The sequence below is a fragment of the Alosa pseudoharengus genome, unplaced genomic scaffold, assembly GCF_046254945.1.
Source record: "Alosa pseudoharengus isolate Yale_2024_CS ecotype anadromous, Long Island Sound unplaced genomic scaffold, YU_APseudo_1.1 YU_APseudo_1.1_scf_5, whole genome shotgun sequence".
Taxonomy (NCBI): domain Eukaryota; kingdom Metazoa; phylum Chordata; class Actinopteri; order Clupeiformes; family Clupeidae; genus Alosa; species Alosa pseudoharengus.
In genome coordinates, this window is record NW_027468837.1 from 22,210,139 (window position 1) to 22,350,674 (window position 140,536).

The following is a 140,536-nucleotide window of genomic DNA, read 5'->3' on the forward strand; positions in this document are numbered from 1 at the left end:
TAGTGTGGTGTACGTGACCCCTTGGGGACGTGCATGAGAGCCCTCCCAAGAGAGCGTGTTTCTGGTGCACCACCAGGCCGTCTGTCAGGGCTGAGATATCCAGGCTGGCGGCAGGGGATTAACACATAAAAAACCCTTATCTAGTGAATCAGCTGTCAAGAATGCAACTCTCTGTATGCCCCCGGGGGCTGTCTGACGCAGGGATGGGCTTCGTAGAGAGCAATGGTGTCACGGAAAAGCCTGATCAGGAGAAATACAGATCCCCACTCAAACCTTCAAACATCACTTATCTGGATGAAGTCATCTATAAGGATTACCATTCACCTCCATATGATGCTTCTCTGGGTGGTGGTCATCACTGAGCAGACAGTGGAGTTGTGTGTTCACAACTACTATCATCTAATGGGCCTAATAATTATAATAATAGAATAACAGTTGATGGAGAACATGGAGCACAGGGGTTTGAATTTTAATCATGACATCAGCAGTTAGGATGATGGACAGTGTCACAACTATAACTGAAATCACTTGTGTAAGCTCATTCTTCTTTGAGCAAATCAAACCGAAAAAGAGATTCTTGCTAAGCCTATTGAAAGAAGTGCCTTTTGCATCAAGTTACCTTAGTTAAGGTACTAGCAATGCACAAGGGCACACATCTTATGGCTGCTGGTTCTCCTCATCTCATGAGGAGTAGCCTCGGGGTCTAGCTCCCTGGCACTTGTTGGGTCAGCTCTGGTGTTTACTAGGGGGGTTGTGTTCCCAGGAACTGTGACAGACAGAGGGTCGCTCGCATTCACGGCTTCTTCTTCACAGCCTGCAGAAGCATGAACATGTTTGTAAACAAGAGACGGAACACAAGTTGCTCCTTGTGAGATCTCTCACGTACAAGTAATTCAGTATGCATCAGCCTTTCACTACCTTCTTATTATACAATAAGGCCTTCCATTGTTTATAATGGTTTGTGAAGAAGTTTGCCGAGAAACATATATCTTTTGATGTGTCAGATGTTGCTGCATGTCTCATACAGTAACATTGACATTTTCACACACAAAAAAATTATGCATTCAGCATTCTTAGAGGAGTCTGTTAAGGTTCAAGATCCAAGGTTTTCTCATTTATCATCTGCTTGTTTCACTATTCACTACACAAAAAATAATTAAGTAACACTTTACAATAAGGTGTGCTAAGAAACAATTTACAAGGTATTAATAAATGGTTTATTAGCTATTTACTATCATTAGATAACATTAGGTAATTACTTAAAAGGGGCTGCCAAACAACTTACAAACTGATAAGAACCATGTTAGCAATCCATCTCACTTTCTTACACACCATTTACTATAATCTTTCTAAATGATGAACTATATCTTTGTAAGTTTATGAGTTTTTTGACATCTATATTACAGTGTATACAATGTGTGTCTTATAAACTACTAGTAGTCTATTAGTGTTATCTTCTGGCTACTGAATGTATAACTAACCATTTTGTAATTCATATATGGTTTATTATGCATTTACAATATGTTTTAAGTGACTTATAAACTATTTGTAAGTAATGTATTAATGTTATCTAATGATAGTAAATAGCTTCCAATTAATACATTTAATTGGAAATAGTTTGTTAACACACTTTATTGTAAAGCATTACCAACATTTTTTGCTGTTAAATTCATAAATGCCTTTGTATACCAGAGAACCCTCTGCAGTGTCTAAACAATTACATTTTACTAATTGTAATGAGGTAGTTATCAGATAGCTCAAATGCAAGTCAATTGTTTCCCACATGGTATTGTACAATGATGATGTGATAAACTATACTAGGTAGTATGTCAAATGTACTAGTATGGGCTAGTATGTATTTTGGTGTACTGAACATACAGTACTTTAGCCAGAAGGGCCTGGCAGCCCAGGCCTTGGCTTTGGTAGTGTCAAGTTCTCTTGTTGGGGTACAGAAGCAAACAGGAGTCGCTGCAGTCAGAGACACAGGCGTGTAAGACCGACCCTTTCAGGCCACCGCTGATATGTGCGTGTGCCGGTCCCCGGGGCCGCAGAGTCCGTCCAGGGGGTCAGCGTGAGTTCAGAGAGCCTGAAGAGTAGTCGTCCCCCCGGGCCTCTTTTTGGATGCAGAAGTGTAAATACCGCAGTACAACAACCCTCAAGTCGACACGAGAGGAACGAGGAGGCTACGTTAGTGCATCACTTCGCCAGGCTCCCCACTCACAACACTTTCAAAGATCAAATAAACTCGCACAACAGGAGTATGTATACCTTTCATACGGGCATGTCCTATGTTGAGCGACAAGTAGGGGAACTTGGCAGAAAAAAACTAAATGGAAAGTAACATCAGTCTGGAGTACAAATAAAAAAGTAATCTGGAGATTTAATGAAATTACAATCAAGGCAAACTCCTGTTACTTTTTTAAGCACCACTTTATTGTCAGCTGTTCAGCAAACAATATCATTGATTACGATGACTGTCGATGTTAACTCTGTCATCAGACAGTAAGACATTTCCTCTCGGAGTTGAGACCTCCATTCCACTTTAAAAATGTTTTAATGCTACATTGAAAGTAGTTTGACTTCTGTCCTCCGTTTAAAAACAGCATCATAATGCCAGTTTAAGGCTCTTGGAAATGTTTAGAATAAATAAATGACAATCTCACTGGGGTAAAAGAGGAGATAAATAAAACCGACCAGTCAGGGGCCAGAGATGGAAGGCACATGTCAAGAAGGATTTCAGGCGAGGAGCTTCTGTACATTCTGCCCCAGTGACAAACGCGCGCATCTTGGCGAGATGTTTAGGTAAGCCCGTTCCAGAGCTCAACACACTGACCAATGCTGATGGAGCTTCAGGGGTAAGGGGAGTTCTCCTGGAAGGCAGTGGACTTGAGAGCGAAACCGACCCTCATCTGACAGAGGAATGGCCCAGTTCACTCTCTAATGGACCTTCTCTTCCGACCTTCCTCACAAGTCTCAGTTCTCCTGTGGATGTCATGACTGCCCTAAAGATCACAGCTGTGTTGAGTGTTCGGGTGATCATGCTGCCAGGTAGCAGGAGCAAATTCTGAGCATGGTCTCTCAACAATGTTGCAGTGCTCTGACCAATGGTTAAGCAAAGAGAATGTTCCAGAATGATGCAAGACCATCACTGAGTGACACAACACCGGTTTTGGAGAGGAAGTACACATCCAGAGTAGAGGACCCACTCCATTCCCTACTTGGCTTGCACGATTCCTGCAGAACCATCTACCTACAGATACTTGTTTCATGACTAGCGATGATCCCCATCTACAATTCTGTGCTGTCGCCACAAGGGCGGGTTGCCTCGATGATGTAGCACGGAGGCATCAATCCACGGCAACCTCTGGTAGCAGGTCGGGAGGTTGTATACATAGCCTGCCCCAGACGGACAGTAAATCAAGAGTTTTTTTTTTTCAGGACCTCACGAAGGACCGTGTTGGGCCGGGCTTGGTTGGGCCTTTTGAGTGAAATGTGTGTGCGTGTGTGTTTCTGAGTGTGATGTGTATGTATGTGTGTGTGTGTGTGTGTGTGTATGTGTGTGTGTCTGTGTGTATGTGCTTGTCTGATGGGAGTCTGGTGGGATGGCGTCTGCTACTTGAACTCCAGCACCAGCCAACCCCCTCTCCTCCTCCCATGCAGCTCGACTCTGGTAAGGCCCACAACCACGCCGGACCTGCCCCGGAACTGCCCCAGACTCCACTGCTGCAGCAGCCTCTACCGCTACATGCACGCCGCCGCACTGGAATGCGGTGGAGATGGACCAGGCCCCGCAGGTTTATGGAGGGGGCTTAGGACCGTACGTGTGCACGTGGACACTGAGTGGCGCCTGTTGATTCCCAGACTGCAGCTAGGGGATCAGGAGCAGATCTGCTCCGCTGTCTGCTGCTAGCTGGGTTTCGGCCTCTTCCCATATCTACTGTGAAAATTGTAGCCGAGGAGGTAAGAAGTATGCCAGTGCGTCATTGATGTTGTGCTTTTAGCATTCCGGTGCTTTTTGAACATAAAAAGAGGTTGTTTGAGAAAGTAGGGTGAAATACGATTCATGGCTCTAGAATGAATTATTTTACCTTTTTCTTTCACGCAAAACTTTTCACAAAGTAGAGGACTGGCTTAGCGTGTGTTTACAAGACGGCAAACAGACTAGCAAAACAGAGGACAGAAGTCAAAATACTGTGTGTGTGTGTGTGTGTGTGTGTGTGTGTGTGTGTGTGTGTGTATGTGTGTTTTTGAAGAGATGCTTGGCCCTTTTCAGCAGGTCTCATGTTGTATAGTATGTATTGCATTTCCTTATGGCATTTTTCAGTGGAGTGTTCATGTAGGTGTGTGTGTGTCCTTCAGAGTGTATGAGTCTGTGTGTGTGGGGAGCTTGCGAACAGCGTCAGATCCGCGTCAGCATGAAACCTTCAATCTTGTCTGCGAAGAACCCCAGGGGTGCGAAGAGAGTGCTGAAGAACTGCAGAAGAGAAGAGAAAAGAAGAGAAGAGAGAAACAAAACATATCTTAGTGACTACATGGGGTAAAGAACAGCAGGTTCTGATCTTCAGCTTCTTCAAACAGCATCATGACACAGGCCATGAACTTTAGTGTTAACCTACATCGCTCGAGCAGTCTAAACAAGGAGTTTTCCATGCAAACCCGCACCACACACATGCACATACACACAAAGACCAGATGAAAGAGTGTAAGTGGCAGGTGCACAGGACAAAAGATTGGGAGATGGCTGAAAACATACTGTATAGCGACGCAGATGACACTGCCAGATAAAGCCCCTCACACAACAGAGAGAGAGAGAGAGAGAGAGAGACTGGGAAAAACAGAGAGGAATATTTCTTAAGAGGCACTTCTCGCGTCCATGCACACTGTTCTTGTGAACGGTCCCAGCTTGCATCACCACCACTCTCCTGGGGTCAACCGCTGAGCGTTTCCTTTCCAAAACAAACAGCAGTCAGTGAGGAGTGTGTGTGTGTGCATGTGTGTGTGTGTGCGTGTGTGAGTGGTGGGGTGAGGGGGTGGTTGAAGGCTTTGGCCGCTCCCCAACTCAGCCACTTCAATTTGGCGCGTTACCATGCATCTGAAAAATGTTTAAACTCCCATCGTTCAAACGCCACCATAAACAAAACTTTAATGTGTTTATGAAGCAATACATTTCACGGGCCGAGCAGATGTTTATGACAGGACGGGACAGGACGCAGGGACGAGACAGCGGCGAGCCCAACTGGACTACGTGGAGGAAGTTGGGAGGAGGAAAAGAATGGAGAGTGAGAGAGAGAGAGTGAGAAGAGAGAGAGAGAGAGAGAAAAGAGAGCAAAGCAGAAGAGAGGCAGGGTGTGGGTGGGGGGGGGCAGAGGTCCGAGGCGAGAGAAAGTGTCATCTATTTCCACAGAGCAGAAAGGCAGCGCAGATAGTGGCAAAGTAAATAGGAGTGCTCGTATGACGGATGAGGCCGATAGGGAGATAAGGAGAGAGAGAGAGAGAGGCTGACTGGGCGCTAGAGCACTGGCGGCGTGTCCTCACTTCACTCTCTCACAGACTCCACGCAGCGCCACCGAGCTCCAAACAAGGCCCTGCAGCACCACAGAACAGAGGGAGGGACAGGAAGGACAGAAGACTGGAGGAAGGGGGGGAGGGGGGCTATGGGAGATGGAGAATGGTAGGAGATGACAGGAGAGTAGAGGAGAGGAGAAAAGGGGAAGATAAGAAGAGAGCAGCGATGAAGGGTGGGAGAGGAAAGAAAGGATGGAGTGGTGAGAAGCTCAGAAGAGAGGCGGGGAGCGGAGAGGAGAGGAGAGCAGTGGAGAGGAGACAAGAGGAGGGAAGAGGAGTGGAATGGAGAGGAGAGAAGTTCAGTGGAGATGAGAGGAGAGGAGAGGAGTGGAGGAGAGAAGAGGAGGCAAGAGGAGAGGAGGAGTGGAGTAGAGAGGAGAGGAGACAAGAGGAGTGAAGAGGAGAGGGGAGCAGTGGAGTGGAGAGGAGAGAAGAAGTTCAGTGGAGAGGAGAGGAGTGGAGAGGATGGGATAGGAACAGAGTGCTGTAGTGAGAACAGAAGATGAGTAAAGAGGGCAGGAGAGGAAGAGAGAAGGGAAGAGGAGAGAAGAGGAAGAGAGGAGAGGAAGAGAGAAGGGAAGAGGAGAGGAGAGAAGAGAGGAGGAGAGGAAGAGAGAAGGGAAGAGGAGAGGAGAGAAGAGGGGAGGAGAGAAAGAGAGAAGGGAAGAGGAGAGGAGAGAAGAGGGGAGGAGAGGAAGAGAGAAGGGAAGAGGGGAGGAGTGAAGAAGGGAGGAGTGGAAGAGAAAAGGGAAGGGAAGAGGAGTGAAGACCAAACCAAAGCGTGGCAAAGCCAGAGGACCAGCAGAAAGACATGATGAGTAAATATACCAACTAATAGAGTTACAAGTGAACACAAAGATGGGTGTGAAGCTCAGTAATTCACGCACAGTTCAGCCACTAGAGATGTGGTCTTGGTCTTGGCCAAATCTGATGGTCGCCACTTCAAACTTCAACAAGCATCGTTTCATTTTTCATTTAAAATCCGAGGGCTGGAATGTGAAACCCAAACAAACAAAAATCTGTGCCACTGTGTCAAATGGCACCGGACCAACAGGTGGCTCCCTTCCCCTTTGCTCTGCTCTCCGAACTCCACAGTCTTCAGAGAGGACTCCTCCACACAGACCCACACATCACAACATACTGTACCAACAACACCACACAAGAAAAGAGCCACAAGTGACCCTGGCTATTACAAGACAAATTGAAATTGAAATAGTTGTTATGGGTCAGACCGGCCAAGAGTCGGCCCACTGTAGCGTTTGGAGTTGCTCTGGACTTCTTGTGGGTATCGAGATGACAATATTAGGAATTACACAAATATACTATTACACGCACATCCTTCTCTTTGTTATTGAATGAGGCTTAAAGTGCAGAGAGCAGCACTAAAGTTTTAGTGGGGGAATAACTCAACTGTGGTCTGAGTTTGTGCGATTTCAATGTTCCAAAAACCGCAGACACACACTGAAACATCTCACAGAGTCCTGCTGCGCTAATCCCCTCTCGCGACCTGTGTGTGGGCGTATGGGTGTGTGTGTGTGTTTAAGGTTCAGAGTGAGAAAAAAGGGGAGCGATGTTGGGCTTAGGTGAGGAGTTGGTCAAGAAGGCGAGTAGGGGGACGCTCTGTGGGTTAACTGTGTGTGAGAGAGAGTGTGTATGTGTGGAGGGTGTGCAGAGTTAGGGGATCCAGATGACAGGACAGTCTCTGTGTAAGTGTGTGTGTGTGTGTGTGTGTGTGTGTGTGTGTGTGTGTGTGTGTGTGTGTGTGTGTGTATGTGTGTGTGTGGATGAGGGGCCAGGGTTTACTGGCTCAGACCTGAGGCAGTGGCACTGGGCTCTGTTTTAGCTCAGGCTCCAATTGGGGCCCAAATAACAATCACATTACACATACACCCAAACACCCACCCACACACACACAATTTCTAAATTATTCTACTCTTTCCCTTAAATTCTCACACACACCCACACATGCATGCAGGAATGCACAGGCCCGTACACACACACACTTAGTCTCATCCAAGTCCTTCTCTTCTTTGAGCTAAAACTAGTCACCCCTGTATGCCACTGACCTGCATCCCTACATCCTACAACGTGCAAATGCCCTGTTTACGACGTTGCCAAGACACTTGTAAAAGAGACAGCTAATAAACGCTGGGGTAATAAATACACACACACACACACACACACACACACACACACACACACACACACACACACACACACACACACACACACACACACACACACACACACACACACACACACACACACACACACACACACACACACACACACACACACACACACACACTTTCAGGTCAGTCAAGACAAAAGACAGATCTGTGAAGGCTCCATCAATGGCCACTCATAACTCCCCCCTCACCATTAGTGCTGAACTCAAAAGCAACGTTAATCCCATGGCTCAAGCATTAAAACGAAATCAAACACAACTCTGCTTCATGTCATTTCTATTATGCTAACAATTGACATGGCCTCAAGGCCTGGAGTCCCTGGAGGGTTTGTGCACGAAAAGCTCATAGGTGCTATGCACAATTTCACAATTTAATGTACTTCTTCTGTGTTTACTTTGCCCATGCTATTATGGGATGCATTTGTTAAGGTTCAGGCTAGAGCTAGGGTTAATAGAGGCAAAAACGATCACAAGATGAGTGCTTTCGAGTGTGTTATGCCGTCCTGCTTTTTTTCGATCAGTGTTGAAGGAGGTGTGTAAACGGGACTGATGTGTCAGTCAGATGGATCTAGGGCTCTGGCTGGCCAGCCCTCTCCACCAGCCTGCGGGGCCGGTAAAAAGACAATTTACTGACTCAGGCCAGATGGGTGCCAGCATCCTGACATGCTCCGAGTGCCAGCGGGCAAACCAGAGAGAGAGAGAGACAGAGAGAGACAGAGAGAGACAGAGAGAGAGGTAGAGAAAAAGAGAGAGAGAGGAGAGAGGGATAGGGAGTGATAGGGAGAGAGAGAAAGAGAGAGAGAGAAAGAGAAAGTCTGGGTTCCACTGCCCCTCCACACCTACAAACAGTGTCTGATCTTTGACTTATGAGACTGCCATAGCTTCTGTTTCTGTCTTCTCTCTTTCCCCACCCCTCTCTCTCTTTCTCTCTCCCTATCACTCCCTATACCGCTCTCTCTCTTTTTCTCCACTTATAGAGCTTATTATTTATACTTATACGGATACTTACGGCTTTGGCAAAGACCCCCATGAGCTCTGGGAAGTGGTGTGTGAGCATGGCCAGCATGGCGGTGAAGGAGCAGAGTCCCGCTGTGAAGAGGATGAAGAAGGGAAGCTCCTTCTTAGGGTACACCGACACCTCATGGAACGCTGGAGACACAGAGAGAGGGATGGAGAGAAGGGAGGAGGAGGGGAAGAGAGAGAGAGAGATGGAGAAGAGGTGGGAAAGAGAGGGAGGGAGAGGAGAGAAGGAGAGTGAGAAGAGATGGGGGGGGGTTGGGGAGGAAGCAAGAGAGAGAGAGAGAGAGAGGAAGAGAGGAGGAGGCAGAAGATGGAGAGAGAGGGAAAAAGAGAGGGAGAGATAGAGTGAGAGGAAGGTAGGGAAAGAGGAAGAAAGAGGGAAGGAAGGAGAGGGAAAGAGAAGGAGAGAGAGAGGAATAGGGAAGATACACATAGATGGAGATGCATGGAGAGTGGAGGAGAGCGTGAGAGATGGGAGATGAAGATAGAGAGAGAGGGGGAGAGGATGGAAAAAGTGGGAGAGAGAGAAGGGGGAAAGGAAAGAGGGAGAGAGGGACAGAGGAAGGGTATTATAAGGAGAGAGGGAGAGAAAGAAGATGGGGAGTGTGTGATTGTGTTTATGTTTGTGTGTGGAGGACAGATACATGGGTTAAGGAGAGGGTGAGAGGAAGACCAGGAGATGTGAAAGGAGAGGAACCAAATGCAAGAAAGAGAGATGGGGAGAGGGGGGGGGACAAGAGAGGGGAGAGAACGAGAGAGCTTGATATCATGATTCCATACTTTATTATTTTCTCACAGTCAAAAAACATTTTAAGTGAAGCCACACACGCCAATGTCAAAACCAGATGTGCGTAAATGCCGACAGAATGGGAAAAATAGTGCTGTTTAAGCTCCTCCTGTCTGTCTGCACACACAACTAGGCATGTCAGAGTCACATGGACTGGACTTCCACATGCATACAGCAGTGGTCAGCACAGTAGTCCACTATTATCTTGAATTTCCCCTTGGGGATCAATAAAGTATCTATCTATCTATCTATCTATCTATCTATTAAATATGACAAATCCATAAATCACTACTGCTAAGGCCTTGTCTCCATTACACTTACATAGAGCCTTACATAGAGAGATGCTTAAGTCATTGGGGTCTACAGTACAAGAGCTTGAGGTACAATATAATGACAATGTACAGTAAACCGGTTTGGGTGCAACCTCTGTTGCATTATGTGGACTTAAATACAGGATACACAGGTAATATACACATGAAAAGGATATTTCTTTTTTTCAGAGGTTTTTCTTGTGCGTGTTGTCTGTGTTTTGAGAGGGGTTGGAGTGGACGGAGAGGACTTACAGGGCAGCAGCTCCCGGTCTGCTGTCTCTGTGCAGCCTGGGTACGGGTAGAATAGGTGGCCCTTCTCTAGAGGGTACGGAATGATCCGGAAGGCTAAGACAGAGAGAGAGAGAGAGAGAGAGAGAGAGAGAGAGAGAGAGAGAGAGAGAGAGAGAGAGAGAGAGAGAGAGAGAGAGAGAGATGGAAAGAAAGAAAGTTATACAAGGTGAGTGTCATCAACAGAACATACTTACATTACAGGCAGACTTTCAGCTATGCCTAGTATGGAAGATGTTTTCTACTGGCTGAAATGGTCCTATGTGTGTGCTATATGACATGATGGATTTACTACTAGCTACAACTACCATTAGCATACTTAAAGAAGCACTACGAACAATTTTAGCCATAATTATGCAGGTTGAAAGTTGTTCTGATGGTTCTACAACACTTTCTGGGTTGTTTGGTGGGTGCTTCGTCTCCCCCTATCGCTTCTCGAATATACAAAATATAAATTAAATATACAACTTTCTGGATCCGGTCCGGGTAAATCCAGATGTGACTAAGCGGAAGTATCCAATTGCGCCTCGAAAATGTAGTCAGATTGTAGTTTCGAGTAAACATAGGGCGAGCTTTTGAGGAATGGCGTCAAGTGAGAGACTCTGAAGACTGCAAAACGGACACCGACTTGGCTTTGTTGCTGTTGAAATTGTAAGTAGCCTACCCTTGGGTGAATTTCGTCTTTGTAATGTGGTTTGATAGTCTCTTGAACAATGTGTTTGCTCGACCCTGTATGTGTTTAGCTTGGTTTCTTGATGGCTAGCTCGCTAGCTAGTGGGGGTTTAGTGTAGCAGTCACTTGCTACTGAAGTTGCAGGGGGAGCTGTGTAGTGAAAAATGCGAGCCCAAATGCGGCGAAAACCCAGAAACAGCGAAGGAATAATCAGACCTGCATAGTGCTTCTTTAATTTCAAATATTCAGATTGATCCTGACTACATATACTTCTGTCTGCCAGGGGTCAAGAAAAGAAAGCCAAACTAATATTTAATGTTCTATGAACATGGCAGAAATTTTGCAATAGTTCTACAACAGGAAGAACATTTGGTGTTTTCTCTCTCAGCAGGATGGTAGTTGTCAGTTTGACAAGACGGATAGTGTTCTCCATGGGTCTGAAGATCTGGCAGTAGGTGTGTTTGGCAGTAGGGTTTAACCAAGTTCACAGTGAGAGAACTCCAGCACCAGAAGACTGAAAACCAAACTATACGAGGCTCGATGAAGGGCCTGTTCCCATTGCTTTCTACTGTGCATTCACTGCAGCTGCTTTGGCTAGCTGAGAGAGGTCAGACCCACTGAACATACCCAAAGAGCTCTTGTTTAGAGCACTATTTGGAAGGGATTAGATTTACATGGAGATGTGGGGTAAAGTAATTATTACCAGGAGTTTTAGTCCCATCCAAATGCAACATATCAGTAATTACTACAGACAATGTCAGTAGAAATCACGACAACTTTTACCTTCTGTAAAACGGTCCAGAAACAATACCTCAGGTAATATTAATTCTGTGCAAATACGACCCTCTACAAAAATGACTGTAGATATTCCGTCATATCCTGTTTAAACACAGTTTTCCACGTTCTTTTGAGCACGGAGGCACTTGAAGAAGCACTCGGTAATAGATAATGCAAGGCAACCAAAGGGTGATGATTTTGTCTGTGAAGGTAAAGTAAAGGCTACTGTACCAATATAATCAACAGGAGGGTGAATTTGTGTGATATTTTTTCAGCTGTAGCCTGTAAAATACCCGAGTCTCACCACAAACATTTCATTGTAGCCTACAGTTGTCCTTGACATATTGAGCATATGACAAATAAACTTGAACTTAACACTGAACTAAACATTACTCAGGCCATGTTGCATGCATGAATGCGATATCAGGAAGCAACGTAGCACACACATGGCGACAGGGAGGCGATGGTAGTGTGTACAGTAAATCGAGTTAGCCCTCCCACTTCTGGTAGAATACAGAGGATTCTTAAATCTTAAAGGAAAATTCCGGTATTTTGCACTTTGAGTCCCTTTTCTGGTTTGTTTTGGATGAACTAGAGTGGTGGACACCGAAATTTTGACGATTGGTCCTGTCTCGACTTTTCTGACTCATTTTGAATCGCCTTTGACTACTCAGAGTGGCTGCCAACAGGCATGCTAAAACATGTCCTAAAACAACCCTTAACGTTCGTTTTCAAAACTGTGCAACTCACTGAGTGTATAGTGGTGTTCGTTAATTATTAAAATCAAATATATCGGCGCAATATATGATTTCCAGCCGTCTTATTTGCTATTGTGGAACTATTCTTTCAGACACCTCACAACCGCATATAAACTTCCGCTCAATATTTGAACCTGAAGCATAGACGGTGGCGCAGTAATATCAACGTGCAATGACTCTTCCAACAGAAATCAATGGGATTTTACAAAATGCCAAATAAAACACGACAGAAACTGTATTTCGCTACGCTACTTGTTTTGGAACATCAACAAACACCACTAACCACTCGGTGAGTTGCACAGTTTTGAAAACGAACGTTAAGGGTTGTTGGCAGCCACTCCAAGTAGTCAAAGGCGATTGAAAACGAGTCAGAAAAGTCGAGACAGGACCAATCATCAAAATTTCGGTGTCCACCACTATAGTTCATCCAAAACAAACCAGAAAAGGGACTCAAAGTGCTAAATACCGGAATTTTCCTTTAATTCTTAATCCCTTAAAATGACTTTACCCCACGCCTCCATGTAAAACTAACCCCATCCGAATAGGGCTTAAGTGTGGATGCTGGGACACACGTGCGGCACATCAGCTGACTTCCTCTTCCTGTTCTGTGTGTGTGCGCACGACAGGCTGCTAAGTGATTGATAGCTGTGTGACTGACAGCTGTGAGCTCCACTGTGATTAGTTGTGGACCTGTACAACATACCGTGTGTGCGCATGATTGGCAGGGGTGTGATTAATAGGCTGAGGTGTGGTATGTATGGCCCTGCGTGTTCCTTATTGGTGGTCGTGTGTGATTGGCAGCCGTGTGTGTGTGTGTGTGTGTGTGTGTGCGTGTGCATGTATATGAGACTGACAGGAATATGCAGTGCTGTGTTAGGCTGCGGCCCAGTATGGTACATATTGCCCACCCAGGTGCAGTGCAGCAGGTTTAAGGCTCCCTCTGCCCTCTTCTGTTCTGTGTGTGTGTGTGTGTGTGTGTGTGTGTGTGTGTGTGTGTGTGTGTGTGTGTGTGTGTGTGTGTGTGTGTGTGTGTGAGAGAGAGATAAAGATTGGCAGCGGTGCGGTACGTACTGCCCTCCCAGGTGCAGTGCAGCAGGTTTAAGGCTCCCTCTGCCCTCTTCCAGTGCTGCAGGTGAAAGAAGGCGTAGGCCACGGCCTCGCTGTCGCCCCGCTTCAGGATGTGCTCCGGAGGCAGGATCAGACTCTTCATCTCTAATAAATACTACAGAGAGAGGTGGTGGGGGGTGGGGTGGGAAAGAAAGAGCCAGAGAGAAGGGGGCGAAGGTTGGGGCGGGGGTGGGGGTGGGGGGGAGGGTTGAAGAGAGAGGAGAAAAAAGGCTCAGTTACGTAAAACAGCCCTTTCAAAGGGAGGCCATGGTCAGGATTGGGGTCGGGGTCAATGTGGCTGTCCTGGCCTGAAGGATAACACACACATACACACACACACACACACACAATGCATGCGTTTCATCTAGGTTGAGGGACCAGAGCAGAGGAATCCCAGGCGTCCCTGGACAAGGCGAGACGAGACTAGTCAGGCAGCGTGAGTGTGTGTGTGTGTATATAGGTATGTGCATCTGTGTGTGGGTGCATGTGTATGTGATGTATCTGTGTGTGTATAGGTAGGTGTGTGTGTGTGTGTGTGTGTGTGTAGTGGTGTATGGGGTGGGCGTTCAGATGGGTGTGTGGGGTGGCGCGTTTGGAAGGTTACCCTGCAGCTAATCCTGGCTAATCCTCCCCTCAGAGAAGGGCTCAGGACCCAGAGGCCCAGCCAGGGATGACCCCAGGGCCCCCGGCGAGGGGGTGCGGGACATGCCCCACGGGGATCACTAGCGCTCCCATTCTCTCCATCGCCATATCCTGTTCTTTCTTTCTCTAGCTAACTATCTATCTCTGTCTCTCTCCATCTCCCTCCATCTCTCTTTCTCTCTCCATCTCTTTGTGTCCTTCCTTTCTCACTTTGTATCGCTAATTTTAATATTCCCTTCCTCTGACTCTCCTTGCCATAGATTCATCAGCCATGCGCTTATCTCTCCGTGTCCGACTACCATTCCCTATCTGTTTACGTCCTTAACCATGTTTTCTATCATGCTTCTCTCCAGTTCTCTTTCCTCACTCTAGCATGTTCTTCACATGGGTAAGTTGAAATCTCTTGCCTTTATACACTTCTTCCTTTTCCCCTATTAAGTCTGATTTTTGATCTCTTCTCAATGTTTTGCGACTATTTGTGGATACAGGGGGCAGGATGTAGGACAGGCAGACAGACAGGCAAGCCCTCTGAGGATGGATCATTTGGGGTGGCTCCCCAGGGATGGCCCACAATCACCCTGAAATCAGAACAGATGTGCCAACCCACCACCCCGCAACCTAGGTGCCAACATAAAGAACATAGAACATGTCAGCAGGATCCATGGAGTTACAGTTACAGGAGTCTCTTCTGCACACACACACACACACACACACACACACACACACACACACACACACACACACACACACACACACACACACACACACACACACACACACACACACACACACACACACACACACACACACACACACACACACACACACACACACACACACACACAGCAAAATAAAGCAAAATGTTACATTCAGGGCGGTTATCACAACTTTGAACACTATTGGCATAATCATAACCAGCTGTATGAGGTAGTTATAAAGCACCTGGAATGTTTTTCAATGATATGTCTGAAACTCAATATGAGATTTTCTACTCATTTCTACGGCCGTGATGAAGCCTTTGGAGGGTGGTGCTAAGACTGAAGGTTCACAGAGAATGAAATCCCACACTGTGTAACAGTAGGAAGCACTCAGGTTTTTGTAACTAATCTCACATTAAAAAAATAATTATACAATAGCATAAGGTTCTGTTATTTATTGTTTACTTGATTTGGTTATCGTGATGAACGAAGAGCTTTAATGTATAATTTTTTACTATTCGCAAATCTAATCGGCCAAGAGATTATTAAGTAACGTCTAACGGAAACACTGGTGTGTCTGACTGTATGGATGAGCTGGTGATTACTGCTGGTATCTGACTGGCAGCTGTCCTCGCTGGTATCCCTTGGCATGAGAGCCTCGCACCTCGCCACCCCTGTCTCCCCCGACCACGCACCCCTTTGATGGGGGGTCGTGTTTCACGCAGCCCTGTCCTCTTTTATCTTGGGGGACACTCATAAGCCCAGGCAGCACTTCTAAGCCTCCCATCTGGCTTTTATATTCAGCCTTTAACTGTGTGTGTGTGTGTGTGTGTGTGTGTGTGTTTGGACAACTACCAAAGTATGGCGACCCGCAAGACTGGAGGGTACAGGTGTCCCCGTCACCCTTGTACACGCGGGTGACACTGGCCCTGCCATGTTCATTTGAGCCACGTCTTTAACGCTTGTATCAGAATAAACAAACACACCACATTAAAAATAAACAAACAATGCAAACGAAAGAAACGGCCAAACCAATCTCACTGAAGTTGGGACTCATTCATCAAGACCCCCCCCCCCCCCCAAATACTCTTTTCAGTCTTCAGGTTTGCCCTTTTACACCCCCCCCCCCCCCCCCAAATACTCTTTTCAGTCTTCAGGTTTGCCCTTTTCCCCCCCCCCCCCCCCCCCCATTAGGAAAAGCCAAAAGCCAGTGGGAATACCGAGGGGTGAAGGGCAGGCTGGGGGGGGTCAGGTGGCCAGACGAGGGTCCAGGGCACTTCCTCCCTGTCTGCAGAGGCCAGTGCACAGACAGCAGAGTTCAGACGTCAGAGAGGCAGAGGAAATGGGGCTATTTGTTAAGAGCCTTGGGGAGCCACACTGCTGCTTCCTAGCACAACCATTTCCTACAGTAGCACAACGGGTGGAACATGGTGTTAAAATAGCTAAGACATCTGCTTGGGGGGATACTTTTTGGCCCCCATCTAAGACGTAAGCGGGCAGTTGTAGCTGAAGAAATAAGACAATGTGTGAAGAGGTGTTGGGAAAGGGTCCCTCAATCGCCATTGACATCCTGTGCTTCGGTTCACCTAGTGCATGCAAATGACTGTCTATCCACCCCTACCATGATAAAAAAACTCTACAGACAGAATAAAAACAGCCTCTCCTCAAAAGCAGTACCCTCCCATAATATGGTTTGTGAACTGGTGCCTGCCACACAGGTGTCCCTGAGGAGCTCCAGGGTGGCTCCAGAGAGGCAGGCTCTCCCCAGTGAGCAGCCCAGCATGGATGAGGCGGAGTGGGACAGACAGGGCTAGCAAGAGGTCTCGGGTGGATGGGTGCACAAGCTCATGTGATGTACTGGGACGCTGTCTTTACTTAATCCTCTACTCATAAACACACACACACACACACACACACACACACACACACACACACACACACACACACACTGCTCTCAGCTGTGATGGAGTGCTTGCTTTTTATCACATATACACACACACGCGCACGTGCACCCACTGGCCAAGACTCTTTAGTGCAATTGTAAACTACCCCCCCCCCCCCACACACACACACACGCAGACTCTAGACAGCTCTGTGGTGCAACTATCAATGGTAACAAACAAACACCCAACCTCTTGCAATGCAAAACACAGTATTAATAATATTCACAATGCTAGCACTGGCCAGAGCTCTGTCTCTGTCTCTCTCTCTCTCTCACTCACACACACACCCTGACTCCCTGAGCGCTGCTGTGTATCGATGTGTGTCAGACTCTGCGCTCCCAGCAGGCTTATAAATCTCTAGTTCATCACAGACCTGTTGTCTGGAGGTGCTAGGGGCTGTCCAGGTCACACCGCCTCAGCAGCACTGTCCAGCACAGCCTGGGAGGGGGAGAATATGTGTGTGTGTTGGGGGGAATATACGTTGTAGTGTATTTTAAAATGTACGCAGTTTGTGTGTATTTTTTGTGTATTTTAAAATGTATGCATAAATTAGTATGTAGGTTTGTGTGTGTGTGTGTGTGTGTGTGTGTGTGTGTGTGTGTGTCTATGACCATACATATATGCATGGATGCATCAATGTGTGTGTGTGTGTGTGTGTGTGTGTGTGTGTGTGTGTGTGTGTGTGTGTGGTGTTCTCTTTGACTGAGCCACAGCCTTGCGGGGAAGCCCACCCACCGCACAGGGACTCGCCACAGCCCAGTGAACAACCGGTATCCGCTCAGCTCTGTAGGCACAACATAGACGGCGCTGGTGCCATAGCTTCACATAAAAGCACACTGACAACATACACAAACCATCCAGCACCCAGGGCACTGACTGCGGACAGACACACACACACACACACACACACACACTGATACACACACTCACAGAAACAGGCACACACACACACACACACACACACACACACACACACACACATTGATACACACACTCACAGAAACAGGCACATACGCACACAAGCAGACACATGCACAAAAATACACAAAGACACACCACCAAACATACACACACACACACACCACCAAACAAATACACACACAGACACAAACAAAGTTAAAGGATTCACACACTATTAGTTTCTTTTCTTGAGAGAGAGCGAGTGTGTGTTTGTGTGAAAGTGTGAGTGTAATTGAGAGAGAGAGAGAGAGAGAGAGAGAAATGCCATTGCGTTCAAGTCAGAGGAGTGTGAGGTCAGTGAACTAAAGGACTCTCACTGTAGGATGGAGAACTCTGACGCCGTGGAGCCCAAGTCGCCATGATGGACAGAGCATGTTAGCCCACACAGGTTTACACAGAAGTGAGCGCAGTCACTACCTTACATGTGTCTGTGTGTCTATCTGTATCTGTGTGTGTGTGTGTGTATGGCCATTACATGTCTGTCTGAATGCACATTTATGAACCAGTTATTTTACAACAGAATGTACACTAATCCTCTGTGCGATCCAATCTAAGTCAAAGTCCATTGAAGAGTATGATCTGTGGAAATTAAACTAAAATGACAAACGCCCACGTGACCTCAATACACTTAAAGCACCCATGAAAGAGAAATGTTTCAAAAAGAGAGGAATTTAAGTATGGCTTAATATATGTTTTTTTTTTTTTTTTTTTTTTTTAAGGGAAATTCTTTGGACTTATGGAAGGTCCCATCACCAATGCTGTCGGGAGCCATTCTGTACAACAGCTGTGATCTTCCAAGTGTTTCATTTTCAAAGTGCAGCTGCCCAGGGAAAAACCACGTGAAAGAGCAGCACTTCAATGGGACGGGACAAAAAAGGTGGGAGGAAAAAATGAAGAAAGAGAAAGAAAGAATGAGAGAAAAGAAAAGGGAGAGAATGAGAGACAGAGGGCCACCCTTCCTTGGAACCTAAGCTTTGGGGCATCATGGTTTTGAAAGCAGGGGTGTTTCATGACAGAAGATTGTCCAAAAAAAAGTAGACTTTGTAGTTGGTTTGAATGAGTGTGTGTGTCTGTGTGTGCGTGTGTATGTACATGTGAGTATGTCTGTCTCTATGTAGGGATGTGTGCCTGTGTGTTGGTGGTGTCTCTGTATATGTGAGTCTGTGTGTGTGTGTGTACATTTCTGTCTCTATGTGTATATGCAAGTCTGTATGTCTGTGTGTGTGTGTGTAGGTCTGGGAAACAGGGCAGGCTGTGACTGATGAACCCTGGAACCCCTATGTGAGGTGGGGATTTTCAAGTTGGAGCTCCTCTCTCTGTGTTTAGGGTAAACACCCCCCCCCCCCCCCCCAAAAAAAAAAGAGAACTCCTCTAAAGAGAGAGAGAAAGGGGGGGGGGGGGGTTGAATTACAGACACCACCCTACAGTAAGAGTATGTGCTTTTACATCCAGCCACGAACACCTCCAGTCCAACACCCTCAAGAGCTTGGGAAAATTAAAAGCCTTTCCTTGTGGCCCACTGATTTACTGACTCTGGCACGTTTACGTGTGTGTAGGGTGGATTTAAGGTGCCATTAGCCTGCTGTACCCGCTCACCTCTGCCGTGGCCGTGTAGAGTTCAAAGACCCTCAGGCGGAGATGGGCAAGGCATGGTGGTCTTTGTAAAATAATCTCTGACTGTTTGTGTGGGACCGCTCACGCAAGACACAACATACAACCCCGAGGGAGAAACACTTCAGTGATGTGTGTGTGGTGTGTGTGTGTGTGTTGGGGGGGGGGGGTTGTGTTTTGTGTGTCTGTGTGTGTCTGTATTGTGAGTGATGTGTGTGATAAGTGTGTGTGTGTCATGAGAGAAGACTGCCCCAGGTCAGTTCTGTAAATCCCTACAACTATGGATGTTACAGCTTCAATGAGCAGGGCAGGTTCTCATTTGCAGGAACCGCAACCTATTACCTTATGGGTCTTGCTTGTGAAATCACATCAAAAACTCTTTATAAATCGCGCTGAATTGCTGTGTTAGTCCCATCAAACCCTGACACACGCAGAGAGCATCCAGTTCAATGTAAAGAGTCCATTTCCCTCTTTCTTGCTCCATATAGCAAGCCTCTCATCCATGCAGTTCCTACTGTTTCCATAATGAAGAAAGCTTATTCCCATCCCAGTACTGAGCTACTGTGCTGCCACCATCAATCATCATTCAAGAGGCCTCAAGCATTTTTTTGTGAATGCACTGATGGTGGTTGGTTGAACTGAAAGGGCAACTGACAGGGATTGCTCTAGCCAGATCTCAGCCAGACATGGGCCAGAACAGGGCCACAGAGAGCTTCTGTCAGGAGCTGCTGCCACTGACAGTGACTAAGTGTGTTGAAGGATTTCGTTCAACGCAAGGCAACAGCAGCACCTGCTGGCCAACAGAGTCTGCTGAGGTCTGACACAGTCAGAGTGAGCGAGTGAGTCAGTGAGTGAGTGAGTGAGGTGAGTGAGTGACAGAGAGAGTGAGTGACGGGAATAGACTTTGGATCATCCTGTCACATACATCACATGGTGGGTAGTAAAGTAATGTGGATGTGGATGTGAGGGAAGGGAAATTGAATATGTGAGAGGGTATGGGACAGGAAATGTGTGTGTGTGTGTGTGTGTGTACCATTGGTATGTGTGGGTTAAACTCCACAGCTAGGTGTATGGTGTGTGTGTGTGTGAGCATACCTTTGGTACATGTGGGTTAAACTCCATAACTCTGTGTATGGAGTGTGTGTGTGTGTGTGTGTGTGCATACCTTTGGTACATGTGTGTTAAACTCCATAACTCTGTGTATGGAGTGTGTGTGTGTGTGCATACCTTTGGTACGTGTGTGTTAAACTCCATAACTCTGTGTATGGAGTGTGTGTGTGTGTGTGTGCATACCTTTGGTACGTGTGGGTTAAATTCCACCGCTCTGTGTATGGCCTCTACTGCGTTCATCTCTGCTGTGCTGAGACCTCGCCTTGAGGCTGCCTCAGGAGAGAACCTGGCAGAAGGAAATACAAACTCTTTTAACACACACACACACACACACACACACACACACACACACACACATACACACACACACACACACAGACACACACACACACACACACATTTACATACACACAAGTGTGTACTAATGATGTTCTCGAATGAAGATCGCCAAAGCAAGTAATACACTATTTTAAGTATATATTTGTATGTGTTTGCCTTTATGTTGAAAGTGACAGGAAGCAAGTGGGAGAGAGAGAAAGATGGGGTGACACTGGGAAACAACCATGGGTCCCCATGGGCACTTGACCTGAATGTGGTGTACACTACCACTTGTGCCACATGGGCACTTGGACCTGAATGTGGTGTACACTGCCACTTGTGCCACATGGGCACTTGGACCTGAATGTGGTGTACGCTGCCACTTGTGCCACATGGACACTTGGACCTGAATGTGGTATACACTGCCACTTGTGCCACAATGTTACTCAAACTTGTAGAATTGTCTGTAGAGCCGTGAGTGAGCACGTACTTATCTGATACTGCCCGTGCTTTGAGCAATGCTGACGTGTAGCATATCGTTGCTGACTTTGGCAAACTGATGTCTGAAAATGGAGAAAACAGCTAATTTTATACACCAATCATCTAGTAAAAAAAAAAACCTTAACATACAGAAGTTAGCTATAATATTATACTGTACTGTACACTATAATACATTTTAACAGTCTTATTTAAACTGAATATTTTTTGTAATGCTGCTAAAGGTCAGTATAGAGGTCAGTGTAAGCGCATTCAGTGTATTTGGTTTGAAACCAAATACAGGAAAGACAGAAAGGGAACAGAAGTGACTCACCATCATATTTGGCCAGTACTGCTTGCACGTCAGCATATGCTTGGAGTTCCAGCAGCGCTTCTAGAAGATTCTCGTGGATATTTAACATCCCCAATAACGGGAACTCTTTCATTAGCTGTGGCAAAGACAAAAAGTGTGGGGGAGGGGGTCGTCATTAAGGACAACTATTTCCTGTTGCAGGCAGCCACCGTCTGACTAAACCCAGTCGCCCAGGCAAACATTTATTTCATTTGAGGAAACCCGACACACTGGGTGGTTTCTGACTGAGTGTTCCACTGAAGCGGCAGGTAAACAGTGTGGGAGAGGGAGAGTGTGGGTGAGGCGGGAGGGGGGGGTGTGTGTGTGTGTGTGTGTGTGGCGACGCAGTGGCGTGTGGCCGTACTCACGTCTCTCATCATTTTGACGGCCTCTTTGATGCGGCCCAGCTTGCGGGCGCACATGGCGAGCCGCCGCTTGATGTACACCAGCAGGTTGGTGTCTCTGCCAGCTACGGCAGCGCAAAGACAGGAAGAGAGATAACACATACACATCAGTGACAAACACACACAGTAACTACATACACTTACACCTCATAGCCCCACACACACACACACACACACACACACACACACACACACACACACACACACACACACACACACACACACACACACACACACACACACACACACACACACACACACACACACACACACACACACACACACACACACACACACACACACACACACACACACACACACACAGTCTCAACATCAGAGAAATTAACTATAAAGGCTATGGCATTAGCGCCAGTGCTCCTCCTGTCCTCAGTATGTGTCACACAAGCATCACATAACAAGTCATGAAGCAGTTCAAATAAAGCCTGTTTCATCTAGAGGCTTGGGACAGTTTTGTTTAGCCTGGCCTTAATCAAGTGGGTATAATATTTAATAGAACCATTTCCCAAATACACTGTTAATGCTGTGGGGTGCAATGTGAATTTAAGTTATTTCTTGAATTACCGGAACATCACAGAACATTGGTGCATGTGTATGTGTGTGTGTGTGTGTGTGTGTGTGTGTGTGTGTATGTGTGTGTGTGTGTGTGTGTGTGTGTATTTGGTCATTTCCATTTTACTGTCTGTGCATCACTTTTTATCTAAAACATTCTGTACCTTGATGTGTGAGTGTGTATATGTGCAAGTGTGTCTCTCTTCCGTGTGTACATGTAGTTGTTTCTGTAGTAGTTTGTGTGTGTGTGTGTGTGTGTGTGTGTGTGTGTGTGTGTGAGTGAGGGTCTGAATGAGAGGGTGTGTATGAGAGTGTGTGACTGTTAACAGCTATGAGTGTGCATGTGTCTTCCTTACCTCTCACCACTCTTACAGTAGGGCTGCACGATTGGGGAAAATATCGTATTGCGATTTTTCTGACATTACGACATTACGATTCACGATATGATTTTTGAATGTGAATGATCTGATTCAGTTCAATATTCCAAATGTCTCTTTAAAGCTGCAGTTGGCAAGTTTGACAGATTGAGGGGACTTAGCCAAAATTTTGAATGTTTACAACTCTCATGCCCCTCCCCCACTACCACCGAGCACCCTCTCATCGAGTTTGTGCTCGTCAGTGCGCACCAGACTGTGATTGACAGTCAGATCTAACACAGCCCTGCTCTGATTGGACCAGAAGAACCGGGAGCTGTGGATTTTTGCAAAACAAAAAACAGGCTCTAGATGGAGGTAGAAGTGCAGGTTTTTTTCTAAAACCGGCTGATTTATGTTGTTCTGTCGGAGCATAGTGTCGGTTTCAGTGAATATGATCAAAAAAATCTTGCCAACTGCAGCTTTAATTTGTGCCACCCCACACGGCCAGTGCACAAGAAGCACAGCACCCCCGATGGACTGTAAAGCTTTCCAATCAGAATTTCTGTGCCCCTCAAGCATTACTCACACCCACCAACTAAAAGAGGCACAGTGAAGGAGGATGAACATAAAATTCAGAAATGTGACAAAATTAACTGTGCATGCGTTGGTTCATATTTCGATTAAGATTGCGATAATTATGCAGCCCTATCTTACAGTCTTATCTGAAAAGAGATTCTGCCTGTGGATGTGTGTGTGTGTGTGTGTGTGTGTGTGGGGGGGGGGGGGGTGTGGGGGTGTTGGTGTGTGTGTGTGTGTGGGTATTATTACATTAGGCTTGTACGTTTAGGCCTTAAAGCAAGGAAAATGTCTGTGTCTAAAGTTACAAGAAACTTTCAAGGGAGGGAAAGTGAAAACCAGCGCCCCAAGTGGTTGCGTTCCTATCGAAGAGCAGCTCCAATGTTAAGTCCCATAGACCTATTTTTAAAAAAATATTGTGAAGCCAAATCAGCGATGTTATCCACCAAAAATATTTGTCAGTGTCTATACAGTAATAATCTTCTAACTGTGAAAATGTCAGACCCTATTTTGCCTTATTCTAAAAAATCGAAATTGCTCCTTTTGTTTCATAAACGAACTACAAAAGAAGTCACGTGACTTTACCCTTCAACGTTACTTACGGTAGCATTGTTTGTTTATTAGCCTGGTTAGCATTGACACTTAACACTTACTGACAGCTCTTCATGTGAGTAGAAGCACAACACCAGTTATCCAGACATAAAGGTTATCACCACACGATTTACATCACGTTCTGTTATTACAAAAATATGTTAAGCCAGTTAAGCAAATTGCCGTATTGATCAGTTAGAGATTAAGCGCCCAAACCTGTGACGTCACATGCAACTGTAGTTCGTTATCACCATGTTACGACAAAAACTCAAAACAATTCAACTGATCCTAAAAATAAGGTATGGCCACTTGAAGCAATAGAGGTGACCCCAGTGCCTAACATATGGAAGGCATTAAATTAAGATCCCAATGTGCACTGAGATTTTCTAAAAAAAAATACCATTCACTCCGCTAAACTCTAGGAACGCAACCACTAGATGGCGATGAGATTACTTTCCCTCCCTATTATATATATAATCATCTATTTTCAAGTGTTAAACGATCTGGCCCACGCCTGAATTTAAGCACAGTGCCTAAGAACTTTAAGCCCTGCTAGGTTGTGTTTGTATACACATGCATCTCTGTACAAGAGGTGTTTGTGCATGTTTGCCATGACTCAGCGTAGTGTGTATGTGCATGTGCTTCTCACCACTCAAGTGCTTATTTGAAGGGACCCTCATCCTGGACGCTAGTACGAGTGTGTGTTCCTGTCCCTCTCACGACTCTCAAGTGCTAATTTGAAGAGGCACTTCTCCTGTATCATAGTGAGTACACGTATGTGTGTTTGTGCACGTGTGTGTATGTGTTCGGCCTGCTCTGTGTGAGTGTCACTGAGTGTATGTGTTCTTTGTGAATGCATGTGTACTTTGTGCATTAGTGTGTGTGTGTGTGTGTCCCTCTCACCACTCTTGAGTGCCTGTTTGAAGAGTCGCTCTGCCTCCGTAATTGTGGTGGCCTCCTCCTCTGCAAGAAGCACATAAGCTGCCGCACACCTATCAATCAAACAAAGACACAGAAAAACTGTCAGGTGTCTGGCAATCAACCAAAGAATAAAACAGATATGCATGAGACAAAAAGAGAGCTGCACAGAGTGTGTCAGAGGCTTGTTAATCAAGTATCGGAAAAGGAAAGAGCCTGTGTTGTCAATCAAGACCATCATCCACATCCAAGGAATCAATCAAACACAAGAGACAGATAGAGAGTCAGACAATTGTCTATCAAATACAATAAAAAATCCTGGCGAGGGACTATCAATCACACTAGATAAAAATAGAGATGTGAGTCTCAGACTTTCAATCAAATACGAATAGCACACAGGAATAACTCAGGCAGGCAGGCAGCCAGAGAGACAGATAGGCAGACAAACAGGCAGGCAGACACACAGACAAAGAAACAGATAGACAGACAACTCACTCTGGGTTGAGCTCGATGGCCTGGTAGGCGGCTCGTATGCGGGCCTGTGGGTTCCTCTCCCTCCAGGCTTTCTGCATCACTGTGGGGACAGGAGGAAAACAGCATCCACATCACCACTACTGTACAGCACACCACAACAGCAGCAAGCACAACAACACGTCTGACTGAGGTTTGGCAAAAGCAGCTCAGCTTTTCAGAAAAAAGGGGCATACAACTTTCCTCACAAAATGACTGGCATGAACCACATCTAAAATACATCATGTTAAATCTGGCCAAATTACAGATAGGTGTACTACTCTTTCTCTATATGTTCAGCATTTTTCTGCTTACAAATTTTCCCTGTCTTCCACCATCTTTAAGCCTCTGGCATCTTTCAATTAGGTGTGTAAAAATGTCAGGACTGGCCAATAGGCCAATGCTATAGCCTACAATAACACTTTTCATCTGTTGTAATAAATGCATAAGAGACAGTTTCATACTCACAACATATTTATAATCATTGCTATGGGGCAAAGTCCTCTTTGAACTGACCTGCGTCCTCTGGTCTAAGCTGTTGCGTGTCTACGCTGAAAAAGGTCTGATGGTCCTGCGCAGACAGGTTCATGTCATAGTACGTCAGCGGCTCTTTACCGGTCACCCAGGTGTACCTGGAATACCATACAAATATACATTACAGCAGGTGAGTCATGTCTTGTGGCTGAATCGGTCAGTTAATCAATCAATCAATCAATCAATCAATCAATGTTTCACCTGTTGTACTCTGCTCCCCTGAATAGGTTAAGTGGATTCCTCCACACTTTGCACTCTACAAAGGGAAAAAGATTAGTGTATTTTAGTGATGTGCAGAGGAGCAACTGATGACAAGCACTCAGCTTGCATGAATTTGCAGTGAATCATTACAGTATAAGTACAGCACATTAGAAAACAAGGACTACAACATGAACTACAAACAAGACACAAGGTTATGTTTAGGCAGTATTGGAAACATTAGACCATGAATGTGTAGCATTGTGAAGGCAATTGATTTAGTGAGACAGTGTTGTCGGAGTCATATTTGAAACTGGTATTATCATAAGACTTCTACCTGACACGCTAGGTCGGGGTTCAGCATCTCCATTGACAGAGGAGAAGAGGCCTCCTGAAGAGCTGCTGTTCTCCACTCCCCCCAGTAGAGGGCGCAGGTGGCTCACAGACACCTGCTCAATAAAGGATGTGCCATACTTCCTAAAGTACCACCACTCAAAGATCTGTCCAGAGGAGAGAGAGCACATAGACACTGTGAGACATAAAATGAACTAAAATGTATTATTCACTATCAAATGAGCCATGTAGACTACACAAAGGCAAAATTGCATTCCCTTAATAGCTAATTGCTTCTTCACATTTGCTTGCAAAATCCTCAGATTACAACAATGCAATCAATGCATGGTGCTTTTGTACCTTGCTGAAGCTACTATACTTTTTTATTATAATGACATGCTCAAGTGCGTGTTTAACATGTAGGCCTACCATCAGCCATAATTAAATTGTCAATGTCAGAGTTCTGCTATAGAGGCTAAAGCAGGGGTGTCAAACATAAGGCCCGGGGGCCAGATCAGGCCCGCCAGCAGGTTTCATACGGCCCCCCAGATGTTCTGGGTAGGAAAAAAAGATAGTCAATATGTAATAAGCAATATCTCTATGATACATTGATTAAACCTAGAACTACAAACCATCCTCAGGAAGGAAGAGGCTGAAAGAACTGACATGGAAGTAGGTTATTTGAAGAGGGAAATAGTGTTATATATGACAGTACATGATTTGTATTTGTTTGCTTAGAAGTGGGTATGGTAAAGGAGTATATTAAACAATATTCATACCCATGTAGAAAAATGATAATGACCATGACAGCTCTCACGAGGTCCCATTCCAACAAATCTGGCCCACTACCTAATATGAGTTTGACACCCCTGGGCTAAAGTAAAGTTGAATACAGTTACAGTACCACACATCTTTGACCATTTCCATCTTTCACACACCAAGATCATTACCCCGCCCCCCACTCACCAGAATAAGGCCAGAGATGAGTGAGGATGTTCCAGTGAGTGCTACATAGAACTTGGGCGTCAGGGTGTTCAAAAATACTGAAGCTGCAAAAATACATGAATAAGCCACCGAGCCCAAATTAATCACAACACTCTTGTATTTGCCACAGGACGCTTTTGCACAGCATATCACTGGAAATGGATATGATAATGAACAATAATAGATCCAACTGTCACATTTCTGTCATAAAATGAAAGAGTAATACAGTGGCTGTATCTAAAGAGGCTAGCCTGGACTTGTTCTAAGAAGCTAAATTGGACATGCGTATATTACTTTGAATTACACTGAGTATAACTGTGTCTTCAAACGTCTACACAATGCATGCGGTGATGTCATGTTGACACGGGAGATTTAATTGTCTATCAATGGTAAGATTGGCTAGTAACAGTCACAGCACATAACGTCTTTCTACGAGACAACATCACAGAGTTCTTTGCAACCAAGTCTTTTGCATTGAACCGCACTACTAGCTGCAAGTGATCTTTCATATACTTGTTACAAGCAAGTTGTCAAAGAATACTGGAGGCTTCATTGGTCCCATTTATGTACCCATTAGCCGACTAGCTAGCTAATGGCTAGCTGTAAATACTCCTCACAATTTACCTGCCGTGACCGTTTCCTGCAGTTTCAGAGGACTTCGTAGCACGTATATCATAGTTAGAACCATGGCAAACCATACGGCACATACGTAGGTCCATGACCAAGAGAGCCATGATTTTAATTTCTCTGTAAATCCCAGTGACTGGGGATTACTGCTATTGGTGTCCGCCATTTTCACCCGTTGGTTATAAACACAAGAATGTTGGGATACTGGAGGTTTGTGTTCTTTGCGTCGGTGACGTCGCTTGTCTCCACACGGTGGCGCAATAAAAATACATTAGCCCGAGCCTTTGGTCATGTTTCCCTTTCAGGCTAAGAAATGTATACTAGGCTATACCGAAAATAAAGGCCCGTGCAGACAATTAATAAATATCAGTTCATGTCATAATTACAGTTCTACATTTCCGACTGACCTTATTATGAGTGTAGCCTATATATTTCAACAACTAGGCCTACATCAAACTGCAAATAGAGGCAAGACATCTCTGAAATAGTTTACGGAAACATAACTGTGCAGTCCTGTAACCAAATTCCCCCATAAACAAACTTTCACCACAGCATTTGGTGCAAATCCTTTATTTCTTTGATTTATACATGATTTGTTCATACATTTTGTAAAAAATAGCAATAAAAGCTAAGTAAAGGACATGGATGTGGGGGAAGGTGTGTCATGACATAAAAACACCCTTTTAACATTAGTGGAAGGCAAAATAACAGCAGGTTGTGAAGAATATGGAAAAAACACTACAGTACATGAATTCATGTGAAGCAGGGACAACCATGACAAAATGCTCCCTTTAATAATTAATAACAACATTCTCTTGTGAGTGGAGCCCTATAATCCCTTTGCGTGTAACTGTGTGGCAGCAAGAAATACTTTTGATTTGTCAGTAACACAGCTGTATTTCCTTTACCATGGGAAAGATCGAAGCACAGTGCTAATCTTTTTAAATCAGAGGGCAGCAACAAGTTGTGTCCAGGAGTGTGGCATAACCGGACATACCGGAGGGGATCCTCAAATGGCGCAGACTTTCTCATGAACAATTTAAAGAGACATCAGTAAGCCGAATAGTGAAGACTTGTGAGGCTAAGCCAGAGAGTTCATTACATGAAAGTGCTATTAAAATACCCAAAGGTGGCATTGTAGATCACACTAGGAACTGTGATAAGAATAAGATGAGATGCACTAAATGAGTGACATACAGTAAAAGAGGATGGCCTGGCTTCTCAGTCTCCTGGTGTTTTTGTGTGTGACAGGGTGTTTGTTTCTGTGTGTGCACATGTGTGTGAGAGGGAGAATGTGTTTGTGTAGGTGTCTGTGCAGTTGGAGTGTGGGGCAATTTGTTCATACTGAAAAAGCTTCATCAGCTCAACTCAGCTAGTCAAAATGAAAGTGCCACCTTTCCGATGCTTAGCAGCGGGGGAAAGCAGTTTCGTCTCTCAGGATGACAACAACAACAACCAAAAAAAACAAAACAACAACAGCATCCTTGGCTTTCATACAAATAAAACAGACTGAAACTAAAAGAAATAACAGACACATAGCACTCGATCACATGAGGTGACTGTGAGCACAGCATAGCACAGCAGGGGAAGGCAGCTTTGGCTGAGTAGCTGCTACGCCCCCTTCCCAAACCTCCCCGTCCCAGCCTGTCTTCGCTTGGCCGTGTAACATGAGCAGGCCCCTCGGTCGACGACGAGGAGGCCGGCCCTAAGCATTCTGCATCTCCTTGCCAATCTTGTAGCTGAGGATCTTGTTCCAGTCAATCTTGGTGCGCGTGACAGGGAGTTGACGCCGTAAGGCCTTGAAGGTGGTATCGGACATGGTCTGGTAGTTTTCACTGATGGCCGTCTAGGGTGGAGTGAGGGAGAGAGAGAGAGAAAGAGACAGAATGAATGAGTCAGAGGGATGGAAAATAAAAGAAGGGACACAACAGATGTGGAAGAAAAGTAGAGGAGATAAGATGGAATAGGTGAACAGGAGACAGGAGGAAGAAAAGTAGAGGAGAAAAGATGGAACAGGTGAACAGGAGACAGTGGAGGAAGAAAATAACGGCCGACTGGAGAGAAGTCTTCCCATAGTCTTGTTGATTGTTATAATATACTGCAATATGCATTCACGTTTTTATTCATCAAAGTATGGGAGCAAGTCCAGTCACTTCTCCTATCTGTAAGAGAGAAACAATGTGGACACAAACCTGGTACTCATTCTCCGCATTCTCAATGATCTTGACAAATTTCTTGGCCGTCTGTGCCTCATTCTGTGAAAACAACACACACACACACACACACACACACAAACGCACACAAACACACACAAACACACACAAACACACCACAGAGAGGGAATTAGACAGAGAGTCAAACACATGACTAGCAGAGAGAAAAAGGGGAAAGAGGAACGTCTGAAAGACTGATCTAAAATAGGACTATCAGGGACACTGTCTGAGGAGGAGCTGAGCTGTGTGACAGGTAGAACATTGTTTAAGGCTCTACCAGTCGCCTGCAAACACACTTCACTTCCTCTCAGGCTATTAGGCAGGGAGGAAGTGAGTCAGCCAACCGCAAAACAGCAAAGAGAGAGAGAAAGAGAGAGGGAGGATGAGAAACAAATGGAATGGGTAGATAGAGGTTTGGAAACAGAAGAGACGGCAGAGAGGTAGGGAAGAGAGGGGGCGGAGGAAATGGAATCGAAGAGAAGAAGATGAAGTTGAGGAAGAAGATAACAATAAAAGATGGGAGGGGAGACAGACACTGGGAGAGGAGAGAGAAACAGACGGCCAGACAAAACAGGACAAAAAAGATAGAGGGGGCAGAGAGATTTATAGATGCGTGTGTGCGTGTGTGTGCGCATCAGGAGTAAGCAGTGGGCATAAGCTGCAGGTTAACTGGTCTTTTTGAGACTACATGCACGTCTGCCCTCTAAGTAAACACAGCACCTGAGGGATGCAGCCGCCTGCCTACTGATAAGCACTGCACAGACAGGACTGTGGAGGACAGGCTGTGTGTGTGTGTGTGTGTCTTCACTGGTGGCATTCCATACAATTACACAGAGAATAGACATGCAAATGTTTTTCAGCTATGCCATGTCCCATGTTCAATGCTGAATATGAAGTATATTTCACAATTAGACTTCTGGTGAGTTACGTAATTTCCAAGGTTTATGCCCCGATTTTGCAAAATCTCTTTTTTTCTTCATCCTTATTTAGGATTAAAGCACAAACTGATTAATTCATTCAACCCACAACTCAACCTACAACTGAGTGGTTTCATACATGCCAGATAGCTTGACGCCAGTGACCACCTGAAATTGGTCTAGTATTCTATGACAGGATAAAGTAATGTTTAATAAACAGCGGTTAACACCGTGTGTTTTTTCCCACCCATTTGCATAAAACACTGTCATGCGGTTTATACATGATGCATCTTATACACCAGAAATTACTGTATCAAATAAATCAGGACACTGTGGTCCTTGTACAGAAGACCGTTCCTCACGTCTACTCTGTCTAGTTCTACGTGACTCTCACGTGGTGTCATGTGCTCAGAGTCTCAGACCGGAGAGCTACTCACAGACACGGCCAACGTTTCCTGCACGTCCTTGTGGCTGACCAGCTGGACATTTCCGTCTTCGTAATAATGGACCTAAGGGACAGGAGAAACAGACATGAGGGAGGGTGCAAGTGTTTAGTATCATGATTTTAATCACAGCAGTTAGCATGTGATTATCTCCTTCAAAGTGCTTGGTCTAAAGAAAAGAAATGCATGCAATAACTGTGCTGCAAATGGCTTGGATATGAGCCCACTAGCTGACACTAGCTGATTTGGCTTTAGTTAGACCAGTGCAGTGCCCGTTCAAACATGCTATTCCTGTCGAAAACCTGTAGCCCAATTACATGGCCGCAGGTAGGTTTGTTTTAATAATAAGATGGTAGGGAAAAACATTATTTTTGCTAAGCATCCTGATAAAGTTCCCTTGGCCTTTGGAATTAAAATAGCCCCACATCATCACATAACCTTCACCATATCTCATGATTGGCATGGGGTACTTTCCATAAGATTATCTCTCAATACAAATCAAACCAGCTATTAGGCTAACTGAAATAAAACCATGCCTATCACTAGGTATGGTGAAGGGTATGTGATGATGTGGGGTTTATCAGGATGCATAGTATCCTGGATCCATGAATAACTGGCCTGTATTTTAAGGAAGAACATGTATTTATTTACGATACATTATTCATTCACAAAGAAAATTGGTGTCCTTAAAGGTTGGATATTTCCTTTATATAAGGCGAAATCCAATGTGGGCCTATTTTACCGATATCTTTTGCATTTCTTATCCAAACGTCAACCTTGGCACTGCACTACTCGTGCCCGTAGCGAGACACCTGGTAAGTTTGAAATCAAATGGTGCGAACGGTTCTACAGATATGCGACACACAGACACACACGTTCCTGCAATTTATAGATAGATGTATTTAGTAGGCCTAAGTGGGTGCTTGGCGAATGCCGAATCAGTTCAGATGTATAATGAAAGATACCTTTCATCAGCATGTTCCCTTTTAACACACATACAGATAAAACTTAAACCAATAACCTTGTTATTGAGTGATTTAATAGAGTACAGGGCACAATAGCTCTGTCCGTGTCACTACAGCAAACTTCAGTCTATTTAAGAGGTCAAAAGATGTGGCTTTGACTATGTGGCATAGAATACACAAAGTCCTGAGGGTTAGTTATTACAAACAGCAGTCCGGCAACGTCCACCCCACACATGCACGGACGCACGCACGCCCCTCAGCCCATCTGTCAGGCCTCTCACTCTGCCCACCTGTATCTTCAGGACCCCCACCACCTGAGCCGAGGACTGGGAAATGCTGAACTTCCACTCAGACCGGCAGCGCCCATTCCTGCAAGAGGTCAGAGGTCGTGTCAATCAAAGTCACCCATCACTCAGCTCTGTGGTGACTAGAATATGCAATGGGACATTATTCAACAGTCTAAAGATTTTTAAGATCATAACACTTTGGACATTTACACATCTCAACTAGCCCATGGAATTATGGGATATGAAAATAAGTGGTCAAATATGTGGTCAGTTCAGTGGTCAAATGAAGAACAGCCAGGCGCATGCAACACACTGAAAGGCCCTTTTCATACTCAGAATAGCCAAATATTTTATAAAAATCTATACCTCTGGGCTAGACATGGAGTAAGAAACAACACTGTTTAGAATGCATAAATGCATTACCAGAAGTTTTTTGGTTGAAATTGATGACCTTCAATGCATGCAATGATAGTCTGCTGCCCGTCAATGGTTTTCCCGTAGACCTATGTAAGAAACACAACATGACTAAAAAGAACACAATTCCTCTTTGTACTCAGTAGACCTTTGTGCAACAAAACACTCATCAGAAAGACATTAGTTTTGGTTTCAGTTCGAGCTTTCTGGTGTCATAACAGAAATGGCCTCCTCAGCAGTAATACGGTATGATGGTTTGGCTGCCTCATATGACACAACACTTGAACACTTTTCCTAAATACATGGCGTGTGTGTGTGTATGTTTGTATGAGAGAAAAAAAGTATGTTTTTGTGTATGTACAGTATGTACTATTCTTGTCTGCATGTGCAAGAACTCCCTGACATTGGTTTGATAAAACTGAGGACAAAACAACAGTGCTGTATGTGCAGTGTAGACTCCACTGAGACTGTGCTTCATATGATATGTGTGTGTGTTGACTCCACTGAGACTGTGCTTCATATGTGTGTGTGTAGACTCCACTGAGACTGTGCTTCATATGTGTGTGTGTAGACTCCACTGAGACTGTGCTTCATATGATATGTGTGTGTGTAGACTCCACTGAGACTGTGCTTCATATGTGTGTGTGTAGACTCCACTGAGACTGTGCTTCATATGATATGTGTGTGTGTAGACTCCACTGAGACTGTGCTTCATATGTGTGTGTGTAGACTCCACTGAGACTGTGCTTCATATGATATGTGTGTGTGTAGACTCCCGTGAGACTGTGCTTCATATGTGTGTGTGTAGACTCCACTGAGACTGTGCTTTATATGATATGTGTGTGTGTCTGTGTGTGTGTGTGTGTGTGTATCTGTGTGTGTGTGTGTGTGTGTGTGTGTGTGTGTGTCCGTACAGTGCAGACTCCGCTGGGATAGTGGTCCTTGACGTAGGCCTTGAGGGCGTTGTCACAGGCGTCTCTCCAGGCCCTGAGGCCACTCTCCCCGTCATGTGGCTGGGGGTCGCTCGCCTCCTTCCTCAGGTGGTCGAATTTAAACGAGAGCCGGTTCCGCGGGTCGAAAAACCGCCCGTTGCCAAGATCTCCATGTTCTGTGATCAAAACCTTTGAGCAGGGGAGACGGGACCCACAGGACACACTTACTTATGTGGAATATATGTTGGCCCGATAATCAACTGATATCTTACAGATGTGTATGAGGCATCTGACTATATTTGACCAACTTAAAAAGCACTACAGTAAAAGTAAGATGGTATAATACTAGAAAGACGTGATGGATGGTTTATGTGTGTGTGTGTGTGTGTGTGTGTGTGTACGCTTAAAGATCATATGCAGAGAACTTGTTTCCTTTGGAAAGCCTCCCATACCTGGTCATCGTACCCATCTAGTTTGGCTGGAGTGAACTGATCCATGTTGTACTGGGCAAAGGCACTGATGAGGAAAAGAGAAAGAGAAAGAGAACAGCAACTGTTTTCAGACTCTTGCCATTCAGAGGATCAGCTTGTAAAATCCCAATTCTGAACTCATATGGAAAAGGCTCGTCTGAGCTTGGCTCCAACAATGGGATGTGGCACTGGTTTAAAATACGCCAAATTGTAAATCCTCAAGACAATTAGGCAGCCGAGCTGCATCGTGGATGTGTTTGGCAAAGTTACAGCACTCTCCCAAGAAGTACGCAGGGCAGACAAGCAACAGATGGACATTTCAACCGAACAAGGAACTAGGAGCAGAAACTTAACTGAAATGACCTTTGATGAAGCAGTTCTAAAAAAAACAACACCATAAATAAAACAAAGCATAAACTAAAGGGATTACATGCTCTCACGGGCAAGAAGAGCATAGTGGGATTGTGGCCTTGGTCGTGGGACCCAGGACCTGGAGGAGTCAGGAGGAGTTAGTCATGACTAACTTGTGAGGCAGTGGTGTAGTAGTAGTAGTAGTAGTAGTAGTAGTAGTAGTAGTAGTCTTAGTTCAATGCCATATCAACCTCTATGGCTAGATCATGGCAAAAAAGGCATAATATAAATTAGAGATTAGAAAAAAACAAGAAATTAGTGCTTTGAGAATAAAATCGCTGTCTTATGGTCAGGGTGAGGTGTAAGTAACTGCTGCACTGCCACTCTGAGTCAGCTCCCCAGATCTGGGCAATGAGAGTCCCGCCAAACATGGCCCACCCAAAACCACATCCCATTACTGCTCCCAATGCGAGCCCAGTGTGCTCCATAAAAACAATAAGCTGATAAACACAATACACTAATAAACACACAAGCAAACAAACAAGAACACTGGTGTGATGACTAGACAGGAGTGAATGTGTGTGTGAGTGTGTGTGTGAGTGTGTGTGTGTGTGTGTGTGTGTGTGTGTGTGTGTGTGTGTATGAGTGTGAGTGTGAGTGTGAGTGAGAGAGAGAGAGACTTAGACAGTGAAGGTTGTGGGGTGGGCATAACGTTACTGTGCCCAGAGGGTTATTAAACAAACACAAACATGAAAAAACAAATAAAGACACAGAATATGGCTGTAAGGAGGGGCGAGCGAGAGAGAGAGAGAAAGAGAGAGCGAGAGTGTGTGTGTGTGTGCGTGTGTGCGTGTGTGTGTGTGTACTCACTGTGCCGAGCCCTCCCTGAGAATGCCGTCATTGTTAAGCAGTAGCCGCACATCTGGAAAGCAGGAGCAGACAGTTAGCCATCAGGGCACTGGAGACGTCCAACACTGGCTCTGGCTCAGGAATGGATCTGGCCGTTATCTGAGCCACATCCGGCCTGAATCCGCTCCCGAGCCAGCTGTGCATTTAAGCATCTAAGCTCTAGACAGTCATATATGGTAACACTTGATCGAAAGACACAGAAGATTCAGGAACAGGCTGATTGTACTGTAATGCAACTTCAAGGTTGACTATTTCTACTACGCAACAAGCTACAAAACCGATGCTCTCCCATATAGAGCATCCTATCAAAATACAGGTTCATGTTGTGCAGACATACAAACACTGATCGTAAACACGTTTTGAGGTACAGTTTGTGTTCAGCGGAATAAGCTTCTTTTCTTTAAGCAAGACCACATTTAATTCTGATGCCAAGACACAAATGTTCCTCCTCACCATTGAAGACTTCGTTGAACTCTCCAGGAGGAGCGTGGATGATGAAGTTGGCAGCAATACGCACCTGTAAGAGAGAGGAACAGAGGGGAAGGGAACAAATGATAACGGTTATTCCGTTCTCCACCAATAACTGTACTGTCAATCGCAGAGTTTAATATCTCTAAACTGTACCAGCACTTGGACATTTCTATAATCATGGCTCCATCTTCCATGATGCCGAATGGCCTCCGTATTGTCTGGGCTCTGTCTTTAATGAGCTTATTTGAAACAAAACCTTGGCTTGAAATTGGTGTGGTTATACTTATTCTGAGGGGACATCTTAGAAATTAGAGACAGTGTAGAAATTAGAGGAAGACAGTATACAGAGAGTATGAGAAATGTACCAATGTCCGAACATTTTTGGACTGTATGCTATAGGATAGAGGATTTAAGGGCAGATTTTAAAAACAAGAGCCATCAGGGTCAGTGGATCTTCTGGCCAATCGATTTCCGTTTCAAAAATGAAAATCCATAAACAAAAAACAAAGAATTATATGATTTCCTTTTTAAAATACAAAATCAGAAAATGAGAATCAAGTCATTTTCCCATTTCTCCACTGATGTCAGGAATGAAATAACGGGCCCATATTAGAATATGTTTCCTACCGGTGGCAGGCCTGTAGAAGATATAAGATAGGTAAAAAGAAAGCTTGGTAGCCTAATTATGCAGGCCTAAGTTCCTCCACAGGGGGCGATCTGAGAGGAGGGAGCAGTGCATGGGTAGTGTGTGCATGGCGGCTGCGTTAGGCCTTCCTACTGTATCCATTTTCATTTATGCGCCCATTTCACACTGCCCATTTTTAATGAAAAGCATGTCAAGCAATCCGGTGACTAGGGCTGCACGATATATCTAAAATCTATCGTTATCGCGATATCAACACTTGCGATGGACATACCGCAAAGATTACTTAATTTTCGATAAATTCGATACATTTTCTGAGCCGTGCGCATTCCATACAGTCTATGGTGTATTCACATTCTGAATGTCAACATATTTTACCAAACTGATGCGGTCATGCAGCCCAAGAAGCCCGTCCCCTACCAGTTTAGGTGTGTGGTGTTTTAGGTGTTAAAGCGGGAGCTAAGTCGTGATGGCTGAAAATAGTGAGTCGAGCAAGGTAGGCTACACTTGGGTGAAGAGGAATTAGTGACTAAAAGGAAAAGCACGTCTGTTATATGGGAATATTTTGGTTTTATGAAGGATGCCGTGTTACAAACACAGCGCAAATGCGTCCTTCTCCACCGTGTTAAAATAAACAATTTCTTTCGTTATCGTTATATCAGAAGTTGTCTTTCACTGTCGGTAAGGCTTGTATTTCATGATTTGCATTTAGCAAAAGCCCCAGACAGCAGCACAGAGGTAATCAGGATTCGTTATTTGTAAAAGTTGTTTAACCTACTTCTGGACTGTGCGATTGCAGCCCAATTACTTTCACTTTCCGCTGCCCTCGTAGTCGGCATGCCGGTAGCCTAATAACGTGGGATGCGCAGCGTACTGTATGAGGTTACAGACTGAGATGATTGCCGCGATATAGCTTAAGTAGGCCTAGCTTCTTTGCTAGGCCCATCGAAGGCTGGCAATGTGGAATATTCCGCTGGTTGGTGCACAAGTGTTCAGATTGGCTGTCCACCCGTCTTTTATGAGGATTAGGAGCAGATCTTCCACACAACTTCGATAGCCTAGTCAGTAGGTCTCTTAGCTGTCCACTTTCATCAGGCCATATAGGCTACATGATATTTTATATTATTTAAAAATTATACATTTATTTCTGTAATTATACATTTACCCCCCCCCCCCCAACCCTACAGTGTATGTTTGCAGCAAGCAGAATGAAAAAAAAAACATTAAATATACTGCTCAAAAAAATTAAGGGAACACTTCAATCATACACTGAATCACTCTGTCACTGTTTGGTTCTGAGCACAAGTAAAACTTTTGAGGCGAGTGTTTTATTTTGCAAGAACTGTCACATTCTGTGAATGTAGTTTGAGAATGGAGAAAAGGGTGGAAGGTTTCAAAATATGTGTGGAAAACCTTTATTGAGCAGTATATTTAAATATCGCAAATTATATCGTTATCGCAGTACTCAATAATGGTATCGCATATCGCATGTTTTCCTAATATCGTGCAGCCCTACCGGTGACCTAGCCTAGCCTAGCTGCTACTCAGCAGTCATGCATCAAACACCTTCCTGGTACACTCACACAGCCATGACACAGTGGCAAAGGCTGTTAAAGGTAGCTCTACTGGCAATAGAAAGCCTATACACTATTTGTCACATTAAGGGAATAGCTGTCCAGTCTGCGTGACTACTGAACAAACATCTAGTGTTAGTAGGCTTCATAACCCTGCTCAACAAACAAAGCGGTGCACCCACAAAATGTCAAACTTGTGCGTGCTGATGCACAGGGTTGAAGAAACGTAAAACTATCTCTAACTGCCCCTCATAAACTATTTGTTGTCATAGTAGCCTATTGAAATTCAAATAGGCTTGTGCATCTTCAAACTTTAGAATGGTTTTGCTGTTTATTTCATACATGAAACCAGTGGAGGAGACGGAAAACAACGTGAATCTTTGTTTTCTGATGTTGTATCTTAACATGAAAATCGAATAATCTATTTTTTTGATTATCAATTTCCACTTTTGAAACGGGAATCGATTGGCCAGAAGATCCACTGACTCATCAGCACCTCAGATGTGTAGTTACTCTCACTACACACATCTGAAATCCATTACAAGGATTCTGACATGATGCCTACCACAAAAATGCCTTACTTGATATTGTTTAGGCCTATATGTTTTGAATGCAATGCACAAATAGACTACAGTACACTAGCTCATTAAAATGTGAACAGTAAGGAAAAAACAATGAGAGCCTGTAAGTGAAATGCCTTAGTTTACTGACACAAAAGTCAATACTGTCAAAAGTCAATACTGTTTGAGTTGTACTATTGCTCTGGACCTGAACCAAACTAATACGATTGCCAGAATGAATTTAACTTAGTCTAGTGTTGGTGGGGTTAAGGGAAAATCCTCGAGTTCACTGCTGAATGCCTGTGTGTACAAGGAACACAAGCCTTACACAGGTCTACTGTTCTTGAATGGAGCCTCCCCTTGTTGTGAATAATGCAGATGTCAAGAGACCAGTGCAAGTGAGTGAGAAATGTAAGTGGAAGTAAGAAAAAGAGTGTAGGACAGAACAGTACATGGTGGGGTAAAAAGCAAAAAAGAGTGTGTGGGGAATGTGTGTGTGTGGGGAATGTGCGTGTGTGTGTGTGTGTGTGTGTGTGTGTGTGTTTTTGTGTGCATGTTTGCGCATGCATGTCCATGTATGTGAACGGAAACTAAGCAGCGATCTCCTCGGGTGGCTCGGAGCAGGCCACTCCTTAGAAGGCAGGCGAGGCGAGCAGAGCAGTGGAGAGGCCCGGTTCCCCTGGGCTTTTCTTAGCAGCGCCTATCTAAGCATGAGGCAGCACGGCCGGCCCGCACTGCCGGCCTGTCAGCCACAGACTGGGCTGGGCACAGTTAGGGGTTAGCATACAGGCCTATAGTGTGATGTGTCTATGGCACTAGCGCAGTGCTTTAGCAGACACTCTAAACCTGGGTTAGCTTACTATCTGTGATCCATGGCAATCAAGCTCACGCCCTTGGTTTATTGATCTGCAGTATTGAGCAACAAAAAAAAAACAAGCGTTACTGGGAGACTGCAAGTGAGGCTGAACATTGGCCTAGCAGCAGGCAGGCAACGCTTGCTCAGCAACAGAGTTGGTGACATGCCCTGATAAAGTAAGCTTCTTGTTTGCTTGGGTGGCCTGTGGTCACCACTGTGGCAAGCTATGGCACCGTGCACCAAGAGGCAGGAAGTCACTGGTGCACAGTGATGGGGCGAGAGCACTTCCGCATCGAAAGAGGAAACAACGCACAGTCAGCTGCTCAAGCTGAATGGAAAGGGAACCTTCAACAAGACATTCTTATCACTTAAAATCAACTCCTCTCCAGCTGCATTAATACAAAAAATGTGGAAAGGGTGTGTTCACATGCAAACGAAGACCAAAGACACTGTAAATACGCCGAAACTTAGAGGAACTATATTGTAGCCTGACCCTACTGATGATTCAGAGCATCATCCATGAAGCACCTGACCATCTCACTTTTTCAAAGGGTATAGCCTAGAACAGAATATCATTGACAGACACAATACAATGGAAACATGCACAAAGCAATTTCAGATGCACACTCCTACAGTGGATGAATAGGAATGGCACATGAATAATAGATTATTCACCCATAATACCGTTACAGTTATTATCCTAGGCTATAGCTGGTATTCTATAGCATCCACGGTCACACACCCATTACAGAAGAGACCACGGCAGAAAGCAGAATGTTAGTGGGGATCTATTAAACACCACTAGGGAATAACTGACAAACACTGGCAGATGGCAAGCATGTAGCCTAAAGCACGTTGACTAGACATGCAACTTGCCTGCCTTCCATTATGCATTTAAAACTCTAAAGTCATAACAAGGACGACAAGCGACATAACTGTTAACTGCCTTTCCTTTCCTTTCCTTTCCTTGAGATCCAACTCGACAAACTGCAGTTCCGTCTAAGCATTTCTCAAATACCTCCACATACAAACTGCCTGTCTGCACAGGCAGCGGCTTGACCACAGGATTAAGGTGGGACTGCCAGAGCCGTATAGGCTACATGTACAAGCATGCACAGTGCAGTGCTGGGTCGGTCACAACACAGCCGAGAAACAACAACGGGCTGCTGAACTATTTAAGGGCGCTGTCCCAAACAAAACGCTGTAGCCTAAGGGATCTAGTAGGTTGAGATAACTTGCAACATGACCGAATAGATTAAATTGTTATACTTGCTTAATAATATTTCCTTAACAGTGCATAAACCTTTGGAGTTTTAACCGAGGTAACTTAGCTCATGACATATGCGTAAACCCAATGCCTTACAATAAATGCCACAATAAACTAAACGGTTACTTGACAGCAGCTACAATAACTTCGCCCTAAACAGTTATTATGTCATACATCGACATAACATCTGTGGCAATTTTGTTTCTCAAGAGGGTAACGTTTCAATCGTGAGGACTGTTACACAAGCAATTTCCTTCCTTTAGAAAATCCTTTGCAAATTCGAAACAAATGCCACTACAAAACACGTCAACAACAGAATTCATTATTGATGGAAACATTAGGCTACATATTAACATGCCCTAAACTGACCAAGTTGACAGGGCTGATGAACTTGTTTGCAATTTCACAACTATCGCTAATCACATTCGAGTAATTATGCTCTATTAAGTCAATCAACGAACTGTATGAATTACGATATCAGACGCAAACACTACATAAATGAAACTACCAGAGACGAAATTAATGAAAACTAAACGCATAGGTTACTCATTTCGCGCTGTTCGCCTCCAGCCAGCCTAGCCATTGCTAACGTCAGTTCACGAATGTTACCAACGCTAAGCTAACTTACTATCAACATTTCTTAAAGTAAATGAGATAATTTACCCAGTTAATTGCATCGATACATTACGTAGAGTAATACCACCGAAAATAACATAACAACAGTCCTAAATAACTTTAATTTAATTCAACAAAACAGTCTCATACCTTCTCATCATCAGTAAGCTGCTCCCCAAAGTCGGCCATCTTGGCTCATTAGGGCAAACCCAGTTACAGTTGCATCATGGGAAACCCATTGACTGGATTTCAAGCTAAAAACATAACTTTCTTCTTCTTCTTCTTTCGGTTTTTAAAACATAACTTTAAATTTAGAAGTAATTTTAATATCATCCAGATACATTAACAGCATTCAATTACGCGTATATTTTCACACAGACAGCTTTAAAACATAACCTTTTTGTAATGGTTATTAGGATAGGTCGTCTATTTCTAATTATAGTACAGTAAAAGAGAAATAATAATAATAATAATAATAAAAATAATAATAATAATAATAATAATAAACAATAGAGCCGAAAATAAGCTAGGCCTAAGCAAAGGGAATGGGATATGCTTCTCTATTCAGATATACTACGAGAATAGAGAAAAGTGTTTTTTATGTGTTAAAATATGAGAAATGATCCAGTAAGTTTATATGTTATTACTAATCTATCCTAAGGGCCTCAGAGGAAGGACATGCAATTTGTCAGATGTTTGTTTTGGCATTTCACAAAAAAAAATATAGACTAGCCAAAAGAACGTGGACAATGATAGAGGGGGATTATTTTATATATTATGTTGTATGTTCCATGTTCCGTTGTATGTAACAGTTCAGTAGCCTATGTACACCTATTATGGGTTTAGGTAGGCTATTAGGCTATAACACAATTGCAATGCAAATTGTAGGCTACCAACAGTTATTATTAAAAAAATATATATATTATTGTTATTGTTATTATTATTATTATTATTATTATTATATAATTAGCTGATATATGTAATTTCAAATTGACAAAATTACAATATTTCAAATGAAAATATAGGCCTAATGTTTTTACAGTGGAAAGTAACCTGTGGAGAGCTTGTTATGTAATAAGTAGTATGGCAGTAAGGCAGTATGTACAAATTCGTATTTTTCTATGAGTGGTGTTTCAGGACACTTCTTTCCCACACTTTGCAGGGGAGTCATCAGGAACACTAAACAGATCTTTATATCGAACAGTAGCATAAAGTCGTGGGCCTGGACAGCCCATAAGGTTTTGTATTCAAATATTTCTCTAGTTTGTTATATGATGATCTCTACCTTACTTTCGTTTCGTCAAAACAGGAGTACTTTTGCGACGGTTCGCAATGTCTATGGTCTAAATGGGAGAGCGGAACTGTAGTAGCCTGCCACAGTTCGTCTGAGAGCATGTGAATTGGGCACAGGGGGTCCAAATCAAATCGTCAAACTAATTTCGTGCATGTTTACAACATTTAGCCTACATCGCCGTGTATCGTCATGCCTTCCCTGAAAGCGCTGCTAGAGACGGGACTGGACTTTGTAGAATTCTTGGGAGAGAGGAAGTCGAAAACAAATAGAAATGAACTGAAGGATATTTACAATTTGGAATTCAAAAGGTGCTTTCGATCACTTTGTCATGTTGTTTTTGCGTATGATACTTTTATTAGACGAGACAGGTTGATCTGATCTGGTTGTGTAGGTAGCCTACCCCATAAGTAGCCTTCGGGTTAGGGAAGTGAAACTAGTCATAACAGCCGCAGCGTACCGTGCAGCAGCTTCAGTCCTCGGCAAACAAATGTAGGCCTAGCCTACTGATCAAATGTTATTTTTTTTAAAATATGCAGTAAGTCATTTAGGCTATGTACTATTTGTAGGAATGGAGCCAAAGATCACAAGTTCTCCAGTGTTGTCTACGCCTTACAGAAAAACAGCAAAGCCACCATAAAACAAGACAAAATATATTTAAATGTAAAACCTCAGGTAAGACATAAAAATAAAATAAAAAACTCAGCAGCCTGTATGGGCAGTGTCTGTGTGAGAATGATGGTTTTATCCTGCTCGGTCTTTATAAGGTGAGAGTGTACTACTGTGACCAGTGGAGGAGACCAGCCAAGCCAGATGGGAGGGCTGCAGATAATGGGACAAGTGCACCACTGTCTTCCCCTCTCTCCACCCGTGCCACCTCTCCCTCTATGATGAACCCTGTCCTGACACCTAAGAAGAAGCTGGCCAAAGAAGTAGTTAACAAACTCAAGATGAACAGGTATGTCTGAGATCTGTAAAAAGGTATCGCAGTATGTTGCACTAGTGTTTTAAACAGTCTTGTAGATGATGACGTGTCTGAACAAAAACATGTTTATCAGGGATGCAAACACCTTGTTTATCAGGGATGCAAACACCTTGTTCTCACCGTTTAGATGCCAAAATAGGTCACTTTTTCATTCCTCACCTGTTTTTATTCCTGGTTTATTTTCTACTTGAGTGTGGGCTGCTGGGTGGGTGGAGTAAAAAAGTGATGCGTCTACTCATGGCAAGTGACAAAGCTGTTTTCTTCTGACCTTGAGAATTCAGGTCATCTCCAATTTTGGAGCCGTGTCTGGACTTGATCTGTCCCTACTAGCCCAAGCCTTCGGTTCTTGTCCCAATGTGGGCCAGATCATAGCCTACGCAGGTACGATCTGTACCTGAAGTTGTACGCCCTCTGAGAACAATGGGTACAATGGCTGCTCTTTGTCTCTATAGGGCAAAGTTGATCTCTGACAAAGGTGGCATCCAGATCTCCTCAGATCCAGTGGCAAACAATGGCAGGATTCACCTCAACATCCAGCAACTTGAAAATGTTGTCGTTGTCAAGTTCCACATTCAAAACATGGCGACAAATTCCATCTATTTCAACTACTACACTGCACTCCACCGGATCCGCTGTTTCACTCTGGTGGATGAGAAAAGAGTCACCCGGGTCTCTCCCCTCCTTCTCTGCCCAGGTAAGGCAGCCGACGGACACCTGCACAGGTGTGAAAGTATTCCTCTCTCTCACACTGGCCTGTGACTGGTTACTGTGACTTTCTATGTGATTTTAGAAATCGTATGGAAGGTAAATGGTACCATGTCATATCATATGAAACGACTAAATGATCTGAGGAAATGACGATTCTCTTGTCTTTATTAATGTTTGGCAGTCTGCTGTTTAATGTCTACTGTTTTACTCTAAATGAACTCCAGAAATCAATGCATGAGCTGGCAGAAGAGAAGGTCATTCTCCACACTCATTTGTGTCATCTGTCACTTGGTGACAGGTGTGTTCTCAACTGTGGTAAAGAGATTAGATAATAACCGGAAATTATTAACTAGATTGAATTCAGTGTTCTTGGTGACCAGTTTTCTAAATAAGCCTGACCTTATTCCTGGCACCTTTGATTATAGATTGAAGCAGTGATATCATGTGAATGTGAAAAGAGCTTACTGTGATACAAGTGAGGAGTCCGGTAATGACCAATGATGGACTTCGTCTGTCTGGCCTTGTAGCACAGGGGTGTGTTATATCTTCCCTTCTATTCTCCATACACAAATGAGACAGTGTAACAGCAAAGACGTCTCCCCCAGAAAATATGCGGATTACATGGCCTTGGTTATCTGCCTACAGATATCAACAGCTCTCCCTACTCTTAGCACATGGACAACCTTGCCACCTGGTTTGATACCAGCTGCCTTGACCTTGGTCAGACCAAGGAGATGTGTCTTAGAGGGAGGACAGAAGAAGACCTCTTTTCAAGCCAGTTATCATGAAAGGCAAGAAGTGGAACAGCTCCCTCAATATAAATATCTGGGAACAACCATTGACACCAGAATCACCTTTCAGACCAATGCAGACTAAATTTGTTTTAAAAAAAAATAAGGCAGCAGCTCCCGTTTCTCAGGAAACTGAGGTGTCAACACCAGCAAACCTACCCTGGCCATAGGGTGTTCTCTTATTTAATATCCTCTCCTGGTTTGAAAACTTTTAAAGGTGCCATGTGAAGGAATTGAGGTAAAAATATCCAAAAAAATGAGCTACACGCATCAAAAGAATGAGAAGAAATAAGGGTGATGTCATTTAAAAAATTGTAACAAGGTATAGTGCTGCAGAGATATCAACCTGAATTAGCATGCTAAATTACTAGCCACAGCCCGACAGGTGTCATAATACCAGTTTCGGCCATGGGAGGCAGTATGCAGGCAACATAACCGCCAGCCAAACTGCAATTGACCTCTCCAGAATAAGTCCCGCCTCCGTAACTTCCGTATCCATCCAACTTCCGGGCGTGGATTGTCTATGGGAAATAACATGGCGTTTCGAAATATCATACCGGTAAAACATCTGTAGGTAGCGAAGTTGAAAAAGCTGGTGGGCAGATTGGCCTACACACTTCTGCCATATAGTTTCCACTGGATTTTTTGATTGTCGGTGCCGTTTAAGTAGTATACTATAGACGGAAGTTAGGAGGCGGGATATATTCTGGAGAAGTCTATACACGTTTCTCGGTTGTTACTCTAGGGTAGACCAACTCACTTTCTGGAGGTATACTGCCCCCATCTTTTATGGAATGTGGAGTATGAATTGATTTTTTGGCGGACATTACACATGGCACCTTTAAGTTAAAGACAGGAACAAGCTGACTCAGTCGATCACCAATGCCAGCAAGATCACTAGAGATGATCTTGGACTTGGATTTGTTTTAAATGCAACTCCAGAACCTATATGGTCGGTCCATGACCAAGAAGGCAACTTGGGTCTATAATGACCCCACTCACCCCCTTCACTCATCATTGCAGCTGTTGCCATCTGGTAGGGGACTCAAGGTCCCACTAGCCAGCAAAATGGGTACAAAAGACACATTTCCATTCAATGTAAATTGAATGGGCAAGAAAGTTTTCTTTTCTTCTCTTCTGTTATCTTAAAAACAAACAAAGCACATGTTAAAATTCCTCAGAGTGCTCATGGCATAGACACACATCAGTGTTTCCCATACATTGACTTATTTGTGGCAGCCCACCACAATATCAACATTGACCACCACACAATGATTTTCCAGGTTGTACTAAATTGTGCTTAAATCTGGTTAGCATCATAACCACGCTGTGCTAATTTGTTAAAACTGTTGTATTCAAGTTAATTCTGCAAACCACAAATGGAATTCAATTCTATGGGAAACACTGCACATGTAATGGTCAAAAGCAATTAGCCTATTGATATTTCATGTATCACCAAAATGCACACCTTTCATCACATACTGTGCATTCTGCAGCTCAAAGTAAGTATACTGTGATGATTGAAAGTACAGTGCTTTACTCTTTCTGTCAAATTCTGTAAATTTGTCTTTGTTGGTCCTCTGGCTGTCTAGTCAAGAGTGTGCACTCCAAAAATGGTGTTTGTACAAAGTCCCCTCTGGCTCTGTAAAAGGGAAACAAATGTAGTAGCTCACACCAAGCTATAAACAATCAACGTGTTGCTTCAGAAATATGAAAGGGATGTGTGATTGGCTGTTGAGCTTGGGGTACAAAATTATGGATTTGTTCAAGAAGTTCTCAGGCAGAGTCAGTAATCAGTCAGAGAGCTTTATTCATGGCACTGGAGACTCACGTCTTGTCGCTAACAGGCGTTGTCTGAAGATACAATACAAAGTATTCATCTCTTATACCCCTTGTCAAACTTAACATCTCCATTTGTGGTATGTCAACCATTTTATGACTTCATTATTACCTACCCCAACAACTATACCCACAAGGATGTATCCCCTAACAACCGACATCTGTGGCATTCCATCAAGATTGACCTGACCCGAGTAAATAAGGCAAGAGACTGCTTTCTGTGGGCCTGATGGCTTGAAATCTTAGGCCCATATACTGTAGTAACCGCATGCATTGAAAAACACCAGAGATCCACAGAATGCTAGTCACAGATCATCATCTCAGTTTCTGCCTACTTGTACATTTCCATGAATAACTTTGCACACAATCCAGACCAAAAGTATAAATGAACAAATATAGATCAGTATATTCATGGGTTTCATCAGGTCCCTTTCCACAGGTGTATAAAATCAAGCACCTTAATTATCAATGCAGACTGTATGGTGCTTGATTAATACACCTGTGGAAAGGGACCTGATGAAACCCATGAATACAGCATACCTGTCAACATTCCAAAAACGGGAGATTTTTTTTTCGGGGGGGGTCAGTGTTTATACCGGATCTGTGTTTGCATATTTAATACGTTTTATACACGTGTTTCAACACTGCATTTCGGTCGTTGCTTTTACCTTACCATTACCTTACGCATGCCAGTTATGTATCCACCAGCTGCCTGCCTGCAGCCTACTTCCAAAACTCCAAAGCTGCTTGCGGTCAGATTTGGTTCCGAGGGAACAAGTTCAGTGTATCAACAACACTCAATAACAGTTTATGTGATGTGTTAATCAATTAAATTTCTCAACAATTTTTCAACAGCTAGTTCTGGAGTAGGCCATTTAACTAGCCCGCTGTGTGTGTACGACGAGACTCGGGCTGCGCAGTTGGCACCCGCTTCCTTATTTGGATTTTGGGTTGCCAGGTTTTAGCCTATGACAAAACGGTTGAAGTGATCGTGTATGTTTAGGGTGTATTTTATACACAGTCTGGCAACCTGAATGGATCAATGATTTTAAAATGAAGTTTGATGGCCATGCAAATTACGGGAGTTTTCCGGGAGAAATAACAAAACGGGAGGGTACTGGGAGATGACCTTGAAATACGGGAGAAACCCGGGAAAAACGTGAGTGTTGACAGGTATGATATACAGGCACTGGTTCCCAAAGACTGGGTCGGGTCGCAGGAGATTTTATTTGGGTCGCCAGCACAATTTATGTTGTGTGATAGGCCTAACTCATACCATTTAGCCAGGAAAGCTAACAGTTTTCTATTAGGATCTAGTTTGTTAACTACAGTCACGGCCCTCTGTGCAATTTTGCATTTAGAATAGCTCTGAAACTGGGGATCGAACGAGTCGCAGAGGGGACGGCATGGACATCTCACTCGCAAAATGAAACATTTCTGTGGGGCGCCTGCCATGGACCTCGCAGTTGCAAAATGCAAGGGACATGAATCAGCCTTTTTGCACGAACATTAACGGACACCAGCTCTTCAGCTTGACCGATTAAAATCTGTGCTGTTAACTAAAGCAGACATCCGTATACCGGACATGGCTATTCAATTTGCATCGCATGGGTTGGGGCATAGAAAAGTTTGAGAAGCTGTGGCCTAAAACAACATTGGTGGTTGCATGTTTGCTCTGAAATGAAATGGGTCGCGATGGTCTGTCATGTTTAAAACGTGGGTCTCCAGAAAAAAAGTTTACCTTTTAAGGTAAAATTTCTTCCCACAAGCTCAAATATCAACAGCCTTTTAGAGTCGTGGCGTGAATCTTCACACACATTTCCGCATCTCATCCACAGATAACACTCTTGCCCGCCTTGCCTCTCCCCCGCAGGTGACAGCTACGTGGTGGAGATGCACTACCAGCTACACCACTATGGCCACTTCCCTGCCTCCATGTACTTTGAGTTCTGCGCAGACCCACCCACCTCCTCCAAGCCCTTCTGCGTCGTCAGGGAGCTGGAGGCTGTGGCCATGACCCAGCTGGCCGTAGAACTGGGACCCATAGCCCCCTACAGCCCCAGACAGGGGGGCAAGCTCCAGGCTGTGTTCACAGTGGTGGAGGAGGGAGAGCCTCCAGAGAGGTGGGTTTACACTTAGTTACATTTAGCCTTTTAGCACAAAACTAAAAAACTTTTAACAAAATTTTAGACAACTTTTATCCAAAGTGACTTACAAAAAGCTACAATGCAGAGGAGACCTTACAGTAGGTAGGAATTAATCAGTCAATACTAGAGGATGGGCGTGTGTTGAAGGTATAAGTACTGGGGTAATACGCTAGACTGGCACATCCGGGAACTTTGCTGCACGTCCCCGTCCCCTTTTCGGGGGAGTTCGGACCACTTGGATTGAATGGAAACCTAAGGAGCTGCATCCATGTGGTAGGTGCTTGCTTTCTCCCTGAAAAAGGGGCGTGTTGCAGAGAAATGACGATACACCGGTTGTGTGAATAGGGGTTTACACAGAGCTGAGACTGGTGTGGAGACGCCTACCACTGCTGCTGCTGCTGGGTGCAGCTTAGAGCAGAGTACCATAACCTTCAGTGACTGAGCCAGACCTGGGTCAGGTCCGCTCCATATTGATCTTGTTACATGGAATCATCTTCAGTTTAAACACGCTATAGACAGCATTGCCTTTTTTTTTAAAAAACACACAAAAAGACAAGATAATGGGGCCAGATGAACTTTGAAGTGAATTTGAAGTGAATAATCACACACCCAGAAAAAGGTCATTAGATTTTTTGTCAGACACAAGTATCATCTTTTACTGGTGCCCTTGGGCTACTATTTAATCTTACTCTTACATCCCAAAATGGAGCTTTTCTTCTTGTGGCTTCTTATTCTCATAGTACAGCATGCACCATAATTTGGAGTTGAGTTCCTGTGAAATTTTTAATGTGCGATTGTAGAAGGAGCTTTCGTTATCTCGAGTAGTAATGAGGTTATTTTTTTTATCACATTTGCAATATTAATTTAGGTAATTAGGAAACATATTGGCCTCCGCTGTTTCAATTTGGTTTTAAGTATTCATGGCGAAAAAAAAAAAAATCCTGTCATGCTTGACTAATTCCACATTTTTTTTTTCGCTATTAAACAGTTTTGTCACCCACTCGCTGAAAAGCGTTGTGAAGCTGAAGGAATACCAATACCCGAAATACCTTAAGGACTTGGCCAAGCAGAGACTGGAGGATTCGGAGTATCTGTCTCCTGCTGCCAGACAGCAACTCCCAGTGGTGAGGTGAGGGCACCACACAGGCCTCTTCAGCAGACACACACACACACACACTTCAAAAAAAGCAAGCAGATTTTAAAGGTAAGAAGCTCAAGCCTAGAAAGAGATGGGGTGTACAAATGATCTGCTATTATATACAGCAATGTAATGAGTCAAAATCACAGCCATATAGAAGTAGAACTGAATAAAATTGATTAGTTGTATTATAGTTAGATTAGATTAAATTAGATTCAACTTCTTTTTCTTTGTCATTAGATTCAACTTCTTTGTCATTTGTGAGTACAAGTACAAAGACAACGAAAAGCAGAAAAGTACAATGTGATCTACAAAGTATAGGCAGGTGGTGCATAGATAGGACAAAAATATAGTGCACTGTAGACAGTAGTATACAGTTGGATTATAGAAGGTGGTTTACAGTAATATAAATTAAATATAAATATGTGCAGTGTATTACCTTATAAGAGCAGAATAAATAGGCTATGTAAGATGAACAATGTACCGGTATGAACAACTTGTACAGATATATGCAATGTAGTAGTAGTACCATTATAATAGTAGTAAGAATAATATAGATGCAGTGTATTAACAGAATATATTATAAGAAATATACAATATATACAGTATGTACAGCTATGTGCAGTGTGGTAAGAGTATCATTGAAGTGCAGAAACAGTAACATAATAGTAGTAATAATAAGTATGTGCAAGATGAATAGTATGAAGAGCAGTAAAATATGGCAATGCATAAGTGTAATTACAGTATGTATATTTGTAAATAAATAGAAAACTATGGGTGGGATAGTGTTTATTTCGGGGCGGGGCGGGGGGGGGCTGTTGATGGGCAAAAGTCCTCCTTGTTGTCCCTATCAAGGTTGCCATGGTCATGGACACCTCAACAGGCACAGGCAAGGAGGCATCGGGTGGGGGCAGGGACGGAGCGGGGGGAGGGCTTAGTTGGTTGGTTGTCACCGGGATGCAGAGTTAGAGTTCAGTAGGGTGACAGCCGCAGGGAGGAAGCTTCCTCTGAACCTGCTGGTTCGGGTGCGGAGAGACCTGTAACGCCTCTCGGAGGGGAGTGGGGTGAACAGTCTTTGATGATGCTGCGCGTCTTACGCAAGCATCGCTTGCCCTGGATGGCCTCGATGGAGGGGAGTGAGGAACCTGTGATGCGTTGCGCAGTTTTCACCACCCTCTGCAGTGCTTTCCGGTCGGACACAGTTGGTGAGGAAGCTCTCGATGGTGCAGCGGTAGAAGTTCACCAGGATCTGAGGAGACAGGTGGACCCTCTTTAGTCTCATCAGAAAGAAAAGACACTGGTGAGCCTTCTTGATCAGGGTAGAGGTGTTGAGGGGCCAAGAAAGGTCCTCAGAGATGTGGACACTCAGAAACTTGAAGCTGGTGACACTCTCCACCTTAGTCTCGTTGATGAGAATAGGGGTGTGTGTGTGTGCTAGCTATAGACTTCCTGAAGTCCACAATGAGCTCTTTGGTCTTCTTGGTGTTGAGAGCCAGGTTGTTGTCGGTGCACCACAATGTTAGGTGCTGGACTTCCTTCCTGTAGGCCGTCTCATCGTTGTTGCTGATGAGACCAACCACCATAGTGTCGTCTGCAAACTTGACAATGGTGTTAGAGCCATGTACAGGTGTGCAGTCGTAAGTGAAGAGGGAGTAAAGGAGAGGGCTCAGCACACATCCCCGTGGTATGCCGGTGTTCAGGGTGATGTTGAGATGAGGAGGTGTGGTTACCTAACCTAACAGATTGAGGTCTGTTGGCGGTATTGATGTTTGAGTTTGGTGATCAGTTTGAAGGGGATGATGGTGTTGAATGCTGAACTGAAGGCAATGAACAACATTCTCACATAGGTGTTGCTATTGTCAAGGTGGGACAGGTCAGAGTGAAGTGCTGTAGAGATGGCATCCACTGTGCTCCTGTTCTGACGGAAGGTGAATTGGAAGGGGTCCAGTAAGGTTGGTAAGCAGGTCTTGAGGTAGGCCTAGTTCACTCTTTGTTGCTCTTGCTATTTTGCTCTTACTTTTAGGAACACTTTTGAATAAGGTTGCCAAACACAATGCAATTGCTCTGAGAGAACATGTCCTGAGTTGACTTACATATAAAATTGCCTCATAATAGACAACACAGCCAGAGGTAAAATGAAGGTGATTTGACTTAGTGGCATTTGTGATTAATCTAAATAAAAAATCCTCACACTATGGGTGCCGTAATTCCCATCGCACTGAGTGAATTACTGTAATTTATGGGGCCATAACACTTAGGGCCGGCGTGATTTCCCCCACCCCCCACCGCCCTTAGGCCCTCGCTCTATGACATGTCAATAGAATTAATAAGAGGAGAAGGACCCTTAGCAGCTCCAGGCTCCTCAAGTGGAAAAAAGACATTAAATTATGTTAAACTATCCATGACTGGGGGGTTGTCAACAGTATTACAATGAATGGGACCACAGTGAATGGCTGGCAGCCGCCTAGCGCAAAGCGGTCTTTATGAAACATTATGGGAAGTTAACCATGGAAACCCTATTTAAAGGCAGCTGAGGATAGGACTGCATGAGAAATAGAGTCGTGTCATAAAGTGTGGCAAAGCGTCTTTGGGCACTGCACCTCTGGCACATAATCACACATTCGACTAACGTGGAGTTACTGAGAATCTAATTGATTGTCCTGTTGGACCATGAGCAAGATGAAAAACAGGACAGAGACACCATCCATAATGCCCTACTGTGCCTCCTGTACAGGCCATTTATATCAAGGCCTTTCTTTACCCATGTACAGTCACTTTGTACTGCATGTGTGAAACATGGGCTGGTCACCTGTGCTGTGTGGCCACCTTCGACGCATAGCCTTCTCATAACCTCACTGGGTTGTTGATTTGGTTGTTTGTTTGTTTGTTTGGTGTTGTCAGGGGTGTGCTGGACTCGCCTCTGTGCATGAAGAGCTACTCCAGGCGCTTCCACCTGCTGCTGCATCTAGAGGAGATCCAGATGGAGGTGGACATTAAGAAGTACGACATGCACGCCCAGACCATGACCCAAGATAAGAGCAACAAAAAGCTCCTCAACCTTAAAGTAAGAGACCGCTCGCCCTTTCCATTTAGTCCTTTAAAGGCAGGAAGAAGAGAGTGTAATAGATTTATAGATCTGTGCCTGAAAAGACTAAATTAAACCTACTGAAAACGCATGCTGTTTTTCTATGGACCCTTTCAAGAGAGTTCCATTATCAGCATCATAGTTGGCCCCACAAGACTTCCTTTTTAACATTCCATATGTTATCTTAATGCAGAGGAAGTAGATTGGGGCCCAAATAGAACGTTCAAGCATTGTTTTTGTTTTTATTGTTGAAAGGGTCTATTGGACCAGCGGTACAAAAGCAATGAAGTGGGAATAAATCAAGAAATGTTTTTTTTTTTTATACAAATAATCCTTTGTCAGAATATTTGTGATGGGATTTGCATCTGTTGAAATTAATGTAACGCTTAAATGAACATGTGTCAAAAATCGAAGAACCACAGTTGAATAAACTGTTGAATAATAGTACTGTTGCCAACCCACATTCCCCTGTGACTCAACTCTGTTTATATGCAGTGGACCATTAAAACATTTCAGATGCATTTTGTATTGCTGTTTTATAAATAATTATTTTGTTATATCCATGACAGAGTTTGTGTTTGGAGTAAATCATTTTAAGCTTTCAAGCAAATAGAAAAAAAGACTAGTGTTAATAAAAGCTGAGCCAGGCCGTGTTCTGCAGTGAAACGTGCCTCTGTATCTGCTCCTCCCTCAGGTGCCCGGCGTGGCAGAGAACAGGCCGTCAGTCTTAAGAGGGGACCACCTCAAGGTCTCCAAGACTGGTGACACGTCGCAGCCACTCACCGTCTACAAGGGCTATGTGCATCGCGTGGAGCTGGATAACGTCAAACTGGGCTTCTCCAAGAAGTGCGTATATGACACACACACACACACACACATGTTACTGATGCACACACACTCAGAGCTTATGATGGGAGCAGGGTGTGTTATGTTTGGTAAAATTACAGGGTTTTATTGGACTCATTCATCACAACTGATCAGTCTTTAAACTGCAGCAGAATATAGTAAATGAAGACATTTTCTGAATACATTAACATTGACAGGCAAATACAGGTCTAATTGATTGAGAAGAGGGATTAATGTAAGCTTAATTACAGGGTTTGGAGGACTCACTACCTAGAGTCTACATTTTAGGACTGTGGTTAAACCTGGGCAATAAACGTTTCCTTAAAAGTAAATTGATATTATTGATAAATGTGCCATTCATTCTTCACCACTGACTGGCATGACTCCCAGCATTAAACTTTACTGCAGAGTTGATGCTAAAGCTTCCACCTGCTGTCCATAAGTAAATCCAAAATATGCTTTACATCTGTGATATTAAAACAGTTGTATGCCTCTGCTACCATCCACATTGCAGTGTACTTTGTAATCAGAATGGCATGTTTCAAAAGGTCTGCCATGCTACAGTTGCTAAAGCTCCAGTTTCGTTGTGTTGTTTACAGACTAGTGCAGAGCTTCATCAGTAACATGAAGTTTGAAGTGGAGTTCACCCTCAACCGCTTCCCTCTGAAGCTGCAGCATCGAGCGGTGGAGCTGGCCACTCAGCACAAGCTCGAGAACGTGTTGTTCCCCCAGGACTCCAAAGCCACTCAAATCCCCCCGCCTCGCCTCCGGTGAGTAGGCCACAGACTGCCCTATGTGTCCTTAGCCTCAGAAACGCACACGCTGGGAGAGAGATGCCTTAATATGGGAGTCATAAACTCCCCCCCACACACACACACACACACACACTCAAGTGCTTTGGAACCTGAGAAGAATTATTTTGGAAATATGATAATGAAAGTGTTTCATACAGTACACAGCCATTTTTTATTTTATTTGATCTACCGATGTTTGTGTTGCTGGATGAACATTATGTGTACTCTTGCTGCACTACACTGTTGGTGCAGAAATGCACTGACAATCACACATACAAAGAGATGTTTTTTTATCTTCTTTCTTTCTTTTCTCTCTTTCTTTCTTTCTCTCACTCACTCACACACACACACACACACACACACACACACACACACACACACACACACACACACAGAGACACCGGTGGCACTCCTGTCTCAATCCATGTTAATGACTTTGGGGACTGGCTGTTCTGTTCTGCCGCACACACTGGCCTCTCACCCAGTGACTGTCACCCGGAGACTATCACTGGGTCTGCCCCGGCCTCCTCCTCTCTGGACCGAGGATGGAAATCTATATTCTTATCACAGGCCAGTGGCTCTCCGCAGTGCCTGAGAGAAAATCAACTGACAGATGTGATAAAGCTATGAATACATTCTCGCAGATAGTTCAATTACCACGCTCACAGGTTTTACAACGCTAGATTGTCGTCCCTCAGATCTCAGCACTCTCCAGATGAACCTTTTTTTATGAAACACTAACACTTTGGAATTGATGGTTTGATACTTCGTTAAGTTTTAATTGGTATTTACTGCAAATTGAAATGATGCAAAAAATTTACGGGGGGCGGGTTTTGTCCTCTAGGTTTTTCAACCGTGACTTGGAGAGCAACCCCGAGCAGAATGCCGCTATCCAGTGGATTGTCGCGGGAGGCTCCATACCGGCTCCGTACTTGGTGTTCGGCCCCCCAGGGACCGGAAAAACCGTCACTTTAGTGGAGGCCATCAATCAGGTTTGGGAACTCTTTGTCTGTTTTTTGGCTGCTTGTGCTCATCCTCTGATTCAGACAAGAGCACTACACATTGCACTACAGTGCACTATGCATAGCGAAGGATCTATTCTGTGTTAACCTTTGTCCTCCATGGGAATTTCTACTACAAGCTAAAGCTGAACTAAATAAAACAGAAACCTCCAACAATGCAAATAACCAACAATATCAAATAATTGATCAGCCACATCCAGGATCCACACAGGACGGCAAGATATTTTCTTTGTTTGTCTGTCCTCTGTTGTAGATATGCAAGTCGGACCCGTTCACCCATGTAGTGGCCTGCGCCCCGTCTAACAGTGCCTCTGACCTGCTGTGTGAGCGCCTCATGGGCTACGTGGACGCCCACCAGCTCTTCCGCCTCTACGCCGGCACCCGTGACCCCAAGACGGTACCCCCCAAACTACTGGTGAGAGTGACACACCAAAGACGCCCCCCTCCCCACACACCCCCAGGACTAGCCATTTCACAGAGGCTGGTCCAGAGCTCAAACAGCCTTGCTTTATTATCCTGTCCCTGATTAGCCTCCATGTCACTCCCCCCTCCGAAGTAAACCACAATTATGGACACCCTTCCGTAGACTGGTGTCTCATGACTGATTGACTCATGACAGCAGGATATGATGAAGTGCCTCGTCTAAGGACTGTTTTGTGAGGTAGTACTTCCTAGTTCCCCATTTTATATGCGGGCATTGCTCTTCGATTGACAGATGTGATGTGGTTGTAATTTAGTTAGTGTTGTACCCTGATATCGATGAAGGCTGCACTTCCTGTTGATTGCTTCCATGGTGAATTGAACCAGAGCAGCATTTGTTTAGAAACGCCATCTTTCAAACTCCACGCTTCTCTTGCATGATGGAGGTGGTTCCCACTTCTCTATGATCGACCCCATTATCTCATCGGAACAAGGCAGGAAGTGAAGTGGCTGAGTCAGTATTTTCACACCGCTCTGGGGCTTTCTGAAAAATACGACGTGAAGCACCGGCCATTTGAAATAATACTCCTGACCCTTGCTGGACCGCTTCATGCCCGAGTGCCTGAAACACAACTCTTATGACCACTTCCTTTTTCAGAGAGGTCCACAGTCTAGCACTTAAACAGACATGAACCCGATGGCTGCAGTTCACCTTTTTAGGGGTGTCAGGGAAAACGGGTTGTGCTCAATTCTCAGAATCCCGTCTTGAACATTAGTTACCATGGATAAGCCATTAGCAGAGACAAGCTCGGCAATGGAGAGAAGAATTAAGAATAATATTCCTCAGGTTTAATTTTATATGCATTGAACCACAAGGAGTGACAAACAAAAAGCATATTAAAGGGAAAAAAAACTAAGCAGTTTATGCACATTAATCCTATGTGTGCATTTATTTGTTATACTGATGGCTTACAATTTGCATGCAGTGTAAATTACAACTAATAAACCAATTAAATTCTAAGAAACCACTCAGTCATATTCTAGTGCTAGAAGTAGCATTAGAGATAAACCGATATAGAATTTTAGGGCCGATAACGATAACCGATATTTATTGGTTTGTTGTGGCCGATACCGATACGATAACCGATAATATTACTCTTGAAAATTTTATTGCAGTAATTTTACCTACCACCAAATGATGGACAGAACTCATAATAGTCCTCAATAGTGCGGCAGTCAACAACATAACAGTAGCCTAGCCCTACAGCAGCGTTTCTCAAACTGTGGGTCGCGACCCACTACTGGGTCGCGGAGACATGCCAGATGGGGCGCAAACTGACGTGAAAAACAGGAGTTTTTTTTTATTTATTTTTTCTATCTGTAGCCTGGGCCCAGGTAGCACCCGATGCGCAATGGACGCACTGTGTTATTCATAGGGAAGCGCTCGTGTCAAGGCAGCTTAGTTGTCCCGACATCCATGAGATTTTGAACGTTGTTGTGAGAGTGGTGAATTTCACCAAAACCCGGCTCTTAAAAGCGTGTCTATTCTCCGCACTTTGCGAAGAGATGGTAGCTGACCAAAAGGCTGTACTGTTTCACAGCGAGGCAAGGTGGCTTTCCCGAGGTAAAGTGCGTGTTTGAGCTCCGAGTCACCTCTTCTTGGAAGAAGGGCGCATGTTTGAATCTGCAAGCACGTTCACTAATGAACATTCTTGACAAAGCTGGCCTATCTTAGCGATATATTTGATATAGGCCTATCTTAGCGATACATTTGAGTTAAATGTCCAGTTACAAGGCAAAGACAAACACCTACCTCACCTAGCAAATAAGATTACTGCATTCACCAAAAAAACTTGAGTAGGCCTATGGGACAGGCGCCTCGATCGCGACAGCCTATGCCTTTGAGATTTCTGAGCGAAATCGCTGAAACGTCTGATTGGGAGGCACTCTTGTGATCCCATGTATTAAACAGTAGGCCTACATCACATCCCTGCAAAGTTTATTTCAAATTTCCCAACCAGCAGTGCAGTATGACTGGATTATAGATCCATTTAATGCAGCATGTTGGCATTTCATTGAATATATTATATTATATAATAATAAATAAATACATAACACACATATTTCTGTTTTCTAGCAACATATTAGGAAGCATAGGCCAATGCTGTAAAATGGCCTATGCTTCCTAATATGTTGCTGGAAAACAGAAATATGTGTGTTATGTATTTATTTATTATTATATCTGCAGCACCAGCTGCTTTTAACTCTGATGAAGAGGATATATTTAGAACTTGTCATTATTTCAATAAATTTGACAATTTTAAGCTTGACCTAGCCTACCACTTTCTTAGAGTGATGAGGGATAGGTGGGGCTCGAGAATGCCCCCTTGATCAAAGTGGGGAATGAAAAAAAAAAGTTTTAGAACCACTGATCTAGTTTGTTAACTACCACAGTCACGAGTTGGGTCGCGATAGTCTATCATTTTTAAAAAGTGGGTCCCCAGAAAAAAAGTTTGAGAAACACTGCCCTACAGTATGTGTGGCTCCTTTAAGTGAACCTGACATCAGTGAATTGCGAGTGAGTGGCTAGAGAGTATGAATCGTTTTAATTTAGGACTAAACGCTCATAAACGGCTCAGCTGGGAATAAACTACAGTATAGTGACCAAATCAGAGTTTGTGAGGGAAACTTATGTTTAGTTTCAACTGAATAAAGCTGCAACTCCTCAGACTGTATCTTATGTCCGTCTACTCTGTTGCGCACAACCTGCTGCAGCAGAAATGAAAGGGGTTAGCCCCGAAGGTTTTAATAACTTATTATGATGACCTGTCTGGAACTGAAGCAGGAATGGTTAGCATATTTCTAGGTAGTAATACAAAACCCAAGCTAACGTAATGCAAATATAATACTAAAACACAACTTAGAACTAGGCCTACTTATGTACTCGTCCCACTAATGAGTTTGCTTATTTGTTTCCCCGATCAGCGCGGTAAAGTGCAAACACACCAGCACAAGACGGCTCTAGATAGGGCTGAGCTCCGCTCTGGTAAGGTTAAATGGCGGATCATTCACGAGACGATTTTGAAATGCACAGATTCCCAAATGAACGCAGATTTTGTTAGAGTGGTGAAATACATTCACACCGCCGACATTATATTGAGGAAAAAGTATAGCCAACCAAGCTCAAGTAGCTCAGTGTAGCCAGACGGACCTTATGTAGGCCTAAATTAGGACTTTAAAAAATATCGGCGCAAATTATCGGCCAGAATTCTGTTATCGGACTGATAATAATATTTTCATTTTTTCACTTATCGGCCAATAATATATCGGCCGCCGATATATCGTGCATCCCTAAGTAGCATCCATGACATGTTGGTTTGATACATGATTTATAATGGTGTTTACAAACGGAAGTTCGGGAGGAGCGTGACAGAATTTGCCACGCCTCCTTCTTCAATCAGTCAGGTTACTTATTCGCTGTCTACCTGCTGAAGTTGCAGCATCGATGTTACTCCGCTCGCAACCCACCACCTCCCCTTATGCCTTCCGTCTTCCATAGTTAAAGAATAAGGGGGTGTATGGCGGAATCCTGCCCGACTCCGGCACGATTCCACAAAGCACTTCAGGACCCTTGCCAGAGACTTCGCCAAACATGCTCTTCTATTATGCTTTTATGTTTTTATGCAAATTGTGGAATGTGAACTAGTAAACATGATGTATGCCTGTCAAGCCTGGGGTTGCGAATACTGTTGATGACCACCACACTGCCACAGCGTCCTGACTTGCACATGTCTCTCTCGCTCTCTCACTAGAAACACTGCAACTGGGACGCACACCAGGACTGTTTCGTCTTCCCCGCCAAAGAGACGATGATGAAATACAAGGTCATCGTCTCCACGCTGTTCACTGCAGGAAGGTAGGGCTAACTTTTGCGGTGTTGGATGTGTAGGTTGTGTTGCAACAGTGGCTACTCTGGGACACTCTTCAGCAAATGTCTTTTTGTGCATGCAGGCTCGTCTCTGGGGGAGTCCCTGTTGGCCACTTCACGCACATCTTTGTGGACGAGGCCGGACAAGCTGTAGAGCCAGAGTGTATCATTGGCATTGCAGGTAGAATACAGCACACTGGAAGACATGGTTACTATACCCACTATACATATCATACATTCATCACTTCAATGGGATTGCATTTGTTAAATTAATTAATTTCTTGATTAGTTACACGTGAGCATATTCATGTTATGTTAATTGCTGTTTTGGTACTAATGATGGTCCATTTTGGAGTGACTGGTGAAATGTTATGCTTTTACCAGTGCTCAGAGCCCCTACTGCTTGATATGCAAGTGAAGTAACATATGAAAGCAACAATGGAAGATGCCATTTATATTGTAGTATGTGTAGTCAATAACCGCTGACAGTGATCCAAAAAATGGTTTATTTACAAAGATATACAGAGTGTTTCCTCAGTACATGTCCCTGTGCCTACATGCGCTTCCTTTTGAGTTGTAGCACGTAGAGCATGTCCCTTATGGAATTGCCAATGTGTGTGTGTGTGTGTGTGTGTGTGTGTGTGTGTGTGTGTGTGTGTGTGTGTGTGTTCCTGCCAGGCTTGCTGCATCCACAGAAAGGCCAGTTGGTGCTGGCAGGAGACCCTGAGCAGCTGGGGCCCATCCTGCGGTCCCCACTGGCTCTGCGGCACGGACTGGGTAAGACTCCCCTCCCTTCCCCTGCACACACTGCACATGACACAGCACAACACAGCACAGCACAACACCTAAAACACAACACAGCACAACACCTAAAACACAACACAACACCTAAAACACAGCACAGCACAACACCTAAAACACAACACAGCACAACACCTAAAACACAACACAGCACAACACCTAAAACACAACACAGCACAACACCTAAAACACAACACAGCACACACCTAAAACACAACACAACACAGCACACACCTAAAACACAACACAACACAGCACACACTTAAAACACAACACAGCACACCCCTAAAACACAACACAACACAGCACACACCTAAAACACAACACAACACAGCACACACCTAAAACACAACACAACACAGCACACACCTAAAACACAACACAACACAGCACACACCTAAAACACAACACAACACAGCACACACCTAAAACACAACACAACACAGCACACACCTAAAACACAACACAGCACACCCCTAAAACACAACACAACACAGCACACACCTAAAACACAACACAACACAGCACACACCTAAAACACAACACAGCACACACCTAAAACACAACACAACACAGCACACCCCTAAAACACAACACAACACAGCACACACCTAAAACACAACACAACACAGCACACATTTATTTTTAATGCTTATGTCCTGGTACTTTTGTTGCTACTGATTGGAGAAAGAATATGTGAATGGACGAGTGGGAGAGCGGTAGAAGCATTGGAATTAATTGGATTAATTGTGAACCGAGCCTTGCTTGCCCAAGAAAGCATTGGAAATACATTTTCCAATACATGTGCAGATGCATGTTCCTCTGTCTCTCTCTTATCTGCTAGTGTAGTGCACAACACCTAGATTGACAGTGGAGAAAAAAAAAATGAACAAGATCAATATTAATAGCTAAAGATACACTGAATACTCAGTCCGCCTGACAGACTGTTCTGTATGGCATGTTAAAGATCATCTCTTAAGTGTTTAATAATTAATCAGGCTGGGGAGCAGTGCTCCCTGTAGTCTTGGTGTGTGAAGAGTCGAGTGCTTCAGCGATGACCTTGTGGGTGTTCCTCGTCTTGTTCACCAGGCCTTTCTCTGCTGGAGAGGCTGATGAGAGATTGCCCGCTCTACCAGAAGAGCAAGGACGTACACCAGTACAACGGACGCTTCGTCACCAAGCTGCTGCGCAACTACAGGTGATGCGAAACACACACACACACACTTCAGGAAGCACCACTGACAGTAACAAGCTCACAGAGACAGAACCTATGAATTAGTGCAGAATTGATATGTATCGCTATGTACAGAATTTATACTGTATGTATCGATATGTACTGAAATGCACATGCACAAGCATGCATATAGACACTACAGGCACACATGCAAATGATGCCCATGCATACACATGCATATAGACACTCATCAGTGCACACATGCAAATGATGCCCATGTATACAAGTATAAGTCAGTAAGTATATATACTCTTTTGATCCCGTGAGGGAAATTTGGTCTCTGCATTTAACCCAATCCGTGAATTAGTGAAACACACACAGCACACAGTGAACACACAGTGAGGTGAAGCACACACTAATCCCGGCGCAGTGAGCTGCCTGCAACCACAGCGGCGCTCAGGGAGCAGTGAAGGGTTAGGTGCCTTGCTCAAGGGCACTTCAGCCGTGGCCCGCTGGTCGGGGCTCAAACCGGCAACCCTCCGGTTACAAGTCCAGAGTGCTAAACAGTGGGCCACGGCTGCATGCATATAGACACTCATCAGTGCATCTAAACCCTCATGTAAACATGAGCCCCTACATTCACTCACAGACCATTTCTTAAACATCTCCCATCTTTTGTGCTGTCCTATGTGACGTTGCTATTTTGCATTGCTTCATCTCTCTCCTCCATATCGCTCCCTCTTCCTTTTCCCTCCTCTCTCTCTCTCTCTCTTTCTCTCTCTCTCTCTCTCTCTCTCTCTCTCTCTCTCTCTCTCTCTCTCTCTCTCTCTCTCTCTCTCTCTGACAACCCATTCATCACAGATCCCACCCAGCCATCCTCAAGGTGCCTAATGAGCTTTTCTATGACAACGAGCTGCAGGTGTTTGCCAACAAAATGGACCGTGAAGCCTTCTGCAACTGGGACCACCTGCCTAAAAAGGTTTGTTCAAATGACTTACCAGCATACCCTGTGTGTAGGGGTATTGTGGTCATTTTCCATTGAAAAGGCCTATGTACCACTCTGCAGTACAACTCGGTTGTCCTATTACTGTGGGTTCATGTGCTCACCTGTGTGCAGGGACTTGCCCATTATGACACCTTTCTTCACATGCACACCAAGCATAATCTGATCCTACTGAACATTAGGAAAGTGTCACTGAAACACATAAAAAGCAATTAAGAAGCACTTAGGAAAGCGTCCCCACAACACAAGTTGACATGACTAATAATGACAGGACTAATTATTGGACGCCTGGGAAAGTGTTAAAAACCATAAACCCGAGAACATTAATCATCAAAACCTTAAATTGAGACCAACTGAAGTCATACATTATTTTTAAAGGTAACTGTAGCGGGAATTTCTACTAATATGATTAGTTGACTTTCTGATAAGGACTCTGATTGGCTCGTCAACATGTCACCCGTGACATCTTCGATGTCACAGCGTGTCTTCTTCGATCAGGTTTTCCAGAGTGCTATTTTGTTTTTTTCCAGAGTTATTGGTATTATAGTAAACAGCTAGTGTGGTTTTCCACAACAGTATAGGCGACTTATTTGTCTTCCATGGCTGAGAACCTATACAGGTGTGAAGAAGCATTACAGGCATAGGCTTGCATCAATGTCAGTTTGAACCAATGTTCATTCCTGCCAATTCTTTTTTTCTCCTAGTCGTGGCATTAAAACTATTGAATTCAGCTGCATGCATGTGTTTTGCCATATCAGTATTAGTCCTATCTAAGATTCAGGTCTGTGTGTGTGTGTGTGTGTGGGACATACAGCCTATTCTCTCTGTTAAACACACATCTCTGCAAGAGGAAGTAATTAACGTGAGCAGAAGTGTATTTAATAAGATTTCAATAAGCCACTACAAGTCCACATGGAATACTCATCCAGAGTTATCGTGGAAGTAATTAAATTTGCAGTTGAACTAAATAGCTGAATAAAAAAAACCAAAGCTAGATTCAGCAATTATCTCTTGACATGGACAATTTGTAAAAGCCGGATGGATGAAAGTGATTGATATAAACTAGTAGGAAATAATCAAAGCTATGGCCATACAGATGAATGTCTTGGTTCCCTTTCCCTGTAAGTCTCACTGATGTTGTTTACCCCTGGTAGTTTTACGGTGCTGTAGGTTTCTGGTATGGTAAAATAAGATGTGTCCGAATTAATCTTATTGATTGAGGTGTGGCTCAATTCTAGACAATGGGAAGATCATATCATGTTTTGAGACAACCACTGCACAGTTTGCCAGTAACACTGACTGTTTCAAAATATTTCTAAAGACTAAAGACATTTACCCAGTCTGTGGAATGCTTTGTGTTAATAGATTCAAAGCTCATAAAACAGATTTAAGCTCATTAAAAAGACATGTGCTTTACAGATCTTTTCACTTGACTGGTTGTAAATGTCTACATATAGAAGCTAATGTGTTTACATTTCCATATGGCACATGCTCAAAGTTCCCCTACAAAATATTATCCTAAGTTTAGTGCTGTGTGTGATTTGATTGATTGTGACTGATTGCACTGCAGGGGTTCCCTCTCGTATTCTGTGGGGTGATGGGCAAAGACGAAAGGGAGGCCAACAGCCCCTCCTTTTTCAACGTGACTGAGGTGGAGACCCTTATCAGCTACCTCACGAAGCTAATGGTCACCCAGGGCAAGAAGGGTATTCCCAAACTCAGCTCCAAGGACATCGGCATCATCGCCCCCTACAGGAAACAAGTAAAGAGACACACTTTTTTTTTTTTCTCGTCGTCCATAAAAATAAAAATAAAAAGATTTTACTGGATGTTCACAGCCCTGAGATGTTCTTTCAGTGGATGGAAGTTGCCAAGTTGAGCCTACGCAAAAACTTCAAAAAAAAGGATTCACCCCCCAACCCAATAACCTCTAGTTGTACATTGAGCAGGACAGAATGAATGGCAGGATCTCTGGTGGACAATGTTTTGATTTGCTTTGGGCACTTGGTCTGAATGAGTGGTGTGTTTGTATTTTGAAAAGGTGGAGAAAATTCGAAAGGCCCTCAGAACTGTGAAAGAGCTAAGCCAGTGGAGTGACATTAAGGTAGGTGCAGTGCAGTGTTGATGATGAAGAAATGTCATTAAAGGAGAGTTGTGTTCCTCAGCTTAAGGTGGTGGCCCAATACTGCCATTCAGAAACAAAGTAAAATGATGCAAAAATAAATAACCAAAGACACAAACAACATAATTTATAATGAACAAAACAGGGTAAAATAGGGTAATCTGAATGAGCATTATACTAAGCTATCCCACTGTTGTAGGTGGGCTCTGTGGAAGAGTTTCAGGGACAGGAGAGGATGGTCATCATGGTGTCCACTGTCCGCAGCAGCGTCAACTACGTCAAGATGGACCAAGACTTTAACATTGGCTTCCTCACCAACGAGAAGGTGACAGACTCTTTTCTTTAAATGATCATCAACCATGTAACATAATCACAAACTAGGCCTAGATATCAGCTGCTGCAAATTAAACTAACTGTATCGACCTAACCCCTAATCGATTTAGCAAGAAATTATCAATTGCCAATTTGATGATCATTTATAGTGGCCTGTTCAAATGATGCTGAACGATGTGTGGTCTGACATTACATTGCCCGACATGAATACAACTATAACTGTAGTGTGTATAGTGTACAGTTTCACTTTGCATCTCTATAGCTGCTAGTGCTTTTGTTTTTCACACATGGGCCATAGCTCACAGTCGACTGGTAACCACACAGTTCCTGCTTCACAGGAGGCGCCCCCTTACTTCATGTTGAAGTGTCCTTGAGCAAAGCACTGAGCCGCTGCAGCTAGCGCGCTGTTTGGAGCTGTGCTTGGCTGCCTTCACTGTCGGCACCTGACTGTATGTGGGAGGCCTTGGTTGTAAAGGGCCTTTGAGTGCTCAGAGGAGCTCCAGGAGTGCTATACAGCGCTGTGCTGTGAATTTATTTAGTTATCAGGCCTGTTCTACAGCAGAGGCCATAGAGAGCAGCTGCCTGCCTCCACACGGCACGCCTATGGGTTTAATATGCATAGCACAGCTTTACGATTCAACTCTTACTCTTAAACTCTTGACCTTACTCAGGGTCATGCAAGAGAATGCATCACAAACTAAAAGTGTAAATATGTAATTGTGCTGTTAAGTTTTGATACAGAACCTAGACTACTGAGCTGTGTGTTCGATATGTATGCTGGAACCATCTTAAAGCAAGTCATTTCTTCCCATTCTGAGACTTCAGTGTGTTTCCATAGAGATTTAATGTGGCAATGACCCGAGCCAAAGCCCTGCTGGTTGTGGTGGGAAACCCTGTTATACTCAAGAAGAATCCTACCTGGGAGAGGTGAAAGGACACATCTGCCATCTGTTTTCATTTTATTTTATTTAATGTAATACATCACATTATTTTTTAATGTTAATAAATCACATTATTTTTACAGTAACACGATTTTTTTAATTGGTGCTTTGAAAAACACAAAGGTGATATGAATAAATATAAATACCGGTAATCGAGAATAACCGTTTCACAGCACATTTCATAGATTTTTTGTCTCAGCTCATTGTATTATAATATTCGGTCAGAGAAACCTCATTACATCATGTGTGTGTGCTGTGTCCAGGTTTATTAAGTACTGTGAAGAGGAGGGAGGCTACACTGGCTTTGACTACAGTGATGCAGAGGGGGAGGAGGATGTGGTGGACAGACTCGCCGCCCTCCGCCTCAACCTGGAGTTTGACGGTAGGTGCTCTAAAGCTGAGGGCTGAATGTTTGATTATGGCCATCCATGTAGTGGTTATTGGACCACCCTCTGTGTCATTTGAAACTGAATAATGAAGAAATTAATATTTTGTCCATTTGGGTATGGGATAGTTGCCGGATTCTTAAGGTTATGTAGTAGAAGTAATGCATTATATGTGATATATGTTATTTAATATAAAATTATTTGATATTCAGATATTTATGTTATCTATTTTGCTAAGATTAATATTCCTTAAAGTTGCTTCAGAAAGATTCACTGGAAGCATGATTTAGTTTGTTGACTGTATATCTGCCGTGTCTGTGTAAATGTCTGTGCAGAGCTGGAGGAGAGTGCTGTCCAACAGCATGAACATCCTGAGTGGCGGAGTGAACAGTGATTGCCTGCATAGCAGCCACATCTGGCCCACATCCAGCCCAGATCCTTGCCAGACTCTGCATCGAACTGGGCTGGCTAACAAACTGCCCTCAGTTCCTGCCAAGACAATCAACCAGCCCGCTCACCCAATCCTCCGCTCAATACAACCGTTTAAGTAGAAAATGGTGTGCTGAAATCACACCATCCTTTTACTGTGATCATTAGTTTCCTTTAGTCTGAACCCGAAATCCAACATTAGCACTTTGAGTCATTTGGTCACTTAGAATCCACATGGACAAGTTCTGTTTCAATTTATATTTTTGCATATGCGCACTTCCCTGGGTTTTGCCCTTGTAGAAGGTACTGAAACAGGCATCCATGCTGTCTCCACGATCTCTGTGCTTAATGAAAACCAAAGACCAAAAACTGTTCATTTTTATTTCTGTCATATTTTCTTTTCCCTTTGGAATTACACCTTGTTAACATTATCGCTAGTCAGATTAGACATCCCAAACTTCCCCCACATAGTTGCTGTGGTCAGATTGCAACATGACTAAGTAGTGACTTATTGAAAAATGTTATATCTGAAGGCCTTTGGGGAACTATTCAAATTATGCAGATCATCTCTGCTACTTTACCATAGTTTGTTGTCCTTACATTATTATTACAGAAATTATTACAGATTATTTCAACAACATTTATGAATTACACATATTAATTTACAAAAAAGGACTGCAACTGAAAACCATGTCCTTCTCAGTGATGTTTTCCCGTTTCAATAATTCCAGGAGAGGCTTTCCACTAGGGATGTTTTTTCTTAACAATAAGAGAATACTTTACACCTTTCACGCTTGATAGCATCTGACTCTGGAATAGATATGAGACTCCTGTGTGGTGCTGAACACAACCAAATCAGGGCCTGTATCTGTCTCAAAACTGGCTGTCATCTGGTTTTAATAGTAAATGAGGCCCCAGCGTGACTGGCTGGGTCACCTGCACCAAACACCGGGGACTCGGGCTCGATTCCCACACCGTGGTCCACCCTGGATCCCACCCCGACCCTCTCACCCCCCCCCCCCCCATCACATTAAAGGCATTCAAAAAGCCCCCCCAAAATATATACTTTAATAGTAAATGGGATTGTTTTTTCATACCATTCCCGCAGTAAAAAAAGCTTTTGCTGTAATCAAACTGTAAAAGCAATAAAAAAAAAATGTGTGGATTCTGTGAACTGATTTGCTTTTCTAAAGGATTTCTTGACCATGAACAAACACAGGGTCAATCTGCTGAAGTATCACCATATTTGTTTAGTTTTTGCTGATGTAGTTTGAATGACAAAACATACACACAAGGTAATGCTGAATCTTCTTCTCTCAAAAATAGTTTATTAACATTGGTTGGTTTCACTTAAATCAAAACATTCACTACAACACTAGTTCTGTTTACAAAGCCTTATAATAATCCAGATTTATACGAAAGCTCATTGTTATGTCTTAATACTTCCAGAAAAAAGAAGATAACACAAAACACTTAGCAGGAATTGTTCCCCTCGTAGAGATGGAGGCTTTGAAGGGCCATGTTGAGCTCATGCGGACATTGACGTTTTACAGGTCTGGTTATAGCTAGTGCATTTCTGATGAGGGGGGCCATCAAACCCCAGCATAGAGAAGAATAAAATAACCAATGGCCATGCTGTTGGGATGTTACCACTGCTTTAAGCTGATAAGTAGTGGGGGCTTTTCTGCTGATGTGAGGGCTTATGCTGTGTGGTTACATGTTGTGGCATTGTGCTGTTCACCTGTGTGTGCTTACCCCTCACATTACCTTTCTGACTACCCAGAATTCCTTGGCAAGTTGTAAATGTGGGGGAAGTGGTATATGGTCCTTACTGAAGTCTGTGTGTGAGTGTGAAACAAGCTGTGGAACATTGCACATCATGCCTTGCCCTAAAATAAATGGTGTTCAAACTAGTTAACCACAGACAAGACTAAACTAAACAAAACAACAAAAAAGTTAATTGAATTACTGGCATTATGTTGTTCTGATACTACACACAACCCACATGGACAGTCTTGAGTATATTAAAGAAGTTGGGGAGTTGTTTAGCTGCAGAAGTCTGCCAAATTAAGAGCTTCCAGTGGTACAGTACTTACAGACCTCAGCTAACCCTCCAAGGGCATCCACATATTACCCAAAGGTAGTTGAATGGGGGGGTCAAATGACAGTCTAACCCAGCCAACCAGAACAAGTCTCACTCCCACGCCTTACCGGTAATCACCACCACTCTCTTGGAAAGATTGCATGCCACTGGTGAGAAGGGATCATGTGACAAGCTCTGCCTCTCATACAAACACACCTCTTCTTTAACAACACTGTAATCTAATACACTCTCAACCTGGCTCCAGGGACCTGGGGACACTCCTCACTGCTGACTGATAGGGAGCACATAAAACAAAAGGAGAAGTGTTCCTGGTGAGTGTCATCAGCTTTACTCTGGGAGACTCGTGCACTCAAGAGAATTCCGGCACTCCCAAACACCGATGAGGTGAAACCCCTCAGGGACTCGAGGCTGAATGAAACATGTACTAGATAGACACAGAGAGAGATGACTTCTGTTATCTGCTCCGTGTTCTCAATCACACACAGGGATCTTCCACTTCTCTCTCACACATTCCTTTGGCCTTTTGAGGAAATATCATGGAGACTTGAGTACATGAGTAAGAGACATGGTCATTAGCTGACTCTGGAAGCTGTCGGATCTGGGGACGGATCAGATCCAAGTCCGGTCCAGAGTCCACCACTGTTATGGTAAATTACAGAGCGCAATGCTGCTGGAGGCTAATTCATCAGACACGGAGGCCCCATTCATTACGATGACGCCTGCTGCTGCAGTGGACGCACATTCATCAACAAATGGCACGGCACAGCACAACCAACAGCTAAGGTCAACCTAAATACCTGGGGAGGTCAATTACATGCTGCTGACTGCGTGCAATGCATTATGGGAAGTACAGTCTTGGGGCAATATTCTTTTGTTGTTAGTAAATCTTTGAGTAAACATGAACTGTGGAAACAGTGACTAGACAGAACTGGCAGAGTATACACTAGGGAAAGGTCTGTTCTCTGATTGCTCTACCAATCTTGACCCCGATTTACTGAATCTAACTGCATCCCATCATCATCTTTGTGGAATTTCATCCAAAGCAGAACAAAGATCGTACACTTTTATCAGCTTCTGGAAATGTCTTTGAATTCAGTAAATTCTCAACCAATACAAAGCCACTTCATATAAAGCATGCACTTTCATAGCGATGCCCTTCCAATTGAAAAACATGCTGACCACCAATCTGAAACAGAGTACTAATTTAGTATCTAGGAATCTAGAGTCTCTCGTCTCTACTGTGGAACAGAAGGCACACAGGTCGCCTGTCAATCACATCGGGAAGGCACTGAGCAACCACCAGCTGACTCTCGCTGACCTGCCGTCAAGCCCTGAATGCCCATGTGTTAGGGATAGGGGCTTGAGGAAGGCTCCCATGCCAAAGGGACAGGCTCTATCAGTCCTGACCTCACCCGTCCAGCTCTGGAACCCAAACATGGACATTCTTTAAACCTGTGAGGTTACGGTGACACAGGAGTTAAACTCTCCGAGGCCACTTGAACTCTGTTTAGTAGCGATTGCTGACGTTTGGCCTCTCTGCATAGTAGTTTCATGTGACTAAGCCAAGCCAGGGGCTGAGAACAAGAGCAGCTCTCAAGGCCCTGCCTGCGCTTCAGCAGCACAGGGGTTACCGGAGGGGTGGCAAGGAGACGGGCGGCGCCGGACTGGGGCACGGCTAATCAGGAGAAGTTCAGTCATCCGCACAGTTTCTGCATCTAACTGACAAACGCTCTCGGTTTCTCCACTCTGGGAACATTAGACCTCAACCTGGCCTTCACTTTGAGCGGGGGCCTAAATATTCAGAGAGAGGGGGGGGGGGGGCTGTGCTCAACAGCTGAACATATTTTTTTGTTGCTTTTTTTTTTTTAAGTCTGCCGTCGCCTGGCTAAGATCGGATCCAATTTGACTTTTCCGGCAGGCCGACGGAGCCCATGTCCGTGGCACCAACCGAGTGCACTATTGTGTGGAGAAGAAAAAGGAAAAAGCCCAGCTAAACTACCAGTGAACAAAAGTATGTGAAAAAAGGCTGATATCCTTGAGTAAAAAAAGATGCTTCAGCATGTGCACACAAAAGGCACTGATTCTAATAATCAACTCTGAGACTGAAATAGTATGACGACAACTGAACTCCATAACGTTGAGCTGTTTTTAGATCAGCTGAGCGCGTGATAGGTGGGAGAGGTCCTTTGGCCTGTGTGGGAAGGAAAGTCCATATTTCACAAGGACAAGGAGGAAAGATCAGAGTACAGACATAGACACACCAGCTATCTTTTCCTTACTGCACACCAAGTAACAAACATAAAAACACAAATACCCATTGTGCTGACAGAGAGAAATAAATCAAGGCAAAAAAGAGGAAAATTCAATACCTAATCTGTGTTACAGGCCAATCTAGCCTTGCTTTTTTATTTTACAAATGCATGTTTACTTTTAACTTTTTTTTTTCTTGCACTTGCGCTCATGGTCCTTCTCTTGTTGGCGTGAAATGTGAGATACAGTACAAAGATGCAGTTTGGTAAAGACCACTCCTACGTTTCTTCTTTTTCTTGTTTTCTTCTTAAAATTTCTTCTTGGTCAGTTGGTGGTGCATGGATGTGGTGGAGAGGAGGGTATATATTGAGGGGCTGGGGAGGTGAGCAGAGGGTGTGGGGTTGCATTCCCCCTCCTCTCCCTCCTCACAACAGGAGGCATCCACCCCTCCTCTTGCGCTTGCGCACCTGTAGCGCCGCCCTGGTGGCCATCTCGAACACGTCCCGCACGCCGTCCTTGGTCTTGGCCGAGCACTCCAGGTAGCCGAAGGCGCTGATGCGGTTGGCCATGTCACGACCCTCCTCGGGCTTCACTGGTTCCTAGGAGAGGGAGGAAAGGACACACATTGTCACACATGTTGACATTTACGTATAAAAAACATTTTTCATTTAAAGAGTCATATTACTCTACATGATTATCATATAGCTTTTTTTCTATAAATAAAATATTTTTATCTGAAACACTTTCCCCCATTTTTTATCTGAAACACTTTTCCCCATTTTCTGTTGGTGAAATCTTCCCTGAAAATCAGAAGTCAGACCAGCTGTGTAATCCACACACTACCAATCACTAAAAAACATTTCCGAGCACTAGGTACTCTGCTCCGCTCTTTTATCTTTTCATCCTGAGTTACAGCATCTGTCCTCTGACACGCATTGTTGAAGACTTCCTGCTGTTTTGTTCTCAGTCTCTCTAATGACCGAGGAGACTGGACGTGGGTCAGCATTCTGCGCGAAGCCTCCCGTTAATAACACACCTAATCCTGCCGGGTCCGCACATCGCCCACATGCCGGAGGCCGCTGTACCGCGCGATCGTGAGACGGGGATAATTAACGCGATTTGAGAGTTGTGATTATGCACGTTCATCTCAGGAAAGACCCTCAGGAGTTAGACACAGGACAGCCAATGTAAACACGGCTTCCTAAATGAGATGTCTATGGCCACACACACACACACAGGGTGTGAGCACCTGCATTTGACCACTTACATGGACTCCTCTCAATTAATTCCACGGCTCATTCAGGTTGCATAATCTCATTCCCTCCTCCACTTCCACACACTCTAACTCAGTGGTCCCCAAACTACGGCCCGCCACCTCATTTTGGGTGGCCCCCCAAAACATGTCTGTGGTATATAGCATCTGGCCCGCACGGGAGTACGACATCGTCAAACTATATAACGTAATTTCCCCCATTCATTCTCTATGGCGAGTCTTAACAGTACACGTGTCTCTTTTTGTCCACTGGTGGTTGTTTTGGCGCTGTTTCGCGTTTACCATCGAAAACGGAATGAAATGTAGGCCTACCTGCAAACAATGTAAGAGGCCTATGCTGACTACATCAGTGCTCAAAGTATTCTAAAAGTTTATCAATCAATTGTTAATAATAACTAACTAACTAACTTCTATTCAAGTCATATTTCTGGGACTTCCTGGGATAATAATTATTTCTATTTTTTATTCACTCGTTTAAATGTTCATCCAAATTCACAAAGTTCTCATCAAAGTGAGTGAAAGTTAGAATGGTGGTCATTTCAGATGTTTCACTTCATAAAACTTGAGAACTTTAAATTATTTGTAGGATATTGCTTGTTCACAACTTGAGCTGTGTATGCAAAGATACAGAGTTCACACATTATAAATAAAATATACTTTTGGGACTCCCTGCTAATACTTTTGGGAATGCTAAAGTCTTTTTATTCGTATTATTTAATTTGAGCTACATTTTACATGGCATGATGGCAATATAAACACAGCTAACAATGGTATTAAATTGCATTAGCCTATGATTAAATATAATGGAATATTCAACTAAGGTAGACTAAGGTTTGCCCTCTTCCTCCCTTACATGTTTTCTTTTCCGTCTCCGCCTGCTCCTTCTCTTCCTTCCTCCATTCTTTACCATCTTTTCTTTCTCTCCATCCACAACTCTATCACTTTCTCCCTGCCTCCCTCCGGTGCAGAACTGATTGCTATGCATGCGCTGTATAAGCCTGCTGAGTCCCCTTCACGTGGCTATGCTGATGTTCTGCAGCCAGTGTGTGAGTGTGTTTGTGTGTCTTTGTGTGTGCGTAGGAATGGCTGACCAACCACATGAGTCAGGCCCAGCAATCAGGCAGACCAGTGGGGCTGTGTGGGTGAGTGAAGTGAATTTGGGTGATGACATATGGAGCATAGCATTAGTTCAGGCAGGCCATGAAGTCACGCCCAGCAACTTGGCTAACTGCTTAGCTGACTCCCCAGCTGATTGATCAGCTGATCACTCGCTCTTATATTGGTGGACATCATTCAGGGTGCCCTTTTTAAGCTGCCGTAGCCTGCCTACTCTTGCCGCTTGCTCTACAAGCCTTTTTGCAACCCACCTCCACCCCATCTCCTCCTCATACTAGACATACTTATCAATGTCAAGTGCTGACATTGATGTCTGGTCTGTTCTGTACCCTATGGGAGGTTTATCTTGCTGCTCCCAGAACAGAGCCATACCGCCAAATGAAACATTATGCATTGCAAATACTAATGAACTATCTGGACAAAGTGGTCCTGACTGAAATGAAATAGTGAGAGTGTGTAACAAGAGTTTGTCATGACTATGTGCTTGGTCAGAGGGCTGTGGATATTAAGAGTTAGCATACGCTAAGGGCCATACATTAGACAGGCTGTACAGACAGCCAGTGGGGAGGCGAGGCAGACAGCACTGGGAGATCAGCTTTTTCTTAATTAAAGACAGTAGGATGCTGACAAGTGAGATGACAAATGGAAGACAAAGAAGCCCTGAAACCTATGGAGTGCCTGGGAGGGGATGGTGTGTGTGTGTGTGTGTGTTTGTGTGTAGTACCTGCTTCATCTTAGCCAGCTCCCGTCGTGTGTGCTCATCGTTCCTCAGGTCTTTCTTGTTCCCCACGAGGATGATGGGAACGTTGGGGCAGAAATGTTTCACCTCAGGGGTCCACTTTTCTGGAATATTCTCTGCAACGACAAGAGCAAGCAACATTTAAATCAAAACTAATAACAAATCAGAGACAGACATAATCCACAAACACATTCTCAAACTACTGTAAAAATGTATAAACATGATGCATGGCCTTCGTAGGCCATTATTATAGTCTTTGCACAGCATTCTGGTTACGTGCCACATGCACTGTGCAATGCATATTCAGCTGATTTAAAGCTGCATAATATATGTGTTGTCAAAACGTGGATTACGCAATGACCATAAAGAAGTTGCTCAGAGTGATGGATTAGGCCTCCAGAACACGGTTCAATCCCACGGGGCCCTTCAGTTACTCAACAGGGCTTAGAAACGCACTGACAGAATGTAGTATTGTACCAGTGCTGCGGAGTAGCAAAACTTACGTTTTTGGGATTAGGACACATGTGTGGGAAAGCAGAGAAATAAGGACAAATAAAAAGAGACAGATCTAATTCTGGGTTTTGGCGTGATGGTGTCCTATAACATAGTCAAGCTCAGCCTTCCCTGAAATTTGAGAGATAAAGTCAGAGGCTTGTCGAAAAGAGAACTCAAAACTGACTGTTTTGTCAGGTCCATATCATTGAGTGATGTCACTTAATCATTGAGTGATGAGTGATTGAGACTTAATCATTTGTCCAGATAGTCCTGATTAATCACTAAATCATTGAGTCCTAAGATCCCTAAGGGATCTTCGGCCCAAAGAAAACTGTGTGACTTAGCTAACACCGCTTTGTGGCACAGTCATTTCAAAGAGTTTTCTATTATGAACAGCTCTCATGTTATAAAAACACTTTTTCACACATCCTTTCTCACACACACACGCACACGTTCATAACATAACATGTCAAACCCTTCACAAAAAAAGACACATACAAAGGGAGATCGCAGCCTACAGACAATGCAAGGTCCAGTGCATGCCCAGTCCAGCCCATGCACTGCACCGACCTGTACAGCATCTCATCTGCTCACCTAAACTGTCGGGGCTGTCGATGGAGAAGCACATGAGGATGACGTCTGTGTCTGGGTAGGAGAGGGGCCTCAGCCTGTCGTAGTCCTCTTGGCCTGCCGTATCCCACAGCGCCAGCTCCACCTGGGTCAGACACACACACACACATCAGACGCGGTGCATAAATAGGCCTACACAACATCCACATCACACGACAGCCTACAATGTAGTGGGATAGAAACATAAACCCCTAAACCCCCCCAACGTCACTCTGGATAGAGGCCGGCAGGAATTCAGAACCATTCAGAGGTCCACAGAGCTGCTGATCTGCAAGTCCCAGAATGTACCCCACCACCCAGACTGCTCAAGACTGCCCTATCGGATTTGTTCCAAGAACACGTTCGCCTTCACTTGCTTCTTTATGTTGTCTTTGTCTACGTTTTTGTGTTAAATGCTTTGAGTGACTTTTTGTACTAGAAAATGTGCTATATAAATACATGCTTACTTTACTTTTTTACCCCAGAATAATTCTGACACTTATAATTTAGTCTCACACACACACCTAGTGACATGATCATGTAGTCATCTAGTAACATGCTGGCCCACTGCTGCATCAGTACATCATGAGTGAGGCCCTGTATTTGTCTGCTTCATGAGCAGGTAATCTGCCTCTCTGGTTAATATTAAACTACTAGCAGTAACCACCATCGAGAAGAGAAAGTAGCAAACACATGTGCTTTACCATGTGTGTGAATGTAGAGTGTGTGTGTGTGGAAGGGGGTTGGGGGTTCAAACCAGAGCATTCGTCTAATGATTTCCTCTTTGAGTGTCCCCCCCCCCCCCCAAGGACTACAAAATAAACACCAGACCAAAAGGAGGAAGTACAAAAAAGGATCCAAAAATTCCGACTAGGAACGTCCATGGCTTTAAATGGAGAATTGGTACCATGTGAGCCCTTCCTTGGGATTCATCATCTAGAAACTAACACAAACAGATTCCCCCCCCCCCTCCCCCTCCAATGACGCCAGTTCCCAGCTAAGCCTCACAGGGACACATGCGAGCAAGTTCCTGAGATATGCAATGCTCATCAAGAGTTTTAAGAATGTTTGTGCTTTGCATTGTATGCAGTTGCCAATCTAACCTACTCTACTAACTAGAGTACGATTGATGCACATGTGGTCTTGGAGGAGTACTCAAGGACTACTCAACGTAGTGTTGAGTGGTATAAACACATTAAATTAAGTTAAATGACTTGTTTGCGTGGCCAAACCCTCCTTTATAACTGGGCAGAAACAGCAGGCCGGACGGCTGTGGGCTCCAGCCAGACCCAACTCTCCACTGGGACTTCCAGGCCTCATTCTGCCACATTAGTTTGGGAGCCTTGGACAGGGGCCTGGCGTCATCCAATCACATTCAATTAGATTAGGGGAACGGCTGGGACAAATAACACCAGATACCTTCGGCCTTCCTCGCCGCCAAACACCGTGCTCTCTGCAAAGGGGCACCTTTGGAGGAGTCTGATTTGAGTCACTCTGATAAATGCTTTCCAGGGAAAACAGCTCAAGCGTCACGGCCGCCATGACACGGCGGGGCGAGATAGATGCAGGGCCACGGGAAGCAGGTATTACTCAGTGTTCCCAAAATAGCCGTCCACAGGGTCTAACAAAGTGTAGGCAGCCACCACGGGCCCCTGCTTGAGTAATGAGCCCAGAACCAGGCTGTGTGTGTGTGTGTGTGTGTGTGTGTGTGTGTGTGTGTGTGTGTGTCTTCTGGAGGAGAAAAAAGAAATGGGAAAAAGAACAATAAAAGAAGTTTATATTTAGCCCTGGCTCAGCCTCACAGAAGGTGCAAGAAGTTGAATATGAATATGAGAATGTGATCTCCGCTAGGGGATGGCATAGTTTAAATCCTGGATGTCGGGTGGACAAGATTGCCAAGTTTGCTGATCTGTATCCAATATAGCTCAAAACGAGGCGGTTGTGGAGGAGTGCGGTCCATTGGGATGGGGGGTGGGTGACGCCAGCGTAAGCATAGCGACGGGGATCGGATCCTTAGCTCTACATTTCCTGTGCATGAGAAACAATGCGTTTTCTCCGCCCCCCCCTCCTGCTGTCAAAGAGGAAATGAGCCGACCCATTTATCAAGGCAAGTGGGGGGCGGTGGGGGCTCGGGGTCTGAAAGGGGAAAAAACTGGGGACGGCCAGACATCCCACGTTTCCACTCTGCACAGGAAACCAAAGAGTACAGCCATTTCCTGTTTTTCACCAGATGCCTTGATACACTAGGTGGTCAGTGGGGGGGATTTTTACAGAAGAGGGAGCCACTGGGGATCTGAAATATCGCCCACCCCCATCTGAAAGAGAATATCCTTACAGCACAGCTCGGGTCCAGTCTCATGATTAACCCTACTGTCGTGGTCATTGTCTTTCAGCTCCGTGCCAAAAAGAGGACTTACTAACAGGAATCTCCTGATGGCTGCAGCTGATTGGGCAAATTTGTCACTGTGTGAGGAACGAGGGTTGGGGAGTTCACTTAATAAAGTTATGCAAGCTCTTAGATCAGATTATAAATCATATTAGATCAGAGGACAAAGGTTCACTAAAACGGCAACATGCAGAGCTCCTGAAAGCTTCGAGAGAGATTATTTATGGAATGGGTAGGGCAAACGGTCAATGTCATATGTGCATGTACATACTACATACAATACACATGTACACATTTATAAAAAAGATCCAGGTTAATAGCTCAACACTACTTTTCCCTAACTAGGAATGGCCGGTGCAACCTGATTAATTTTCATGATAAACCTTGTGGTCGTGGTCGCTGTCTTTGAGCCCCACGCCAAAAGTGGACTCACTAACAGGATCTCCTGATGATTGCAGCTGATGGGGATAATGTGTCACTGTGTGAGTGAGTGAGTGATCAGGGAGCACTAACCTGCTTGCCGTCCACTTCAATGTCAGCGATGTAGTTCTCAAAGACAGTGGGCACATACACCTCTGGGAACTGGTCTTTACTAAAGACGATGAGGAGACAGGTCTTCCCGCACGCTCCATCTCCCACAATCACCAACTTCTTCCGGATGGCGGCCATACCTGAATGAGAGAGGAAGACAGAAAGAGTGAGTGAGTGAGTGAGTGAGTTACAGATAGTGAGAGAGAAAGAGAGAGACAGACAGAGAGATTGGGGCTCATATCAATAGATACTTACTTAGAATGGCCATACAGAGGTAGTGGTTCAATATGTGCTCCAAATCGAAAGATGCCAAGAGAGGCTGAATGGATTTTCAATAGTTTGAAAGACAGTTATCTACTGTGCAATGGCAAGAATACATTCTCTTCCTCTCTCAAACACACACACACACACACACACACACACACACACACACACACACACACACACAACAAAAACATACAAGTCACACACACACACACACAGAATAAAACTGGAAAAGATTTTTTTGTGGTTGTGTACAACTGGAATGCAGCGGCCAGTTGATGTGTCCACTCAGAAAAGGGGGAGGATGAGGGAGCCAGGGCTGGGGGCTGAGACAAGCTGAGGCAGGCTGGGAGGGAGGGGAGATCGGGCTACTCACCGACCACACCCTGTACTTTCCTCTCCTCACTGCATCATACAGGAAAACAGGGCAAAAAAATGGCCGGAAGCCCTAACAGCTGGAGAAGTAGTTAGCCACCCCCAATAGGACACCCCCCCTCCATCCAAAAAAAATTAATTGCCCAGGCTGGTTTATAAGAATTGTCCTACTATATGATTACTTTTGACTACCCAAAATAACTTTTGCAGGACACTCAACGTTACAGGATAGCGTGTTTTGTAGCTACTAAATAGGCTACAACATTTCCCAGTTTTCAGAGATGAAACTCTGCCTGTTGTCTGACCACTGGGGTAGGGGGAATTTTAGAGGGACCTTCATTGGCTGCTCCACACTTCCAGCGGATGCCATGTTGAAAGACATGAGTTAATAGGAGCGCAAGCGCTGGGTCTGGAGTAAAGACCCTCAGAGGGAAGTTCGCTTTCATCCTGCTGCCTCTGGCTCAAGGTCGGCCTGCTGCTCAAAAAGCCTCCTAATTACACAAGGATCGGGATATTCCAGTCACAATTTCTTTGGGATAGGAAAATGATTGGCCAGTGATGTTCATTACAGTTTTCATTTAGTGGGTGACCCAGTTCAGAGTCTACAACAGTACAAACTGGACAGGGGGCAATAAATCATGGAGCCAAGCGGCGACAGTGAGCACTTTAAGGACTGACCCAGCTGTCTTCGGAAGTGCGCAAGGAAATGTTGTTCCTTTGTTTCTCTCCTGAGCACGTCTTAGTCACCTTCAACAGAAATAGCAACAACGTCGTACATTCTAGTCTGCATATGCTCAAGCAACATGCCAGGGAAGGAAGCAGAGTATTGTTTTGCTACTCCACTGCAGAACATAAAGACCAATGAAGACTATACCATAAATGCAATCCATACACAAGAAAATACAGGTAGTGACAGACCTCCAGAGCTCTGACACAGAGAAATATGTTAAGACTTAACTGAGAAACCACCATCTGAATTGGCAGGAAATCCTTCCCCAAAATATATCCAAACATTGATACAAACCACATGACAGTCCACATGCATATTTAAGTGTTTCCTAGTATTGTGTGATTTGGAATGGCTTGAAACAGTACATGTGAGGTGCGTTGATAAATTTACTTTCAAATGAGCACAGTGTTGCACAGAGCCGGGTTAGCGTAGCGTAAAGCAGAGCAGAAGTAACGGCCACTCTGAGAGAAGATGCTGTGCAGACCTGTGGGTTATTGAGAGAAAAGTGGGAGGATTATAGGAGACCCAAGGCTCCCTATTTTCCCCCTGAATGTTTGTGCCTTTTATCAGCGAGGAACATGGCATAATTATACTTGCAAAGCCTATGAAAATGGTAATGAGCTTCAACGACTGAAATCATTTGATGAGAAAGTACCCTCTTTGAAGCAATGAGAAAAAGTGTGTCTGCACGGGTTGGGGGAAGTGGGTCCCCCTCTCGACAAGTGCCCTTGGTCTTGGTTGAGTGATGTCTCTCAAACTGATATGCAACATAGCTGAAATCCTCCATCTAGCCCCCCCACCCCCTTCAAATAAACCCGCACGGAAACGATGTCAGAGTGAAATATTGCCACCACCCTAAAAAAAAACACTGCATGCCATTAGGTAAAAAATCATCAGTCGCTAGCGCTAATCTCCCCACTAAGCGCTTCCGACCCCTCGAGAGTCGTTCTGGGGGCACATAATGCCATGGCAATTTCAACCAACAGGCAGGCAGCCCTAAGCCAAAGGGCCATTCCGGCTCTCGGTGATCGGAGGGCGACGTGTGTTCAGTGACTCTCTGGGCCTCTGCAGCGGGTGTGTGGACAGGAAGAGATATCGGCGATGGGTTGGAGGGGGCATGATGAATGGGTGGCACTGGTTGGGCACATCTGTGCATTTTGCCCCCTACCCCCCCCCCCCCCCCCCCATCTCGCCATCCGCTCACCCCCCCCCCCTCTCCTTCTCCCTCTTCCGCCCTCTTTCTCTCTATCCCTCTCTCTAATCAGTCAGACATTCCCTGCTGCAGTCTGGCCCGTCACCAAAACAGCCACTTATCACCCCTGTGCTGCTTGTGGTGAGCTACAAAGCCTGCGGAAGAAATAAAGAAATAAGCCAAATTATTTTCATGCCTGCCAAGCTGCTAGGGTGCTGTCGTCGACACCTTCCTCTCAGCACTTCTGCCCACAGCCATGGGATGCGCCGTCACCGTTGTTAGTGTCGCGTAAACATCCCTGTCAGAAAGCCTGCCTCTCACCGAGGCGGAAATGAAAGAAGAGGATTTGAAGATTAAGAGGGTTGGTTTGACCTGTATGCCTGTGTGTGTGACTCAGGCATTTTGTTGTCGTTTATTTTTGGTACAGCTCAGGCAGAGGTAGTATCTGGGCGTTGTCTTGTGTGCAGTGGAGGGCAAGGGGAATGGCAGCAGGTTTACGTGAGTCAGAGGAAACTAGCGAGGGGAATCACTTGCTGGTTTGCCAAACACGATGGACTGATAGTGGAGGATCTGAACCGCTGAGAAAGAATCAGGGGCAGTTTCGCTCATTGTGGAAAACAGTGCTTTCCCTCCAGTTTCGCTCACCAAAATCCCCAGCTCACCTCATCTGTAAATCCCCATCACAGAGAAGGCAGGGATGGATCATAGTCTTGTCAATATTAAAAGAACGGCCCATGTGTGGTCCATTTGCAAGCGTTGTAGTGACATGCCCATGAGAGGTAAATGAAACGGAAAGCTGAACGTCTCCATGGGGACTAAGAGGAAAAAGACAACCGATTTGAGCACTTCCTGGCAATAAACCATCATCCTGTGTCTATGATTCTGTGGAATCACCCCCACCCATCCCCACATTAGGTACCCTTCTGAAATTTGTACTCTGCTCATAACATATTTCATACCACTATTTGTAAGCACAAAGTATACCATTACACTGGATTCCCCGGATTCTGGACCCATACTTTCTCCTTTCCAACAATGCACTAACAACACACAAGACACTCCCCACTAACTCCAATGGGCCTTGCAATTCAGCGAGCCTCTCTCTACCGACTCTACTGCAAGGGCACCAAGTGCTGGGTGCCATCATCTGCCAGCAGCCGATTACGTACAGTCAGCCGGAAACGCCACCAGAGTCCCGCCTGGCTGGGGGAAAAGGGAAATGTTTGTTCTGAGGCACAGCTGACAGGAATGTATGATTCACACTCACACAAACACAATGATGAACAAATAGGAGATAGCTGTTGATGGAATCTTGCGTCATTTCCTTAAGTCATTTTGCTTGCTTGTTTTCTTGCTGTAATGGGTTTTCTTGTCAACGTCTAGGACACTCCAAGCGTTTCACTTTGTTCGGGGATGTCACATGAATGACATGCTTTAGATAAAACTAGTTCTTCTTGTTGGGCAGACAAGGCTGGATATACTGTATGAGACACTTAACATGGCAGTTAGCCACTACTAGCAAAAATAGAACACATTATTTGTGACAGCTAAAGATGTTAATAATGATTAACGTGATTAACATACTTTGAGCTCTTCATCTGTATACCAAGTCCATTTGTATCCCCCATGACCATTTTGACATAAACCAAGCCTTATCACATATACATAAGCTGACAGAACATCCCAGAACATTCACGGTTTCTATAGATGCCACAAGGTGTAACTTAGTGGAAACAAACATAGTGACTCAGACAAAGGCATAAGCAATCACAGCCAATCAACATGATGTTTAGGAGCATGGGAAAGAGAGGGGGCAATTTGATTGGCTGCTGCACTCAAATATCAACAACTTTTTGCAAGAACCGGGGGCTGCACTGTTAACAAAAGACTGACATGTCAGATGGCCTGCCAACTGAGAAAGGATGAAAAGTCACTGTTGCCTGCGCTACTCTCACTCTACAGGGTGATGACCTAAAAACCTCCTTCTGCGTCTCCAAAAGAATTTGTCATTATCGGGCACCCTCAGTCCAATGCAATGACAGTTGTGGCTAAAATAGAGGCAAAGATATCCATTTGAACAATGCTTGCCTGAACGAATGCGGCCATGAAAAAAAAAATTGCCTCTGTGAGCATGGGCCCACTGCGTGATGATGGCCATACAGGTTGATTTGCTATCTGAAGTGAAGTGAGTAGAGTAGAGGAAAGGCAATACTACACTCACAGTAGGTGGTGGAAAAGATAGAATTTACAAAACACACCTATTTTTACACACATTTCACACACAGTATGTTAGGAGCAAAGTTACTCAGATGTCTCAATACAGTACATATCTCTACACTAACTTTTGGCAGAGACCGTAGCAATCCAAGAAGGGGAGGCTTTCTCTCCCTCTCGCACAGCGGAGGTTAAGAAGAGGGATTGAGGCTTCTGAGCAGCCAGGATCGGCTGCGTGGCCTCAGCTCTTCGTACTTGCACGCCCCGTGGAGGAATGTTTCACCATGAGAGTGTTTACATTGAGCTGAGAAGCCCTGAACACTGTGGGGAGCCTGGGGTGGGTGGGTGGGTGTGTGTGTGTGAGTGAGTGAGTGAGTGAGTGAGAGAGAGAGAGTGTGTGTGTGTGTGTGTGTGTGTGTAGGAGTGCTTGGTAAGCCTGGAAAGTGTTGCAAAGTGAGTGTTCCTACAGCACCTCCAACATGATCCCTTTATGCAAGCAGCTAAGCACAAATCGTTTGCATCCACTGTTAAATGGATGACCTTTGAACCTTTGGCCTTTGACAAATCCCACTGGTACTGATAGTGAATCCTGCCGACAACCACCCCCCATAAAAAAGGAACAGGTGGACGAAGGTGATAAGCCTTACAAATGTTTATCTGTACTCCCATAAACTGACATAGAAAAGAAAACAATGAGGGCCATGTTCTGGTCAGGTCCAAAGCAAACTTTTACCTAAGCTAAGATGGTGAACTGGTTTATTTGGTTTCTATAGTCAACTGAAATATATCTGGCTCCGATGTAACGGATGTTTTTCGCCTCTTTTCAAGGAAATAACTTTGTTGCTTTTGTCAACATCTGCTTCAAAAGACTGAAACAGTGAATGGAAATGTTTTCAAAGCCATGAGAGAAGAGCAAGATTGTATCGTCTACCAGTAAAACAAATAGTTAACCAGTGACTGCACATTTTTACAGTGTTATGACATGAGTTACAGTGAGCCGTTTATGAACACTGGGAGTTGTTGAGCTCGGAGGAGTTTGTTTTGGGTGGAAAAACACTGCTAACTCTGGGTGACTCAGCGTCCTTAGCTCTCCCCCTCTGCCATGGCAGTACATTTGCCAGACATGCCTCTCCTTTCTCTGCCTCTCAAAAAAAAATCACTTTTTATCATCTCACTGATGACAGTCTCTCTATAACACCAGAGGTCATGACTGAAGAGCAGTCATCGGAGTTAATGACAGATTCATACCTCAGCTGTGCTTTGCTTCTTTCTCCGCCTCAGCTCAGTCACGTTGTTCAGGTTCTTTTGAGCTACCGTCTTTGTGTGGGCAAATATTTTCCTGTTGTAGCTCTTGTTTCCCAACAAAGGAAGTGACAACAAGCCACGATGAACAACAGCAACAGGTCCACTCTTCAGGAATGACGAGCATTAATTTAAATATGTACGCCCCTGACAATATTACACTACTACAACTGAAATTAATAACAACAAGAAAGGCACGTCAGAGAGCGAACGAATGTGAACAGGAGAGCCCTCATGGATCCAGTGTTGCCTCGTTCCTCTGTTAATCAGCAACTCGCTCCCTGTTCCAAAGTTTCCTGCCTGCTGCTGCAGCGAGTCCCCAGGTTATGCAACCAGGGCAGCCTGCCCCGTCAGTGGACTCGCAGGGTGGGGCAGGCCTCCCACAGTCAGCACCAGGGTGAATAAAACCCTACTCGCATCCTCGAAGGGCTAACCATGTGCAGAGGAGAGGGAGCTTTTCAGGTGCAAAAGAGGAGACTTTAAAGTAGCACAGTAGACACTTTCCCCTCATCTCCTTAATGGGACAAATGCACAGCCCAGCTGGGGCAAGAACTGGTAGATGTTATTATGTTGAGGGACTTGTTTTTACTTTATTGACAAATCATGTCAAGTGTTTATGGAAAGTCCACAGAGGGGCCCATGCACTTGGGAATCAAAACTGACCTGAAGATAACAAAGCAAATTGCCAGGCAGCAGAGGGGAGTTTGTACAATTCAGGCCAAGAGTGGAATGAGCTTCTCCTAGTGTAAACAAAGTGTCTAGTTTCATTAGCACACTGTCTGCAAAAACAAAGATGACTTCTGTTGATTTCTAACTCCCCAGCCTGCAACACCAGCCCACCATGTTAGCAGTGCACAGACAAAGATAGACTTTAATACAAAGGTGTGAAGCGGAAAAAAAGGACCCAATTTTGGCCGAGGTGCATATTTGAAAAAACTTGTCCATTAGTTCAAACTGGAGATCAGGCTCACTGGTAAGGCGCAAGGCATGACTCACTGTTTGGGTGTCTTAACAAACCTGTCCTTGGCTCCCTCGCAAACTGTGCCACAGGGATTAGCCAAAATGAAGACCGATTCAGATCTAATCATTTGTCAAACAGAGCGTGAGGAAGCAGGAAAAGTGATCAAACCACATAGTTTACATTCTAATGAAAACAAATGAGACAGCTGGAGTCCTGCTATTATGTATGGTATTTAGAGGGAAGAGATGGAGTAGGCTACTGGGAGAACAAACTGAAAATACTTTACAAATAGAGTGGAGCGAAGCAGACACTATATGCTCTGTATTCAGACCCTCTTACTTTGCTGAAGTACGTGATTACATGTGTATACCATCTAGGGCTACTGACAACACATTGACAACCAGGTCAACACTCCGTGACCTGGAATGACTCATGGAATGAAAAACAAGAGTCACTCACCATCAATCCCCACAGGTTAATTAATATTTAATGTTTCATATGGGACAACGTGAAAGTCTTCAACTTTCTCATATTCTGTGGGTAATATTTTCATAGCACACACTGTGGTTAGAGTATGGCTAGAATGGCAGAATGCTAAATCCCCAAAAAACAAGTAACTGTAAAGGCCCATTTATAATCCAGAAGACAAAAAAAAAAATGTTAGTCAACACATATTCATTTTAAGAACTTTGAGATGAATAAATTCTAGATTCAAATGCCCCAGGATCTAATATGTTTAAGCCATCAGAGAGATCTACAAACAGCTCCGATGAGGAGCTCTCCCACTGTGAACGACTCTCAGCACCAAGTGCTTTAGCTGACAAACACAGGCCGCAACACAAATAACCTTCAACATTTCACTGGTTCTGAACACTTGTCATATTCCATTTTCAGTCAGGCCTTGTTCACAGTTACCTTGGTAGGCCCCTGAGGCAGCTGTGCTGTGCAAAGCTATTAAGTTCCAGAGAGCTGTTAATCTCCACGTAATAGCACCTCATCACACACCAAGTAATAAATATCTAATTGTTCTGCAGTAGATGAGCAAAAAAACGTCCCGAAATAAATGGTTTCGGCAGCACTTTTACTGGCCTAAATCAAAAAGCGAGCACAGTCTGAGCAGCTTGAGTCTCCCAATGGAGCCGAATGGGTATTGATGAACTGAGGTAGTGGATTGGACAAGTATGACTTACGGCTCCAAGCAGCACTTTAGAGAAGGCGATAACCTTCACCGCCGTTACATTCAGGGACATCTTCCCAGAGACTAGGCCTGAGCTGACTTTCAATCATGAGCACCGAAAGCATTTGGTCCAGAGCTAAGCTTAAACTCTGACAGGGATATTGGTCCAGATGAACACCAAAGAAAACCAGCCACAAATGTCTTCGAGGAAATCACACTGCCAAGCATAATTCATTCAGAGCAATCAGACTGTATTGTCAGAATGGTTGTATGTATCCAGGAGCACGACACAAATGTCATGTTATATGTGGTCAGTACTTTACTCAGTGATCCACAGAGAGTAGGGTTGGGCTAACATATTAATCCAGAGGGCAGAGACCATGTGCATTGAACAGGTGGCCAACTGTCATATAAATTACAGGAACAAGAAGGGAACAACTTCCCCCTGAGATGTCATGACCTTTCAACACATGTTTGAATGATGTACCATTTAAACCAATAGTCACATTCTTACTCTTTCATGTACTGCACGATCCTAATGTGCACAAATTTCAGTGTGAAGATATCCCCTTTTCACCACCACATTGTAAGCCATGCCTGGCACCTTCACTTGACTGCATAAGATAACTATCTCTCCCAATTATAAGGTCATGAAAAAAATGTGTGCCATGGAATAGACCCCCCCCCCTTTTCCATTTTTCACTCCATATTCAAACCTACCTCTGCCTGGAGAAATTCATGAGAGATTGCTGTAATGAAAGGGCAAGTAGGGGCATGGAGAGAGCAAAGAGGGGGACAGGGCAGGGCTTTGGGGTTGGTATTAAGGTATTGAGGAAGGTAGGTGTGGGGGCATGGCTGGTTCTTTCTTCGGATTGATTTGAGATGAGAAATGAGGCCTTGGACGAGGCATCTCTGATGATAAAAATCTTGGGTTATCACATTACCTTCCAGCTAAAGCGCGCAGAGCCCCCTCCGTCAAAATCATTGCAATGACTCATTTGTCTAGCTGTGGGGAAATAGGAGCAGATTGGGCCAAAGCTCTGTGACAACAGGGATGGCACGCTGTCTTTTGTCCCCCACGAAAGACCAGTGCCCCAATCAACAGTGACATGTTTTTGTCACACATTGGTATTATGGCACATGTCACTGGCACTGCCAGACTGGTAGGCTATTAGTTAGAGGAATGAGCTTGGATTTAAATCTTATCAAGGGGCTTAAACAGGCACTTGCTTAGACTGGATGAAATCCATTTGCAAGACTAATTGGTCATTAAAACAATTAAATAACGAATTACATTTTTAATTTACCCTCAGGCTTGTCTCTTTGAGAAGGGAGAAATATATTTTAACTCCAAATCTTTTGAAATGGCATGACCTATTTTCAAAGTTTGCAAGCACAAGAAAAAACTCCAAGTTCTTGTTTGGATGGTAGCAGGTACTGCAATCTATTAACCCAAGCGTGTCCTATCATATAGGAGGTAGTCTAATCTGAGTGATGCATCACAATTAGTCATTTAGGCTCTCGACAAATAACTGATTGGTAGCCTAATTAAAGGAGATATGTGGTGCACCATTTGGACAACACAATCAGTAGAGCGAGGGTTAACGAGGTTGGCTAATACTTATGGCCTCTAATGACTACACAGATGGTCCACGCTACATGTATTTTGGAAACATCCGAAAAACCGTGACAGTCTGCCAGTTGGATTATAAATAGTCAATATCTACGCATTCCCGACTTGGTTTCAACAAGTATCCCGATTAACACCATATGAGCGAGATATCGGGGACTCTAACATACGACAACTGCCTTAATATAGATTTAAATTGAATATTAAGCGTCTGTGTGATCTTACAAGCCTTGTGTAGCCTATTAAGTTTCAATGGAACACGACAAACATGTTTTCCCGAATACATGGGTGTTTTCTGCTCCGACGGGAATCGTAGTCAAACAACGCCCTACAGGGTCTCCTCTTCCCTCGGTAAAGAGAAAATACTCACACATACAATCGCAAATAGACTTACGATAAAAACCTTGACCTGTGTCGCCGACTTCAAAGTTGAAATCGCTTCTCAAATTCAATATTTGATACCTTTAGTAGGGGTACAACGCCCTGTATTACCGCAGCAGAGCCGCTTAGCAGCCTAAAGTAACACTTGAAGACTTGTTGCCACCAGTGGAGTGTACAACCGATACTGTTGCGATTTAAATTATAGGCCTGCCTATCTTCCTATTCAAATAGGCTATAAAGGCAATAAGAAAGAAACACAGTAGGCTAGGCTAATGTGATAAAGTGAGTAGGTTGAAATGACTTATGGACTGCTAAGAAATCTGAACAAGTAACCCCTCATGCCAAGTTGCGGATTTGCAATAACTACTTCTGGTCACGAGCCACCACCTACTTTTTCCCACACCAAGGAAAAGTACGCTACTTTAACAGCACCCATTCCTCTGTCCCCGCGTCTGTAAAAAAACATTGAAATCGATAGAAGCCAAAGACATTTCCCTACCTGCTTTTTGATTTCCTTCGCTTTTACTCTTTCTGACTCTTCCGTCTTACTTGCTCTCCTTGTCAGTTTCACTGCAGTGGGTAGGCTATATTGCTAAGGAACGACGGTCGGCTGGCAAACACAGATCCTCCCACTGATAGGAAGAAAGGCAGCGATAGTGGCGCCCAATCTCTTGGTTAGGGAGGAGGTGCAGCCGTTGGGATGCTTGGGATCCCTCCCTTTCCACTGTTAATAATCATGACATCATCCCCAACAGCTCTGGTCGGGTGGACGGGTAGGCAGGCAGGCAGACATTTGTGACTGTAATTTTGGGAGTGGGGGAAATTATAACGTTAAGTAGAATGCTGACCGCGTAAAATGAGTTCATTTAAAATTCGAAATGGTGTCTGTAAACGGTGCCCTGAAAAGGCATCAGGTTTTTGTACTTGAATAAACAACTAAATGCATGCAACCAATGAGCAAATTATTTAAGCCCTTTGTAAACAACTAATCTCCGTTTGACCTGATTTCTGAATGTTTTCCATAATTAGGCTACCATTTCTTTGATAACACCAGAGGGGTTTGTTCAGATTCAGAACATGGTAAGTGCTGCTACTGAATACAGTTGAATAGGCTACACTGATATATTGAAAAACAGAATTAGACTGTCATACATTGGTTTTGTTTAAAACTTAATTTTCCACATGATTGTATTTCATGTAGAAAAAACAATTAAAACATGAATGGGTTTAAGTACCCTTAATTATAATTATACTTAAGTATAAGTAGCCTACCCTTCATGGTGGTGTTTCTCCAGCAGCTATCTTTTCCTAAGGAAAGTTGGCAGGCAGGCAGAGAAGGTGATTATTGTTTCAAGTCAATTTGTTTGTGTTCCTTCTACTCAGGCAATGTGTGAAAATGAGTGAAGGTAACATGAACCATTTTATTATTCATTTTACTCAATTTTGACAACTCAAGTGAGTAAGAACAGCTTCATGAGCGGAGGGGAGGGAAACAAGACCTGTTTTAAAAAGCAAAAGGTTTATTTTGCCCAAATTTACACTGTACAGCAATACGTCACAACAGACAGAGGTCATTTGAGAAATAAAGCCATGTTACAGCACAAAATGAGTCTGCTATGGGCGTGGTGGTAGGCTACAGTGTGTGCATATGTTTTGCACCATGCACCGAAATCATAGAACAGAGAACATCCTCCAAAGTCTCTCACAGTCATCCCCTGTTCTTCATGAGTAGTTTCTGCGCTCTGCATGATGGAGACACACCACCTCTCTCGCTGGACGCACTCGAAGTTCTCCACGCAGTATAAGGCAGCCTTCCGTCGACTCCTCAGCTAGCCGACTCATCTGCTTGTGGATTGGAGTCCAAGTCTTATACTGTAAAACTAGGTCTACAAACACCTACCAGCTACACAGGAAAAAACCTACAGCGGCATCGAGATGACAAAGTGGCTGCTGGGCCTGGTAAAACTGTGGCCACAAAGCTCGGATGAACACATAAAAGGAGAACACACCACTGCGTTTGTTTGTTCAGTTTTTGACTACATTCTACATGGCTATTTTGGAGAGGTAGGGAACCACAACCAATAATACTATCAGCACAGCCCTGGTTAGCATAAGCTTTGCTGATGGTTGTGTGTGTTTTCTTCCAATCATGGATTGTCCATAAGCCAAACTGATCCTCTAAATATGTTATTTACCTTAATGTGGGAGATGGAAAATCCCTGATAATAACAATTTCTTAATCCATGTCAATCATTGGTTTTGGATGATTTCACACAAGATATGTGGGCACAATACTTTGGGGAGTAAGGTAGGTAAAACATTCACATAGATACCTAGATGGCAGCTGTCTCTGGTATGGGTCCACACTAGAGTCACCTGCCATGAAGCATGAACCTGACTGCAGAATGATTATCTCTTGCTACGTACACAGATAAACCAAAAATAAAGTGCTTCCATTTTGAAAAAAAAAAAAAAAAAAACTCACACCCTCACAAATAGTCATAGGGGATTCATTTTGAGTCAGTTTACAATACTGCTTCTCCCCATACTGTTGATCAACTGGTCAGCTCGCATAAGACACCACAAGCCCCCCGCCACCCCAGGGCCCATGTCGTAGGGCACACCCATCCCATCCAATCCATATATATAATATTGCACTGCCATACATGTATGAGAGCAGTGAAAAATAGCCAATAAGACTTTCTCCCAAGATCTATTTAGATAAAAGGTAAGTCACAGACCCTATGTTTTTTCACAGGTTTAAAAAAACAGCCACCTAGAGCTGAGAGCAATGCATATAATCAGAAGAAGAAGAAGAAGAGAGCTGGGTAGGGAAGAGGAGTGGGGCCTGGTGATGTTGTCCAACATCTGATATGTCATGGATGGCGCGAGCAGAGGCTGGGGCTAATGGGCAGGAGCGAGAGGAGGCAGAAGAGGCCTTCTTGCACCTGAGGCGCCCTGATGAATTATGGGAGTTAATGTCTGCACCTTTTTTCATTTTTTGTTTTGTTTTCGTTTTTAGGTAGGGCAGGGAGGGAGGGAAGGTGGGGCGAAGGCTGTTACTCTCCACTCCCTGCCCTGCCCCGCCCCTCCCCAGTCCTGGGTGGGCTTGTCCTCGGCGGCCGGCGTCTCAGCAGCCCTGTCTTCATGTCTCTGTCTCTGCTCCGACTAGCGGGACGACGAACACTGTGATGTCGTCGCCCGAACCCAGTCTCTCGTTGGGCAGGCGCCACCCTCTCTCCTTCAGGACGCCGCGCGAACGCATCAGAAGATCCTGGGCCGCCAGCGTGTACCTGAGGCAGAAGGGGGGAAGGCAAATAAATATTTACGCCGAAGCAGAATCTTGTTTAAATGCAAATATGGTGACGGCTTCTGTCTGGGCAATATTGTTCGAGGGAAAATCTCTGTCAGCACTTAGGGAGCTGTTGTGTCGACTTCTGCTGATGCTGTCAAAATATGAAAAGTTTTGTGTATTACTGTATGAGAATATTTGATAGAACACTCAATCTGTGTGTCTGGGTGTGTATTCACTGACATCTACTGGCTTTTTACATGAAATACATCACATTTGTTGCTGACTGTATGCATTTTCACTTGAATATGCTCATATCACGAAGAACAAATTACAGTAAACTACTTTAAATCCTCTTTCTAATCCGGCAGATTTTCATGTGAATGTGTTATAAGATATATACAGAGATAGTTCACCCAATGATGAAAACTCATTGCTAAGGCATTCTCATGGCAACATAAACCCATTTCATTTTTTTCTTTATATTCATTTTTATGCCATTACTCTTTTTCTGTAACGTGTCAGTTAATGACAGTGAATTCCTTTAGCTGGTGGTCGAGAACTCATTTTGAGGTGCACCGACAGCCAAGCTTTTCATGGCTGACAAGTGACATACTGTAATACTGAGCTGATGATGATAACAGTGATGTCATTTTTGTGTGGCCTGTCCCTTTAAGAAAGGATGCAATGCAAAGGAGGTGTGCACCTCATGGGATCGCTGGGATCACAGCACGAGAGGAAAGCTGTCACGGCATCTGCAACCTCCCGATCGGTGGTGACATCCCACAAACCATCTGTGCCCATGACCAGCACATCATCAGGGCCATGTTTGTTCTCCGACATATTGTACACCAGCACCTGAGCATAAGGGGAGAGAGGTGCAGAACTGTTAGTAGTGCATTTAGACCAAATTAGAATTAGAATCGGCTCCCAAACAACTGTTCCATGCTTCTGAAGGATAAACCTTTCCAGGATTCTGAAGCTTTCTCCAGTCTAACTCAGCTCATGGTCATTTGAATTCTAAAGCTTTTAAGGTTCTCAGAATCAGCTGTATATATACTGTAACTGTTCCCTGTGTTTGAATTTTAATGAGATAAGCTTTTCCTCTGATCTTCCCGAATGTGAGATTCTCCGCTGGATTGTAGTGAGCTACCTGGTGAATCACCGTGCATGGTGCTCCAGGGCAAAACCACCTCTCACTAAAGTTCACCCACATTGCCTGAGTCATGCAGTCTATTCTAGGAAACGCATATCTGATCACTGTGAGGGAAAAATAGATGATATTTTCCAGATATAAATATGTCTTTCTGCTTTAGATTAATCTGCACTACACTTATTAATCATTAATATATTCTGACACCAAATAGACCATAAACCAGTGAAATGGTCCACTGTAGGCCCGATTCAAGTGAAAGACAAGCTAACAGTAAAGGATTGTAAGGACTTAAGCCTATGCTTTAAACTATGCAATGATTTGGAGCAAAAGCTAACCTCAAGTAGCCATGCATTCAACATTACTCGTATAAATTAGACACTATGGACAAGAAACACTGCCATGCAAAATACAACCTTATTTACAACCTTATGCAACATGTATTTGTTGGTGCAATGATTTACACGTCACAACAGACTTTCTCTGAGACATCTCTGGGAGATACTAGTGATAGTAGTTTTGCCAATAAAAAAAACCCTTTATAGATGCAAAACACTTGTGTGCTCCTGAAAAGACCAGAGGGACTCATTCAAACAGATCAAACAATCAAAAACACAAGCTGGCAACACTTCACAGAAATGCACTTCTGTTTCAGATGTGCTTGTTATGACATCAAAGACATGACACAAAGCCACGGGCATGCATCTTAGCCTCGAAGAATATGGAATTGTAGATTACAAAGCATTAGGTTTGGCACAAAGATATCACATCTGGTTGACACAATAACAGTCACATGTTGTGTGTGTCTCACTTCCGGACAGCAGGAAAGGAAGGGTTTGATGTGGATGTTGGAGTTGTAGACTTTCAGGTCATGATCCCCGAGCCCACGTGTCACTCCGATAGTGGCCATGACTCTCGCCTGCAGGAGATATGCACTAACTTCAGACATAAGCATTCAGTGAATAGGAGTACATGTACAATATATTAATATAAATATGTTCATATATCACATATTTACACACACACACACACACATATTGTTGTATTAATACCAGTGCTCGAATTACGTGGGAGCCAGAGGGAGCCGAGCTCCCATAGAGTAAGGATTGGCTCCCATGAAAGCAAGCAAGTCAAAAATCTGAGGGGGTCTCTGATATCTGAAGGTGTCTGGCATTGTAATTTAATCTTAAACAACCGCTCATTATCTATCCCTGTGCGATCTCTTACCATTACAGACGTGAAATTAAAATATAGGCTACTACGGGACGTAGACCTACCCTACGCTCTTGAACGCAGCATGATGACACTTCACCACCACATCACTAGACTATATGAGCAAACCGCATACGATCGATTTGACAGCAAGTCTGAAGAAGTTAGTCTGCTTTGATGAGAATGTTTTGTCTATTTACATAGGCGTTCATTGGGCTAGCCTACATGGGTTGATACGTGCGGAAAAGTCCTGTTTGCTGTTGAACTTGCGCCTTACCTCTTCTATGTTGATTAACAAAGCCATAAATTATGGCCCATAACGCAGCTTACTTCAATGATTCTGTGAACTGATCTGTAGCTATCCTCTGTCATTCAGAGCTCCGGAAAGTTCCCAGATATTTTGAAACACCTGTTAGCAATCTCTGATGGCGGAATAGCCTATTCAATGGCTACCCGACAACATCTCAGTGCAAATTCCAAAATTGTTCGTCTATTTATTCCCACGGTTCAACACACGAGACGACTGAAAGCCCAGGTGTTGTTCTATGTGCATTAGCCTATAATACTAAAACATAGTTTGGCTGCAATGGCTTTATTATTTTCTGCCAGTTAGTACAATTTCCCTGTGTATAAGTTATACATGCATCATTGTGTTTGACACTGAGGATAGCCTATCTGAGACGGTGGTCTGGTTCAAATGAGTTAGCCTACGTTGTGAAATTGAGAATGGCACTTAGAGTAAATCCTTTTGTCTATCTTTGTATTGTGAAATTGAAATTAAATATGGAATATTACAATCAATAATATGTTGAAATGAATTAAAAGGAATCAATTTCTATGAAAAATCTCTATTATGTGCGTGTGTCTAGGCCTATCGTGCGCATATAGGCTATGCGCAAAAGCGCCACTCGCGCCTAGGCTATTTAATTGTAGGCTATCGCCTTGTTAGGCTACGCGCGGGGTGTGGCAACTTTTTATGAGATAGAGAGACCCCCTTAAAGACAAAAAGATAATTCGGGCCCTGATTAATACACACCACACACGCACACACACACACACACACACACACACACACACACACACACACACAGGGCTACTGACTCGGGGTTAATGTTGGGCAGGGTGGAGGGAATGGGTTGCCTGGGTGTTGTGGGGCTGGGTGAGTGTGCTGTGTGATTCTAGGAAAATCCACTTAGAGGAGATTACAGGCTCGGGAGCATAGCTCCAACAGAGTAATGAGGCTTTCCAGTGCATCTCCTCTCCACTCTTATACCAGTTCAGAAAGAGCGAGAGCGAGAGGGAGAGAGAGAGAGAGAAAGAGCGAGGGGAAGAGAGAGGGAGAGAGAGAGTAAGGGGCCCCCAGCAGAAGGTCTGCACTGCTTATCAGAGAACAGGAATAGCGTTTGGCAGGAGCCTCTCATAATTTTGAAGGAATTAAGCAAGGGCCTCTCACAGTGCACCAGCTCCCTGCTGAGACCCAACAAGAGAGAGAACATAATAGGCTCCGTTTATTCAGAGGCCCTGGGGAAAGAGAGCGAGGCTACTACACTGTACTTACACCATTGCTCAATACCACGCCATGTAATTGGCATGTAAGGGGTCAAGCTCTGTGCAGGGGATCTGACGTACAGTATGGTGGATGTTACACTGCAAAAGCCAAGCCATGGGTTTATGTTTGGGGGAACTTCACTTGGAGTGTACTTCACTGAACTGTAATATATACAGTAAATCTCAGTGCTGGAGAGCACCATGAGTGCACCTTTGCTATACCTTTTTAAAAGCAGCACTAAAGAAGATTTGCTCTCAGGGTCCCCCTACAGTTGAGAAGCGCAATAATAAACAAACTAAATATGCGTCTTTTGCAACAAAGCTTGAACATAACTCTGATATAATATAGAGGGAATGCACCGACAGCAGTCTGTAGAAAGAGATCTCCGAACTCCTGTAGCATAGGAGCATTACTCTTTCAATTTTGGAGGGGGGGGGGGCATTGTTCCTACCCGAACACAGAAAGTTGCTAGGTCAGTAACCGCCTATAGAGGGCCGCTCAGACAATGGCAGAAGTACCGTTTGTCATGTTATGAGGTTATGTGCCATCAAAATGATTTTGGAAACGTTATGTTAAGGTAAAAAAAACTCTTAAGGGTGCCTTTAAATTGAGGGGAGAATGTGGGCATTTTGTGTGGTTTACCAGTCAGCAATTACAAACAGATAATAAACACACAAACATTGGAGATGGTACCTTTTTCCCTTCACCATAGATCAATGGGAATTTTAGATCATCTTCCACAATGATTTTGTAAGCCCTATATGGAGAAATAAAACAGGGAAATGTGGGAAAAACTCAAGAAACCTTTTTTTCAAGTTTTCTATGTTTGTTACACAGAGTACTGCAACAGGCAACAGTAAGATCATTTCAGGACAATACAAAAAAAAAAAACGAAACAGACACACACACACACATATTGTTGCATTAATACACACCATGCACGCACACACACAGAAACACACACACACACACACTTTTACATTAATACACGCAAGTCCATTCATCACACACACACACACACACACAGTAATCTTAGCTAACATCTTTTTCTGCGTTTTCGGCGGCAGTTACGACGGGCGAGATGTTTTTAGTGTGTGCTGTGGGCCAGCGTCAGGCCGGAGTCCACCATTACCCACGCACACACACACACACACAGCACTGCTAGAATAACCAAAAGAGTGTGTGTTTACCAGCCGGTCATTGTGTGGTCCCTGAAAAGCATCTTCTTGCCCAGCTCTTTGTGCTGAATCCGCCGAGGGAACTCAATGTGCGTAAACTCATTTCCCAAAAGCTCCGGCTTCAGGAAGCCCTGGAGGGACACACAGAGCCAAGTGGTGAATGTCAGAGCACAGAGCCAAAATTAGCCATTTATAATTAGCCCATAGAATGTAATCCAATGTTGTGCAATTATGATGAATAACACACAGTGTGTAAAAGGATATGACACTGGGATGATGACTGAATGAGTTTGGCTTGTGACTGTGAAATTAAATGACATGAACAGAACTCTCCCCATCTGGGTCCTTCCTAACCTTTTCAAAATGCACAAGCTGTAAAAATACATGAGCACCCCTCCATTTGAATTGCCATGATTAGAACTGTGCACATTTGTAATTTACTTGCAGAAAGTGATCACCTTTACTGCATAAAATTAATTGCATTCCTGACAATGCAATTCATGCAATAATAGTGACATCCTTTACATTCTTTCAGGCAGGGGTTTTATGCAATAAACTCAACAGAAGACAAGTGATGTTGAAAAATAATCCTGGATAGAAGCCATCTTTTACACTTGCATATACAGTGTGGGTGGTCTGCTTACTTGCTTGTGTGTGTGTGTGTGTGTGTGTGTGTTTCAGCATCTCTCCCTTGCACTCCTCTCCCTAATTCATACAGAACAATTCTCATCAATAATGCATGGCAAAAACGCATAGCTGAGTGTCTGGAATATGCCTCTATGGTTATGCAAAAGTCAGCAATGGCATTCTATGGATTGCATTTTATCAGCAGACCTTGGAATTCCATGGCCTGTTATCATGGTTGCCATAAGCAGGGGCTACTGACCAGGTACTGCAGGCGCTGTCTCTCTGTCTCCGGAGTAAACTCATTGGACATGGGAATGACCTCGTTATTACGAATAATTATGGCCCTGTGAAGAATACACAACATCAACACACAATGCTTAGCTTTGGCTGCAGTGTGGGAATTTGTTACAGTAAAGGTAAAGTACATGATGTGTGGCTCAAGAGTATCACATTACAGCATGTCTGGCACAGTCATCCCAAAGGATAATTGTTTAGTCTAGCTTGTGACATTAGCTGCTGAAAAATCAAAGTAGCATGCCCAAACAGGGATGATGCAATTGGCTTGGAATGGAGTACAATTATCTTGGTGTTTTTACACTGTTCTTCCAGCAGGGGCTGCTGTTAACAACAAAGACAATTACAGAGACTCACTATGACAACACAACATGGCAAGTTGAGAAAGCTATTACTGGCAGTGCACAAGTTAGAAAAAGATACATGCTGATTCAGTTGGAAAGTGAGCAGACACCTCTCAATTTTATTCATAGACACAGGTTCGGATGTACAAACCATGTATTATTTCACATGTTTCATGGGTGTTAACCAACCCAGAGTGTACTGTAAATTGATCACAAAAGGGCTGGTCTAAATGAATAAATATGAATCTGAAGGTTATGCTGATAAGTGTGGGTGGATTACAGAGATCTGACACTTGTCTCTGACAGACAAAGCAGCCCTTAATTTAATTCTAGAATATTCCTTACTTACAGTATGATGCTATGGGATAAGACTGTTAAGGGCTGACATTTCACAAATAGTAGGCTATCACTGATTCTATTCTCTTCTCTTCTCTTCTCTTCTCTTCTCTTCTCTTCTTTTCTCTTCTCTCCTTTCCTCGCTTCTATGACATCCTGCATCTGGCTTCTATACTAGTATGTTTTTATTAACCATGATGTCTTTTCTGCCTTGTGGACCACAGTAGAGTGCTGTCTCAGTCTGAATAATGCCTGTGTTTACCTCAAAAATGTATCCACTAAATCCTACTCCAACAGCGGATGCCCTTTTTACTCAGCATGTTTCTCTCAGTTTCCCCCAACCCCACAGAAATAAAATGATGCTGCAAGAAACTGCAGCCACAGCATGACCAAAAAGTCCTTCACCCAAACCAGGTGCTCACCCTGCTGTACTCCTCACATCTGGTGACTTGTCAGTACGGCATATTACAATGACTCTAGCAGCCAGGGACACTCACATGGGGGCATCTCACCAAGGTGAAAGCAGCACAATACTGTGTATACAGTACATACTTTGTACAGATGCACGCTATATTTGAGCAGTTCTAGACAAATGATTTCATGAAATTGCATTTATTCAAACGGAAAAGGAGTCAACAGCACACTGTTCAAAAATGTTCATTGCTAATGGTGCTGAATTTGTCATAAAATGTCATATAAATGAAAATGAAACCAGATGATATCCAGATGTGAAACAAATTGCATTAATTTGGCCTGACTACAGGTAATAACCAAGAGCTTGGATCTGCAGTGGTGGCACACGGCATTATATTGTTAAATTAATTACCGGTACATTGTGTTAGGGCACATTTGATACTGAACCCTTACCTGCTGTCACCAGCATTTGCCACATAGAGTTTCCCCATCAGATGGAGGGCAGCCAAAGCACAGCACCCTCCTGATATGCTGTAGGAGGCCTTCTCTTTCTCTATCAGGTCATCCTGCACGAATGGAGAGGAAACTCAAAGTGAATGAACTGCTCTGCATGACAGCGGAATAGAGTAAAACAGTGAACAGCTTTCTGTTGAGTGATGTTGGCTCTAATAATACCTGATGATCAGTTTTGTTTTCCTTGTGTTATTATGTAAAACCTGTTGGTGTAACAATCCCAAAACAATAGCTCAGTATTCAGTTAGCACACACAATTATTTTCCAACCCTCTGAAGATCCATTCAACACACAAGGAGACATTTGTTCTGAGGCTGTATTGCATGAAAACAGCCTAAGCATAGCTTTAAAATGTTCACTATCACTATAAAAACTGTTCAATGCAAACATTCAATTATGTTGTTAACTGTTACACAACAGTGTGTCTGTTGCTACTGGTGTTATCAAGAGGATGTGTGAGTCTTCACTATATTTAAGAGTATTTAGTTAAGACAGAATCAGTGGTCACACTGATTTCAGAGTGCGATCACAGGATATTTCACACATTAACTCACAATCTATGTACAGCAGCCAAAGACCTGAAATCATCCCTGTCTCCTTGCCTGCTTCTTCACACATGGTGAAACGGTTGATGCTACAGTATGTGCCTCTTTCTCTCACAATTACCTTTAATTAACCACTTCAACTGCCATTTAAGAAACATATTTCATGAGACAAATTTTCAACCTGTGTTGCTGCATTTAACCCATTCGCGCTGGATGCTGCGTAGCGCAACATTGACCCTCCCGCTGGATGCTGCGTAGCGCAGCATGCTTTTTATTTCATGTTTTTAAGTGCTACAGAGGCTTAGATATTACATTTTGGTAGACGTTGACAATTTTTAGTATGTTTTCAGAAAACCCTCAGGAAATAAGGTTATTTAGTCTAGAATGCCATAGGATTCTATAGGCGTTTTTAGCAGGCATTTTAGGAGTAAATGGGTTAAGGCAGTCTTGCGGTCAATTTATAGATATTGTGTGTTGATAGGAAGACTGAGATAAGTGGATAGAGATGTAGCTTTATTTTTTGTATCTAGCAGTAGGATTCAGTATGAGTGGTTTTTAAAGGCTGACCTGACCTACTGTATGTGAGCTGTTTTCGAGTTGCAATCCAAACGTGATCTTACATTACATTGAAAAGTAAGTGGAACACAGGACATTCATTCAAGGGCTGACCCTGTGGCGGAGAGAGTCTGAGTAGTCTCACAGGAACGGCCATTCTCTGGTTTCAGGTCTGAAGAGAAGCCTTCAGGATCTGGCTTCCATGTGAGTGAAAAGAGATGAGATGCTTAACTGAGTTTCACATCTCTAAATCGATCCAAAGTCTTGTGATAGTGAAGCCCACGAGATAAGCAGTGATTCCGCATCCAGTTGATACAGTATATAGCCACTAGAAAAACCTCGACTTTTCTCCATAAAAGTGTCTCAGTGACAACTGTCACATCTGGCAATATAATACCGATAAAACATTCAGAGGATTTCAAGGGTGTTCAAAATCAGCTTTCCTCTAGGTTCCAAGTTTTACATGTACAAACTTGATGGAACTTGTTGACAAATTGAACTGTAATACCATAATAGCTGCTGAATCAGTCAAACATATGTTTGTTGATTTACCTAACAATCTGATCACCTATACCTACACACACTCACCTATGTCCTCTCTGAGAACTGAATTCTACTGAGAGGTCCTGTATGTGGAAGCTAGAGTGCAACTCCACTTAACCAGTTTGTATAAAGTGCAGAGGCTGGAGAGGCTGCCGAGGCTGGTGATCATCAGGGTGTCTGCTGTTCTATTCTCTCCTTCAGACTTGTATCTGAGTGTGGCACATTATAGGGTGTACTCAGCAGTCTGCGGACACTTTGGGCATCTTTGAGCCAAGCAGCACTGCTACTGAGGTCAGCAGTGGAAAGAGACAAAATAACTAAAAAGTATAACCTCTGAGAGAGATTCATACACCAGCTGGTCTCTTGGCCAGATGCTTGTTTCAGGTAGTCTGGAAGCCAGCCCAAATTTACTCCATCAACAATATTTGAGGGTAGGAATTTGGGTCTGGAGTTGCTCCACGGAGAAGTCTATGTGCCCGGTTAACATGTGTTCGGCCCAACCAAATCGGCTTTATAGGATGATGAACAGGTGAGCAAAAGTGAAGCAGCCATCCACATCACCTCAGCATGCTTGAATTGATTTTGTTTACAAACAAAAAAATGTAGAGATTTCGCTATTGCATCTGTTATATAAGATATTGATGGTGCAATAACTTTAGGCTGGAATATGCTCCATAATCTATCCAATCAATAGCATTGTAAAACCTTGTTCAACCCTTCACGTTGACCACATTTCGTTCTACATTATGCACCACCATAAATTGATTAAAAAGTTGGAGTTGCTGAGTCTCCATGTTGCTTGGCAATCATTCTGATAGAGGAAATATATTTCTTGGTGGAAGAATCTATGAATAAATCCTTACATTTCACGTTGCTGTGCCTTTATTTTATGAAATCTTGCCAGATGTACTGTATGTAGTAACCATTTTAGAAAAGTAATAAGCCATGCTATGGGCTGTTGTTAGGCACAACGCGAAGCATAAATCACTGGAATCTACTGCCTCTCAGGGTTTATTGCTTAGTAAGAATTTGAATCTGGCTACGCCAGGCTATGTTTCAGGAGAAAAAACTGTCAACCTCTGACACTAGCACAATTGCAAACCAAGTCATCAGCAGAGGCATAAACAGAGAGATGCATACATCAGTTGACTCATTTGATCCATCCTCTGCAGTATCCCACACTAGGAGCAGTAAGAGCACAAAAATGTGAGTCAACGAGCACACACACACACACACACACACACACACACACACACACACACACACACACACACACACACACACTAGGGGGTGGGAACAGTGATACTGGTGTGTACACGGCAGAATGAGGCACACTCACCATCTGTCGGAAGGCGTTTTCGATAATGCCAGTGATCAGGCCCTCCAAGCTGATCACCTTCTCCATGTGGAAGCGGGCGGCCGGGTCGGTCAGGGCGTCCTGCTCCTCAGGCTCCTGGGCTGCTCCCTTCTTCGTGTCCGCCTGGTACGGGCTGCCGTTCTTGGCCAGGCAGATAGGGGGCGGTGTGGAGGGGTTTTCCAGCAGGTGTACCACATCACACAGGCGGTCCCGGATGAGCCGGTGCAAGAGCTTGGACGCCATGAGGGCGGCGCCGGATCCGGCATGGCCGTCAAACACCCCCCAAAAATGAAGAGGGATGCCAGTGGTGTCCTGTGAAACGTGAGAAAGAGAGAGAGAGAGAGGGAGAAAGAGAGAGAGAGACAGACAGAGGCAGATAATTTGGATTAGTCATGTATTTTACTCTATCTGTCTATTTTACAAACATTGTTTAACATTCTTAAAGGTGCTCGAAGCGATGTTACGTGGTTTCTAAGCTAAAACATTGTTTGTCACAGTCACTTTTCCAGCCATTCACCGACTAGACGCACGTTCAGGAGAGTTTTTATTTTAGCTATCTCTCTGTTTTGTTTGAACGTCAACAGAAGTGACGTTACCCAACATCGCTTAGAGCACCTTTAAGTTTAATTTTTTTTATCCAGTAGTTGCTGTTCTGTTCTACAAAGAAAGAAGCCACCATTGTTGCTATCTGGTGGCCAAAAGACAAAGACAGGGAGCCCAGACGTTTGTTTTAGGTTCAGAGTGATGTTTCCTCTGACTCTAGCATCACTGCTGACCAACCACGCAAAACAGGCATAAAGAGAAGCAGACTCGCATAGCGACTTGCTCAGGCCTAAATCGAACCCAGATGCTTGTTTGAAGATGCGTGGGCCTTGCTGGGACAGCGAGAGGCATATGGCATTTGCGATTTGTCACGCTCGGAGGCTGATGGGGCTCGAGCGTATACAGGTGCTGCTGTCCTCATGAGTCATGGGCGAGGCCTCCAAATTGGCTGGATGCTCGCGGGCATGAGTCAAACTGCATTAAAATGCAGCTCCACCACAGCACTGTCACACCAAAGCAAAATAGAACACAGATTTTAAATGGAGCGTAAGTGCTGTATTCGTTTACGACCAGTTTTTGGTATGAGTTGTGTTGTCACTTTACGGATGGGCCAGTGTGCATTTACATGGTACTGTTTCCTCTTGTAAACTCATGAGCTAGGCTTCCACTGCAATGTGAGCATGCATCTGAATAAAAGAAGAAGAAAATGAGGAAAGGAAACAACACCAAAACAACATATGTTGAATCCAGTTTTGGTGTGACTATATCAGCATGCAAGGCTTTGCCGTCTGCATTTTAATATTCGTTATGTAGGCTATGCTTAAATCCCTTAAGTGTAATTTTCCTAAAATGTTTAGTTCAATTACAAGATTTCACTAAAACAAACAGAATTCAAGAATGAATTGAAATTAATTAATTTAATTTCTCAGTGATACACAAAAGCAGAGGCATACTGCCCTGCACGTGTACACCCATACAGCAGGGGGCAGCATAGAGGCATTTCACCCATCATGCAACTCTACACCACACCCGCCTGCCCGGCTACAGTCACCTGGCAGAGGACACACACACTTGATAGCAATTACAATTTCCCCAACATGGCCCACTGACAGGATTTCCCAACTCCGGGGAGATTTAATCTGTGTCCTCCACTGAAACATGTGTCACTGGCCCCCCCGGTTACTACTACTACTAAGCCAGCCTGGAACATCTGTCCAATTCCAAGTCACTGGGGACTGGGCGGGGCACACTAATGGATGATGTAATTGATTTAGTCGAGTGGATGAGAGGGTCATACTGCCGCGTGTGTGTGTCTCTCTTAGTGTGTGTGTGTCTGTGTGTTGAGGGGGGGTTTGTGTACATGGAGAATGGGAGGGGTCACTGGCCCCTGATACAGTATCGACCACTCGGGGTAAACACTGCTCAGAGATTAGGCTGTCCAGTTCTGCTAGTCGTCTTTGCCACAGAGTCCTTAAGAGTGGGCCATTTCGAAGCTGCTAGCATTATGGAAACAAATTAACTGAAGCAAACAAATTAACTAATGAACACATACACACTCAAATTAAAAATGCATGCACACACCAGCAATGGCACAAACCCTCACACACACACACACACACACACACACACACACACACACACACACACACACACACACACAAACCTAAGTAATTAAAATGTGACTTGAAATCTCACTGAGGGGGCTGAGTGTAATTATAAGTGTGTCACGGAGAGCCCTGCTACTGGCCACGATGGTAATCACATTTGACCCCGATGCAAATCCCCTCTAATCTGCTCGGAAACAATCTCTTCCCACCCAAACTTACCTGTTTCCATCGTTCACTCACAGTCTGTAAGACTGTGTGGTTTCCAGGTCAACCCTCATGGGCCCTGGCCCCAAGTAAGGTGATAAAACCTATATTCCCTAACAGGGCATGGCAAAAGTGTGCCATGACAAAAGATGACCTGGGGCATTTTTCACAGCATGTCTGCCTGGCCCGAGTACATTCTTTGAATAGCCAGCTCCGTTTGGATAATTACGCTATCAACAAAAACAAATCAACAACAAAACAAAAAAACGAACAAAAGAGAATGCTTGAAGGCAAGTTTGTTATTTCCCTATGTTACTGCTATTATTTTGTTGTTGCTTCTATCTTTCCTGAATTTCCCCTTGGGGATCAATAAAGTATCTATCTATCTATCTGTTTTTCATCCTTTGCATATTTGATGAAAAACCACTCTCAATACAATAACGCTGATCCAGGTGTGTAGCGGGACAGTGAGGAGACCGTCTGGAAGTGAAAGGGAGAGAGAGATGGGGTGGGACCGAGAAATTACCCGGAACAGACCCGAAGCCAGGTCTCCGCGGGCACCCGGACCCGACAGCGGCATGGACAGCGAATTGGGGAGCCAATTGTGTCAAAGCCCCCCCCAAAGTGTCTCACTCACCGCACTGTCGTCCAGCAGCATGGACGTGCGATGCTGCTGTTTGCCACTGATCTTCCTCACGTACAGCAACTCACAGGACGCCTGGTCCTCATTCAGCATACTCTTCCCAGCATTGATGACCCTGAGAAGGAGAGAGGGAGAAAGAGAGAAATTTGAAAAATCTTTACTGAACCATCATACGGATCAAGGCCTCCTGAAAAGGCTACAATGTAGCCTTACCACAAGTGCACCCACACCACAGTAAAGGAGCATCCAGTACCATACATAAACCCATGGCACTACCCAGGTAAACAAAACACTGCTATTAATTGACCAAAGCAATTTGTCTACACAATTTGTGTAAAGAAATGAAGGAGAGAGAGAGAGAGAAAGAGAGAGAGATAGAGAGAGGCACCTTATCCGTTGCAAAGGTATTATTAATTTATTTAGCTGATGCTTTTATTCAAAATGACATTTTTATACGTTTTATACGTATACCAGTTTCCCCAGAGCAACTCAGGGTTAAGTGCCTTGCTCACAGGCACAACGGTGGCAGCCTGGAATTGAACCCTCAACTTTCCTGGCTACTGCTTGCTCTTTAGCCACTATTGTTACCACCACCCCAGAGTAAGGAAAGGGATCTGAGAAGAGATGGGAAGGCAACAGCAAGGGAAGGGTAAAGAAAGAAAAGGACGGATAAAGAAAGACTGAGAGCCAAGAGGACAAATGAGAGTAAGAGAATATGAATATATGTGGGTAGTTTCACAGTCAGGGTAAACGACTGATATTATCCACAGTAATGTCTGTGTACCTCAGAATATGTGATTATGTTTGTATAATTGTATGTTATTACTAGACTAGAACATTATTATATAATTGTATGTTATTACTAGACTAGAACATTATTATATAATTTTATGTTATTACTAGAACACAGTATCTACACAGTATATAGCGGAAATACAAATGTTGTCATTTTCTTCCTCAAATTGCCATTCCATTTTTGAAGTACACAACTTCAACATATCGTACTAATACAATTTTACTGTAAGCAGGAAACTGGACCACATCAGGACATTCTGTATAATGACAATTGTTTCAATTGTTCATTTTAATGGAAATGGACCTGTATTTGAAGTAGCAGAGGAAATGCTCCAGATATGCATACAAAATAGCCTACTAACACAATTTCCATATACCGGTACAATTTCAACAATATAATAACTGATATATCTGCAAAAACTTAACCACTAAGCTTTCCATCAAACCGTTTTTGTCCACTCCAACATATACTGTGTAACATGCTATAAAAATAATACTTATTTAACTTATTGAATTAGTCTTAATTAAATGCTGTTAGCACAAGTAACAAATAATAAATCATAATATTTTTATTACCCTGATTGTTAAAATGACTTTCATGATAGTGAAACCACCCATAGAAGAGTGGAGAGAGATTATAGTTGAATAGTGAAGTGGAAGACAGAAAGAGACCATATAAAAGAAGGGCAAGGATGGAAATCTGTTGACACCCCTCCACCTCCACCGTGAAGCCCTGCCTGCTTAAGTGCCCCCCCCCCCCCCCCCCCACACACACCTTATTTCCCGACACTCCCTCACCACTAAAGGAACTGAACAGGACGTCTGAGACTGGAGGAAATGAACCTGGCCTCATGACTGAGACCTTACTGGTGTGGGCTCTAGCTGGGCCTCTGAGACGGGACTTAGGGAATGCCATCAGCTGGAGACCAAGGGCCCTATTTTCGACCTGGCGCCTTTTCCCGGCGCAACATTTAAATTCTTATTTTGCATGTCTCTTTTTATTTAGCAACGCGCCAAGGGGTGTGGCAACTAACGACCTGAGGAGGGATCTGGTGCGTTGTCTAAAAATCACTATCGTATACTACCTAAAACGCATTACGCCACTGACCAAGAGAAACCTGGTCAGATGTCCATGGCGAGTTGTTTATATGTTATTTTAAGAGCGCATTATCAACAGTGATATGGGCGGGTGCACAACGCACCATGCTTCTCTCATCCACAAACGCACACCGGCGCATATCCATGCAAAATATTACAAATTACACGATTACAATGGGAAACATAATTAGAATAAAGATATTCCGAAATACATCTCACAATGAGTTGTTATTCACCATTCATTCACCATTTGCAAATTGGTAATGATGGAGAGGCAAATATGTCACAAGATGTAAGCAACTCCTCTGCAGGATAAATGTTTTTTATTCAGTCATTCGAACATTATTGGGGTAAGTGTTGCTTTTTCCAGCCTATGTTTTTGATGGTAACCCATTGTCAGTCAATAGTGAAAGTAACTAACTGTGTATAACTGTTTTGTTGTTGACTGACACCACGGTGAAGTTAGTTTCACTTTGACAATGAGTTCAAATAATAGAAGAGTGCAAATGTGTGTAGGCTACTACTACTAGGTTTTAGTAAAGCATAGTTTATTAGAATAACTGTTCCATAAGGTCCCGTGTGCAAGCAGATTCCTTCAAATGCGCCACTGACTATCACAATACCGATGGACTGTTTGAAGTTGCGCTGCGCGCTGTTAAAGGGAATGACAGATGTCATTCTCATTGGTTAAAATTATGTTATGCCCAAAACACACCCATGACTGATTAAGAAACATAAGGCCCACCTTCTTGTGCCATGCGCCAGACATTTCATAATGTTGCATAACTAAACCACACCCAATATGGACTGGACAAACCAGGAAATTTGTTTAAACTATTTGCCAGTGACCATGTGTTTTGACTGTCATGATAGGGCCCCAAGACTGGCTGATGACTTGTGCCTTTGTTGTATACAGTGCTGTGCCAAATCTCTCCCACTCATCTACCACTGGGTAGGTCTGGATAAAATGTAAAGCCTCACTTTTGTCTGCAATTCTTCCCTTCCCTATTGAAATGTTATGAAATATTGTACAATTACGCATGAATACAGTATATTTTTATGTGTGATCCTTGAGTATCATATTCATGACCATGGTGATGCTAGCACCTATTGCAACTGTTGAGTTGAAAAATTGATTTCTCTGTAAAACTTTATATTAACTTCAATACATTCAGCATATGCTTTTTTTCTTAAACCCTGTTGTCTGACTCTATTGTTGTCAACAAGTCAGCCATAACAGCCTGAGATGGAAGTGAGGAGGATGTTATTAACTGTGATTAGTGTTATTTCTCCTCTGTCCTCTGTGGTAGTGCGGATGTTATCTAAAGTGGCCTTGCCCGCTCCTGTGCCTTTCCTTCAGAACAGTCGGCACAGCAAACGTAAAATGAATGGCTCTCATCTCCATTGTTGCATGCAGGCGGCCCTATCATCAAAGCACTGAGGCTTTCAGTACGTTCGGTCTGTGATGGCAGTCTGGGTCTTGCTCAAGCATTGTCAGCTAATGTAGTGTTTTCAAAGCAGCAGGGACCTCCCCAGCCTGTGCCACATGGATGTGTTTGAATAACTGTGTGTTTGATTGCTAAACATTTGACTCAGGCACTGAGAAACTGTGTGGCTTTCAGGCCACCAAACAAGCATTTGAAGGCCGGGATCAACATGCTGAAGACATGAAGGGCTTTATCAGAGAGGGCTCAATGGCTGGCTCCGGGCTGGGTCTGTGTCCAATCAGCCACCTACTACACCAGGGGGGTCCCAGGCCAACTCCACAGACCTCCCTGTACTCAAACACTGTCTGTCTGTTTGTCTGTCTATATATCTTGTAGATGCAAGACGAATTACAATGTAAACAGGCAAGAATATTCTGTATGTCCAACACACCCTAACAAATCCTGAGAAGAGATGCCCAGGGCATGCCCAGTAAAGTGGGCATTTAGATGTCATTCCAGGCCCTTTCCGTCTGTATCTTAACATCTCAACCCTGCCTTCTTAAAGTTAGTAACCAACCGGCCTAATATTCTATGTCAGACATGACACATTTGTCAGAAATTTGGCCTGTGGTTCTAGTGGTGATTTTGCTGGTCTAAAACTGTTCTGCAATACTAATAAAATCAGAAGGATGAAAACCAAAATCATACTCTATCAGCACTGCGTGTCACATGATAAATATCATTCCACAAATATCTCCTGCGTGTCTATTGAAACGAAACCTATTACTGAATGCAGATGGACAGCAGCTACATGTTGGCTTGTGTGAGGTACAGTCATTCATATAAATATTACATAATATCCCCTTATGTGAGTTAGGAACATGGTGATGCAGTGTTAAGGGTCATCACAGCCATCACAAGTCATCTGAAAGCTCTATCATCCCTAGAATCCAAATAAATCCTTGACAATGAAATTCCAGACATTAGGTTACTTCGCACTTTGTACATCAAAGAAGCCCCCCACATTTACAGCAAGATTTTGTTTACATTTCCTACATAATACTACACATAGATGCTTTGCAAACATTTAATAATACATTTAATAACCCATGCTGAATTATGCTTGTTTTATCTAAACATTCACAATGGGCTGCTGCTGTAGTGGGTGTGTTACAACATGAGGGAGTTCTTTGGTGTGGTTGAGATGAAGTCGGCATCTTTAAAGCTGTGAGGGACTCTGATCTTTCTTTCAGAGCAAGGGATATCCCACTAACAAGTGGACACACACCGGAAGCTTGCTAAACTTACAACCTGATACATGTACTATGACAAGCAGCTGAGATTAGGGGATTTGAGCAGCCACAGAGGAAACCGACGACCTGAGCTAGTGAATTAGGTTTCCCATGAGTAAACGTATACACACACACACACACACACACACACACACACACACACACACACACACACTCGTTCTCTGGAGGAGAGTTCGTGAAATGCCAAGGTAATGCGGCTGAATGACACACTGTTTCCGTGACCCCTGTGAGGTTGCGATTCTACTGTGTGGTGTACTTTCTCTACTGCTACCCCTGACTCGGGATTATGGAACAGCATCTACTTTCTAATCAGCTAAAACCTGTAAGCTGGCCTCTAAGAGCAGAGCAATGGGATGCATTAGGAGTGATGACATAGAAGAATTAAAAGTCATCAGCCAAACTTTCAACTAGCTTCTCAAAATCACCACTGTATCAGTTAACAACACACTCACGTACCACTACCATTCAGTCTGGCAAATAAATCCCCTTAAAGTCGGAAAATAGTATCCTAGTACACATTCATTAAATCCTGCACATTATAAATAGGACATGATCACATGTTCCTATTTTATGGCTTTTGAGTTATTGAGTAGGTGAATACATGTACTACGGTGTAGTTAATACCAAAGGCTTCCATACAGTAAATGTATGAACATTTTGTATTGCATTTGTTAAAGGCAACCATAAAGTCACATTGATAGAAAATGACCACTATCCAAAAAGTAAGACTGTGGCAGAGCAGCAGTAGCCCAGGGTGTCATAACACAACATACAGACAGGTAAGATGGTTGACAGTTAGGCATTTCAAGGAAGTGGTAGAACTACTGTACCATGTTTATCTGAGATGGTGAAGTGGACTTTGTGTGTGCTACCATGTTGAACATTCTCATTATTGTTTTGCTCAGTTCAGTCATGAAATGAATAAAATTTAACAAGAACGTACAAGGCAGCTAGACATCCATCTTTTACTTCAGTATGTTCATGTAAACATGGGCTGCATGGGGAAGTCACTGCTATGTGACTCTTTCCAACTGCAGTCCTGTCAGAAGTTAGCAGTTAACAGTGCTCTGTCAGCTGTATCATGATCTACTATCTACTTCTCGAAACTGTTTTAAATCATTGCACAGCCGGTAAAGCCAGACACCTACACAGCCTTATGCATGCTGCACACTCTCTCACGCTGTCATGAAACCAAACACCCAGGAGCAGTCTCAAACTTTTTGTGGTCATACAATGTCTTGACATTAACACACTACCAGTTCCAGTCCTCAACATTTATGATCATTTAGGTCCTATACACACAGACGATTTGTTGGTGTAAGTAACATCTATATTACCGGTATATAAAATATCTCATTGTGGCGATACAGCATTTCTTTAAAAAAGGCATGTTAAGATATTGTTGTGAGTGTGGGTGAATCCATGGTCAATGCTGTGGGTTGGTCCATGTCCGATCTGGGCCACGATTGGCCCACGTGTGTCCCATAAGAGCTGCTATATGATATACGATATGTTCAACACCCACAGACATAAGTCTGTCTTGGTGCCCAACAGACTCATGCGACCAAGTATGGTCTTCGAAAAGAGGAAGTACAGCTTTCCAGTGAGTTCCCCTTCTGCATTCACAATCAGGCCCTTTACAAGTCGGCCTACTTCAGGACTTCAGCACAAGGAAGGGATGACGTCTACTGTAATGATACTATCTCAACATGTGACATCTCTTTTAAAGCCAAGAGGGGTGAACCAATAATGTCTAGATGTAAGCAAAACTGTGAGCTCTGTTGTCATCAGACACAAAACAAATGCCAACTCCACTGTTTTCTACATAAAATCACCACAGTGCGTGTATATTTAGCCGTACGTTAATTTCCTCTCCTCCAGCCTATAGACACGCTCAGTGACCTGGGTCTGAATTCGAACAAACCTTCGCAATGTGTCGTATGTGTAGTTAAAAAAACATCACTTCCTGTTTGTGGTGAGCTTGAGGTTTTCCAAAGAAGGCAACCTAGAGAGGTCGAGGCCAGAGTTTTTCGAGAACAAATGACTGACAGTAACAACACCTTGAGTCACAGGCATAGCTCCACTGAAAACTAATTTCAGATAAGCATTATTGGCATATCCATACAATGCCAATGCACCTATTAAGAGATAGGTAACGGTAAACGGTATCCAATGAGAAAACAATGGTCTTCAATAGTGTTTGGGTTTGTGCAGGGGCTCTGTACAAGGCCAAATCCAACTCATTATCAATTGAAAACAATTGAATAATTTTGACCTGTGCCAAAAGCTGCCAGTAGCGTGCATCCATATCAAACAAAGTGGCGAGACTGGTTTGTATTGTTAGACCAGGCTGAGCGGCTGGTACCATCCACAGCTCCGGAGATAAAGGAAGCATCACATTACAGTTTTATTGACTCCCCTAAGCAGAACTTGCAGGGCCATCAGAGGCTTGACTTCAGGCACATGGACACAAAACCATTCAACATGGGCTCTGCTAAAGCAAGCCAGTGCCAATACACACTTGCATATACTGTAAAAATCTATGTGTAAAATATCATTCATTCCGAGATATGACATTTCACTCATACCGTGTGCAGTGGAGGCAGAAGTGCTACTACTAGAGGGCCAGAGAGTAGACTCTGGCTCAGCAATCTCATAGAATTCTTCAGCACTTTTTAAACACTTGTGCACCCAGTAAAGGGAACAGCAGTTACTGGATAACCTGAAAAACTAGCCCAGACTCTGTCTCTCTGGCATTATAATCCATCTCCACCCATTACAGCCATGATGCAAGAACCAGTTTGCACATATAGTCCCACGCAGCTTTTGCAATTGTGGTAAGACTACTGAAGAGTACAATAACAGTAGTCTACACCCTCAGTCTCAATGTAAAATACAGTTTAGAATTAAGTGTGGTAACCTTTCCCACTAATTAATTTGCAAAGGTGACAAGTTTGCATTCCCAACATGACCTTTAACTGACAATAATAATTCTATGTACTTCAGAATAGTCACCCTACCTCAGTAATGTATAGTTTGAATGTGTGCGCTAATATATGAGATATATAGAGACATTTTTTCTGCATTTTCCAACTGCCACAGGCTACTCAGTTGTGTAATTTCGGAAACACTTTATATTAAGACACACATATTCAACATTAATTAGCTGCTTACTAACATGTATATTAGTAGCATACTAGCCATTCGTTAGTCATTATAAGTCACTAATTAATACCTTATTCTGCAAGACCTTATTCTACCCTTACTAGACCCTTAATTAAGAATTTACTCTATGTAAGCTCCTAATTGCCCCTTATTCATAGTTATTAAACAAGTTGTTGCATATGAATTATGACCTAAATATGCATGGCTCAGTATGGGACTTGTAAGGTGGTAGTACCACAAGAACAGTTATTCATTCCTAATAATACTTATCAAAGATGCTGTTTTCAAATGGAACTAGGCACTAAACCACAAGTGCTAATAGTGTAAAAATAACTCATAATTAAGTCTTTGTAATGCAGAATATGTTCCCTATTCTAAAGTTGGGTCTAAAATCGATTTTTCTATTTGTGCTAACTTGGCTGTCTTCTTCTTCTTCTTCTTCTTCTTCTTGTGAGCGCTGTAATACACTTAAAAAGTGTGAATAGGAGGCAACTTTAGTTTAGGGAACACATGGGGGTTAATAAGTGCCAAATTAATTGTGAATTAAATGTGAACAAAGACCCAACTTTAGAATAGGGAACATATTCTGCATTACAAAGACTTAATTATGAGTTATTTGTATTAGCACTTGTGGTTTATTGCCTAGTTCCATTTGAAAAGAGTGTCTTTGATAAGTATTAATAGGAGTGAATAACTGTTCTTGTGATACTACCACCGTACAAGGCCCATACTGAGCCATGCATATTTAGGTCATAATTCATATGCAACAACTTATTTAATAACTATTCATAAGGGGTAATTAGGAGCTTACATAGGGGACATTCTTAATTAAGGGTCTAGTAAGGGTAGAATAAGGTCTTGCAGAATAAGGTATTAATTAGTGACTTATAATGACTAACAAATGGCTAGTATGCTCCTAATATACATGTTAGTAAGCAGCTAATTAATGGTGAATATGCGTGTCTTAATATAAAGTGTTACGATGATTTCAGAGGGGCATTGAATCACACTCTCTTGTCCTCAATTGCCGTATTTCACGTCTCATTGATTAAGGATCATCACAACTTTGGACTTTACTTTAGCATGTCCCAACTGTGGGCCCCCCTGAATAAGATTACATGACTCAGCAGTTTTCTTTGGATTTTATTAGTAGAGGATTCTTGTACAGTATGTGTGTGCTTGTGTGTGTATGTGTGTGTGTGTGTGTGTGTGTGTGTGTGTGTGTGTGTGTGAGAGAGTGTGTGTGTGTGTGTGTGAGTGTATGTGTGTGTGAGTGTATGTGTGTGTGTTTGGGGGGCTGCTGCTGCATGAAGAAAAGCTGCTAGATATCCCCTCTACTGAGAGAGCTGACAGGTCTGAGCACCGACTTGTGACCCTGAGTCGAAGCAGCACAACATGCAAAATGAAATGACTGTCTAAGTGACAGGCAAGGTTTGCTATAGCTCACTCTCACCACAGGGCCAGGCCAGATCAGCAAGGAGAGGGCACAGGCAAACAAAAAATCCAAAGTAAATAGTAGGAGTAGAAGAAAAAGTCTCATATATTTGTGTATGCTTTCATAGTAGCGTGTCCTGTTCAAGACCAAACACAGTACATGTTGATGTTCAAAGATCCCTAACCTATTTTCCTGTCTGGTTTAGGTCATGGTTGTTAGCTCCTCGTCTACTTCACCCTTTCTTGTGTTCCATTGTATCATGACTGAGCATAATATGATCATAACAGTTTCTTTTTTAATGTGACTAATTGATTACTAAAGTGTGTGACATTCTGTTGTTTGAGAGACAGCTGTCACTATGATTTAGTCAAACCCAAGTTCACCAGTATGTGCTGTGACAACTTAATTTAATGCCAGCAGCTGAGCCCACCATTACATAATCAGAATCTCTAAAATGGCAATAAATCTTTTTTTGCAAGACTCTAGTTTGAATAAAACAGTGTAGGCTTTCTCCCAGAGTTTAATCCTGGATTAACTGTGTGTTTTGACACATCATCAAACAGTTTGCCAGAGCTGTTCACACTTTCAGTCTGCCCACACACTCTTTTCCACTTTGTCGAACATCTTTACTTAGCACTGTGTAGTCAGTTTGTCATGAGGATTGAACACACTCACCCTATAGCGGGCTGTGCTTGACCTGGTCAGGGTGAGATTGAGAGGACGGATGACATAAAAGATGAGCTGAGGTGCCTTGTGTGGACTGGAGTGCTGATGCATGGAGCATTATTTTTTTCTCCTGGGTACCACTCTTGCAGCGGTGAAACCAAGTGCTATGACGTCATCTCTGATTACACCTTTGCAGGGAGACCATTGTCAATACGGCTCAGGCTCAGTGGAATTTATCCGCAAAAGATGCTGGATGAATTCCAGCAATGAGTAATATGACATTCTCTCTCCCTCTTATTCTTTCTCTCCCTCTCTCTCTCCCACACGCACAGACACACAGTCACATAGTCCATAATAAAGTTTTGAAAATGGTTCTAGAACCAACCCTTTGAAGATTACATTATAGGTCTTTCTACTGTATGTACTATGTGGACGACTAGTGTATTACTTACAGGAGGTGACCTGTGGCAACAGAATACTTACCTTATGCCTAGAGATGCTGAATGGTAGTAGTCAACTCTAATCACCATGTCTGCCTAGTTTGTGAATGGGACTTTAGAACAGCCTAAAGGTTTGTGTTAGATCATCGGATAGTAGCCTAGGCTATGCCTTCATAAAGCTATAGTGACAACGAAGGTGCTTTTTTACAGATACCGAGGAAGACATACAGTAGGCTACAGGCTACACTCGACAGACGTGAGATGTAGCACTGCAGTGGTTGTACGTTAAGATATAGGCTACTATGTCTGCCACAGTTGCCATCTTTCTGAAAGAAAAACGCATAGGGGAGTAGCCTGACCTTCGCTACAGTGTAACTAAGATTCGGATGTTACAGTCGCCTTAAAAGGCTACTGCAGCTGAAGCCGTTCTCTTTACACTATGAGCAGTGCGTTTCACATGCAGGGAAAAGCTACATCGACGCCAGACCTTTCTCAAACAAACATGACGTAAATATGTAGGCTACGACAATACAATGTGTACAATCTGTGATATTGCTCTGAACGACCATCACTAATTCTTAAGTTCGTCATAGAATTTCCCTGCGTGTCAGTGTAATATGTTGGCCGTTTTGCAGAAGATGTAAAATTCACCACTCACTCGGCATAGCCCGTCCGCCACGGCAACCTGCTATCCCGCTTTGGTGTTATGACTGGTCTCGATGCATGTTCTGTGGAATACTGCAGCAGCTCCTGCGTAAGGTCCAAAAACTCGGGTCGAGAGTAGGGGAATCGAGGAGGAAGACCATCCAACCCACAGTTCTGAACGTTGCCCGAGCCGTGCTGGTGGTGGTGATGGTGGCCGTGCGGCATTATCCCTCCCACCAGAGTGGACATGGCATTTTTAACTTTGCTTATCATTGCGGTAATAATATGTCATGAAGAAAAGACACTGCGACTTCAAATCAAATCATTAATAAAAATGAACGGCGGAGACAAACCAAACTCCCGGAGATAAAAAACGCTATGCAGGAAGCGATCGTTTCTGACCCCATGTGACGCTTTGACAGACAATGTTTTCTCGTAGAAAAAAAAACGCTCTATGAGGCGAGTGCGTATCACCCAAGAGGATTTGGCAATGCAGGATGTATAATCATACCAGTCCGTAGGCTACGGCAAGTAGCCTAACCTCCACAGCAGAGAACGGTGCGGCGGTCCCTTTCAGCTAGCCACCATATCGTCATAGGCGGTGGGCGAGTGAATGCAGGCAACCAGTCTAGTGCAATATCACAATAACCATGTGCAACAATTCCATTCCCATCTCAAATTCTGATTATATCTTTATTAAAGCCTTTTTTCACGCTATAAATGATGCAATGCCAAACACATCGTTATACTCTAATAATAATAATAATAATATAAAAATAATAATAGCCTAATGTAATTATTTACATGATCCTTTAACCTTGTTTCTTTTACATATTGTTCCAACAGTAGCCTAATTAGCACCATTTCTGTTTTGATCATTTTACAGTAAATATGTGATAGAAGGCTATTTTTAATAGGCCTATTTAGCAATTAAAACAAGTTGAATCACAGCTCACAGCAACCTAAATCCCACCCACATGCTTCCCCTTTAGGCTAGAAGCTCTGTTTAGAAGAACTCAATTTACTCTTAATATTGTCCATGGTGTGTTAGTATGGTAGACCAATATGCTGATATCTTCTACACTGCATCCTGATGTTTGAGTACCCTCTTGTGGGCTGTGTGATTCTCTCCCAGAAGTGGCACAGAATTAATTCATATTCACAATTTTACCAAGGACACTGGAACCATTACAGCCATTACAGAGGGATATGCAACCCTGGAGGGATATTCTGTATTAGTAATCCAAGTGGAGTTCCCTCAAAACAAAACAGTTTCTTAATTGAAAATTGTGGATTGTTCTTAAGGTCATACTTAATTATACAAAGAACCAACATAGTTTATGTTGTGAATCTGACAGGGACTTACATCTTTTGTGGACAGAGTTTATACCCACCATTAAGCTGGGTTGTCTTAAAGTTTCCAGCTTCGCTTCCAGTTTAGCCAAAATGTCATTTGTTGGAGGAGCCACATTTAGAAACCCAGATTGAATTATGCCCTAGCATCTTTCTACTCTCTACTTGGGACAGTGGGACAGGGATCTCTTTCAGACAGTTGGCCACAGATGGAATCGAATCAACTTGTTGCTTCAATGGAATTCTCACAGTTACTGTAGCCTCGGTGAATGGAGAGCTAGTGACTGATAGTCTATTGTCATTACAGGAGCAAGCTAAGATGTTGAGCTGTTGAAAATCTGCCAAATGCATATGATTTTGCAAAACAAATAGCTGTCTTTACGCATAGTTATGCATTTACATACAACCAGGAATTGTTGTTATAAAAGAGGTATTTCTAGATTATTCTATTTTCTATGTTCTTGCACAATATATTGACATACGTTTGAACAGAGAAATGATGCAAACAGATATAGATGGAAAGAAGTTTTGACTGAAGTGAAATCTGTTTGCCTATACATCAGTGAGCCTATTTCTAGTCTCATTATAGTCAAATATATTTTCAGTACTATTTTTTTGTCTGAGGCATTTCTGCAGGCAGACTTAATAGCGGATGAACACAAAATAATGCCTTAAGCACAAAGCTGAAAATAACTGCATTGTCTACTAACTCAATAAATCATAATATGAAGTGTGCCTAGCCTGTAAAAGCAGGTCAGAGGCTTTACGTGCTATTGTGTACAGGCCACTGCCACTTTAATCAAATGTAACCCAGAGTGACAGGCTGGCTAATTAGAAAAGGCCAGCTTCATGTCATATTGACCTATTTGGACAGTTTTATTTACAGTTTACTTAACAGAGTTTAACCTACTACTTTACTAACAGTACGTAATAGCCTATTCATGCCTTTCCCTCTCTGGGTGGTGGGGAAAGTCATTTCAGTATGAAAAGTTGTACAAGCCTCTGGAGACAGAGTTATTATCAGGGTTGTTTCAATCTTTTTCCCTTTTGGCATGGGCATATTTCAGGAGAACAATGCCAGGATTCATCTGCCTCAAACTGTGAAAGAGTGGCTCAGGAAAATGTTTTCACAGATGAATTGGCCACCACAGAGTCCTGATTTAAACCTTCTGAATGTCTTTCGGATGTGTTAAAGAAGACTTTATACAGAGGGTCCAGTTTCCTGTTATTAATGAAAGATCTTGGCAAAAAAAGAATACAACTCTGGACAAAAACAAATGTTTTGTGCTTGCATAAGGTTGTTGAAATGATGCCATGGTGAATCATAGCGAAAAGCAGGCCAATGAAAAGCAACTTTTTTTGGTCTGGCAGTGTGCATAAGTCAAAGTCTGACCTGGCGACTGGCTACAGAAGGTCAGCTTTATGCCATGCTCTCCTGTGTGTGCTTACAACAGCACATGGTCTACATTCAGCTGTCATTTTTGCACACTGGGAGATATGCATACAAAATAAAAATGAATACAAGTAGGTCAAGTTGAATTGTTTATATGTCTCTGGCATACAGTATAGAAAGTCATGTAATAATTTCTATCTCTCATGCCTCTTTGTCAGTCTTATGATAAGTCACAGGTTTTATGATCAATAGAGCTGTGAGATGTGTATGAAACTAAACAAGTGGCAGAGTGAAAGATGATGACATCTCTTTTTCTCCCTCTGTCTCTCAGCCATTATTCTGTCCCTCCATTTCTTTTCTTTCTCATCTGTCATGCTCCCTCTCTCTTTCTCCATCTGTTTGTGTCTCTCATTCCCCTCTCTCTGCTCACTTTGTTTTTTCCTTTTCATGCTAGTCCAAATGTCTCTCTGTTTGTCTCTTTCATTCCCTTTCTCTCTCTCTCTCTCTCTCCTTCTCTCTCCCAGGTTCCTTTGTCACCTACCACAGTGATAGACAGAGCTTTGTCTGAGTCAGAGCTCCCCGCCCACCAGTCTCCTCAGTTTCCTGTTATAGGAGGTCTTTTGATGCTCAGTGCAGCAGTGACATGAGTGTGCGCGCACACACGCTCACACACACACACACACACACACACACACACACACACACACACACACACACACACACACTTATCTGTGTCGGCGTAGGAAGCCCTTCTTGACACCCGGCACCCACAGTCGGAGGTCTTATTGTACACCAAAGCCGCTGTAACTGATACTTTTGTGGAATGCAGAAACTACTGGTGCTGGCTTTACATTCTGACAGATACCAAGAACAGACCACAGTCACTCTGAAGAAAGGGAAAGACATTGCTACTGTCCTTGTTTCTTTAATCAACATCTTATAATTTAGCATGTTGCATTCAATCTTAATCAGATATATCTGCCTGGCTGTCCATTATTTTGCATGTGTTCTCTACATACATAGTGATAAGTCAAGTCAAGTCCATTTATTTTATAGCACATTTAAAAGCAACAGCATTGCACCAAAGTGCTTTACATAAATTAATAACAACAACAACAACAACAACAATAATAACAACAACAATAACACTAATAATAATGAATACAATTAATAATAATAATAATAATAATAATAATAATAATAATAATAAACTGTTAATAGGCTAGGTAAGTAAGGAAGATAACAAACTTAAAAACTCAAAGATAACAACAAATGGCCCTTGTAATAATACTAATGAACATTAAATAAATAAATAAATAAATATTTGGGGATACCACTGCAATGGTAGGTTAGCCTAGTGAAGTAAAGCAGTCAGATAGCTGTCCATCACAGAGGGTGGATCGCATATTCATAAAGGAATGTTGTTATATACACCCTGGGTGTGTACACCTTTTCACAAAAGAGTTGGGTGGAGGAGACGCTTTAATGTGACACCACTGAAGACCATTGTCAGTGTTAATCTGACCGTGACTCAGTATGTCTGTGCGTAGGACCATCTTTTTAGGACCATTTTATTCTGTGGCCCCCTGTGTTCAAATTGTCTATAAAGTCATAACGTAATTGAATTGATATATGTTTAGGTCATTTACTGTAAAGCAATGTCCTCCTCTGTTTGCATTGTAATAAGAATACGTATTCTTACCATTTTGACCAACAGGGGGCACTAGACAACAAGAAATAGACAGTGATATGTTTTTCCTCTCTCATCCACAGCTCATTGAGAGAAAACTCTGCTGCACACATGTATCATATTACAAACTTTACAAGCTCACAGAAGGACATTCTTCTTAATTAGCTGAATGAGATGATAGCCTCTTTTGATATCCGTGCACACAATTAGAACAACTGAAATGTTCCGCAGTGATTAAAACTAGCATGAAGAAAAAAAGAAAAGCTCAGAAACAACCTTTGTAATGATGAGCATGATAATGGTGTTCATTAGTGCAGTAGTGATAATGTAAAATGACACAATATTAGTGACTTGTTATTGCAAAGAGCGGTCATTAAAGTGCTCCTAAAATATTAGCACAAAAGTTCATGGTGAAGAGCTTGGGGGTTGTTCTGGTGTCTCATGACAGTCGTGGATACTCCAGACGCATGTGAATTAATCTGAGACAAATGTGCGAATGAGAACAAATGTGATAGATGTCCCAGGCTTGTGAAATCTACACTGACAAATATGTTCTTATTCAACTGCTTGGGGGTTAGAAGGCCATATCATCATCATTTATGGTCTAGAATATTCCTCCAGAAATCTTTAAATTCATAAATATTCTTCAGCAAAAACCTTGGATACATATCCCCTCTGCGTCTGGGACGTTATGATGAGATCTTTCTTCAAGAGTGATAGCTGGACAGATTTGAATGGAGATATTTCCTGCGCCGGGAGAAGAGCGGAGAAAAAGAATCGCCTCCCAATGGACAAAGTGCTCTCTGCCCGTGACAGTTGAGATCGGATAAATGGTTTTCTGTCGGCTGGATTGATCCATGGGGCTAGGAAGTGTAACCCAAGACCTGCTGTATATATCATAAGTCAAGCTTGGAGGAACGGCAGTTGAGTTTCCCCTTTGAGGCTCATCTAGAAAAAGGTGGCTTTGGAGAACAACCATTACTATGTAGCCCTCAAAGAAATCCCAAACCTGAATTGAAACATGACACAGTTTGATGAGATAATGCTATTGTTCCCTAAATGGAGATTCTAAATATTCCAACATCATACTTATAATTGTGTGTTGCAGCTTAGTCAATGGCAGGTCAATCAATTGTCATTACAGACTATACAGAGCACAATGGATACTATTGCTTCTCAGGAAGCGACTTGACCTCTTGACCTTTTTATACTGATCCACTGCCCATTGCACTTGTTGTCTGGGTTGTCTGCGTTGACTCTACAATTTCCCTTTTCTAGCTCGTATTTGTTTCACACCTCATCTAGTTGCACCTGTAATACCATAGTAGATGGAACACAAACACCACATTCACTGAAACTCCATGGAAGAATCATGCCTCTGCAAGTAAAACGGCAAACCCGCCTGAGATTAAGGCAAACCCGCCTGAGATTAAGACTCTGCCCATTCATTTTAGTGTAGTGTGATTCCAACACAGCTCTTCTTCTTTCATCTTTATCTCATTAGAGACGCATAGGAAGACACAGCCCAGCACTTCAGATAAATTCTTTTCATCTGTGGCGTGTTTTTAAAGTCGCCATTAGGAGATACAATGTAAAATTGAATTACGGTCATTGTCGTTTGAAACAGAGAGGGTGCTCGTGCATGTAGGACTCTGACCATCATTAGCGAGGCTCATCATGCAGTCCCATTGTCATTCCATTGTCATTTCGCTGCATATTTTATTACTGGTAATGGTCCTAATAAATGTCCTACAAATGTTATTAATATTATGAAAAAAAGCATGTAGGTTAAGTGAGGACAAGATGGAGTTATTGTAGTAACACAATTCATCTGATGCTGCAGGATGTTTGGAACCCCTGGGTATATAGACTGTCTTCTAGTTGAGATTATAAATTGTATCAGTGTTTTACCAAATGTGGTATTTCAACCCAAACAGCAAGTAACACACTCAAACTCATGTGGGCAGGTATCAAGTCATGACCTATATAATCTCTCTATAGCTGTTTCACTCGAAAATACTGTAGTTTCCACTGTCTGTTACCATTCAGGAAAAATGATGTACTCAAATTTGCCTTATAAATTACCCCTGAAAACATGCCAAAGTGGGCCCTTAATTTGTAAAACAGGCCCTTGATGCCATTTTAAGGTGTGACCCCTTAATATACATTTAAGGTGTCAAGTTAGGGGTTCCCTTTATCTGTTATGATTAAGCACAATAAGGAATATCTTAATTTCATTTTAAGGTGTTAATTCAGGGATTCCTTGATTAAGGGGGGAAATTAAGGGAAAATCAAAAAAGTAAGGGATACATTCAGTAGGCTTTTCTCCTTAATCAACCTTAAATCTGCAGTTGGCAAGTCTGACAGATTGAGGGGACTTAGCCAAAATTGTGAATGTTCACATATCTCATGCCCCTCCCCCACTACCACCTAGGTCAAGGTCAAGGTAACTTTATTTATTATGTTCTCACCTAGCACCCGCTCATCGAGTTTGTGCTCGTCAGAGCGCACCAGACTGTGATTGACAGTCAGATCTCACACAGCCCGGCTCTGATTGGACCAGAAGAACCAGGAGCTGTGGATTTTTGCAAAACAAATAACAGGGTCTAGGTCAGGGGTCGGCAACCTTTTTTGCCTGGAGAGCCACTTTTAACCAAATGTATTATTTTTTTCATCTCAGAAGAGCCACATAAAGACAGTTACAAGAAAAAGTTTGGATATTTAACGTACAGTACTTTCATTCAACAGAGGATTTTTAAATACATTTTCTACTAGTTGTGCAAGTAACTTAAAAAATGTAAAGTGGAATGACAGAAGTATAGGCCTTAGGCTTCCCATGTAGGCTAAACACCACACCCTATTTTTCCAGTGTCCTTTGGTATGCAAAGTAACATCATAGCTAATGTAGCAGGCAGACTGCTTGCTTGCTCTTTCCTCCTGGTCTCTCCTGGCCCCTCTGCTAATGAGTGGGTGGGGCTAATCATTCAATTAGGCCCACCATGTGCTACTTTAGGAGCTCTACAGCAAGAAGCTCTAGTTCCACTGTTTGTCCCTCGGCTGAGCACTGGGGTCTACCGACCATCAGGTATGTTGCTGCCCTAATGCTGTAGACTAAAATGTGCTTGGTTTAGCTAAACTCCATTTCTCTGTAGCCCTGTAGAGGGATGGATATGCTATCCTCATTTGCTGTCAGTGGGAAAATTGGCATAGAGAAGAATATGGGTATGTATAGCTCTAAAATAAATGGATGTTTGGGGAAATGGTATCAGGTTTGATGTATTTTGTTTGTCTTCCAGGTAGCACGGCTATTCCATCCGCGTTGCCCTCAGCGTAGGTCGTGCTGCTGTCTTGTCTTGTTTTAGTTTTGTTTGGTTTCTGTTTAGCTTTGCTTGCACTTGGCAACTGCCTGCATTGTACTTGTACCCTTTTGTTTTACTTAGTTATAGAGTCTGGGAGCAACAACTTTCAATTGTTTGTTAATTTGGCAGGCAGGGTTCTACGCTGGCGGGAGGCTAGTCAGTCACTTAGTGGGGGTGCAGTTAAGATGCACATTTTGGTGTGAATTATCAGAATGTTTGCTGTGGTCTGCGGTGTTACTATTTCAGCTTTCTTGCTGTGCGTGTGCATGTGTGTGGGCTCTAAGGCACATTATCAGTAGTCTGCATCCCCCCAGGTAAGTTCCCCTATGAAACCTGTGTTAATCGTGATCAATTTTAAAGTAAAAGAGCAACAAGAGAACATAATAAATATTTTTGTACTTTCCTAACTCCTATTAGTCTTGTCTTTTTGCAGCTATCCCCCCCCCTTCCTTTTCCCTTGCTTCAGTTCAATAAACTTGGTCATGTTGTCCCTGGAATTCACGTCTCTGCCTATGAACCTGTGTGCAATTGTGTGTTCTCTTAACTCATTCCCTGGGTGCTAGGCCCAGGCTGGCATAGTCTGGCTACAGCGATTGGCTGTTAGTGCCGCTTTCCCTCTTTGAAAACTTCGCCCTGCTACACTAACAACACAACACTCAATTTTCGTTTACATGTCATTGGCGAAATTGAACATTAGGCCTACCAGAGATTAGATTTGGTGATGGCCTTGGAGTCTGGCTGGCTCATATTCAGTGAGCTGAAGTTTATGCAAGAATTAAGGCTGTCACCATTTAAGGGCAACTCCATGCAAAACTGTCCATAACGCCAACTAAATACCATGGCATTGTGTTGGCGTTATGGATGTGACAGTTTTGCGCGGAATTGCCCTTAAACGTAAAGCGCAGGTTTGTCTTTATATTTTTCATATGTGAAAGATTTCTCACATGCAGGTGGAACCGAACAGAGTTAACACAGCAATACTAACTCGTTGCAGTGTGCGATATATAACGGGCAGCATTTCGCGTTTTCAGAATCAGTCTTCGGATGGAAACTTTCCCATTTCAGCCTTGTGTTTGTGCTCGCAAGCTGTGCTCACTGACGTTTCCTTTTTGACATTTTCCTTATCTAGCCTACAGCAAGCGCACACATCAACAATAACAATTAAAGTGTTCTCGTTGACTGAAATGGAGGGAAATCTGTGATTTTGTTGATATTGACATGGCAACGAACCGCGAATGTAACAATATTGTGCAGGCTACGGTTATGGATATTAGGCTACATTTAATACGCAATATTACATTTTGAAAATTAACGAACTATAATAAATACATTTTAATTAAATACTCATTAAGTATTTTCAAGAGCTGAGCTGCATCAGAGGGATCAAAGAGCCGCATGCGGCTCCGGAGCCGCGGTTGCCGACCCCTGGTCTAGGTGGAGGTAGAAGTGCAGGGTTTTTTTCTAAAATCGGATGATTTAGGTTCTGTCAGAGCATAGTGTCAGTTTCAGTGAATATGAAAAAAAAAATCTGGCCAACTGCAGCTTTAATCTATGCACATTTCTACTTAAAAGGTACTTAATTATAGAACGGTTTTAAGGTCAAAAGTCAGGCATTTATAAGGGGTAAAATTAAGGGGTTTTGTTTCGTAGTGATTACAGTTAATCCTCTGCCATGACTGGTAAAAGAATGATGGAATCTTACTCACTGTATCAGTTTTATCCCAGTTTACTGCACTTATTTTAGTTTGTTATTACTGTTGTGTTATTTAGTTGTCACATTAGCATGATATGTTGGCATTGAATTCTGGGTAAAATCATTATCATGCATGCACAAGCTTTAACATATTTGCTCATAAAAGTACTTTTATCCCTTGTGATACAGTATGCGTGACATGAAGAGAAAACAAGCCAAGCCCAGAAAAATAACCTGCTTTAAAACAAGAGCCACAAGGCTGTTTCCAATATTAGAACAACAACAGGCTTGAAGAAGGAACAAGGAAACAAAATGATGAAGCATAGGACTGGACTCTCAAACAAGATATAAGAGAAAGAGAGAAATAAAGAATGCTACACATAAAAGATGGAAAAACTATAAACAAAGTTAACAAGGAAGGGGATAATGCATATGGGAGCTGGGCTAGCATACAGTGGCCTGAAAAGTTGTGGGTTACTTTTCCTGCCTTCCACCATTGTGCCCTTGAGCAAGGCACTTAACCCAAAGTTAAGCCCTTGGCCCTTCTAATGTAAGTTGCTTTGGATAAACATTTCTGATGGAACAGTTCTCTGGTTCCCATGGAGGAATACAATAAAAGCTCTGAAAATGATGTTTCGTAATAACACCACAATTTTCCATGTTTAGAGATCTCAACCCATTATACTGCTTCCCCAACACACATACTGTACACACACACACACACATGCACACATTTTTTCTTTTGTTGCTCAGTATGGAAACAAGTGTCTGCAGGAGTACATTGTTTGTTTGTTTTTTCCTCCCTGCCCAGCGTCAGGATTGAGAGGAGGCGAGGGGAGGCTTCTCTCTGCTCTCCATCCCTCCCATTATGCGTCAATCTCTCATTACGGGTCTCCTGGGCCATAATTGCATGATAGCAGCGGCGGGGGCCGAGTGGAGTGGCCAGTGCTTGAGTGCAGTGGTGGAGTAGAGCAGAGGTGGACGCTTCATCTGTTGGCCTCCCATCAGGTAGAGAGGAGAGAGAGAGAGAGAGAGAAAGAGAGAGAGAGAAAGAAGCTCACAATGGCAGGACCTGTTGAATTAAAGGGGCATTAAGCATGGGGGCTTCTGAATTATTGATGCAGTATTGCATCCCTCAGGCCATTACGACTCTGTGCCCCTCTCTGCCTTTCTCTCTTTCACACACACACACACACACACCCTCAGACACACACACACACACACACCCTCAGACACACATACACACACACACCCTCAGACACACACACACACACACACACACACACACACACACACACTCCAACTTGCTCTCTCTCCCTTTCTCTATCTTCCTCTCTCAGTCTCTCATTCTCTTGCTTTACAGTTCTCTCTCTCTCAAACACACACACACACACACACAATTTCAGATGCACTATATTGACGTGGCAAGAGGTACAATTTATTGCTGGAGCATTAGTGGGAGGTAATAAAAAGATGGTAACAGCAGAAACACAGCACAGATAATGGCACATACAAACACATGTATTTCCTGTGCTGCAAAATTACCATGGGGAACTGTGAGTCTATATGAATGCGCATGTGTCTGTGTAGCTTCTGTTTGTGTGTATGCTGGAGGGTTTTCTGACGAGCTGCAGTATTCTTTACACATCCTTATGCTCTTTACTGTAAATCCTTATGTGTGTAAATAAGACGATATCCTTGGCTTATCACTGAATTTCTGAAAATAATCGAACAAGTGAAATTGTTTCCCATTTGGATAGAGTATTTTTTAAGTATTTAGTTTTTTGGGGCATATGTCCACATTGCCTTGGCTGCAGGGGGAGAACAAAATGCCCTTTCTGCAGCAGATTGCTCTTTGTAATTTCCTTTGTAAAAGCCTGTGATTACTGGCCACAGTCATTTTTTTTCCTCTGGTGTAAACCAATCCAGTCAGGTATACTAAGGTGTGTTTTGTATTCGGAGCCAAACAGGATTGAATTGTCCTCTGTTGATCGTTTGTGGCCGGGCTGCAGTGGAAAGCCCCGGGGCTGATTACCCTTATTTGCATTAGTTTAGACAGAGCCCGAGGAACAGAGGATTGAGACAACTGTATGTTCATCTCTTTTGTTGTTTTCTTTTCTCAGACTTTCAAAGTATAAGATATAAAGTTGTTTATCTTTAGCTTCCCCATCTCTCCCTCTTTTCCTTTCTTACTCTTTCCTTCACCTCTCTCTCCCTTTGCCTTTTTCTCTCCATCCATCATCCATTCATCCATTTCCTAGACTCTCCCTTCCTCCCTCCCTCCCTCTCTCTCTCCTTCTCTCTCTCTCTCCACCAGTCTTCATCAGGTCTTTGGAGCAGACAGGGGCGAGGTCAGGGAAAGTACCACCGTGTCTTTTACAGTCCCCAGTTATATTTTAGGCCCAGAGACCAAGAGATACACTCAATGCCCCGCTGCTCTTGTCCAGGCTTTTTATGTCCCACCCAACTTCCAAGGTGAGAGTGGACATAGACGGAGGCAGGTGGCCAAGCAGGCAGGGCGGGGAACTAGAGCAGAAAATATGCCCCCAATTACAAGGAGACACCCGTTCTTTGTTAATTCCTGCAACCATATGAAACTGCATTAGTACATTACAGCCCCATTCAGTGCATCCTTTTTGGCAAAGGCAGATATTGCAGGAATGCATCACACAGAGAGGGGCTTTATCTGCAGAAACACACAGCAGAGTCTTTCTACAAGACCCCAATATCACAAGTCTATTTCAGCCTGAGGAATTTCCTCATGCATATTTTAATCTACACCTACACCAATCTACGGTCACAATTTTTGGTTGTGATGATGGCAACATGCATCGAATTGGCATATGATATCTGGATTGATAATTACATCTATGGACCAATATTACTTGGCTTCAGTTTTGCAAATAATGCTGTACTATTTGCATTGAAATGATTCATCATATTATACTTGTTTTCACTCTTTTCAATTTGGGCAAGGCAGTGACCTAAGTAGCAAAGAAGACCTTCACACACAGAAGCAGTAGCCTACCTCTGCAAAAAATAACAAAGTCTATCTTAAACGCAGGAGACTTGATAAAAAATAAAACATGCATGCAATCCCCTCTTCATATATGCTGAAATAAACTTTCTTGAGTCAGTATGAAATCCAAATTGCTTTGGATGTATCCATGTCATGCCTGGGCAACTGCATATCTGCCAGCCCAGACCCCCTGCCTCTCTGCCTATGCCCTGGCTTCATCGGCCTGCCAGATGGATAGATAGCCAAGCTCCAATGAAGCCTTGTTTCTTCACTGATGTTAACAGCTGTTGTGTCATAAATGTCAAAAATGCATTAAGCCCAATGGTGCTAGTAACCTTGGTAATTTTGTGCAAAGTAAGTGATAGTAATTTTACATGGATTTATTCAGGAGTTTGACAAATGTTCATGCTACACGATGTGTGCTTATTGGAGATAACCCAGCCATGTAGCTGCCCCAAGATAAGACATAGCCTACAACAGATAACTCGGCAAACTGGGTTGAGGAATTTCTAGATATTAAAAAACATTAGTTTCATTATTTTTCCACAGGGTGGCGCCAGTTTACCACGATGATAAGCCCGTCATCCCCGATGACTCAAAGTGCCGCTTGAAGTGCACCACTCCTCTGATGAGAAAATCTTGCCTTTCGTTTTCAACATCTCGGTACGCACGCGTAACCAACTCTTTCCCCGAGATGACTCCAGTAGCAAAAAGCATGCCGCTGAAGTTAAACGAACAACAATGCTGGATATACTGTTTCACTACTCTGATCCTAACATAATTTCAGCGAACCCTATGTTGCAAGTGTGAATTATAAGTCGTTTTGAACCGGGAACTTGTAAAGCCAGCTTGAGCTGAGGAACTTTGCCAGCCGCTGCTTTTCGCACCTGACGCACTGAGACGGGAGTTTGGCCAAGCGTGGAAATCTTAATACAGACTTTTCTTGACTCAGGGATCGCACGGTAAAGAAGGTTAACAATCTAACAATTCCAGTAGTTTTTTTCCTTAGGTGATGGTTTTCTTCCGGGCGGTTTTGCGTAAAGGAAAATATTTTTCTCAGATGCTACCCTGTTCTTTTTGACAATGGAAAAGAAATGAAGGAGGCATCTATCTGGATCAATTAAGAGCATTACGACAGGTAATTATAAATCCACTCTTTTCGAGCGTTTCTAATTGTCATTCCTGTCTAGTTCAGACAGTCATTATCTGTTGTTAGGTAGGGTTTGTGGAAGCAAACGTCGCAGCGAAACAGTAGACGTATGAACCTGGGCTGTCTGTAAGTCATATCCAAAAGCTTAAATTGCGACTGGAACTGAGTAATTTCCTTGAAGTATGAAAAGCGTGTTTTATATTGAACATGAAATCATAATTCTCCTGCCTTAGAAAAGAGAACACACGTTTTAAGAGGACATAAGCTACATGAAAATCCCCCAAAACAATGTACTTCATTTAGAAATGCGCTTAATGGTCTGGCCAGGTGTAAAAGGCATATTATGACTATCTATTAAGCTTAGGCAATTGTGTTACAAATATAGCACTGTTGCTTGTGTTGATGTGCTGTTCAGACGTGTTTATTTGTTTGACATGCTCCATAACTCATTTTGACCACATAGCACGACCTGCAGTGCGCGGTATACCACGTCATACGTACATGCGTTGTATGCATGATTGTGAATTTCTTGTATTGAAAAATGTATGCTTGTCATACATACAGTCTATAGCACATTCTACCGTCTATATCATGTGTAGATGTATTGAATCATATCAACAGCAGATGCTGGGATTAAAACTCCCTTCAAAGGCAAGAGGAAGGAAGGTGTTTTTACTCCATTTTGGAACACATTGTACCTGCTTCTTAAACTGCTGGCTGCAGCAGAGGTTATGTATAAGTAAATGTAAAATATAATAGTTCTCCAGTTTACTACTATATTATTGTATCAGACAAGTTAGATTTTTTGTTTGTTAATCGGTCTCTCTGGAAAGCTGAAAGCTCATCACCTTCAGGTATGGGCTCACACCCCACAGCCTTTCAGCTGGGCTTTGGGTATGGGCTACTGAATCTAGCTCTGAATATCGGAGCCTCAATACCAGCAGTTATCCTATTCCAGTCTAAATATGATCATGGTACTATATGTAATAGGAAACTGTGGATATAGGAGGAGGTAGAGAGTGGTGTATTTTTTTTTTACTTTCCCTATAGTGAAACCCGTGGCCCTGGGAGTTGATATCACCTACCCACATCTTGTCGACTTTGGGTGGTATGTTTGACCACTTACACAGCCTCAATTCTATAATACTCTCTCCCGCTGTAATATAATCTGCGCTCAGTGGGCGATATAAAAAGGTTTAGAGGAGAGGTTCTCCAAGGGGCCCGTGAAACCCGCCGTTACTCTGTGAAAGGCGCGGACAGTGGTCTCGCGGAGAGGAAAAAAGCCCTGCCTTATCTCCACCACAGGCTCCTCATCATTACGCGTGCACTCTGCGCCTCTTTTCTTGTGATCCCCTCCCTCCTCTCTCCTCTCCTCCTCATACCCTTCTCACTCTCCTCTCTCTCCACTCTCATCTCTATTCTTTCATCTGCCCTTCCCTTCCCCTGTCATGCCTGGCGCGGTCAGCTGTTTTTTTTTTTTTTGCAATTAGTGCTATCATCGCATTTCCTCCTGCTGAACAGTGACAGTAATAACCTTACGGCTCTCGTTGCGCGCGGATACTCTTGTGCCGTGATTAATTGAGAGAAGGTGCTGTAGATCTTCTCTTTCACACCCTCGTGACAAGTGACCCATTACTGTGTTTTATAGATTGCCGTCAGCAACCCTTGAATGTGCCGATGGCCCTGTGTTCGGTTGATTTTTTATTGTGGCGGTGTTATTTGTGGGAATTGCTGACGGACAGAGCAAAGGCCACCCTCGGCATTATTTGATTATTTCGACGAAGTCTGATTCGTGATGAAGGACTAGTCTCTCCTTTTTGTCAGTGTATCAGATTTAAAAGACACTTAATCCAATTTATCACATGAAGGGACACGCCAAGTGTGTCAACATCGGCATCTCCGAGTGAACAATATTAAATGAAATTGACTGCAGCTACAGAACATTATATTAGTGCTTTGGCAAATCTAGTTTTGGGATGACCTACACCACATTGTTTGGTAGCATAGTCCAGCCATTCGAACAGACAGCCTGATGTTTTCTGCAAAGTTCGAGTATTGCAGCATATTGCAGCACATGTGAACTTGCTGATTAATCCCCACTTACACTTTTTTTCAACCTGAACCCTGTCCACCTAATAAATTCTTGCTGTCAAATACTCATATGACCTGCAGGGTATGGATAGACGACAGCCTAATGCTGCAGGAGGCATGTTTTATGGTCTTATAAAGAGGGGTCAATGCATTTGGCTGCGGCACTAATAGGATGAAGAGGAAATCCTGCAGCTTTCAAGGTGCTAATGCTGTAATGCAGAACATTTTAGCTCCCGAGATCAAATGCTGCAGAGCACCTCCTAATGGGAGGCCTCTGACTTAAGCATTATCTCATTCACTTCACTGGGCGCTCTCTCTCTCTCTCCCTCTCCCTCTGTGTGTGTGTTCCTATACACATGTAAGTGAAATCCATATTTTAGTCTCTCTTTCTCCTTTCCTTCTCTCTCGCTCGCTTGCTCTTTATCTCTCTTTATTTTCTCAATTGATCTCTCTCTCTTGCTCTCAAACATGTACACTCATCCTCTCTCTTTTTTCTTTTTTGTGTGTGTATGTATTGATGTATCAGTTTGGGGAAAAGAAGGATGTGCTCATATTCGTATATGTGTTTTGTTGAACATTCAAAAGAGCTTGCATATGCGTGTTTGAGCACACCTACTGTATGTGTGGTGCATATATTTGTCTGTACAAGTGTGTGTGTGTGTGTGTGTGTGTGTGTGTGTGTGTGTGTGTGTGTGTGTGTGTGTGTGTGTGTGTGTGTGTGTGTGTGTGTGTGTGTGTGTGTGTGTGCGTGCGTGTTTGAGTACATGTGTGTAAGTGTGTGTCTGTCTGTGTCTGTCTCAGCCTCATTTCCTTATTCTGTTGGTGTGCTCCCTGCTGCTCAGGGGCCTATGTGAGAGGAAGTGATGTAAGCTTCAGGGGTGATCTCTGACTGGGCCTCAAATCGATCGCTCAGGTAACAGATGTACAAGGCAGTATGTGTGTGTGTGTGTGTGTGTGTGTGTGTGTGTGTGTGTGTGTGTGTGTGTGTGTGTGTGTGTGTGTGTGTGTGTGTGTGTGTGTGTGTGTGTGTGTGTGTGTGTGTGTGTGTGTGTGTGTGTGTGTGTGTGTGTGTGTGTGTGTGTGTGTGTGTGTGTGTGTGTGTGTGTGTAAGGCAGCTGCATGGCTTTGCAGTATGTGCGTAAAGTCAGCCTCCTTCCTGACACCTTCAGAGATGTGCTAGTAAGACATTCTATGTTTTTTAGCTCCCTTGCTAACATGCCCACCTCCCAACTCCAGGAGCTGTTGGGGGGTTCGAGACAGGGCAGGTACAGGGCTGACCCGCGCAGTCGGTCAAACACAATGCAGTTACACATAAGCTTACTGATGCTCTCTTGGGCTGGATGGATGGGGATGGAAGATGCGAGAGGAGGGTAGTGGAGACCATGGGACATGTGGACCAGCCTGTGTACACACTTATCTGTCAATTATCTAGCCCAGAACCCAACCTCTCTCACCACCTCCTGTTCCTGTTTTTTGTACAGTGGACATGTACTGGGTGAACTACAGAAGCTATGGACTATCCACGCCTTTTTATCTACGAGATAGCCCATAAGCAAGCCTCCATCTACGGCTCTTATTCTTATAAATAGTAGGGGAGCACATATGGTCCAGTCTACTTTAAGCTGCCAGGAAATGTCTTCCAGAACCTCTGTTACTTTGCAGAAGTATGAATGTGAGAAAACTCCTGTAAGACGTGTAAATGAGTATAATCATTTTTCATATGCTTTTAAAGATCCATTTGAGGTGGTAAGCCACTGTGTGTGGTTGTCTGCTGTAGGCTGTAATGCAGTATAAAACCATGTATAACTGCAGGCACTGTGTCTGAAAGAAGTCGGACGTCTCACGTGTACATGTACCGCTGATCCTTCCATTTTAATTAATCTGCGTGAAGTTACAGTCTCACTCTCGCCTTGTCCTTCTCCTCCTCCGTAGTGGCATCTTTCCATCTCTCGTGTTATCATTAACACTTTCACGAACAAACCCTGTGTCATACGCATATTCGCACATTCAAAAAGTCACATAAGCATGCACGTGGACACACACACACACACACACACACACACACACACACACACACACACACACACACACACACACACACACAGACACACACACAGACACACAAAGACAATCTGATGGTTTTGTAACTCGGTGGATGTACGGAAGCAAAGATCATCTCTCTTTATGACATCCCCAGCCCAAGCCAGCCACCCTTACCCCCCCCCCCCCCCCCTCCTCTCCAGGCTCCCAATGGTGGGAGCCGTGACAGCTCATAAGGGCTTCAGCTTATTCTGCTTTCCCTGGTGAGAGGGGGTGGCACAATAACACAATCCCTTGTGTTAGACAACATTGTGAAGCGCTGGCCTAAGAAATGCCTGCATGAATGTGTGTGTTTGTGTGATTGTGTGTGGGTGTCTCTGTGCATGTGTGTGCATTTGTGTCAGTGTGTTTGTGAGTTTGTGTGTGTCTATGTATCTTGTTTGTGTGTATCTTCTGGTGTCTCAGAAAAAAATTGAGTTTCTATTATTAGATTCGGGGAAAAACATCCACCCTGTTTGCTTGCTTGAGCTTTAAATTTAGTATGATTTGTATCATAGCTATAATTATGATATTGTATTTAGTTATATTTAGAAACATCTCCTCATCCTCCCAGCCAACCAATAGGCCTGGTTGATAGTTCACGTTCACCAGACGGTGTCGTAAGCAAGGTAAATGCATGCGGGCCGATCGGCGCATTGTGCTGCGGTAATGCCGCTCTGCTGCTCTCCGGTCGAGTGATGAGACATGAGGCAACACGTCAGGACAGGACGAGGCGACGCAAGCACGCGAGACCAGAGAGAGAGAGAGAGCGAAGGAGCGAGAGAGAGCAGCCCATGTTTTATAGATGCCATTTAAACGAGCGTGCCCAAGACCCGGCAGCCTGCAATGAACTGTAACCACGACAAAACACCAAGACAATAAACAAACAAATTGGTTGCCTGGGAGCCCGCAAAATGCCCCCTCCGCTCACACACTCGCCACTAACAACAAGATCCAGCCGAGCAGTGATGGGATTAGGCTGAGAAATGCAAGCCTGTTTTTGAATTTATATTTCATGCATGCATGTCATTGGAGGTTTGTATGTGTGTATGTATGCTTAGGTGTCTGTGAATGTGCGTGCATGCATGTGATGTTTGATGTCTGTGCATGTGACTGTCTGTTTATGCGTGCATGTATGTGGTCTGTGTGTGTGTGTGTGTGTGTGTGTGTGTGTGTGAGTGTGTGCACAAATGCTTTCTTCCTACTGCTGCTTTTGTTATTGTTGTTGCTGTTGTGTGCAGGTGACATTAGAGATGTACTTTCCCTCACACATGCATGAACAAAAGGGCCCAGACACTTCCACACTTGGCGATGCCTTCGCCTGTCCAGTCCCCCTCCTCTGGTGGTAGGTAGCCAGTGCCCTGGGGGCCCGATGAACAGAACCGCTATATGGCGTTGTTGTGAATCGCTGTGTAAACAGATTGTGAATCGCCCGTGGGGGCTGCAGCGTGCCTCTCTGGACTCCATTTCTCCCTCCCGCAATACCGGCCGTTTTTTAATATACAGTAGCTGGCCCGGAGCGGCCTCGGACACTGCAGGCTCTCTGGCTAGCCGCAGCCTCGGTCTGCGTAACAATGGATTTTTGTCAGTCCCCCCCCCCTCCAAAAAAAAAATCTTGGTGTTTGCGTGATAATGCTCCCTTGCCTGAGTCGCTTCTTTAAAAGAGCCACTCGATGTAAAAAAGAGGAGAGCACATACATTACATTCAAAGCCCATTTAGTGGACCTGTGCTGGACCAAACTGACGTTTTGCTGAAGCAGCGTCTTCTTCAAAGATAGCAGCTTGCCTGTTAGGGATATTTTAGGTGAAGAATTTGCACCCTCCCCCCCCTCCTTGATATGCAGACTAAGGTTGTGAGTTGATTCAGCTGTCAGTTAAAACCCAGACCGTTTGTTTCACAGTTTTGTGAAGATGCTGAATGCAATCTTCCCTGTTCTAGGACACTGTTTTAATAGCTTTTGCACATGTGTTGGTCAGGCTGTTAGCTGTTTAATAGTGTGCAGGTGGTGGTAATGGGTTAATTAAACCACACACACTCTGGTGTTCTTTAAAAGGGCCAGGGTTTTTAAACTGAACTGTGTTCAGTTTTTTTACGAAACAATATCTTGACAGTTTTTATCTTTTTTTCTAGCAAGACGAAGACAGTGAAGATACTGTTGTGCTTTCATTTTGAGACAGATGCACTCATAGGCAGTACCCTATTACATACTGTAGCTACCAGCATGTCCACCAAAACCATGCATCTGCCTTAATGCACGGATCTCGTTAGTTTAATTTTTTTTTAAAATCACAAATACATTGGAGGAAGCGTAGACGAAAAGTTACCTTGAGAAAAGGCATGTGTGGTGTGAGGGAGTCAAATGTGTCCATTGTGTGAGTCTCACGCTCAGTGCATGAGAGTTGGCAGCAGGGGCGCCGCTACGAGGGGGAAAGTAGTTAGAATGATTCTAAGGGCCCAGCACTGACAGGGGGCCCCCAGAGAAGAGCCCCCCCCCCCAATACTACTATTATTCGATTCCCTGGCAGGTGTAATAGAAAGAAGCAAAATTTCAGTGAATATTTCACGTCTTATCAAAGACTGGCAGCTGTTAATAGTGATGTTTTTTGCCTCAAAAATAAAGCCAAGACACGTCTGTGAACTTAAGGATTTTAATTGCATGCTGTGATGCTGTCAAAAAAAAAATAGTAACCTCATAACCTTTGTTGGTTGCATTTTTTTTTTGACGACGCAATGTTGAAATATTTTCACATGAATATTTGACATACAAGGTTTCCACCTGACAGCAGCGAATAGTAACTTCTACTGATGCCTTCATAGTCACACTACAGAATTGTATGCATGTTTACGAAAATCCCCCTTTTTATGTCAAGTAAGCTCATTCTTTTTAGTGCTCTTTTGAGTGATGACACTCACACACACACACACACACACATGGCCACATGCATGATTCTTCTTGAAAATGGGCCATCTAGATCCTAATCAGCTACAAAGCCACAAAGTCAATAATCCATCACTTTTGATCCTCTTCCTTGACCTCCCTCTAAACCAGGGCCAGGCTGTGAGGTCAACAGATCTCTCTCTGTCAATACTATAATACAGGAAGAGAAAAGAGCACTGCCTTGTAACATGGCTGCTACATTGCCATCAAAGCTTTATGGGCCATTGACTACTTTAACATTCACAGCAGAGGCAGAAAGGAACGGCTTGGCAGGGGCATAGCTACACATTATGGGCTCTCTTAAAACTCTAAATCTCTGCTGTCCACATGGCCCAAATCTGTGGGATCTACTGTCCGACCTGAAGGTTTTGCTCCAGCAGGCACAGAGTCTTTCATGCCATGGCCCTCGGGCCCAAATGTCCTCCTCTTCACCAGCCTGGGTCAGACCTGTCCAGAACACAGAGGACACTCCAGCTGAAGTCCTCTCCCCTCCTCTCAATCCCCCCACTCCCAGTGGTGAGCTAAGCAAGAGAATCCTCCAGGCTGTCAATCAGACGGGCCAGGAGCAGCAGGAGGTTCTGGAACACTGGAGGAGAAAGCCTTAGCTTTTAGCTTTAGCGTGGCACCTTCTGCTGTTGGGTTAGCGGTTAGCAGTTAGCGTCAGTGCCCTTCGTGAATAGTCCCGCCGCCCGCTTCTCTTCTTCTCCTCCCTCCACTCCTCCCCTGCTTTCGCTGCGCTCGTTTGAGCGTGTCGGCAGCTTTGGCAGCTCTCACTCTCCACTCCTCTCCTCTCATTTCCTTTCACTCTTCCTCCCTCCCTCTCTCTCTCTCTCTTCATCTCTCTCGTATTATCTCATTTCCTCCAAAGACGACCTGCTCACTGAGCTCTGTTCCAAGCCTTTGGCATCACGGGTGTGAAAGGCACAAAGGAACGGGGGAACTTTATTTTTCCAAGAGACACATTTTTCTTGTCTTAGTAAAATCTTTACTCTCACAGGAAGACTGTAAGCAAGCCAGCCGTCAAGCTTCCCAGCCTGTCTCTATTTTAGCAGTTATATTCACGTGCCCAAACCGATATACATACACACTCACACAGTATACAGTCACATATAAGTATACACAAACATGCTAAGACACAAACACACACACATGCACACACACACAGACACACACAGACACACGCACACACATACAAACTGAGAGGCAGTTTCCATCTAGGAAGCTTGTGTCAAGCACCGCCCCATGCCTGTAATGATTATGTCGCTATTTGGGCTGAAAATTGCAATTAGTTGGAGTTAAAAAAAAAAAAAAAAAAAACTGAAGCTGTTATTTTTGATGCTTGTTATTTTCTTTCCAGGAGAGGCGAAGTAGAGGGCCAGCCTCCGCTGTGATTGCAATTAGGGGAAATGAGACACAATAAAACAAGCAATCATGTCAAAGGTTCCTCCTCTGGGACTCCAGGGGGGAGGGCTGGGGCTCTGGCCTAGGAGAGAGAGAGAGAGAGAGAGAGAGAGAGAGAGAGAGAGAGAGAGAGAGAGAGAGAGAGAGAGAGAGAGAGAGAGAGAGAGAGAGAGAGAGAGAGAGAGAGAGAGAGAGAGAGAGAGAGAGAGAGAGATGACTCCTAGGTAGCACTGGCTAGTATCTCTGTCATGTACAGAGAGAGAGAGAGAGATGTACCCCCCTCCCTTTTTATTTATTAATTATGGCATTTTTCTATTCTTTATTGGTCTTGTTGTGTGTTGTTGTATGTTACTATCAACACTGGCTTCAACACTATTCTCATACAGTCATGCTAATAAAGCAAATTTGAATTTGAGAGAGCAGTGACTTCTTGGTAGCACTGGCTAGCATCTCTGTCATGTGGCTGACACAGCCTTGTCATTAACATCTCAT

General features: G+C 43.6%; 5 protein-coding genes across 7 annotated transcripts; 1 reads left to right on the plus strand and 4 right to left on the minus strand.

Annotated features, from left to right (window-relative positions):
* Positions 1 to 1,799: 1,799 nt before the first annotated feature.
* st7l (suppression of tumorigenicity 7 like) lies at positions 1,800 to 28,351 on the minus strand. Of its 2 annotated transcripts, XM_076267885.1 has the most exons (15): positions 28,183 to 28,351; positions 27,541 to 27,623; positions 26,579 to 26,741; positions 26,245 to 26,299; positions 26,026 to 26,141; positions 25,495 to 25,573; positions 24,985 to 25,073; positions 21,953 to 22,053; positions 21,567 to 21,681; positions 21,246 to 21,318; positions 20,621 to 20,723; positions 13,438 to 13,588; positions 10,124 to 10,216; positions 8,763 to 8,902; positions 1,800 to 4,474 (listed from the first exon to the last, which is right to left on the minus strand). In XM_076267885.1, exons 1-15 carry the CDS (start codon positions 28,349 to 28,351, stop codon positions 4,400 to 4,402), a joined length of 1,605 nt encoding a protein of 534 aa, XP_076124000.1. In that variant the 3' UTR covers positions 1,800 to 4,399. The 2 variants fall into 2 exon arrangements, with proteins under 2 accessions (XP_076124000.1, XP_076124001.1); XM_076267886.1 differs by lacking the exons at positions 27,541 to 27,623; positions 28,183 to 28,351 and adding an exon at positions 27,004 to 27,134.
* Positions 28,352 to 28,739: 388 nt separating this feature from the next.
* Positions 28,740 to 42,283, minus strand: capza1a (capping actin protein of muscle Z-line subunit alpha 1a). The gene is made up of 10 exons (XM_076267528.1): positions 42,223 to 42,283; positions 36,540 to 36,603; positions 36,048 to 36,099; positions 34,809 to 34,872; positions 34,339 to 34,545; positions 33,434 to 33,513; positions 33,014 to 33,092; positions 31,753 to 31,824; positions 30,378 to 30,440; positions 28,740 to 30,031 (listed from the first exon to the last, which is right to left on the minus strand). Exons 1-10 carry the CDS (start codon positions 42,259 to 42,261, stop codon positions 29,891 to 29,893), a joined length of 861 nt encoding a protein of 286 aa, XP_076123643.1. The 5' UTR covers positions 42,262 to 42,283; the 3' UTR covers positions 28,740 to 29,890.
* A 1,129-nt stretch (positions 42,284 to 43,412) lies between these two features.
* Positions 43,413 to 69,429, plus strand: mov10a (Mov10 RNA helicase a). The gene is made up of 22 exons (XM_076268835.1): positions 43,413 to 43,674; positions 43,933 to 44,038; positions 44,131 to 44,321; positions 44,801 to 45,042; positions 49,560 to 49,809; positions 50,822 to 50,962; positions 53,873 to 54,035; positions 54,751 to 54,902; positions 55,502 to 55,672; positions 56,541 to 56,688; positions 56,972 to 57,133; positions 60,951 to 61,054; positions 61,150 to 61,247; positions 61,745 to 61,843; positions 62,957 to 63,065; positions 63,903 to 64,020; positions 65,615 to 65,806; positions 66,086 to 66,148; positions 66,366 to 66,491; positions 67,338 to 67,426; positions 67,704 to 67,822; positions 68,162 to 69,429. The coding sequence occupies exons 1-22, from the start codon at positions 43,556 to 43,558 to the stop codon at positions 68,218 to 68,220; spliced, it is 3,021 nt and encodes a 1,006-aa protein (XP_076124950.1). The 5' UTR covers positions 43,413 to 43,555; the 3' UTR covers positions 68,221 to 69,429.
* Positions 69,430 to 69,551: 122 nt separating this feature from the next.
* On the minus strand, positions 69,552 to 90,636 carry LOC143104669 (rho-related GTP-binding protein RhoA-D-like). Of its 2 annotated transcripts, none has more exons than XM_076268836.1 (5): positions 90,484 to 90,636; positions 79,741 to 79,898; positions 76,827 to 76,947; positions 75,723 to 75,853; positions 69,552 to 73,208 (listed from the first exon to the last, which is right to left on the minus strand). In XM_076268836.1, the coding sequence occupies exons 2-5, from the start codon at positions 79,894 to 79,896 to the stop codon at positions 73,035 to 73,037; spliced, it is 582 nt and encodes a 193-aa protein (XP_076124951.1). In that variant the 5' UTR covers positions 79,897 to 79,898; positions 90,484 to 90,636; the 3' UTR covers positions 69,552 to 73,034. The 2 variants fall into 2 exon arrangements, with proteins under 2 accessions (XP_076124951.1, XP_076124952.1); XM_076268837.1 differs by lacking the exon at positions 90,484 to 90,636 and adding an exon at positions 85,782 to 86,144.
* Positions 90,637 to 91,484: 848 nt separating this feature from the next.
* ppm1j (protein phosphatase, Mg2+/Mn2+ dependent, 1J) lies at positions 91,485 to 118,431 on the minus strand. The gene is made up of 10 exons (XM_076267635.1): positions 117,891 to 118,431; positions 106,888 to 107,008; positions 103,879 to 104,208; positions 100,837 to 100,949; positions 99,255 to 99,339; positions 98,381 to 98,499; positions 97,884 to 97,947; positions 95,241 to 95,348; positions 93,983 to 94,134; positions 91,485 to 93,277 (listed from the first exon to the last, which is right to left on the minus strand). Exons 1-10 carry the CDS (start codon positions 118,148 to 118,150, stop codon positions 93,130 to 93,132), a joined length of 1,500 nt encoding a protein of 499 aa, XP_076123750.1. The 5' UTR covers positions 118,151 to 118,431; the 3' UTR covers positions 91,485 to 93,129.
* Positions 118,432 to 140,536: the final 22,105 nt, after the last annotated feature.

Bases quoted from the DNA above. Each gene is read 5' to 3' on its own strand.
- st7l (XM_076267885.1), bottom strand. From the start codon at position 28,351: ATGGCGGACACCAATAGCAGTAATCCCCAGTCACTGGGATTTACAGAG. The intron at 26,142-26,244 runs GTGAAACATTGA...ATGGTATTCCAG, and splicing joins AGGGGAGCAGAGTACAACAG to GTACACCTGGGTGACCGGTA. The intron at 8,903-10,123 runs GTAAGTCCTCTC...CTGTGTCTCCAG, and splicing joins AGACCGGGAGCTGCTGCCCT to CGTTCCATGAGGTGTCGGTG.
- capza1a (XM_076267528.1), bottom strand. From the start codon at position 42,261: ATGGCCGACTTTGGGGAGCAGCTTACTGATGATGAGAAG. The intron at 33,514-34,338 runs GTACGGACACAC...TTTCTTACATAG, and splicing joins ATCCCAGCGGAGTCTGCACT to GTCTACGGGAAAACCATTGA. The intron at 33,093-33,433 runs GTAATGCATTTA...GACCTCTTGCAG, and splicing joins TTTCAACCAAAAAACTTCTG to GAATGGGCGCTGCCGGTCTG.
- mov10a (XM_076268835.1), top strand. From the start codon at position 43,556: ATGCCTTCCCTGAAAGCGCTGCTAGAGACGGGACTGGACTTTGTAGAA. The intron at 43,675-43,932 runs GTGCTTTCGATC...TACTATTTGTAG, and splicing joins TACAATTTGGAATTCAAAAG to GAATGGAGCCAAAGATCACA. The intron at 61,844-62,956 runs GTAAGACTCCCC...CTTGTTCACCAG, and splicing joins GGCTCTGCGGCACGGACTGG to GCCTTTCTCTGCTGGAGAGG.
- LOC143104669 (XM_076268836.1), bottom strand. From the start codon at position 79,896: ATGGCCGCCATCCGGAAGAAGTTGGTGATTGTGGGAGATGGAGCGTGC. The intron at 76,948-79,740 runs GTTAGTGCTCCC...TGTCTGACCCAG, and splicing joins TTGAAGTGGACGGCAAGCAG to GTGGAGCTGGCGCTGTGGGA. The intron at 75,854-76,826 runs GTGAGCAGATGA...TTGTCGTTGCAG, and splicing joins CGACAGCCCCGACAGTTTAG to AGAATATTCCAGAAAAGTGG.
- ppm1j (XM_076267635.1), bottom strand. From the start codon at position 118,150: ATGATAAGCAAAGTTAAAAATGCCATGTCCACTCTGGTGGGAGGGATA. The intron at 104,209-106,887 runs GTGAGTGAGACA...CACGTTTCACAG, and splicing joins TGCTGCTGGACGACAGTGCG to GACACCACTGGCATCCCTCT. The intron at 100,950-103,878 runs GTGAGTGTGCCT...CCATTCGTGCAG, and splicing joins AAAACGCCTTCCGACAGATG to GATGACCTGATAGAGAAAGA.